This window comes from Eleginops maclovinus, chromosome 18, assembly GCF_036324505.1.
Source record: "Eleginops maclovinus isolate JMC-PN-2008 ecotype Puerto Natales chromosome 18, JC_Emac_rtc_rv5, whole genome shotgun sequence".
In the NCBI taxonomy this organism is placed as follows: Eukaryota; Metazoa; Chordata; class Actinopteri; order Perciformes; family Eleginopidae; genus Eleginops; species Eleginops maclovinus.
This window is the reverse complement of record NC_086366.1, coordinates 2,719,510-2,863,688: the sequence shown is the minus strand read 5'-3', so window position 1 is coordinate 2,863,688 and position 144,179 is coordinate 2,719,510. Positions and strand designations below refer to the sequence as shown.

The 144,179-nt window shown below is 43.2% G+C and overlaps 1 protein-coding gene and 1 long non-coding RNA gene across 6 annotated transcripts; one reads left to right on the top strand and one right to left on the bottom strand.

Moving 5' to 3' along the window:
• Positions 1-36,860: 36,860 nt before the first annotated feature.
• On the bottom strand, positions 36,861-96,388 carry epha4l (eph receptor A4, like). 5 transcript variants are annotated; one of them, XM_063906855.1, is made up of 18 exons: positions 96,148-96,388; positions 94,571-94,638; positions 91,684-92,347; positions 75,755-75,910; positions 64,444-64,779; positions 58,976-59,100; positions 58,380-58,539; positions 57,454-57,565; positions 54,999-55,057; positions 54,479-54,592; positions 53,187-53,372; positions 48,585-48,646; positions 47,248-47,457; positions 47,014-47,163; positions 46,445-46,641; positions 43,696-43,854; positions 41,629-42,773; positions 36,861-38,249 (listed from the first exon to the last, which is right to left on the bottom strand). In XM_063906855.1, exons 1-17 carry the CDS (start codon positions 96,242-96,244, stop codon positions 42,659-42,661), a joined length of 2,970 nt encoding a protein of 989 aa, XP_063762925.1. In that variant the 5' UTR covers positions 96,245-96,388; the 3' UTR covers positions 36,861-38,249; positions 41,629-42,658. The 5 variants fall into 5 exon arrangements, with proteins under 5 accessions (XP_063762925.1, XP_063762921.1, XP_063762922.1 ...); XM_063906851.1 differs by having other exon boundaries at positions 47,014-47,457; XM_063906852.1 differs by having other exon boundaries at positions 47,014-47,457; positions 54,999-55,054.
• On the top strand, positions 67,111-67,696 carry LOC134880125 (uncharacterized). The gene is made up of 2 exons (XR_010167905.1): positions 67,111-67,435; positions 67,608-67,696. It is a non-coding gene; the product is annotated as an uncharacterized LOC134880125 (long non-coding RNA).
• Positions 96,389-144,179: the final 47,791 nt, after the last annotated feature.

Here is a 144,179-nt window from a genome sequence, read left to right as displayed (position 1 = left end):
GATATTGCAAATGGTATTGTTATTTAGAAGAAATGTGTGAATACTGTGGAACGAAATGCTAAGCAATGGTCGGCTAATTCAGCTAACCTGAGCAGACACCGTTAACGTTATGTGGTTAACGCGTTGTGTGAATCTGTTCTCTGTAAACTACTTTATTAAGCTTGGTATATGATGCAAAGTTAAAGTGTCTGCAAGTGAAATTATTATTATGTGTGTACGAGGGATTGTGATATGATACTGTGTGTAACTCTGTTGAGACTAGAAAAAACAACACTCAATGTGGACTAGTAATAAGGACAATGAATGATTTCCCTGCACCTTTTGTGCAGGCTGGTTTTTGTTTGAGCTACAGATTGGATTGAGTTTCTCCGTCTCGCTGCCTTCTGGTTTCCACCTCATCATTCCCCTTCTTCACTACTCACTGGATCTTCAGTCATCATCTCCAATATCTTCAGTCCCCATCCCTCCAACTCACTACAGTCTTCTTCACCTGTCAACCAGGATGGACAGTCTTTCCCATAAAGGGCGGTAGGAAACTTGAGTGCACTCAAGAAAAAAACTGAAACGTTCACAAACTTGGGTTGAGTAACCAAAGACTGATTAATACTCACCTTGTTAACAGTGTATATCTTGATGTTTATTAAGATCTCTTTTTGTTGTTGTTGGTATGAATTATTACGGGAAGGATTAGAGGTTTTTATGTACTCTACTGCTCTAACTTAATGCCGGTCTCCTCTTAGAGCCTAGATCATAGATATACCTACAGGGTTGGTGAAACACACACCAGGTGGGTTACACTGGCAACCCTTAGAATTAACCATAAACTTATCGTTTCGTCGGGATAGCAAAAGCATTAGGGGTCCTTTAACTTATTTCTTCTTTATTTGGTTAAACCATACAATCCATCACGTGCACTTCGCTCGGCGTCAGCCAATCGGCTTACTGCTCCATCTCTACGAGTGGGATCCGGATACCCCTCAAAAACACGCCTGTTTGCTATCCTGGCTCCTGATTGGTGGAATGAGCTCCCCATTGACATCAGGACAACAGATAAAACTGCAGATCTTGCATGCTAACTGAAAACGCGTCTGTTTCGATTGCATCTTGGCAATTCAAATCTTGTAGAATCAAAAGAAAGGAAAAAAAGAAGCACTTAAAAAAGTTAGCTTAGGCCTTGTAACTAACTCACCAGCACTTGGTAATAATGTAATGTATTGTAACGCCTCCTCATCATATCAGTCCGCCAACCATAACCGTTATGTAGACCTCTATCTATAGTTTAAGAAACAGCAGACTGTACTTGTCTACTATCTCTAATTAATGTGCTTTATCTCATTTATGTAGGCTTTACAAAAACCTAAACCTAAAAACGATTTGGTGTTTTACAGAAGTGTATGTGCTACTTCTATTTAAGCACTATTTTTAATGCTACGGTAAGCTAACTGGATGCTAGCTCCAGTTATGTTTATCATTCTCAATGGCAAGGTAAGTGAATATGCATATTGCAAAAAATGCACAAAGACCCTTTAAGATGGGATGTTTGTCTGCTATTTACATGTATTTGGTATTCAGAATCTAGAGCCCAGCATTAGATCATCAGGTCTTTGAGAAAGCAGTGTTTACTAGATCTCAGGCACCAGATTTACGATGGCAGATCCCGGCAAACCAAGTGACACAACACTGAGCTCATTACGTAGGCAAGCCTCCAACAAATAAGCATAAATCTGCATACGAGTTAAAGGAAACCTCAGTGACCTCATCATCCATCACCTGTCTGACTATATTCAGTCAGCCGAATGACCTTAGGTGTGTCTCTGTAATTGTCACTGTGAGATCATTTTGTCATGCGGTCTTGAGAGTACAGTGGGACGGTGTCAAGAGTCTGTAGGCGTGTTATTGCCGGCCAATGACGTAGCGTTACTGTACCAAAAAGTCATGCTGGGTGCATCTGTCGCTAACTGTGAGTGGATTACGGGGGAACGGAAGAGACGTCCAAGCCACTTATTTTCACAGACAAAGAAAATGACATTGGTGAAATGACGCTTTACGAAGGGGTTGATTTTCCCCCGCTGAAACGAAGCAGAGAGAGAAAATGAAGCCGTCTCGCGGTTGTCTCAGAATACATTTCCCACAGCTTTGTTGTCTTTCCAGACGTTTCCCTCGAAATGAGCACACTCTTGAGAAGCTCTCTCGCTCCCCAGACTGTAAAAGTTAACAGAGCAGGACATGGACTCTCTCCGAACTATCATCACCTCACCTCCACATTCAGACCTCCCCCCTCCGGGACGCACTCTCAGACCTGAGTCCTTGCCATGTGGTCCGCCAAACTTTTTAGCCTGATCTTGAAGCAGCGATGCAGTTGGACGTATGTTGTATTTTACTTAGTGTGACAACCTCCATTTATGACATTAATAAGTAGATCTTGTCAAGGTGAAGGTTTTGTTTGAAAACAGCAGATTAATTAACATCTCATGGCATTTCTTTTGGATAGAAATGATAGAAACTGTGATTTTTGCTCACATTGAATATTCTTTTATTAATTTAGGTCTGAGCACCAAAGAAAGGCCCACATTGAAATTTCAGGATTTTTTGCCGTTACTGTTTTTTTATACAATCAATCACATTTTTGAGGGACTGAACATGTTCCCAACGCCATTTTTATTCTCTGGAAACGTTAAAACCTCCTGAAATGTACGTAAAATAGGCTTCTTATGCATGGTAGGGGGGACATGGCTCAACAGTGCTACCTGTAAGGCAGCCCCTGTACTTTGTGTAATTACATTTGGCTCGATAAATTGTGTAGAAAGCTTTACTCTCATTAACTTCCTAATATGCGTACAGAACATGCTTGCAAACGTGGAATATGGAGGAGTCAGAAAATACATAAAAGTCCCCAAAAAGGGATGAAAACTAATCACTTGAAAAGGTATTTTTTACACAACTGATGTGGTGGATTCTGCAGCTCAGTGTCCTTTCTTTCTCCATGTAACAGACCAGACACACTTTCGGCACTACCATCCCCTCACCTCCACCTTCAGAGCAAACTCTTCCCAGCATTCAGGCCCGGAGGGAAGGCGCTAACATTGGCCATGCACACTCATCCCTGACTCCTTGCCCGCGGGCCTCCTACCTCACTTCTCACTCTCATCTCCAAGCCAGGATGCGGTTGGACATATGTCAAGGTGGAGGAAGGCCAGCCTCCGCCTCCCTGCTCCTCGCTCCTGTCCCAGGAACTTGCTGGATGAAACATTCCCCTCTTCCTCATCCTCTTTTCTCTTCCTCCCTCGCCCTGTCCTCATATTTCACTCCTCCTCACAAGAACCTCCATCTCTCACCCAGAAACCAGTGAAGTAGTTTTTGAACTATTTCCTCTTTTGATATATTTAATTAAACCTTAATATCTCTCCAAAATAAACGTCCATATCTCATGAAGTGTCGGCCTCAAACTGATAAGATTTCAGCCTGGCAGTGACTGGTGTTCTCTGGTATGTGAAGTAGAGGAGATAGAAAGACAGACACACTGATGAAACAATATCTAGCTAAGATTGTTTTGACTAAGATTTGAGGAGTCACCCAAATGACTCCTCTTTAGATAAAGAAGCTTACAGCAGCATGATTACATGGAGAGGATGGCTGGGCTTCAGAAGTACTCAGATCTTGTACTTGAGTAAAGTAGAAGTACTCAGGTCTTGTACTTGAGTAAAGTAGAAGTACTCAGGTCTTGTACTTGAGTAAAGTAGAAGTACTCAGGTCTTGTACTTGAGTAAAGTAGAAGTACTCAGGTCTTGTACTTGAGTAAAGTAGAAGTACTCAGGTCTTGTACTTGAGTAAAGTAGAAGTACTCAGGTCTTGTACTTGAGTAAAGTAGAAGTACTCAGGTTTTGTACTTGAGTAAAGTAGAAGTACTCAGGTCTTGTACTTGAGTAAAGTAGAAGTACTCAGGTCTTGTACTTGTAGTAAGTACTCAGATCTTGTACTTGAGTAAAGTAAGTACTCAGGTCTTGTACTTGAGTAAAGTAGAAGTACTCAGGTCTTGTACTTGAGTAAAGTAGAAGTACTCAGATCTTGTACTTGAGTAAAAGTAGAAGTACTCAGATCTTGTACTTGAGTAAAGTAGAAGTACTCAGGTCTTGTACTTGAGTAAAGTAGAAGTACTCAGATCTTGTACTTGAGTAAAGTAGAAGTACTCAGATCTTGTACTTGAGTAAAGTAGAAGTACTCAGGTCTTGTACTTGAGTAAAGTAGAAGTACTCAGGTCTTGTACTTGAGTAAAGTAGAAGTACTCAGGTCTTGTACTTGAGTAAAGTAGAAGTACTCAGATCTTGTACTTGAGTAAAGTAGAAGTACTCAGGTCTTGTACTTGAGTAAAGTAGAAGTACTCAGATCTTGTACTTGAGTAGAAGTACTCAGATCTTGTACGTGAGTAAAGTAGAAGTACTCAGATCTTGTTCTTGAGTAAAGTAGAAGTACTCAGGTCTTGTACTTGAGTAAAGTAGAAGTACTCAGATCTTGTACTTGAGTAAAGTAGAAGTACTCAGATCTTGTACTTGAGTAAAGTAGAAGTACTCAGATCTTGTACTTGAGTAAAAGTAGAAGTACTCAGATCTTGTACTTGAGTTAAGTAGAAGTACCAGAGTGTAGGAATACTCTGTCTCAGTAAAAGTATTCTAAATGTTCCTCCAGTGAAAGTAGAAAGTACTCTCCTCTAAATGTACTTAAAGTAGCGACAGTAAAAGTAGTCATTGTCTGATTGGTCCATTTCAGAATAATATCTCTGATATGTTTTATAATGATTGATCATTAAAGTGTTCTCAGAGCTGGTAAAGGTGCAGCTAGTTTGAATGGCTTTGTATACTGCAGGGTAGCTGCTGGATTTACTGCAGGAGAACTACAGTCTGATTTAAGGGAGATTATATTTACCATCATTAATCCTAATCTGCCTAGCAACTAAAGGGATTCAATAAATGTAATGGAGTAAAAGTACACCACTGTGAAATACTGTGGAAGACGTCCTGTCTCCAGATGTATCGCTCCCTGCACATTTGTGGTGTCTGTGGTCCATTTTGTCCTAATCAATGTGAGGAAAAAATGAAGAATAGATTGGATCATTTTGACATTTGGATGCTTGTTTTTAGGCTCTCCAGAAGGTCAGGCGGAGCGGTTGTGGTTTCATGTTTAGTTTGGATCCCCTCTGACAGTGATTTGCTCGCCTCCTGCTCAGTCTCACATTGCCTAAAGTGTAATGTGATGTGAGCCACAAGGTCAGTTTGTTAGTGTTTGTTTTCCTTCCCTAGTTTGTGTCTGTTTAGGCTTTTTACATGTTTGCATTGCTCTCTCACTTTGCCTCCCTGTCCTCATGTGTGTGTTTGTGTGCGAGAGCCTCTCGTGTTTGTGTGTGGTGAGTCTGGGTTGATGAGAAAGCCAGTGTTTGGCCACAGCTCTGTTTATGCAAGTTACGAGGTTTAGCGTCCTCCTCCACACATCACTCACCAGGAATCTGCTGTAACACCAGAGTTAAAAGCCAGCCGGATCAGCGTGAAGGAATTATTAATGAATGAATCAATCTTTCAGAACCGCTTGTGCTTCACACCGCCTCGAGCCTTACTCAGCGACTGAGTCACTCTGTTGTTTGGTTAATCTCATGTAAGCTTTGCTGAAAGACTGAAGCTGGAACACAATTTAACATCTGCTGCGTGATTAATTACTCAACTAATTAACTAGTGGTCAAGTTTAATTTCTCAGGAGTCAGCGTGACTAACAGAACATTTTGTATAGACTTATAGACAAAGGTTTGGTTAGTTTCCAGACAAAAAGACATCTATGAAATACTAATATTTGCACTTTCTTCATATGAAACCAGATTAAAACATGATTGATTATCGTGATAGTTGCTGTGCTTTTCAAAAATAATGTGAGTAAAGCAAACGTATCTAAATCCTATGAGAGCTGCACTAATTTACCTTAATCCTTCACTGCATAAATAATGAGTTTTTGGTGGAAAATATTTATTTAGAGTTCAGTTTTGGAATTCCTAATCACAAAATAGATCACTCCCAACCCCCAGATATGGTCGTGTTACCACAATATGTTATATGGTTATTAAAGGGGTCCGATTATGCTATTTTTAAAGTTTCATATTTGTATTTAGAGCCTCAAAAAGCTCTTTATTTTCCTCATACTGCCTTCTGTTTTCACCCTCCATCTGAAACCAGAGCCCAGTCTGCTCTGATTGGTTAGCTGGCCTGCTCTGTTGTGATTGGTCAACCGCTTAGAGATGTCTCGCCCCTTAGCCTATCACGTACAATGTGTTGGAGCGCTAGCCAATAGAAGCGTGAGTGTTACATAGTGAGGTCATTATGTTACAAAAGTAAAGAAAGGAGTCCAATTAATCAATTAGTAGCTTTTTATTTAGCATTAGCAGAACAACACACTTGGGAATCGCTCCTATATTTAGCCATCCTGTTCCCTTCTTAACACCATGTCCTTCCTCTGGTTTCTGTGCGTTACATGTCTAATAACACACTTCCTTCACATCTGTGTATCCACTGAACTTTTGCTCCTGATTCGAAACACTTCCTGAGATTTGGCCCTGGCTCTATCCGCCGTGAACACACACACACACACACACACACACACACACACACACATCTCGTTCTGTATCTGGACAGTGTCCTGTAAAGCTGCATTACATCGTCTCCTGACATTTAAAATCAGCATCCAACACGGTGTAATTGAAGTTTTCCTGCCAAATACGGAGTTTTGTTTTATGCCTTTCCCTTTCCTCACACACACACACACACACACACACACCGGGTGTAAGAGTACCAGTAAACACCTTGTCTTGATTGTGTAATTATCCCAACAATCCATTACCGACTTTATGTTTGGCTTATTAAGCTGCCTGTCACTCGGTTGGATCCACACGACACGGTTTATTCCCACTTACATGACCCCGAATGCATCAATGTTCTCTTTCAGCAGCGTGTTCTGTTGCATCTTGAGTGTATTTATGTCTGGATTTTGTGCCATGTTTGTCTTAAAGTCTGCAGTCCAAATCCAAAATAAACAGTTTCCATTCTCCAGCAGTAATTGTGTGCTGAAAAGAAACACGCTGTTCATCTTTTTGGCAGCTCACTACCACAATCCGGCCATCATTTTTCAGATTAGACAAAGATAGTGGTAGTTTAGTCACACTCATTATGCCTGATTTGTCTCTGAGCCTCTCACTGGCTCTGGTATTCACAGAGACCAGCAACAAACAGGAACCGTGAGGAGTGAGAAGTGCTTGTTCGGCGTGTTGTACCAACATAAAGAAGGCTGTTTCCACAATGCTCCGTGTTTGCCTGCTGTCTTTATCTTATTGACATTTTGCATCCTCTCCAGACTTGTTTACAGAGGACACATTTGTCTTGTAAGTAGATCCATTTGTGAAACCCATCTTTAAAGCTTAGTGGGATCCTGTCACTTTAAAAAGGTGGTTCTCTGTTCATATTGACTAGAAATGCATCCACTCACCTCCCTTTGCCTGTCCGTCATGGTTCTCCGTCCAAAACGACCTGCGGTTGCACTAGGGTGACCAGGTGTACAGCATTTGTATCATTTGTCCCACACATTTAGCCGATGTCCCGCATTTGATTTAGAGTTGACTTTAATCCAAAGATGTTTAGAAAACAAGAGAGGGCTTCCACCATTAGCTGTGTCAGATGTCAATCAATCAACAGAGAAATGTATTTACTTATGGGTGCAGCCGTGGAGGGCGACTCCCAGAGAGGTTTTGAAGTGATACTTCCCCGAAACTCACAAGAAAAGCCTGGATAGACATTATTTAAATCTTAACTATAGGTTGGATTTTCACCTGCCGTATAGCCTTACAAAAGGCCCCTTTTATCCAACTTCAAGACCAGATATCCGGGACTTTTTTCACCACCAATCGCCAAGTTTATTGGCCATGGAAACTTCTAGAACATCCAGGTCACCACCCACAGTAAAAGCCTTCTGATGAAATCAACTTCTAAACCAAATTTCCAGGATTGTTTCCCAGGCTTTCTCCAATGCCACATCAAGAGGACATGGAGACAATCGAGGTCACAATTTTATAGCGTACAAAGATCATATATCTGATGAAATCAATTTCTAGACCAAATTTCCAGGACTTTTTTCACCTCTAATTGCAAAGAGGCCATGGAAACTTCTAGAACAATCCAGGTCTCAACTCACACTGCTAAATCCAAGTCATCCATGATCTGACCCGTTGAAGTTCTTCTTCTGTTGAGGGCAAATTGAAACCGAGGGGTTCACCTAGCGTTACAAAAATCGTATGTCTCGGTTCATAGCCTTTTATCCAATGAAATCAAGACCAAATATCCAGGGCTGTTTTCATTGCCAATCCGCCATGGACAATGCCATGCAAAAAGGCCGTGGAAACTTCTAGAACAATCCAGTTCACCACTCACACTGCTAAATCCAAGTCATCATCGGCCCAGGTTGAAGTTCTTTTGTTGATGGTGGATTGAAACCAGGTGGTACCCTGTTCAAAGCCTTGTATCCACTGGAAACAACTTTGAGACCAATTATCCGGGACTGTTTGCAGCACGCAGAAATATGTGATTGCTAATGCCATGTGAAGAGGCCATGGAAACTTCAGGAACAATCCAGGTCTTAACTCGCACTGTTAGGTCAAATTGACTTCAGAGACTTTACAGGTCCTTGAAGAGGCGTATGAAGCTGAGTTGAAATCACAACAACTTGTGAAATGAAGTTAATCTGACTTATCGATGTAACCCTTTTTCACAGTGTTGATTCTGAGCCAAATATTTAGATGTGATACTTTAAGAGACAAACAATGCCAACAATTCTTGAGATTTTGTCTTCGTTAAATATGTCATCACAAAGACAGAGAGAGAAGAGCACAGAGAGAGACATCATGAGTCGGCTGCTGATGTAATGTGCTGCTGAAATGTGAAAGCAGAGGCAGAACCGTCATGATGTTACTTAAATGCATAGTTTCTCCAGTTTGGGCTTTTTAGGCTTATTTCTGACTATGATTGGAAGTTTCCCCATAGCCCCTGAGTGTTTTGAAGTCAGAAGTGAAACGGAAAAAGGTAAAAGTAATGATTTCCAAAACAACAGCATGAAATATTCTGCTTTAATTCATATTTGCTGTCATTTGAAATTACATCAGAATTGTTTTATTGCACTCCAAAAAATGGTTTTATCTCCCACTCGCTGCAAACCGTCAGACACAGGAAAACAATTAATCAAAGAAAGTTGATTAAATTATAAAAGTCATTTAATCCAATCAATTAAATGTAAAGTTTTACGAAGGAGAATCTCCTTAATGTGACATCAGACCTTTAAAGCTTCATTAAAAAAAGACATTTGTCTGTTAGCATTTATTAAATTTCACAAATTACAAAAGAGAGATATTTCTAAAGTGAAATATATTGAACGTTCTTATTTCTAATGTTAATTCCTTGAAACCTTGAAACCTTGAAACCTTGTTTGTTATATGCTGCTGCAGAGAAAGAAATTCCCAATTTGGGTTTAATAAGTCAATCTTATTTGATCTTAAGCAGTTCAAAAACACACAGAGTGGAAAAGCTGCTCAGGTCATGATTCTTTTGCACAAACACACTTTGTATTTGTCTCCCTTTTTTGGTTTTGGTACTTTTCCTTTGTCTTATTATATAACTTTGCCTGTTTCCTTCTCTGAATGTAATCAGCTTTCACTTTTCAAAGGTCTCTTTTGTTCTTTAAACCGGCCTCCCTTGTCTTCTGCTCGGGTCTAGCCTCCTGCTAAAAGCATTAGTGGGTAAGGGTTAGTGTGTAAGAATAAAATGTGACCTCAGATGTGGTCGGAGTCCTTTAATTGCTCTTACATGATGTTGAGATAACAGTGATACAGCCTCCTGAAGCCCCCCGACCTCCCCCCCAAATGAAAGCGGCGGTGATTGACCCGGCGTCCGCCCAGCCTCGCTCGGTGAAACGGAAACGGTCTGCACTTATTAAAACGAGTCAGTCTGTAACAATTCCCCCGCCTCTTTTTCAGAGACTCACCATCCCTGCCTGCGCCACTCACACACCTGTTTGTAATTGGCTCTTGTTGGGGAGGGGGGGGGGGGTAATGTGTTGCACCTGTGCAGCCGATGAGGAGCACGAGTTGTAAAAGTCAGCGCATGAGGGACGGGGCTTGTAAAAGTCTATTAGACATGAAAGAGGGTTGGGAGTGATGCCGGCCCTTCAGTGTGTGTGTGTGTGTGTGTGGGGGGGGGGGGGTTCAGAGCAGTTCAGCTTGGATTTGTTGAAGTGGGGGGAAAGAGACGACGATAAGTGTTTGGTCAGACGGATGGAGGTGAAAACATGATACTCTGATATTCTATAATACAGGTTTAGCCCTCGCTTTCTCCTGCAAGTTAATATCAGAAACTGGCTACTTCAGTGTGTGTGTGTGTGTGTGTGTGTGTGTGTGTGTGTGTGTGTGTGTGTGTGTGAGAAGGTCTGAAGAAATGACAGTTTGATTGTGATCAGTACAATAAATATATAACAGAGCACTCTGCCATCATACTTCAACACACACACACACACACACACACACACACACAATCCCTCTCCTCTCTAGATGCGAGTGCAACAATCTGACCATGCTGAGTTCTGGCTCCTTCCTTCCCTCCCCTCTCTTCTCTTCTTTCCTCACTCTTTCCTTCCTCCCCCCTCTCCCGTTCCCTCTGCTCCCCCTCAGGACAGGTTCAGGGTGAGGGCAGGGAGCGAGGGGAGAGGATGGAGAGGAAGTGGAGTTATGGAAGGAGGTGCAGCAGCAGCTAATGAAGTGCTGCTCCCCCTTAAAACCCTCCCGACAGATACAGCCAGAGGAGGTGAGTGTGTTTGTTAGTGGGTTTGGATCAGTGTGTGTGTGTGTGTGTCTGTGTGTGTGTGTGTGTGTGTGTACGAGGGAAAGTGGGTTTCCATGTGTGTTAATACATGATGCATGAGTAGACGGTGGGAAAAGGCAGACATTGTAGAGTTAGACTAATTTCAAGAGTTAAAACTATCTCTTGTTTGTCCTGAAAGTATTCTTGACCTTGGCAAAGACTCATGGGTTTTTTGGGAGAGTTGTCAACCATGTTTCACAATCTTTATCAGCCATGATGACTAATTGATAAAATGCTGCTGAGAGACTGATGAACAATAATACTTCCGTGCTAACGGATGCTACGACCTCTACTTTTTTCTTAGGGGAACACGAGGAGAAACATAACAAGTTTACCCGACCGTTGCCAAGAAATGGAACCAAAAGGTTAAGCAAAGGAATGGATGTTGTGAGGAGGATGTGTGAGAAAATATGGAAGCTATAAAGGGTCAGGGTATATAAGGACAAGACCCACACTAACTGGAGGATCTATTAAACAGTCACCCCACATTTCTTTGTTTTTTTCATTTCATAAATCAACATTTTGGGGGAAAATCTTCCACTTTTTTTACTCCATTTTTATTATTTTCTTGCATGTTTTCTCTGAATTGCGTTTTATGGATACAGCTGAATGAAAATGGAAAGAAACTCTTGGGGAAATGATTGTATTATTGTATTGTTATGAAACTAGTGCCATCCACATCCACTGAACAAAGATATTGAAATTAAAATACACGCCTTTCACTTAAAGAAATGTCAAAAACGAAACGACGAAACCGAGTAGAAATAATTACGGGAATGTCAGAGCCATTTCACATTTTCAGAGGCATTCAACTTTTACGTTTTGGGCCAACGCAGTTATTAAACATTTGGATAAACAGTGGAAACGGACACCTCATTGGTCCAGAAGCCAGGAACACCCAATGATTGGTGAATGAGACTCAGGTGTGGCTGATTAGCCTGAAACACAGTGAGAGCTCTCGTCCAATCAGAGAACAGAGGGATACCAGAGGACATAACACTCTCAAGATTACTCGATATATTAATGTGGGAGCCATGGTAATGTTGGGCCTGGTGCTGGACATGTATATCACTGCAAAGGCACTTTATTTTTGATGTTAACCCAGGCAGGTTTCAGTGTTTAGTAGCTACATGGTGAAGGGATCGCTGATTGGAAGAGGAGAGTGTGTGCAGCCTCCTGATGTGACGTGCTCGGATGTGTGGATGAGTTCTTTGTTGACCTATGCACGCCTGGAAGTCCGTTTTGTGTCCATGTGTGCAACATTATTAACATAAAACCTGTCAGAAAAACACACACACATGTCCTCAAAAGTTTGATATGAGCAACAACTTCAGGGTAAAGACGTTTTTATGCATTTCGAACAGAAAGATAAAGATCCTGGTTTTTTTGACAGTGTTTTGCTTTGAAAATGTTCACGTATTGCTCGACTGACTCCAAACCGAGTGTCGGACACTTACCAAAACCCATAGCAACATAACTCCACTACTAAAAACAGTAGGAATAAAAAAGCAACCGGGAATAAGAGTTTGTTCCCAGTATTTTCTTTTGAAATATGACTTTTTATCTTGTGGACCTGTGTCCTATACGTGTGCCTGAATAAATACGCTTCAAAAAGTTGGAAAAGGGACACAGTTGGCCAAGACTGTTGACACTGAGCAGCAGGGGGTGAGGTTGTGAAATCACAACCTTCCTAACAGCGAACAGATGCACTGTATTTAACTCTGTGGGTGATTTCACTTTTTATCACATTCTGGTGAAATTGTCGGCTAATAGAATACAGCTTTGAACTCAAATATTTGGAGAGTGTTTGATGTGACTGGCCATGTGCCCGAACGGCCTCCAAAGTGGACCCGCGTTTCCCAAAAAGGTTCTTCCTGTTGTGTGTTAAATGGAATAGTTTGAGCAGGCTGATCAGAAGGGAAGGGTCTCATTGACACAGAAACACAAAGTTTGTTTTTTAAATTTGGTTTTAAAAGACAGGATGAACAATAAACTAAAAAGATGGAAAAATAAGGAGAAACGAGGAGCTGATTTGGCACATTTTCCCCTCAAAAAGCCCCAGAAGGGAGGTGAAGAAAGGCAGACAAAAGAGAGTCATGGCACGAGGTGCATTTGAAATTTACAGTGTGTGGTCTCTCGGTCTTAGCGTCAATATTAAAATCATTACGGCTTGTGTGTAAGCATAAGCCTTCCTCTGCCGGAGCCAAAAAGCTGTGTTTTATGGCTCTTTATTCGGTAATCCAGTGCGGTTTTTCCCCTGTCCGCCTCCTCCCCTCTTCTGACTGTGTTGCTCTTATCAAAGAGGGCCATTGTGTACTTATTATTGAGCCTCTAATCCGGTTATCAATCCTTACTGGCACCGGGGGAGAAAAAAAAGTGTGTGTACAATCAGTCGTGAAGGTCGGCTCACATGCAGGCGATATGATTTAGAGACAAGAGCATCGAGAAATTGAGATAACGGTTGAGATGGATATTAGCAGAGAATGAAGCAGAGTAAATGCTCAAATGTAATCAAAACAAGGCATTATAAGTTACAAACTCATCCATTATACAAGTGAACATCTGCTGGGTGGGATATTTGGATACATTAGATACTGTAATGAGCTTATCTCTAACCATATTTGACCAGAATCACTTTCAAAATAAGCCAGAAATGCTCAAAAGGTTGCTTTTTCCTAAAAGTTTTTATGTCTTATATGAAGTGTAAAGACACGAGGAAGTAGACAAATATACTTGAGAAGATTTCTATGTTTTTTAGAGTGCACAACACACCCGTATGTAGGCACTCATGCCCAGACACCTTGTCCTCAGTTTACAGCCTTGTAAAGATTATAAATAAAACGTGAATTGAAAAGCCCTCTGTGTGTGTGTGTGTGTGTGTGTGTGTGTGTGTGTGATGGCAGTTATCCGATATAAGACCCGGCTCCATGTATCTGGCATTCCTCTGCGGGGTAAACACTGAGTCGACTCCGTGCTTTATGTCAGGCCAGAGAAATTCATTACGTCTTATCACACATTCGGGTTTCAGGGTCAGCCTCGGAGCGTAGACCCACACACGTACTCAATGTTTATTATTGTGCACTTACATTTATTACACTCCCGCGTTTTCATAACTCGGGGCGAAAAGGGCCCGGCTGAAACTCTGTGTTTATTAAATGGTCTGGAAATATCATGGCTGACGGGAGGAAAGCAGGAAATATGACACGGGTATTCCAACTTATCTTCACAATCCATTTGATTTTCAACCTGATCGAATATTGCAAACGTACATCTGCAAACAACACATGCATTGTCTTACAAACACAACCGGGACGCTCATAGGAACCCTGATTTAAAGCGGATTCAGCTGATGCTTTTGAGCCTACGGGAGCTAATTGGCATTCAGCATCTTGACCCATGACACTTCAACATGTTGATTACAGAGGTTTGGATTGAACTGCTCAGACCCAGTTCCCCAAATATGGAGAACCTTTAAGGTTTAAGGTACATTTTAGGACGAAAAGTGACTTTTGGTTAAACTTAGGAGCAAGAGAGATTGTGGTAAAGCATCCGTGTGAATATTATTGCGTAACAATTTTGACACGGATGCTATGTGGTTCATAGTTTTACACTTTTAGCCTTTTTTTGAGAAAAACAAAGTCATAGATTTGATTAGAGTTTACTGATAATTGATTAATTATCCTAAAATTAAAGTTAAAACATTCCTTGGACACTTATAACATTACTTTGCAAGGTACGCACAACCAAAATGAGCCTGTATTAGCAGAATTTGCACTTTGTTGTTGCTAATACTATACTTTTTTATTTAAGAAACAATGACAATCACTAGGGAAGATGAAACGAGGTTTTGGTGAAAAATCCAATCCATCCAACCTCTGAAGACTTCTTAAAAGGTCACGATACTTCCTCCTTTCCGGACAATCGAGAGTGAAATGATCTTACCGCTGCTTTGGTAATAGATCATAAAGTGTCAGATTCAAATTGTGTTTCTATTCAGAGGATATGGTCTTTATATCATATTACATTTCACATTTGTTTGGTCTTTAGGGACTTGGAAACTGGAGGGTCGCTGGTTCAAGTATCTGAACAAACTAAAAGCAAGAAGTGTGTAGAGATACTTGGAGAGGTTCCAGTGGTGCCCTCGAGTAAGGCTCTGGAACCCACCATTGCTCCCCAACGTTGAATAAAAGCAGCACTGCAATGGGTCGGAAAGTATCGGGAAAATGTGTGTTTTTTTAGTTAGTTTAACGATTATTTCCTCCTATTTTTACTGGGCATTGTGTATCGACTTGAACACTAACCTGACACGTGCAGTGAGCAATTAGTAATCATCCTATTGAACATTACCTGATCCTGAACCAAACAAAACACCAGTATCTGCACCGAAACCAGATCCTTCTACATGATACTGGGCAAAAGTTCTGCTTTTTAAAGTCTTAAATGCAATGCTGTTTCAAAGCAGTTCCATTCACTCCTATTACCTTGCATTGGAGACAGATCCTTCAGAGATGGGTATCTGAAAAACCTGGGCAAAACTACCTGCATGAGTGGCCAGAAAAGTCAGAAAATGGTTTTGTAATTTGGGTTCTCTGCGCCTGAAGGGAAAGGCAGAGAGAGAGAGAGAGACGGGGAACATGAGATGCTGAGAATAAAAAAGAAAGACATGATTCACTCAGAGAGTTTATTTCCCAGAGCATTCCTGACGTACCTGTCTGCCACCGTCCGCCTCTCTCCTTATTGTATGCTTTTGATAGGGCGAGGAATCCAAGGCCACCAAAACGAAAAACAATCCTTAAACTGGATTCCACTTGGCCTTAGCCTTATTTCTGACTTACCTTACCGATCAAAGGATGCCTCGGAGCTGCTCAGCCTTGTTCGGTTATGCATGACGTTCTTCAGAGATATCCCGCGTTGATGTAATGGATTCAGGCCTTGCGGTTCGAAGGCCAAAGATAAGTATTGTACTTTGACATACACTGCATTATTTGTTTTGACTGCATGAGCTAATTCCCTTCCAAACACACATGACGACCTCCCCTCCCGTTATTGATTTCCACTGCTTACCTCATGTTTGGCAGCTCCCACGCTGTTTCAGTTTCCCCTTGAACACACCAATAACTTTCTTGGCCTAGAAAACCAGTGTGCTCTTCTGTGGATAGAGGCTCCCTTGTGTGCAGGATGGCTTTTCATCTGACTGAAGCAGATACCCTTGGCCCAGTTCATCTGCGGATCATCACTCGCGCCTCAACATGGTGGAAGTACTCAGATCTTGTAGTTAATTAAAAGTAGAAGTACCAGAGTGTAGGAATACCCTGTTACACACAATATACTTTTAATCCAGGTGTTTCTAAAGTCTAGATCATTCATCTATGTCTGCAAATTAACCAAAGGTACTGCACACGCTGCTCCAAAATCAGTTTAGTAAAGAAAAACTGCCAATAGAACAAGTGAACATTAGCTTGGTGAGATTTCTTGAAAAAAGATGGGATATTTAGATAAATGTGATCCCGTAATGAGCTGGAAAGACTGATTTTGAACCAGGATCAGGAAATGTTTCAAAATAAGCTGGAAATGCTTAAAGGTTTTCTGTTTCATCTGAGATACATCTAAAAACAAGACCCTATGTCTCACTGCGTTGCTGCTTCTGAGGTTAAGTCTTATATCAAAAGTGAAGACATGTTCTGACTAGATATTAGACAAATATACTTGGCAAGAGTTCAAGTTTTTACAGTGCAATGGAGTAAAAGTACAATATTTACCTTTGAATTGCACTTCAGTTCAGTACTTAGTAAATGCACTTTACGCCACTGATTACTGACTACATTATTCACTCTATCTGGAAAAAACACAGTGTTTCAGACTGTGAAACACACTGTAGTAGTGCTGAATGAAAAGGTGTATAACTTGTATGTGAAGTTCAATGCTGGTGACCTCCTTAATGTATTCGTTAGCTGCTAATTAGCCGTTTCACTCTGCAGCGGCTGAATGGAAGAGCAGTGAGGGGGAGTGGAGCTGGCAGAGATTTGAAGCTGCAGAGGAAGACAGAAAAGTGGACGGGAGTGTTTGAGAGAGTGTGTGTGTGTGTGTTATTGTGCATTCTGCGGTTTGCAGCTCCGGTGACTGATGTCCCGTCCTTCCTGTCTGCCGCTGTGGATGGATGTGCCTGAATGCACCGCACTCAAGGCTGAGAAACTGCTCTCCCAAAAAGCCCCTCCCTTAGTCTGGCTTAACTCTCATTAGCCTGACCTGACCCCCCCCCCCCTCCACCCCCCCCCACCCCAAAAAAAAACAGTACTGGTTGACCTTCCTTCACTGGGACAAATGCTGCTCGGAAATCAAGTGAAAAAACAAGGGGGTTTCGCTTGTAATAATTTAAGAAATCTGCCAATAAACAAGTAAACATTTGCTTGGTGAGATTTCTGATGATATTTAGATGATTGAGACCTTGTAATTAGCTGGGAAAACGTATTGTTTAACTATTATTGACCAGAATAAGGAAGTGTTGTGATGCAAAATAGGCCAGAAACGCTCAAAAGTGTTCCGTTTTCTGGAGATTTTCCAACAAAAATGTGTTTTCTAAAATCAAGTACGATGTATTTCTTGTAACAAGATGATGCATCTTTCACAAATATCATACCAGCTTAAAAAAAACATGTCAGATACAGTTTAAAATAAGGTGTTTTCATGAGTCAAAAGGTACTTAAGATGCAAGCACTGGTTGACCCTCGTTCACTGGGAAAATACTGCACGGAAATCAAGTGAAAAATAATAAGAACAAGGTGTGTTCACTTGTAATAAGTTTTCAAATCTGCCAAAAGAACAAGTCAACATTTGCTAGGTAAGATGTCTTATCTATATTTTGATAAATTAGATTAATTCTTAGCTATATTTGACCAGAATCAGGAAATGTTTTGTTTCGAAATAAGGCAGGAAATGATGTTTTCTGATGATTTTCCAACCAAAACGTGTTTTCTAAAATCAATTAAGATCTATTACTTGAAACCAGATGATCCATCTTTACAGTTTAAAAAAAACATCAACAAAGAGATGTTTTCAAGAGTTTATGCATTTTGTGAAAACGAGAGCCTATATCTTACTGTCTTATATCAGGTCAGATTCGGACTAGAAATAAGACACTATTGGCTCTTCTCAGCCAAACCCGATCCCCTCAACCTGGCCTGCTTGCCTCGTCCCAGTATCGGGGGGGAGTGTGGACCTTGGAGGCAGATATATGAGCCCTAACTGCATTTTCATTAAGCGGACTGTCAGCATGAAGAAGCCCTTTCTTTTACCTTGTTTTCCTTCGCCTGCCGTCTCTCTCCTCCTCCTCTTCCTCCCATGCCTTGTCTGCCTCCCTAGTAATCTCACGTTCAAGGACGGACGTTTACGGTGGAGGGGTGCTTTGTGTGTGTGTGTGTGTGTGTGTGTGTGTGTGTGTGTGTGTGTGTGTGTGTGTGTGTGTGTGTGTGTGTGTGTGTGTGTGTGTGTGTGTGTGTGTGTGTGAGAGAGTGCACTTCATGGGGGGGAGCTGCAGAGCTCGAGGAGATAGATGACGAGACAGGGACGGTTGTGAGGCGGTGACCTCAGTGGTTTTAAAGATTTAGTGAAGTGTATAAGGGCAATGCGCTCTATTGATGGATGGAGCGGTGTGCATTTCCAGTCATTAGACGGCACCCGCTCCAGCACCAGGGAGGCAAACAAGTGTGGAGAGTTCATATTTTCTTCGCTTCCACTAACTCCAGCCTCTGCAATCCCCTCTCCTGATGATGTTCAGCTCCAGTATTTGATTGAGAGTCGATGCATGTGTTGCCTCTGCTTGATTTATTCGTCAATCTAATTGGATGTAATGACGGTTTGATGGAAATCCCTCATAGCATGCACTGCACTGGAAACACACACCACCGCCCTCTAAATTCAACACACATGCCACGCAGACAATCCTCGGTGACATCTCCGACACGCGTCAGTGGTGGCTGTATAGCATTTTTTATTTTCCTTCTGTCCCAAAACAAAGCCCCATAACTCAGGAACCCCTTTCCCCTCTGGATCGTAAAGGCGGGGTGGAGGAATGAAAGGCGAGTGGCTGTTTTACGGCAGGATGTAAATCCGTTGGCTCGTCAAAATGGGGGCGAATTGGGGCCCAACATCCGACTCTTGGGTCACGGAAAAAAAAAAAAAGTCTAGCAGTCATTAAGGACCTCCTGCAGGTACACCTTTGTTGCTAGGCAGATCTGCACAACACAAGTGAGTGCAGAGGAACACTATATCATTCAACGGTACCACCTCACAATAAGACTACCCTTATAAGGGGTTTACGAATAGTTTGTAGTTCATTTATTAATTAGGTTATGAACACTTTATACATCTTTAATCAGCTTTTAGAAGACAAGAGATAAACAGGGGGACTGTGACCGGTTGCTTGCCAAATAGTGAGCCCACATTTATCCGTACTGCTAAGCCTTATATCGGCTACTTAGCTTAAGAGATGCCAAGAAACGTCAAGATGGATGGGGGAGAGAATCAACTCAGTGAGCAACAGATACCCAGGATGCTGGCTGATGAAGAAGAGGAAGGAAGCTCCAGCAGTGGCTCAGTCAGTAGGGGCTTGGACTGGGAATCGTAGGGTCGCCGGTTCAAGTCCCCGAACAGACTTGAAAATATGGAAGGTGGACTGCTACTTGGAGAGGTCCCAGTTCACCTCCTAGGCCCTGCTGTGGTGCCCTTGAGCAAGGCACCGGACATCTCCAATCCCCACTGCTCCCCGGGCGCTGCACAATAGTTGCCCACTGCTCCTAGTACTAGGATGGGTTAAATGCAGAGGACCAATTTCACTGTGTGTGCTCTGCTGTGTGCATGTATGTGACTAAAAGAGGGTTTCATCCTCCGATTCTATCTATCTATCTCTAAGCTAGGTAGCCCATATAAGGCTGAGTCATCTTGCCAGATAGTGAGCCTGTGTTGCTGTATGAAAACTATGTTAAAACTCGTTTATAAGTGGTTCTCAATGATTAACAAGTGTTTATAACCTAATTATAAACCCTTTATGAATCCTTTATAAGGGTATCTTATTGTCAAGTGGTACCAATTCAAATCTTTGCTTCAAGTGCATCCTCTCTTCCTCCACTTCCTCTGCTAGCTCGCAGTGTTGGGTGACCGTAAGTGCGATGCTGACGAGCAGAACGACTGTATTTATGGCTCTTTCATAGGTCCCCGCATGAATTATGCATGAGGTGTCATTGTGGAGCTCTGGGTGTAAATCGATAGGTGTTCACTCCGACTGACACAAATGATATCTCCCCCAAGCAGCTCCCTCCTCCCTTTCCCTCCCTGTGTCTCGCTGTCATTTTACACCTCGTCCCGGGATAATAATGTTTACCGATGCAACATCACTCGCGCTTACAGAAACACATGTGAGCAAAACACCAGATTAGGCTGGCTTTGATGAATGCATTCATGTGTCATTTGGAAGAGGATAAACAGAGGGATGAGTAAATTCTATTCATCGCCTGAAAGGGAACAGAAGCGACTGGAGCTCTCCCTTTTCTCTCTTTTAAAGCTGAAGTGTCTCCTCTGAAAGGGGAGAGACTGATGTAATGGCATGTAACAACCGTACAATCTCTGGATGACAACAAAGGCTCTAAATGTGCTTTGGAAATCAGTCTGTGCTTCATTTGAGTCTGTATTATATAGGTCACTTTTCTACCCTGTAATTGTTGTTGTGGAGCTTTTGGTTATTCCAATAAATGGTCCAAGTTTGCAGGGGTTAATACTGCATTCTGTACAGAAAGTTTAGCTTCCTGAGACACACTTGTAATAAAAAGGAAAACTTACACAAGCTTTTAAAAGACAAACATCTATTCAAGACTAGTTGACGTTAACCCACCGTCTGATTAGCCACCAAACTAGCTAGAATCCGACCTAGCAAGCTTGAACAGTGAGCTAGTTGGCTGGTTAGCTTTCAAATTAGCATGCAAACTAGCCTTACAAACAACCATGTGACCAAGCTTTCAGCAACACCTGTAACAAGAGATTAAAACATGAATGTGTCACCTTCGTGTGCTGTTAGCTTTTGTTAACCTACCATCTGTTTAGCCACCAAACTAGCTAGGATGCTAACTGGCAAGCTTGGAAATTGAGATTATAGCTGGCTAGCTTTCAAATGAGCATGCCAACTAGCCTCTCAAATCACCTTGGTACCAAGCTTTCAGCAGCACCTGTAACAAGACGCTAAAAACGAATCTGTGTCAACTTGGTGTGCTGTTAGCTTTTGTTAACCTACCGTCTCATTAGTCACTAAACAAGCTAGAATGCTAACTGGAAAGCTTGAACAGTGAGCTAATTAGCTGGTTAGCTTTCAAATTAGCATGCAAACTAGCCTTAGAAACCACCATGTTACTACGTTTTCAGCAGCACCAGTAACGACAAGATAAAACATTTAGCTTTTTGCTAAATTAGCCAAATTCGTCCAATTTGAATGTGATTTGTAGTTTGTATTATTTACTGTTTCCAGGATTAGAAAGGAGTTTGTTACCAACATATTCTATTGCTGAATTAGCATGAAGAAGTGTACAAAGGGCAAATTTAGTCGGGTATTATTGGATTTCCATTTTTGCAGAAAATAATCTGATTTAAATTAAGATGTTTGATGGGATGAAGAGGATGATAGGATCTGGATTTGGCTTTTATGAATGGATGTATGACGACAGTAGGAGGATGGGGGGAGGAGGGTAGCATCAATACTGACTAAGATGAAAGCTGACTGCAGGAGAAAGAAGAACAGATTCAGAGCTGGACGTCAGCACGATGATTGGCTGCTGGAAATCGAGTCGAAGCTGGAGAGTAAGAGACAATGTGAATGAATGGATGTAAAGTCTTCCTGACTAAATGTACACTGTAGCTTCATAAGCATACATGTCATATAAGAGGGGTTACAGGAAATGTTCTCTTTGCAAGTATTCAGTGTGTATTTCACAGGATTACCATCAAAACATTTCGATCTGAGAGTGATTCACTCAATGTGTCTTCCTCCTGGACCGTTTCCAGCTCTTCAGTTCGGTCGATGGAAACTTATTTTCCTCCGCTCTGGCCGTCAGCCTCCTCCCTTCCTGCCAGAGATTAAAGGAGCATTTTTTAAGTATTTGTTTCCACCCTACAAAGAGACCTCACAGACACACCTGTTTTGGAGGTCATGAGGTTCACGACCTGCATGTGAAAGGGCAGAGGAAGTGTATTTGTGAGTTTAGTTCCCTCAAACCGAGCCATGTAACCGTTGTTTAGTTTTTCTCAGAACGACTGAGTCACATTTCTTCTTTCATTTTTTTTAAACATGTTTTATTTCCCGTGCAATTTCAGTGGTTAGCCTTCTTTATTTTGCTTTCTTTTGTCTGGGGCGGCTTTTTTATGTCCCTGTGCTCCTTTTGTATAATTCTGTTCTCTTATACACACACACACACACACACACACACACACACACACACACACACACACACACACACTCCAACCCTCTTCCTTAAACCCATTTTGAACATTCTCAAAGAGGCGAGTTGTCCTAATCCACCTGGCTTTGGCTCTCAACTTTCCGAATGCCGACATGAGAGCTGCTCATAACTCATCACACACACACACACACAGAGTCGCACAGCGGCCGCTACTCGAGAGGCTTTCTTCGGTGAGCCATCGGTGCCGTATTACATTAAAGGTCAGTTACTGAGTTTCCATTTCAGTTTCGCCTTCCGCCGGTAGCACGCTGGGAGCCAAATAAATTGGAGGATTGTCTGTCAGGCTGCCCTTTTTTTTGTTTCCTTGGATTGCTGGGCTTGAAGGTACCTTCTGTACCACCTCTGCAGACATCCCCCCGCACCCCCACCCCCTCCAGTGAAGTTACATGTTAACGCCTGGCATGGAGAAGGAGTCATTACGTGCGGCAGCTTAGCTCTCGAGTGTGATCGTGTCAGTGAGAGTGTGAGGAGGGAAGTATCACCATCCTGCTGTCACGGTCATATGTGTGTCTCCTTAAAGTGTGTGTGGTGGATTAGACAGGCAGACTGGAGTGATACTGAGCACCAGTTACAAGTGACAAGGGGAGGATACCTGCAGTGTGGAGAACAGTTGTGAGACTTTAGCCTGATATCTGGGCACATAAACATTGAGCTGTTCCTTCACTTCCATGGACAATGAAAAACTGGAATTCCATTTTTTAAGGACACAGATTTAGTTTAGTTTCGGGAGAAAAAAAGACATCATTTGTTGTCCTGATATTTATTTAATTTCTTTGATTTTTGTATGTTTTTCTTGTTTATTGGTTTTCAAAATTAGGTTTATTTTTTTAAGATTTTGTGTAAGCTCAAATAAATGTGTCTTTAAAGGATATTGCTTTATCAAATATATGTATGATGTAAAAACGTAAATTAAAATAAGCGAGATGAAAGTCAAAGCAGACCTCCTTTGATATTGTCCAGATTCACATTAAATGTACGGTTTATATCTTTGATCCCCGGAGTCATCAATGCAGGTTTTCCCAACCACTGAGCTGTACTGGAACTGGGCTGGGAGGATTGTGGCACCAATTGTTTTTTAAGGAAAGTATTTTTGCAAACATGTTTATTTTTAAGTGCAATGGTGCAAAAGACACCGAGTACAAGACCTAGTTTGCCATGTTCAGCATTTTAATTCAGCCGATTATCATGCTAACATTGCCTAATTAGCCCTTAACACAAACCACAGCTGCGGCTGATGGGAATGTCATTACTTTTACAAGTTTTTGGTCATAAACTGGAAATATTACTGGGAATTATGGGACCGAAAACACAGAGCTGTTCCTGGCAGCGCCGGGCTCAATCAGCGTCGCGTGAACTCGTTTGGCAAAGCTACGCCACAGATTCAAACCACAGGACTGCTGTGCCCCTCGACTTTAAAAAAAAAACGCTGAGACAAAAGCCAGAGATCTATTTTTAAGTGAACTGAATTCCACGCTGAGCACACTTCCTTCTTCTCGTTCTCCCTCTGCTCGCAGTGTCCCCATTGGGCGCATTAACCTCCACTGTTTCAGGGACTGAGTTACCCCTGCAGACACTTTATTTAGACTAGAGAGAGAGGGAGAAAAAGGGGGGAGAGTAGCTAAGCTTGGAGGGAGGACAGCAGTGTGGATGAGGGCAGTGAATTTCTTAAATGAATCATGATGATTGATCAATGTGCATTTGAATTCCTGCATGAAAAATGTCCTGATGTCCGTTCTTCAACACCAAAGATAAACATGCTTGCTTTAGTCGTGTGTATCCAACATGTTTCTTTTGCAGGGTGTGTGTTTCATCAGCGTGGGGAGCATGGGCTGCTCTTGAACCATGTAATCCTTTAAATGAGGTGGAAACCTGAAGATCACCAGAGCCTCAGCTGCAAGGTGTGCATGAACTCAGGCGGTACGTCATTAGAAGTTTTACTGCCGAGAGTTTTATTGCAAGTTCACATGTGAAGTCAACATTAATTGCTATGTGCTAACTGAACTTAGTTGACCATTATTGTACAGCTTTTAACTCTCAAATCAAAGACAGAAAGGACAATCACCTACAAGAGAAACTAATGTGTGAACAAGCTAACTCATGATTCACAACGTTTGTCCATCAGCTTATTAATAACAGTTCAGCAGTTATTCATCATTTTGTGATGCAGTTTACAACCCAGCTGCTGGGGGATGATGGTGTTGAATGCTGAGCTAAAGTCTATCCTAACATCAGAGTTTGTAATGTCTAAGTGGGTGAGGGCTGGAGAGGAGATGGCATCCTCGGTGGACCGTTTTTCGCTCAATATGCAAACTCAAAAGGGTCCAGGGAGATGTTGATGCCTCAAGTGAATGCTCAATTAAATAATCCAAATCAGAGCATGCCTGTCAGTTTCTTAATACTTGCTTTTCCATCTATGATTAGTTTTTCCTTTCCCACGCATTAATGTTCAGCAAGTTGTAAATGTAGAGGGATATCTTAACTAACAAGTATGTGCTTGTGAGTGTGCATTTGCCATTTACCTAAGTTTGAAGTAGAAACAACTTTTGTGACAGCCTTTGAGAAGCTCCTTCAGTCCCGAGCGATGCTGTTCTTGACCTCCATTAATCCCCTCCATCCTTAAGTTCATTTCTCCTCCGTCATGCCTTGATTTCCTGTTTGAGAGGAGTGTGGCTAACATTCAAACTGGTAGCTTCTCCTCAGTGTCTCTTTTTAGATAGTCATTTAATCCTTCCTCGAATGTCATTGGATTCACAAATATCTCATGAGAGAAAACAGGGCCGTTTGCAAACATAGAAATGTGGGTAATTGGACCACCATGTTTACTCAAAACAGGTTACTTGACCCAGTTTAATTGGCACCTTATAGGAGGGAGAGACTTTTGTTTCCATGGTGATAATCTCTCGTTCCCCTCGATAGGTCCATGCAGTAAGCAAATACAGATGGGATTGAAACAAAGGACTCCCTTGACCTTAAATCTTTAGGGAATATGAATCATCATTGTGTCCTGCTATTGCAGGTGAAGCTCTTTTTACTCGTTGTGTAAGCCATGCCTCTTTGCCGTCGGCCCTTTATAGCTGCTTAATGGACTGTAAGATGAGTGTCAGGGGTTCAAAAAGCGCTCTGACCGGTGAACCGAAGCACGGAGCTCTTCATTCAATTAGCCTACTGTAACCTTATTACGGCCTCCATCAGGACAGGCTGTGTGGCCCCACTTAATTTAAGACAACCGGTCAAGTTTACACGCAGAAACACTCACATATTCCCACACCAAAGGGCTTATGTAACGTAGAAGAGCTGCTGGGATTTGAGGGCAAACATCGAGCCTTACACAAACACGCACTCACTTTAAATACACACACACACACACTCCCGTAATATATACACCTTAACTACTTATAGGGCTTACTATTTTAAAGTTTTATACCCGCCAGCACCTTTTCGCACAAAGAATCTCTGCCTCATTCCTGCACACATATTTTTACTGAGTCTCCTGGGCTGATTATACATGAGTGCCACACACACACACACACACACACACACACACACACACACACACACACACACACACACACACACACACACACAGTTCAGCCATAGTTGTTTTGGGACTCAGGAGTCTAGTTAGCAAAGGCTAGAATCAATCATTGAGCCGGTGGAGAGCAGCTCAGTCGATGGGGTCGTGTATGGGTGAGGAACCCGGCCCCAGAATCCATCACTACGAGGGGGGGTTCAGGAGCCAAGGCAGCGAGGGCTGGAGTTCAGAGTTTGAGTGATGTCTTTAATAGCATGTATAGGGATGCAAGAGCCGGGAGAGAGGAGTGCAAATGGTGTGAATATGCAGATTGTTTATGGAGTGAGTCAGCAGTTTACCACTTGAGTTTTGGGAGAGAAGCCGGAAAAATGTGGAATAATCAATCAATCAATCAGAGTTTATTTATATAGCCCAATATGTAAGTAATGTTAAGTACTACTACATAACATATGTCAGTAAATACCCCATTCGTGAAGGTCTGAAGCCTACTGAACGTCACCACGATGAACATTAGCCGCCTTTAGCTTAGCAGAGTTGAAGTGAAGTCATGTGACCTTGATGTAGTTTGTTTTTAGCTCAGCTTCTTCTTAAACCTTTGTGTGTGTGACGGCCCCTTAGCCTGTGTGTGTGTGTGTGTGTGTGTGTGTGTGTGTGTGTGTGTGTGTGTGTGTGTGTGTGTGTGTGTGTGTGTGTTGCAGGTCTTTGGAGGGGGGGTGGGGTGGAGCTGAGGAGGTTAATCAACCTAACTCTGGACACCTGGCCAGTGCCCCAGGACCTACTTAAGCCTTCCCTGGATCCCCAGCACTTTGCCCAGCCTGGGTTGCCACTCCACAACGGAGTAAATGTGTTACTTGTATTTTAATAAATGTGAGGTTTTCCTAACTAACCGCCGGGTGAGTCTCCCAAGCCTGAGAGCTTATTTTCTACATCATTCCAATGGAAAAATCACATTGCTTTTTGTTGTAGGAGTTCTCCCTGTCCAAAGAACTCATGCTGAGCGTTGTTATTTCTGGAGAACAAAACACACACTCGCATTATCTCTCTGTGTGATCTCCAGTTCAGTAGTTCTTAGTTGATTTCTAATCAGCAGAAAAGCGGCGAAGAACAAGAATAGGAAATACCAATTCATTAAGTCATTCATTCTCAATCATTTAAACCACTGAGGAGCCACACCAAGCATGAGTGGGAACACCCCTGAGAGGTCATCAGTTCATGTTCGAGCCGAAGATACTGTACATGTCTTAATTCATTATTTAGATTCTTCAGTTAATAACTATGTGTGTGTTTGCCTGGGGATACTGAAGGGCCGCAGCAGATCATGAACCTTCAGTAAGAATGATTTGCCCTCACATCTCCATTAAAACATCTGCTTCATTGGTAACGATTCAACCACCACTGCTCTCCCTCCGGCGAAACGTTTTGCTTTGGGTCGACCGATGGTGTCGAAGCCGGCTTTCATGAAGAGAGAACATGCTAATGATTGATCTGAGTACGGCTCGTTAACACGTGAGCTGATATCTTAAGGCAAGAGGAGCTTATTTACTATAATGTATATTACAGAAAGGCTTTTAATATCTGATGAAATACATTCTGCAGCGACGAATATCAAGTGCTAATTTGCACTTGCATTGGATTTCTTTAACTCTTTGGTTCACATTCGATCTAATCTGTTTTTAATGAGCGATTAGAAATATACGATATATAAAAGTGCATTTCTGCGTGTAATGGACCGTGCTCTGGCGTGTGTTTATGAGTATGCTACTTTCAGATACCTGCAGTCATTCATTGAACAGAAGCAGAATATTTCATACAGTTTAAACCTGCTCTGGTGTTCGGGTCAAATCTGACTTTCAGATATAATATTGAGTTTTCCATTTGATTGCTTCACATTTTCAGTGTGTATTCTTCGTATATTTACTGCACTTATTCATGGAAACCAGTAGTCTGACACCCTGTTCACAGCTTAAAGGGGTGGTAAATTTCCTGAACATAAATACACCTTCCTAATATTTATATTTGAAGTATTTTCTGTTGTTGTTGTTGTTGTTGTTGCTCGTATGATCTCACTTGTTGTTCCTCTTGCTAAACAACACTTTTAGATTGACAGCAGAATTGAAGTTGTGTTTCTGACACATCTTTTCTCAGAGTGAGAAGTCAGGGAAATGTTTCCCCAAACAAACCGGTGACTCATTTAAACGAAACTCCATCCTGTTTGTTCATCTCCTCCCACCTGTGCCCCGCATGCTGCATGGTGAAAATAATGCATCACCGATATAGTTTGAACTTTTGTATTATTCGTCATACTTAGATTTTTATTAGATATTATATATCACATGTTTAATTTAATAATTAATTAAACAAATAAATGAATGAATGACTTTTTTTCAGCACCAAAATCCCCAAAGTGCTTGTGGTAAACTAGACAAAGTCAGATGTTTCTTTCTGGACCAAAGCAATTGACAGACCAACCATCCATGTTCTTCTTTATATGTAAAAAGATTTTGAAAACCAGAAAATTTAGAACATGTTGGACGTTACATTTTAAGGATAATTATGTTTTTTAATTTTATTTTATTAATGATTTATTTTGCTGCCTATCCATTCCCTATATAGTATTTTATTGAGGTTTTTTTCCCCTTTAATTTATTTGTTTAATTTCATTTAATTGATCAATTAAGTTAATCTAGTTGATTTTAGCATTCATTTAATTTTTGAGCCCAATTTGGGAAAATATTTGGTACAGTAGTATGTAAACAAGGCCTGGTACATGATTTAGGAATAAAATAAAATAGAAAATAAACTTGAATATTAAATAAATGCATATCAGCAAGAGAACACACTACAACAGACCCAGCATGTGTGTTATATGTACTGTATAATGTTTTATAACAAACCAGAAGCATACATTATTTTATTCGAGCAGTTGTGTAATATATTTTAGTGTAGGAGACATTATGGTGTATCACATAAACACACACATCCCTTCTGAACAGAAATGATCCGTGGTGTGTCGTACTGTATTTCTCTATCCATGATCTTATCACCAAACGCTGTACCATGATCCTCCTGGCGTGGGTGCTATTTTAATTCCATTCTCCAACCTGCTGAAAACCGAGGATTGACACTGTGTGTGTGCGTGTGTGTGTGTGTGTGTGTGTGTGTGTGTGTGTGTGTGTGTGTGTGTGTGTGTGTGTGTGTGTGTGTGTGTGTGTGTGTGTGTGTGTGTGTGTGTGTGTGTGTGTGTGTGTGTGTGTGTGTGTGTGTGTGTATCTACGACTTTCATGTGTTGTGGCCCACATGTGAGCGCTGATAGGAATCTTATGGCTGTCAACGGTCCAAAGGCCAAAGCTGCAGTGAACAGAGAGAATCCCTGAGCCAGACTCTCTCTCTCTCTCTCTCTCTCTTCTCTCGCTCTCTCTCTCTCTCTCTCTCTCTCTCTCTCTAATCTCGGCTCCTTTTTCTCACCGTTGGGCTCAAACCAGCAGATGATGGATGGCGGTCGAGTCACAGGGTGCCTTTTCTTTCTTTCTTTCACTCAGTCAGTCAGTCAGTCCTGCTTTTTGATCTAAACTAAGTTTTAAAAACAGTTGTGCAATTGGAAAAAGAGTTTGGATTGAATCACCTGGCTTCTCCTTTCATCATTTCTCTCTGACACTTTTTTATCCCTCCTTCTTTCTACTTAGCTGTCCATGTATCTCAAACCGAACATTTCTTCCTCTGTGATAACAAGGTTTCTGCTTCAGCTGATAGCCCGCAGGACGTCCAGACATACAAGGGGAGGAGGAAGAGGAGGCTTGGGGGTTGACTTGATTACTGCTGGTAACAATGGAAGCCAAACCCACATCACCCAAGGGTTCAAGGGTTTTTTATTGTCAGATGCACAGTAGCTACAGTGGCAGCGTAGTGCCAATGTATGGCAACAAAAATCTGAGGTCCCGCGCTCCTCCAACAATGCAGCATATTATAAAAGGACATAAGACAAAATAATAAATAAGATAATGAAATTATTATAATTTTTTTAATAATAAATAAAATATAAATTATAATAAATAAAGATAATTTAAAACATTTTAAAATAATATAAATAAATAATAAATAAATTGCACTTTCCCTCTTTAATTATCCAGTTTTGTGAGCAGAAAAGTCCAATACCAGTGATCTGGTAGCGAAAGTCCTTTGGCGTTTGAGAATATTGGGTTTCTACAGGTTCAGACTGCATTTCAAAACTAAAATGAAGCAGCTGCGCAGTGAGCATTCAAGCCACAACCTTAAAATGATGCAGATCCTTTGCATGCATTCATTAATCTGTGGACACACTGAGCTTCAGCCTTGAATGTTGGAACAGAAATAGCATAATTGTCCAATATGTAAGGGATTCCTACACTGACATAAGCCACATTACTTATATTTATTTGCAATATGGTGGAGATATGGAGCTAAACATCAGTGCAACATAAAAGTCCAGACACACAAGGGGTGTAAGAAGAAGAGGAGGGTTAGGGTTGAATTCAGAAGGCAAACACACATCACCAACTCACATTTTCCCTCCTTTAACATCCAGTTTGTGAGCAGGAGAGACCAGTTGATCTGGTGGCTAGAAGATTAGATACCAAGTGAAATTCAACACTAGTCGTTCTTTTTACCCAGTGGAAGCAGTTGCCCAACAGTTCAGTAAGCAGGGTCTTTGTATGCATTCATTATTCTGTGGACACACTACGTTCAACATTAGCTTTGAATGTTGGCACTGAAAGTCAAACTGAAACGGTGGAATTGTCCTATATGGAGTTACTGTATTGCTCCAATACCATGAGCCACATTTCACATATCTATTTGGAACGATTCCCGATATGGAGCTGAAGATCAGTGGTAGATAAAACGTCCAGACACAGAACAGGTAAAGGAAGAGGAGGGTTGGGTGTTGACTTGATTAACCTTCATTTTGCTGGCAGAGATGGACGCCAAATCCCCCCCCTCCCATGCACCTTCCCTCCTTTACTTTCCAGTTTGTGTGCAGATGAGTGCAGGACTAGAGACCTGGTGGCTCGTGAAAGTGGTTTGCTCTAGAGATTAGCATGTTTGTGTTGTGAATGTATTTGTGTTTGCTGAGGTCACAGGTCAGCCTATCAGGTGGGACCAGCAGTGGTGGATCTGGATAAGCAGCATTTCGAGTGGTCAACTGAGTGACCTCCCCTTCGCCTTTTATTTGGGAACAGGGCCACCCACCGGGAGCCTTTGGCCCGGAGGGGAGATTAGTCTGGTGGGGCTGATAAAGCTCGGCGATCTCCAAACAGAACCACAATCACTGAGGATTACGCTCCTGCAGAGAGAGAGAGGTTCCCGCACAAAGCAGGTGGGGAGAGACGCAAAGGCCACTTACTTAAACTCACTCCTTGTGTTTGATTTGATGTCTGTAGCCTGGAGCAAAAAACATACCAATTTAGGTTTGCTGAAGTCGTCTGCGTCAAACAAGGGATTTATTTTTCCCAGAGGAGCAGCTGCAGTGATAAACAAGCTCATAGTTTGGCTTTGAAGCAAATGTCTTTCAGTGTCTCCTTCCTAAAATGTAGGTAAATGTTCAGGTGTCAGGAGCTGAATACTGAGACAGACCATAAACCTTTTCATCGTACATGGGCGTCCTGTGTGCCCCCTGCAAACAAAACATACATCTTCTAACAATACTTTTATGTCAACTGGTCTGCAAACCGCGCTAACTATTGCATTCAATTATTACTCATATTGACGGTGTCGCACGTCCAAATTGCACCACTTGGGTTCCCAGAAATCCACCCAAAACCTCGAGATCGTTCAAACCAAATGTGCAATTCTTCGTGCACGGTCTTTTCAGAACATTTTAAACAAATGATCTGAATGCAGAGCGGTGGAGACACGTCCAACGCCTCTGTCGTCACATCATCTTGATTTCTCTTTTCCTTTGAATCCCTTTGTAATCCTTCCACGTGCAACTTCCAGTTTGACTCGCAGTCATTTCAGAACTAAATGAAACGTCTACATCCATGGTAGCATCTCTGCGAAGCTGTCCTTTGGCTATGAACATATTTCTCGAAACACGCCTAAGTATTATGCAAATAATACACAATATACCATTAAAGGTTGGTATCAAATGTCCCAAATCCATCCACTTGTTGTATGGATATCTGAATAACAACACCACTGAAGGAGTCAAGTGATGACCAAAGTCAGTAGGATTTAGCTTGAGGGTAAAATCCATGACTGTAAATTCAGGTTATAGGACAGATCATCCCATAGTCATCCAGGAATTGAACTGACAATGTTAGTGGTAGACTACCTGGACAGTCCAACCAACCATCAGTACTGCATGGCATACTAGCATGGGTTGAAAGGGAAGGAAATGAGAACACTGTGGACGTACCAAAAGTACCAAACGTTCAAGGGGAACATTTCTGTTGCTTATCTTTAACTTCTGAAATTTGCCCTTGGAAATTATTTGCTTTCCTAGAAAATCTTCACTGAAATCTCCTCCTAAAGACAGATGGTAGGAATGTTATCTAATACCCAGTAAACGTTCTCAGATCTGTTGCCAATTACTCGTACAAATCTCGAGTCAAACACGTTCTCAGCCCTGCTCCAAAAGTTGCCTCCCATCAATCTTCCCTTCTCCTTTACCTCCCTCCTCTCTCCGTCTTTGTGGCGCTCAGGTTTGTTTTGTTCTCTGATTTCTTATTCCCCTCCCGTTTTATTCCATTACTCAAAGGAGAGAAAAAAAAGTTGCCTTTAGGCTGGGGAAGCAGCCCACAAGAGGGTGCGTCTCCTGTAAGTGCTTTTCATGTTGTCGGCTGTTTGTCTGCGATGGTTTCTGCCTCTGGTGTTTGCCGAACGAGAGCAGCGTTTGGCGGCTGCACAGACGCCGCTCGACTGTGAACTGAGGGATTTCAAGCGCGGCTAAATTAAGACACAGTTTGTCAAGTCATGCTGCGAGAATTTGCTTCTGTTTTGTTCCGACAAAGGCATTTTCTTGGGCCTTTTTATGGGTGTTGCTGCATGTGTTGTCCTCTGAAGTAATCCCTCGCAGACCAGACACAAGGTCAACCCCGTGCGGGAAGCCTCTCGATCAATACGTTCAGACGCTGAGAGGCTCGGCTGCTTTTTTCCCACTGAAGCTCTCAGCTTTTGTTGTTCTGTTACCCAGTTTCTCTGCTTTTCTTTTTACCCAAGTTTGATATTTTCCCATACATCAAAACAGCACTTAGTTTCCCTCCTAAATGGCAACCAATCACCTGGAGGGTTGGGAACAGAAGAACCTGGTATTGGTTGAAGCATCTGGGGATTTAGACTCGAGTGTTTGGATTATGGATTATCATATTGTGTGTGGATTTGAGGACCTACTTAAGAACACAAAGGACTAGAACAATCATAATGTCAGTGTGAGGAGCGGCGCCCCGTTGTGATTGGCTTAGAGGACGGGCCCGGAGGTTTTATCTTGCCGCATCAGGAAATTGAATTATGAAACAGTGACCCAATGAAAAGGTTAAGCCTGTCTGAACGCATGTCACTTCACCTGAAGGTTTCTTAATTAGATTGCACGACAAAAGCTTTGAGGCTGTGTGTGTGTGTGTGTGTGTGTGTGTGTGTGTGTGTGTGTGTGTGTGTGTGTGTGTGTGTGTGTGTGTGTGTGTGTGTGTGTGTGTGTGTGTGTGTGTGTGTGTGTGTGTGTGTGTGTGTGTCTGAGGATCTAAGTGGTATTGGTTGGTTGTCTCTTCACTTGGATTTCCCTGTAGCCCCTGTGTGTGTGAGAGGGACACTGAACTGAGGCTCGATGGAGATGGATCTTATCTCAAAGAGCTCACAAATCCCAAAGTGTGTTGCTCTAAAACAGTGTGCTCAAATTACAACATATTGGGCGGTTCTGTAAAACCCTGGGTTACGTACAGTCCCAAGCTTTTGTATATTGGTGCTCTTGATTGGACTTGGTCAAATATACAGCTTAAGTTGTCTTTAGTACGGTTTCCAACCAAGTTCTTTAAGCCTGCTCCCAAAGCAGGTGGTATTATATACAGAACATGGTCTACAGATACCAAGTCCAGGCCCCTACTGGACCCAGCTGTCCAATGCTTACAGAATATATTACAAACAAAGGGTGGTAGAAGTACTCAGATCTAGTACTTGAGCAAAAGTAGAAGTACTCAGATCTTGTACTTGAGTAAAAGTAGAAGAACTCAGATCTTGTACTTTAGTAAAAGTAGAAGTACTCAGAGCTTGTACTTGAGTAAAAGTAGAAGTACTCAGATCTTGTACTTGAGCAAAAGTAGAAGTACTCAGATCTTGTTCTTGAGTAAAAGTAGAAGTACTCAGGTCTTGTACTTGAGTAAAAGTAGAAGTACTCAGATCTTGTACTTGAGTAAAGTAGAAGTACTCAGATCTAGTACTTGAGCAAAAGTAGAAGTACTCAGATCTTGTACTTGAGTAAAGTAGAAGTACTCAGAGCTTGTACTTGAGTAAAAGTAGAAGTACTCAGAGCTTGTACTTGAGTAAAAGTAGAAGTACTCAGATCTTGTACTTGAGTAAAGTAGAAGTACTCAGGTCTTGTACTTGAGTAAAAGTAGAAGTACTCAGATCTTGTACTTGAGTAAAGAAGAAGTACTCAGGTCTTGTACTTGAGTAAAGCAGAAGTACTCAGATCTTGTACTTGAGTAAAGTAGAAGTACTCAGATCTTGTACTTGAGTAAAAGTAGAAGTACTCAGATCTTGTACTTGAGTAAAGTAGAAGTACTCAGGTCTTGTACTTGAGTAAAGTAGAAGTACTCAGGTCTTGTACTTGAGTAAAGTAGAAGTACTCAGGTCTTGTACTTGAGTAAAAGTATAAGTACTCAGATCTTGTACTTGAGTAAAGAAGAAGTACTCAGGTCTTGTACTTGAGTAAAGTAGAAGTACTCAGATCTTGTACTTGAGTAAAGTAGAAGTACTCAGATCTTGTACTTGAGTAAAGTAGAAGTACTCAGGTCTTGTACTTGAGTAAAGTAGAAGTACCAGAGTGTAGGAATACTCTGTCACAGTAAAAGTATTCTAAATGTTCCTCCAGTGAAAGTAGAAAGTACTCTCCTCTAAATGTACTTAAAGTAGTGACAGTAAAAGTAGTCATTGTCTGATTGGTCCATTTCAGAATAATATCTCTGATATGTTTTATAATGATTGATCATTAAAGTGTTCTCAGAGCTGGTAAAGGTGCAGCTAGTTTGAATGGCTTTGTATACTGCAGGGTAGCTGCTGGATTTACTGCAGGTGAACTAAAGTCTGATTTAAGGGAGATTATATTTACCATCATTAATCCTAATCTGCCTAGCAACTAAAGGGATTGAATATATAATGGAGTAAAAGTGCATCATTTACCTTTACACCACTGCAAACACTCTAAAAAGAGTGCAGATAACCTGTACATAATGTAGGGACACACTACGTCCCTCTTTAGCCTTGAATGTTGGCACTGAAAGTAAAACTTAAATGGTTGAATTATCCAATCAGGCTCCATTATCCAATTCCTGGAATACCAGCTATCATAAACTCCTTCACAACTATTTCATTGGAGTGTTCTGCATCTAAAGGGCTTCACTTCAGTGCTAGATAAACATAACAATCACATTAATACCGGATGGTCTTCTCCGTTATCTGGCCTGTACTTTGACCCGTAAAAGTGTCACGGGCTGGGGGGGGGACTATTTCTACTTCCTGAGAATGTAAAGTTTAAGAGAGGCTTTCCCGACAGAGGTGTAGGGTTTTACTGATTTCGTTAAGACAGAGAAAGCATTCCAGTCCAATCATGGCAAATACCTGAGCTGTTAACATGAACCCGCTTACTTTAGTTGCCAAGTCTAGCAGGCAGCCAACTTTTTCTTCCCATGTAAGCTGCACGAACTCCACGTCTGGGTTTCTTCCTTTCACTTGGTCTTTTTTTTATATCCCTCTCAAGGTTGCATTCTTCCAGCAATAAGGCTTGTTCCATGTTAGCAGCACATCCAAATGCTAAGGTTGGCTTTAAACTTGAGTTTCCTTTCATCACCGGCGAGATTGACATTGATTGGGAGTGAAATATCTCCGAAACTAATTAGTGCAAGGTCGACAATGAACTTTGTACAAGTTGTCAAAAATCCATAGAACAAACAAACCGTTTATCAAGTGATTCAAACCGCTAATCTTTTCATATTCACCTCGAAGATCGCCAACAATCTGAGACCCGCTTTCCCTCCCGAGGCCGATAAACATCTCCCCCTTCAGAGCTGTAATGTATGCATGCCTTGCGCTGGTGATTTCACAGGAAATGTGTAAAACGGTATTTGGCTCGACGTTCGACTGGAGCTCTGTTTCTAAAAACTGTCCCCCCACACCCCCCACCACCTCTCCTGAGTCCTTATCAAAGACTCAGGACAATCAGTGGTTTATCGCAGCTGGAAGCGAGTGCAGGAAGCAGATGTTGTTCTGATTAAACACACACATACACACACACACACACACATAAATGCACCGCACCAAGTAAGTGGTGCTCCAAGGCCTGAGGGGATTTTAAGGCCAAGTCTTGGAGTCCAGAGTCATGATATCTGCTGAGCATGTGCTGCAAATGGGGACATTTTGCCAACAAACTGGCCTTTTTTTGTACAAGTGTGTGTGTGTGTGTGTGTGTGTGTGTGTGTGTGTGTGGTTACATAGAAAGTGAAAATGAGGCCAAGAAACTGCTCGATGTGCTACCTTGGCCTCTTCCTTTTGTTACGTAAACCCCTCCATTATGTGCAATCATATAAAGCAGTAATCAAAGCATGATAGTTGGGTAATCAGCTCTCCTCTGCAGACATAATGACTGCAATAACTGATGACAGCGCTCGAGGCCTTTGACCTCCAGTGTGTGTGTGTGCGTGTGTGAATGAGAGGCGTAGAGATCGTCGTATGGTTTCTACTTTATTAAGAATGCACTTTGGCACCCCTTTATTTTCTTCACTTTAGGCTATTATTTTACAAACTAGATATAAAAGGACATAAATAAATGACATAAGTTACATGTACCTAGAGCTCCTTGACAAAAAAACAAAAAACAAGGCCAAAAAAAACATGATCATGTTGAAAAGTACAAAAGAAAGATCGAGAGGATGTTAGATCTACATGGCTAGATCATATGGCATCGGAAGGCATACAATCACAAACATTAACTCTTGCGTTTCGTTTTTTTTTTTTCTTCTTTTTTCGTTTTGAAATCGTCCAACATTTAAGTAAAGGAAAAAAGTATTTTACAGTACATTCTGGTTTCCTTTCCCCAACACGTCTTGCATATTTCCAAACAGGTCCTTTTCCCATGGATAAAACCCCCCAAAAAAGAACGTCGCAGTGCCAACAAAAGGACCGAGCAGTAGAGCTGTATTAAGGACGGAGGTGTTGTATATGAAGCGTCATTTACCGGTTCAAAAACATTCCAAAAAAAGTATAGACATAAATCAAAGAAAGCATATAGTCCATTGGGTAAACCTGTAGCTGTATGATGTGCTCTGCAGAAATACAAATACCCAAGTGTTCCCTTCGTATTCACCCTTTTCTGATCCTTTGTTGTGTACTGCTTCCACTTCTCCTTGACTTGTCACGAGCTCGGAGAGCCCAAACTCTCGTCCGTGTCCGGTGTGTTTTCTAGTCTCCCTTGTGTTACCGCCAAACCAGAACGAGTTACATTCCAGAAAAGCTGCTGAGTAGAGTTTGCGCGAGGCGGGAGCAACACACCTCACATCGTCTTTTTTAAAGGACGGCACAAAAAAAAGCGAAATAATAGTCCGGGGTTTCTTTTCTTTTTCATGTCAAAAACAATACCTCTCTTCCTCCACAGTGGCATGAAAACAGACACCATTACTGATAGTACTTCAAATATGTTGTCACTCACACACTCCTGCACACACACATGCACACAACCCATCTCATTCGCACGCTCAAATCAAACGTTTGTTACTTTACATGCAAACAACGAAAGAAACACAAGATAAAATGAAACTTTCAAAATAAAGGTACACTATCCGCAGGAGCAGGGCCTCTCCATTTATATTACATTCTTCTTATTGTCTCTTTTTTTTTAAGCTGTTTTAATCATTCATAGTTGTTCCGGGTCAGTGCTGGACGGACACAGGAGCGTGGCGGCGAGGTGGGACGGGCGGAAGTCCACGACGGATTTGTCGTCTCCATGCCGGAGGAGACTCGGGGTGGCGAGCAGGAGGAGGAGGAAGACAAAGAGGAAGAATTGAGAGTCGTGGCGAGCGAGACCGGGATCCTGTCTGTGACGGACGGCAGCAGCTGGGGGAGAGAGGGAGAGGGAGGCTGCATCAGTCACAGTGGTTTTGAATATAAACAATTCCTGCTTGGCATCGATGTCTACCCAACAATATTCTCCGGCTCCGTGGAACATTGGACTCATCTGCTAAACAAAGTGGGCCGCCGCACAGGGGGAAATATGGATTTTGTGGCAACGACGTATTAACTTGTGTGCACCACATGCTGCTGTGTGTACATAATGTATGAAACATGCCCTTGACTTATTGGCACACACCAACACACACATTTAACCAGCTCGTGTACAGGGTGAAAGCGCTATAGGTTCGACAGCCAGGGAAACCACACAATGCTTTTCTGTCTGGCCAACGGAAATACATCCCTCGGTAAAGCCTTCGACATTCCCCGAGCAGGAATATGATTAATTACACTAAATCACTTTCAATATTTAATCTAGGTTTTGTTTGATGTTTAAGTTGTTTGTACATGAAGTAAATGCTTGCATGATGAAAAATGTACGGCTTTAAACTGTTTTTCAATACTCCTTCAACTCGCCTGCATTTCAATTGGATCACGATGGACGATCCACGATAAACTGAAAATGTTTACTTTTAATCCACCACATTTATTTAGTTGCTAGGCAGATTAGGATTAATGATGGTAAATATAATCCCCCTTAAATCAGACTTTAGTTCACCTGCAGTAAATCCAGCAGCTACCCTGCAGTATACAAAGCCATTAGAACTAGCTGCACCTTTACCAGCTCTGAGAACACTTTAATGATCAATCATTATAAAACATATCAGAGATATTATTCTGAAATGGACCAATCAGACAATGACTACTTTTACTGTCGCTACTTTAAGTACATTTAGAGGAGAGTACTTTCTACTTTCACTGGAGGAACATTTAGAATACTTTTACTGTGACAGAGTATTCCTACACTCTGGTACTTCTACTTTACTCAAGTACAAGACCTGAGTACTTCTACTTTACTCAAGTACAAGATCTGAGTACTTCTACTTTACTCAAGTACAAGATCTGAGTACTTCTACTTTACTCAAGTACAAGATCTGAGTACTTCTACTTTACTCAAGTACAAGATCTGAGTACTTCTACTTTCACTCAAGTACAAGATCTGAGTACTTCTACTTTTACTCAAGTACAAGACCTGAGTACTTCTACTTTTACTCAAGTACTAGATCTGAGTACTTCTACTTTACTCAAGAACAAGATCTGAGTACTTCTACTTTTACTCAAGTACAAGACCTGTGTACTTCTACTTTACTCAAGTACAAGATCTGAGTACTTCTACTTTACTCAAGTACAAGATCTGAGTACTTCTACTTTACTCAAGTACAAGATCTGAGTACTTCTACTTTCACTCAAGTACAAGATCTGAGTACTTCTACTTTTACTCAAGTACAAGACCTGAGTACTTCTACTTTTACTCAAGTACTAGATCTGAGTACTTCTACCACCCTTTGTTTGTAATATATTCTGTAAGCATTGGACAGCTGGGTCCTTTGGGTAAAAACTAAAACCAGTATGGGCCTGGACTTGGTATCTGTAGATCATGTACTGTATATAATACCACCTGCTTTGGGAGCAGGCTTAAAGAACTTGGTTGGAAACCGTACTAAAGACACCTTAAACTGTATATTTTACCAAGTCCAATCAAGAGCACCAATATGCAAAAGCTTGGGACTGTACGTAACCCAGGGTTTTACAGAACCGCCCAATATGCTGTAAGTAGTACTTCTACTTTACTCAAGTACAAGATCTGAGTACTTCTACTTTACTCAAGTACAAGACCTGTGTACTTCTACTTTACTCAAGTACAAGATCTGAGTACTTCTACTTTACTCAAGTACAAGATCTGAGTACTTCTACTTTTACTCAAGTACAAGACCTGAGTACTTCTACTTTACTTAAGTACAAGACCTGAGTACTTCTACTTTACTCAAGTACAAGACCTGAGTACTTCTACTTTACTCAAGTACAAGACCTGAGTACTTCTACTTTACTCAAGTACAAGACCTGAGTACTTCTACTTTACTTAAGTACAAGACCTGAGTACTTCTACTTTACTCAAGTACAAGACCTGAGTACTTCTACTTTACTCAAGTACAAGACCTGAGTACTTCTACTTTACTCAAGTACAAGACCTGAGTACTGCTTCCACCTCTGCAGCTTTTATCAACATTTCTCATTAAAGAGGGAAATGTGTGCATGTTTCGTTTTCTTCGATGTTAGTTTTTTTTTGCTAGAAAAAGAATATTTGGGGGTTTTCAAAATGCTGCTCAGATCTTACAAGCAATTAGCAATGCCCCCCAAGTTTACTCTCTGGATTTTTCACACATTGTCTGAACAAAACTACTAAATCGGAACCCAATTCAAAATAATCAACGTAGCTGTTAGCCGTAGCAGCTAAATGTGACCCTCCATAACAAAGTGTAACAAATGACTGGTTCTATTATTGACTTTGTATTTTAGCCTGCGTTAGTTTTACCTGGTATTAAACCTAATGAACTAACGACCACATGTATATAAAATCAATCAAATGAATCGATGTGGTCATTTAAATGTCACTGATTAGTTAATAGGTGACTCTGTTATGGGTCTGCAGCATATGTGTGTGTGTATGAATACAGTATATATACATCTAACAACATTTCTGGTGAATACTCGTGTGTTTGAGGCTCACTGGCAGTGAAATCCAGGGGATTACTTTAGTCGTTGTTATTGTTTGTTTGCGTTTTCCGTTGTTTCTTATTCTCTTTGTACAAACCACTGTCTCGTTTGTTTATGCATATGTTTTGCCTTCCATTGCTAATTGAAAAATCCTGGTTATGCAATGTCAAACTCGCTAAATGCATGCTTTACTAAGCTGCTAGCAAGTCTTCACTTCCCCAAAATGTAAATCTTGTAATGGATTGACCATAAAGAGAGAGAAATAAGTGGTTTCTGGTGAGTCAAAAGGAGAGCAATACTCTTATCCTACTATCGAAGTCCTTCCTGGTACCATGATAACATGTGTGTGTGTTTGCTCCTGAAAAAGGGCTGCGTAAAAAGCCCCTCTTCCCTCTCTTTCCTGGAAGTACCTCGGCGCTCCGCGGGGCCCGTGTGTTGGGCTGATTGTGAGTCAGCGGCTGATTAATTCCTCTCGTTATTATTCCCGCAGCATCGGGCCGTCAGACTGATCGCAGACCAGCGGCTATTGATCTGCTGTGGCGCGACCCACTTGTTAATTAACACAGTTTCGGGAGCTGATGAAACAGGGGGGGGTCTAATGCATCTTTAAGGCACTAGTTGATAATAGAAGCTTGCTGCAATAATAACGGGAGTATAAATCCAATATGTTTTCTCAGTGCTGATGAAAAACAGTCCTATTGATTCTCACCTTGATGACAGTTTGAGTAATCCTCCGTTTATCTTCTGGCCGATGATTCTGATTCACTCTGCATCCTTTGTTGCGTCCTTTTCGTCCCAGTAAATCCTGTCGATACATTCCTTCGTTCAACGCGTCCCAATTTAGAAAGCCAGCTGTCCATCTAAAGTGTTTGAGGAAGAGTCGGTGGGTCGGGGGGGATGCATGGGGGGTTTGATTCAGATGGGAGATGAGTGGAAGAATCCAAATTGTGTGTGTGTGTGTGTGTTTATCTGAGGGCATTTTTTTCAGGGGGGAAAAACAGGGGAGTGGGAAGGCTCCTCTGGAAGATCAAAGAAATTCTCAGCAACGTCCTGAGGGCAACGGAACAGCGTTCTGGGAGAGAAACAAAAAAGCTCCTCGGAAAATAAGCCTCGCTCCCCCCCCCCCCCCCCTCCCCAAGAATCCAAACCCTCAACTTCTCACTGTTTATACACAACGGTTTAGGATCCTCCATGTTGTCTGAGAGAGAGATTTCAAACAGATCCAGCTGAGAGAGAGAACAACGGTGGCCTGGCGAGTGCCACACAAACGACTTCATGTACAATAAACAAAGTCACAGGAAATCAAAAAAATCTGCTCCGCGGATTATTCCAGAAAGAAAGTTCCAGAAACTCCCCGAGAGGAGGAGGAGGAAGAAAGGTAAGATCTCCCCGTCCCCTCCCTCCCTCGCTTTTCCTTCCAGACCATTAAAGGCACTCCAGATTGGCCTCTCGGAAGCACTTTTCCAGCCGTCTATCCATCCACAAATGCTGCAGGAAGAAGCGTCTCCAAAAAACAACAAAAAAGGGCAAGGTCTGATTCTTCAAAAAAAAAAAAAGTGCCATTTTTGCCACTTTTTTCATCTTCATCTTCTTTTTAGATCCAATTTAAAGTGCATGGATGAGGTAAACTATTTCTCCATAGTTTATTTGTCTCTTTTTTTTATATGTATTTACTTTTTTAATGTTATTTATTTTATTTAATGCTTTCCTTTCTTTATTTCCTCCTCTGTTGAACTCCCTCAGACTGGAACCATTCTGCCTTGCATCTGTTGCATTTGGGACAGCATTCCCTGGACGCTGGTCAGGATCTTGTTCTGGTGTGCAGCCGAGGAGATGCCGATGCACGCCATGTCCCTGTGAAGGATTCAGAAGAGAAAAAACAGAGGCTTTTAGGACCGGGGACAACAATAACACACATGCAGACCTCATGATGGTTTTTACAGCCTCGCTCTGGAGACCGGGCTGACAGTTTAACTGCTGTTTAAGGGATTTCTCTCGCCAACACAGCAATCCTAATCCTGTAATCTTAACGGCTGAAAAATGAAAATATCACAGAGAAGTGACAGACACATTTAACACATGTGGACTTTGTCGCAGATTGATTCTGCTTTCACGCAGAGAAATATAGGAGCAGACTCTTAATATGAAGCTTCTTATTTATGAATTGCGCTTTTTGCACCATGCCGGGTTTATTACCTTATTGCCTTTATGTGTTAACTATATTGTACGTTATGCTTTCGGAGGAGCATGGGACATAACATGTTCTTTTCATCAATGCTGTAGCTATTGTGCACGTGACAATAAATCCATTACATATTCACAACCTTTCCTTTTGTATAGTTTTAGATCTAAAACATTGACTCATACAATTTAGACGTGTTGCTAGGCAGAACACAAACCGTTTTATAGATCCAGGCTAGATGTTTTCAACTCTTTAGGTTTTTTGTGCTAAGCTCACCAATGTGGCTTCATATTTAAAAGGCAGATTACAGTGATATCAAAGCAAATATATGGCAAAATACACTATCTTTCTATTCCTATTTAGAGTTTAATTTCTGTAAAGAGTGGATATTAACTTTCTTCCACTGATGTAAAAATCAATCTTCAAAAAAATGGCATCTTTTCAGATTTTTCCTTCCCTTTCTAGAATCTTATTCTTGATGTGAGTCTTCTTCAGATAACTAAATCGTCTATTCGTCACTAACACCTCAATAAATGCATATTAACACTAAGAAAATGTCCCACTCCATCCACACAATTCCCCCTGCCCACTCACTCTTGTGTCATGTGGACCACGGCCTCTGGAGAGGTGTATCCGGCGGCGGTGAAGTTGTCCCTGTATCTCTCCATGCCGATGGCCTGGAGCCAGTCCTCCACCGTCCCCACGGCCGAGGAAGCCTCGGGGCTGCCTGGCTCCAACAGGGTGGTGTTCGGCCTGGTGGGCGAAGCAGAGGGGAGGAAGGTGGAGAGTTAGTTTCATGAACTTACAGTGTTTGAATCTCTAATGCCATCTCAAGAAGCTAACGTTAGGCTATTAACGAACGCAGTCTTCACCGGCGGCTAATGTTCGGCGTGAGGATGCTTCTCATTTGGCGCTCGTTGTTAGCAACCACCGTTTTTATGACACTTAGACGCTTCAAACATCCACCATTGGGGTATTTATTGACATGTGTTTGTTGCTTTAGAATAAAACAGCGCAGCAGAACGTATATCTAAACTTAAAAACACGTTCAGAAAACGATTGACTTCCAGGTGAAGTGTTGAAATGCTGACTCATTCCCAGGTTTAGGGACTCATTCCTTGCCTCTGTATTACAGGAATCACAGTTTCTATATCCCTGGCTGTGATGCTACGCTGTAGTATCACCTCGTGCGATGACAGGAAGCTTTCCTCCAGCAGTCAGAAAGCTTCATGCTACATTTCTCCCAAGCTTTTTTCCTCCTTCTGTCGAGGCTTTGTGTTCCCGTCTTGTGGGTCCTACTAGAAACCGAGCCAAGCCAAACACGGTTCCTCTCCTGGGTGTGACCGACACACTGAGTTACTCCTTATTTTACAGAAAAATAACACACAATCCACGCACACCTCGGTGAGTTTTACCGCCCGCTGGAGGTCCCGCTCACATATTCATCAGCAGAATTACCCCCATTCCTCCCTCCCTCCCCCCGCTCCGCTCACTTCTGACTCTCTCCCGTTCCCAGGCTTTTCCTTTCTGCAGCACAGCCGTCGGCCATGAAACATTTACATGGTGGCCGGTGAGGCTGAGACGGTGACGGTCTTGTTACGCTTTGGTAAGTCTCACACACACACACACACACACACACACACACACACACACACCGACACACACTCATATTTGATCTCTCTTTATCGTTCTCTCTGCTTTAAAAAGGATGTTGAGTAGAAGTGTGAGAACAGGATGTCAGACTCTTTAATAAGCCATCTCTAGACAGTAGGTGGAGGAGACTATGTATAGGGATCCCTTACCACACACACACACACACACACACACACACACACACACACACACACACACACACACACACACACACACACACACACACACACACACACATTCTACTTTGCTCCTTCTCTCTTGTAACTGTAAAAGCTGCATTTATAGAATTCGGTTCTGCTAATTACTCCATGAGGAGTCCCCTCTTGCTCTCTCTCTGTGTCCCATTAGGGTGTGTGTGTGAGAGTGTGTGTGTGCACAGTGCGCTCACACACTCGTTAAAGTCAAACAGACTGCGGCAGGTCTGTAAACACACGTAGGTCATCCTAAACACATTTAGCCGCTCGGAGAGTAATGGTGTTGGAGAGCCGCCGGGTCATGTTTGTTTTTAACTCGCTGTTACATCGTAATTCTCTCCCCCCCCCCCCCCCCACACACACACACACGTTGTTGGAGCACCTACATTCCTGAGTGTATAGCACCATTAAAGCTGGTTTGCAGAGAAATCCATTACAGGTGGTGTTCGTGATGAAAAGAGCCACACATCAGATAATGTTTAATGGTGAATGTAAACACCAACGACAGAAATGGAGTGTCCGTGTGTGTGTGTGTGTGTCTGTGTGTGTGTGTGTGTGTGTGTGTGTGTGTGTGTGTGTGTGTGTGTGTGTGTGTGTGTGTGTCTGTGTGTGTGTGTGTGTGTGTGTGTGAAGGGTAGAATGTCACATACCTAATACATTGTGCAGTAAATAGGTTGCACGGGTGTTTTGGTGCACATTAGCTTTTTGACACAGCCTGTTAGCTGTTCAGCTGTTCTTGTTTTTAAAAACATCTGGAGCATTCGATGATCGGGCTATAAAACTTATTTCTGGTTTGGAAGCATTGTTTTTACTTTGTGGTGCTTAAGCCGAGCCAAATTCACAACCACAGATGCAAATAATATGTGAAACAAACGTGGATACTATTTATATTCCTGAATTGGGTGACTTTGTCTAAAATTATGCGATATTACGAGAATTCCCACAAATTTTATTAGATTTTAAATGGTTTCACAACTACATCATTACATATTTTCCTGTGTTAGTCGTGTGTTTCAATGAAAACTGTTACAGGGTGCTCTTTGAATTATCCAGAGACTTTCTGCAAGTTCAGATGGGAACAGGTATGTAAGAAAACCGTTAAAGGGGCTCTATTATGCTTCCTTTAGTTTTCATATCAGTATGTAGTGTCTCTCCTGGGACATGTCTCCATGATTTAATGTTCAAAAAGCTCTTTATCTTTCTCATACTGCCTGTGCTGCAGCACCTCTTTTCACCCTCTGTCTGAAACCAGAGCCCAGTCTGCTCTGATTGGTTAGCTGGCAGGCTCTGTTGTGATTGGTCAACCGCTTAGAGATGCCCCGCCCCTTTAGCCTATCGCGTACAATGTGTTGGAGCGCTAGCCAATAGTGTTCAATAGTGATAGTTCCAGAGAAACTTTTTGAGATTTTAGCCTCTGCCGACCATTTACATGCACTAAAACCTACAACCAACCCCAAATAGAACCACAGGGCCTCTCAAAAAAGTTGTTTCTTCACCTGACAGACGTCTCCCCCCCGGTCCTCTTCAGCGTGTTGGGGTTGCGGATCAGTTTGTCCAGCATGTTGACGATCTGCCCGAACTTTGGCCGGTCGGCTCTCTCTCGCTGCCAGCAGTCCAGCATGAGCTGATGGAGGGCCACGGGGCAGTCCATGGGGGGGGGCAGCCGGTAGCCCTCATCGATAGCCTTGATCACCTAGAGAGGACATCATTGCTGCTGTTAGTGGCTTTGTTTGTGCCGAAACTTACATTCAAAGTTTGATAACCACATCCTTTTTACCCACATGACTTCAGGCAGCTACGCTAGACATTTGGATATGCATAAATTAAATTCTTTATCATCATTAGCGCCAATAGATGCAATGTTTAATGAGCAACGGGAATATATTGATAGTGTTTTATCATCCCTGCAGGTAATTTGATTACATCTTAATATGATGGAGTATCTCCTGAAAATGTTTGACAGCAACTGGGAATTATTAGTCAAGCTGCAAATCCAAACCTAATTCCCGCTGTATATTATTTATGTTTGCCCCCGTGTGTGTAATTACATTTCCCCCAGACTTACGTCTTGGTTGCTCATGTCCCAGTACGGTCGCTCGCCGTACGACATCACCTCCCACATGACGATGCCGTAGCTCCACACGTCGCTGGCCGAGGTGAACTTCCTGTACGCGATAGCCTCGGGGGCCGTCCAGCGGATGGGGATCTTCCCTCCCTGTAATTGAAAGATGGGATGATTAATGAAAGCCGACAAGCAAGGTGAGGCGCAGACACACCACCGTATGCTCCCCCCACTCACCCTGGTGGTGTACGCCGCCTCGGGGTCGTCCTCCAGCACCCGCGACATGCCGAAGTCGGACACCTTGCACACCAGGTTGCTGTTGACCAGGATGTTGCGCGCCGCCAGGTCCCGGTGGACGTAGCTCATGTCGGACAGGTACTTCATGCCCGACGCGATGCCGCGCAGGATGCCCACCAGCTGGATCACCGTGAAGCGACCGTCGTTCTTCTGCGGGGGGGGGGGTAAAATGATTAGAGGTTATTCTTCACATCATCTTACTTGTTTTAACTTAACATTTAACTGCAAATTTGTCCCAGTGCAATAATGATTACCACCACTGTTCAGTTTTAATTCATTGTATTTGATAGAGACAAGCAAAATAGTGAAGTTTTACTACAGAGCATGAAACTGAAGTGCTGTCTCAGATAAATCCTTTATGTGTGTTTTTATATAAATTAATATAGCTCCTCTTATTTCAACAGTTCAGGTATGCTTGATAATCCTTACAGTGTGTTATAAAGCCGGTATGAACTGTTTATACGCATGTAAAAACTGAGTCAATGGTATTAATTATTGATGTATAAGAAATATATTTGAATTTATTTCATGTGTTAGAGACGAGGCACAATAATAAAGCTTGAATACATAGCATGAAACTGAAGTGCTGCTGTCTCATTCTTTATACATTTTCAACTATATAATCTACTTTTTTGACCAATTGCTGTCAGAGAAGATAGGGGCCTTTGTAAACTCATATTTTAGTTTATGATTGTCTTGTTTCTTACCTTTTAAGATTTCTTTTTATATCAAAGGTACAGTATATAGCTGCTCTTGTGTAAACAGTAAGGGAATGCTTGATAATCCTTTATTTGTTTATATGCATGTCCAAACTGGATCGATGATATTAATGAAGTAAAAAAATAAGGTAGGCCTACCTGATAGCAATAAAGGTAATAAAAACATATCAAACCAGCATCTGTGGATGTGCTTAGAATAGCCTTGGTGCCACAAGTTGTTTTTCTGTTATAATTATTTTTCCGGTACAGGATGTTCCTTTTTAATTTCCTCATGTTTTTGCTCTCACACTGATATATATATCCCCCGGATAAAGTATCTCAGCATCATCTAAAGTGTATTGACACGGAGGTAAAACCTGCGCCAATCTCCTCTCCAGAAAAAAAAACAGTAAGTCGATCAAGGAGAGGATAAAGATTAGAACGAATGTTTGTTAACCAACGCTTGTAATTTGAGTGGGGGGTGGGGAGGGGGTGACATTACAGAGATAAGACGGGATCAACAGCACGCTACAGTCACATACACACATGTGCGCCGCATACAGGAAACGCATGACTGACCCTGAGGAATGCGTCCAGCGATCCGTTCTCCATGTACTCTGTGATGATCATCACGGGCTTACCTAGGGGGAGAGAGAGAGAGGCAGATGATTATGGAGGTAAACGATGCACATCACAGCCCCGCGCGGCAGGGTGGTTCCCCAGGGAGTGAGTGTGTGTGTGTGTGTGTGTGTGTGTGCATGTGAGCCATCCATCTCTGTCCCGTAGTGATTTAATTAGCTCAGTGTTACGGTTGCCCTGACGTCCCTCTTCTTTCCCCCCCGCACAAGCAAAGGCATGTCTACTGAAACACACCAACACCAGTGAAGTACATTTACCAACGTGTTGGACTTTAGGACAATTTTGGGTTAATTCTTTTGTGTGGTTATGCAAATATGAACTGAACCTGGACCCATTATCCAAGTCTCATCACAGTCCCTCACCCGGTGCCCTTCTGACTAGCTATTTATGGCACTCACTGTCCCTTTGCCCTCTCTCTCTCTCTCTGCCAACTTTGGACACATCTGTCACTCTCCTCTCTGGCCTCTCTCACCCCATCCCTCTGTCTTCCCATCTCCCTGTCTCTCGGGAAGCGTCTGTGTCTTTATCTGAGCCGGGGCAGGCTGTGGGGAGGGTGGACTTTCCCTGGTGGGTCTCTTTCTGTCTTTGTCTATAGGATAAAGGGGGGGATAGCGGTCATGAGGAGAAAGAGAGAGGGAAAAATGGAAGGAGGGGAGGGTGTTTTTGCCACAGATTCCTCCTGGAAAAGTGCTGGTCTTTGCGTTTCCATTCCACATGACAAAGTCAAAGTGGAAATGCACATTTTAAAGCGAACACACAGAGGGGAGGTGAAATGCACTCTGGGAGAATGGCTTCAGCGGAGGCCTTGAAGGTGAAGTGGCTCCGTCCACGGCAGGACTCTTGCCAAGAGGCCGTCAGTCACCGCCTTACCCCGCCGCGTGATTGGCACCCCATTAATTTCGGGGCACTCCGGCGATGCCCTCCGAAACAAGGAAGTGGAGTTGGGAGTCGGAGGGGCCCTCTTTGTCAGCCATCTTTGTTCCCTTTGTTGCCCGCCTCTGCCCCCGGGCCGCCGGTGATTGACAGCTCCCCAATCAAGTCTGAGGAGCGTCTGACCTGCGACCTTAAACTCTCGCTTCCCCAGCCCCGCCCTCCTCCTCCCCCTCACCATTTGCATGCTAATTCCGTGTTTACTGAAAACGCCCCGCCGCCTTTGGCAATGAACTCTGGGGGCGAGGGCCCCGCCAGTGGGCCGATTATCACCTGCCAACAAAACAGGGAAAGGGGAGAAGCGCAACACGGGGACAATATTGGAAGAACGTTGGACAAACGCTCTCGAGAGGCCCAGGCGTTTGCAGAGAACAAAGATCTGGTTTTTTAAACGCAGATCTTTTTTTTCTCACTTTTATGTAAATCAGATGTTAAACACAGGCTGTAGCGGAGGCTGGATTTTTAATTACACACCAGCATGATGAAAGCTTATACGGGCTCCAAGATGGTGGACCACAGCCAGCAGTCCCCACCGAGAGACTTCAGCACATTTATGTATTTCGGTGTCTATTTGGAGTTCCTCCATAATTAATGAGGCTTAATTGTCTCTGTTGGACATGCCAGCGTACTGAGGCCAGATTGAGAATTCCTTTTAACTTGATTGTAATGGAGACGGGAGTGCCATTCAAATAATGGATTTTTAATAGATTCTGCAAACACACTCGAGTGTGAAGGAGTAATCTGCCCCGACCCGGAGTCAGGCTCTCAAAGTAAGAGTGGATGGAGATGGAGGTGGAGGTGGAGCTGTGGGGATGATCCCTTTGCTTTAGATCTCCCTCTTTCATGTCGAATCCTGTCACCGCTGTGTAGCTCTTTCTGTTTCTCCTCCTCTGTCTCGCTCCGTCTCTTTCTCTTTCAGCCTCGCTCCAGTGCTTCTACCTCCGCTTTCCCTCTCTGTCCGTCCCACTGTTGTTCTCTGTCTTTCGTCTAATCCATCAGCCACTAACCGCCTTCCTGTCTCCTCCTGTCCGCATCTCTATTCGCACCTTCCCTGTATCCTGCTCGTCTCCGATTTCTCCTCCTTCCTCCTGTCCATCTGTCCGCCTTCCCTCTTGTTTTTCTCACGAGGTCTGGGGGGGTCATCCGCCGTGGTGAGAGGTGTGAGAGGTGATAAGCAATTCTGCCTGTGCCGCTGTTCACTTTCAGCTGCGACTGAGTGTGTGTGTGTGTGTGTGTGTGTGTGTAACAGTGGGGGAGACGCTGTTATCTAGCACAGATAAAGCCAGGCTGTTGTGTCACGACACATTAAGACACTTCATCCATCTAACCGAGGCTGGCCATCGACTATGGTAACACTCACCAACACGTGTGCAATCAAAGGTGTGCTGACGATGTTTTTTGTACGATATGTTGCATGAAATATAAAGCTATAATGTAGAAGTAAAAGACTTGTTATGGTAATAATGTTAGGGGCATATTAGAGTGTGTGAATTAGGTTTAAAACACAGAGTACATTTACTCAAGTACTACCACTTCCACATACTTGAGAATTTCCATTTAACTGCAAGTATTCTTCTTAAATAATGTACTATTTACTACATTTACTGCTCTGTACACACCAACACACATATGATATGATAAGAGGCAGTACTGTACAACTAATTTACCCGGTATTTAAAAAAACAGTAGCTTAAATTGGCTTTGACAAACTTCAGACTAAAGCTGTTTGACTTGTATTTGTGAATAATAACGTCCTATAAAAGTGTGAATACAGCCATCGACAGTACAATGTGCTGATACTACTTGTGTACATCTAAGATACATTTTCAGAACCTTAATTTGTATTTTAAGAACACTGTATTTCTACAAGTCCTCAAGGTTATCAAGGTTAGACGAGAAGGCCCCCTTTAGTCGGTTCAGGTAACCTATTCTTCTCCTTCTCTGAAGTTAATGGGGTGCAAAGTTACGATTGGAAAATGGACAAAGTGAAAATCCTCTCTCACGCACTAGAAAGCTAAGAAGGACTAGTGTCAGACAAAGAATAGTGGAGGTGGTTAATCGTCCTTCATCTAGGTCAACCAATAAGAAACAAGGATGCTTTGGCTAGAAACATGCTAATACAATGTTCGATCAACGGTAAAAGCAATATGTAAGCAGTTAGCTGTTAGCTGCTAGCAGTAAGCTGTAAGTAGTTAACTTTTAGCTGTTAGCTCTTAAAAGTAATATGTTAGCTGTTAGCTGCTGGCAGTAAGCTGTATCTAGTCAGCTGTGAGTGCTATTAGCTGTTACATGTGCATAATCAGTTAGGTTTTAGCTGTTAGCTGTTAAAAGTAAGCTGCAAGCTGTTAGCTGTTAGCATCTGGTAAACAGAGGTCCCATAGCGTTACATGTATCAGCAAAAAATGAATATTGGGTTCATTTCAATCATAACTTTATAATGATTTGTTCAAATGACATCCTCTAAAACTTTATTGCACTTTTACATTTACATTACATTTGAACCGTTTCCCCGGTTTTTCTGGAATGATGGATGAAATGATGACTTTCTGAACACAAAACATCTTTAAATTGTTCTGTTTTCAATTTTGTATTTTAGAGGTTTCATGAAATCTGCTGTTACTGTTGTCGACGGCTTAAGTTGTTGGTTTTGTGACATCCCTTAAAACTTCTACGAAATAGTTTAGAAGGAGGTCCAGCTCTTCAACCGGCCCAGACCAAGATGTCTTCCCACAACAAGACATCCAAAAAGGTAGGAGGAAACAAAGAGACAGAGACGAGCGAGGGAGGGAGGGAGGTGGCCGGGGTCTTGTGGCCATGCAGCAGCAGATAGAGCAGGGATAGGGTATCACTCCCTAACCCCAAACACATTTACAGCTGACACCATGATTAATGAGCCTGGTGCCCTCGCTACAGGGCCTGTTCTTGGACCCATTAGACCCCCTCCGAAACTGCCCTGATACCTCTAAAATCTACCTCCCCCTTTCCCCCAAGAATGCTGCTAGACCCCTTCCATCTGGACAAAGCCCACCTGGGGATACCCCGGACGGGACACGTATATGTAAAATACGGGACTCCTTAGAACAGATGCAACACGAGAGGTCGTATATCAGGAGGTACTGTAGCTTTTGCGTGCATTAAAAAAACACACACACACACACACACACACACACCTTTGGCTAGTAAAGATGGCTTTGTCCCCCCGCCTAAACCCACCCTTTTTCCAAAGTCACCCAAAACTGCAGACCGCATTGGTAATGATTTATTGTTATGTGTTAAAGGGAGAAAGGGGACAGCAGAAATGAATGTCCTCTTTCTGTGTTATTATAATAAGAAAGTCATTATTGTGTGTGTGTGTGTGTGTGTGTGTGTGTGTGTGTGTGTGTGTGTGTGTGTGTGTGTGTGTGTGTGTGTGTGTGTGTGTGTGTGTGTGTGTGTGTGTGTGTGTGTGTGTGTGTGTGTGAGTATTATTGCAATTTCCTGAAGCAATTTCAATTCCCCAAAGGTGTCTTGAATGACAAAAGCACCAAATTATATTCTCCAATTATTCGGAGATGGAAAACAGTCTCACTCTGAACTGTTTTGTGTGTAAAAAAGTTTCTCGTTTTGACGTACATTTGGTGACCACGCCCTCGAGGTGGATGATGTTGGGATGGTCAAACTGGCCCATGATGCTGGCCTCGGACAGGAAGTCCCGCCTCTGCTTGTCGGTGTACCCGGCCTTCAGGGTCTTGATGGCCACGCAGATCTCTCTCTTGCCCGGCATCTTCAGGCGGCCGCTGCACACCTCTCCAAACTCCCCTGAAAAAACACACACACTCGGGTTAAAAATGGACTATAAATCACATTCAGAAGTGAGTGTGTGTGTGTGTGTGTGTGTGTGTGTGTGTGTGTGTCAGAAAGGGTCTTCTTTAAACATTGATCAGGGTCTCTAATCCCTCTCTCCCCCCTCCTCCCCTCACCCACTGGAGCAGAGAGCGAGGGGGAAATGGGTATTGATTCTTCCTCTTTTTGTCATTGGATGACTTTTCTCTGGCCACAGGAAGAGAACAACATATTTAGCTGCCCTGAAATCTTATTGTCTAGGAAAGCAATGCTTTTTATCCACAAAGGGGGTCTTTAACACCACACAGAGACGGGGATCTCTGGGAAAGATATGCTGGCTACAGAACATCTGCATGATATGAATACTAAATGTTATTATTATCCCATTTAATGGATGACTGTTTGCTATACTGGCTGGGAAATGGTGCAACAAGCTCCCAATTGATAAAAGGACTAAAGAAGGGCAGACTGAAAACCCACCTGTTTCCACTACAATAAATAACAATATATATATTACATCCGTACATATCACCTAAAGTTGTTTGGCTTATTAAACGCTTATGAATTTACAGGAGTCTTACCTCTTTTAGAGTACGTCTTCATGGTTATTTGCATTTACTCTACGAGGATAAATGAAATGCAATGCTTTTATCCAAAGTCCAACACACTGCTTGTATAATAAGTGTTTAAAGATGTCCGGACGATGGATTTAAAACTAAATATTTGCATGATATAAATATGAAATGTTATTATTATTAGTGGATGCCTGTTTGCTATCGTGGCTCGGAAATTGTGGGCTAAAAACCCACCTGTTTCCACAGCACCTCGGCTAACAATGAAACAAAATATATACATTACTTCTGTATGTATCACCTAAAGTTGTGTTATTAAAAGCTTATGAATCTACATAATTCCTGCTTTTTTGAGTTTCAATCTTCATGGTTAATTGCATTTATTCCACATAGATGAAAGTGTGTTCCAATTACACCTTATTCCTGCAGAGGCTCCCAAACACACTGCTCGTCTAATATATGTTTGAAAATTCCCAGACGCTGGATTTAAAACATTGTACGTCTGCTTACCGATGCCAATAACTTTTTCAATCTTGATACACGAGGCGTCGATCTCCTTGGCGAACTCGCGGACGGCTTGGTTCGGGTCCTCGTACGTAAACGGGTCAACGTATATCCTCACTCCTGAGAAAGGAAAGGATTGAAAAATGAAGGTTAATTCATGCCGGTATGTACACTCCATCTGTTCTTTATTTCCATCACGCTGCAGGCTACACCGCCTTCCTCCTCCTCCTCCTCCTCCTCTCCTCCCCCCCTCGATACCTCGCTCCACACTCTGACTTCTCGTGTCACTACGGCTGACTCCAAAGAAGATGGAGCTCATTACCTCTAAATCACAACGCTGATGACTTGATAATGAGGTGTTTGGAGCATGTTAGGATGCGAGTACATTAACTTGAAAATAGTTTTTATGGGCTTCATTTGGGAATGGATGCTCACGTCCACAGATGACAGTGCTAATGTATTTTCAATTATAGAATGTGTAGGTGTGTGTGTGTGTGTGTGGGGGGGGGGGTTAAGTGTGAGTTACCTTGATGCAAGTGCTTCTCCTCATCCGAGTCCTGCTTGGCCTTGCTGTATTTACTCCTTCTGGGGGCAAAAACAGCAGGACGGTCAGTCACAGGGACAGGGGATGCTTCAGAACAAAAAGCAAAGCAACTGAAATTAAAGCAGAAATCAACCATCAGCAGTCTGGAGGTAAATCAGATACGCACAGAAAGTATGATGCAGGTATTCTAAAGCACTTTGTACTTTTTGTGGTTGGTTTATTGTATGTAATGGAAATACAAAATAGGATTTGAGAATGGTAAAAGTCTGCTGGATTTCAGAATCAGAATATCTAGACTCTCCTATTAGATGAAAGATCAACCAATGGAAGATCTTAGACCCAGGACAGATAATTAAAAAGGTCAATCGGGGACAGAAAGGACCCAAAGACTCTGATAGTGTGATGAAAGGCTTCCTCTGAAAGCCTCGTGTGGTTCAATATATGTACGTAGGTGTAGTATATATGCTTGTATGGTATTTCATAAATGAAAAACAATAAAAACAAAGTCTAAAATATGAAACAAATATGTCCACCATGTTAATAAAATAAGTATCCAACCAATTTTAAAGAAATGTAAGTAAACATATAACGTATTGAAGGAGCCTGTAACGTTAACAGATTGTTAATGAATTGTAAAATAACAATGATTGTTAATTGCAATTAAGTGTATATTGCACATGAACAATTGTATTATCGATACCAAAGAGAGGTAGTCGCTGTGAGGGTTGTTATCTTAGGGTTTTATGGAGTTTTGGACTGATTATTCAGCTTTAAAATATTAACATTAATGGCAACAACGCCTCCATGGCATTTGTTCGTTAGCAGATAAATAACAATGCACTCGCAAAATTAAAACTCAAAGCAAGACTCCATACCCACTTATAAATCAATCCAAGTGTGTGAAGTGGGGACACAATCACTAATCAGACATTAATATGCCGTTAAAGGTTAGTTAATTATTGAAATGTGCTCGTTAGGAAGACTTTTTTTAACCTAAAGTGATTTCCAAACGCGGTTCGTGGCTCTTAATGGGCATTTTTATTTTGGATACTTTATTCGTTGCTGACAATAAGTCTGTACTTTCACTTGAGCGACTTTTCTGACCAACAGGGTATTTTTACTGTGTGGTTTTACTGCTTTAAGTCAGGAATATAGTGAAGGTTTCTGAAGGGCACTGAGCGGCGAATCAATCTTACAGAAGCTGCACTCATATCCCTCCCAATCCCAGAGGCAGCAGGCTGACACCTGCACTGATATTGATGTGCGGGGTCAGTGGTGGAAATGACCAGATGTGTGGGGGGGGCATTGTCCTCCCTCTATGGCTGTGTAATGATGGCAAACGACTGCGTGATTACAGACCCTCCCCACAATCACAGGACGGCCGCAGCAGCACAATGACAGTGGCCGTCACATGCATATAAAGAAGGCTGAGACAAAACCACCTGCGGTTCCGAGGGAGAGAGAGAGGCAATCACATGGAAACGAGGACACACACACACACACACACACACACACACAATCAACAGCCCCCTTCACTCCCCATCATTCTCAATACACATGCTTTCCATACAAAGAGGCACACTCACACCATTTACAATCCCCGACACACGTGGCAACAATACTCTTTCTTTACATCAGGATGCACACACACACACACACACACACACACACACACACACACACACACACACACACACACACACTACCTCACAGGATATATTGTACTTGTTTACCACCTTTTTTAAATCTTTATCTCATTTGTGATTTTGTTATTCTTGTTAATTGACAGTCATAATAATTTCCCAAAGTGGGATAAATAAAGTATCTATCTATCTCCACATACGGGGGGGAGGTGGGGGGAGTGTGTTTAACACCCTGAGGTGAGGCGGCCCCATCTGCATGTAATCCCATCTGTGTGACGGTGCTCTGTCGCTGGTTAACACCCTGAGATTGGGTCACTGCGAATCCACCTGATGCCTCTCAGCTTTCCCCCCTCGCTCCGAATTCTATCTCCTACTTTTCATTGCTCGCTTATCTCATTGTCCACCCTCCCACTCCCTCCCTCCCCACCCCCCAGTCTCTTCACGGCGGTCAGAGGGAGAAAATAACTGGCGGTCGGGATTGCAGCCGCTATCTGAGGGAGGGGAGGATGGATGCAGAGGGGGGTCGCTGATTGCATCTCCTCAGCTGTCGGAGCTGTCAATCACGTCTCCAGTGTGGCGAGTCATCACTCATCCCGCTGTCTGTGGCTCTGAGTGTGTGTGTGTGTGTGTGTGTGTGTGTGTGTGTGTGTGTGTGTGTGTGTGTGTGTGTGTGTGTGTGTGTGTGTGTGTGTGTGTGTGTGTGTGTTTGTTCTCCCCAGTTCTGCTATAAGCAAGACATCCGGGAGGGTAAAAAATAGTTCCGACAGAAAGCAGAAGGATGACGGTGTGCTCACCTTCGGCTGATGACGAAGGCGCTGATGAGGATGAGGAGGAGGACCACGCTGCCCACCACGGACACCAGCAGCACGGTGGAGTTGGTACCGTCCCCGATGATGGGAGCTGGAACTGAGGAAAAATGGAGGGAAGATGGGAAGAAAGGAGAAGGAGAGGGAGGGGAGGAAAATATAACGGGAGGACGGTTGGACAAAGACGGAAAACAAAGTCAATATTGTTGCAACACACACTTCCTCCCCCTGTCTCCCAATGATCTTTAGGATGTGTGCTTGACCGTGTCATTATCATGCGCCGTATGCATCAGGGGGCCCTCTGCGTCAATGTCTATCATATAATGTAACCCTAACTCGACCCGTAGTAAAGTTACATAATAAAAGCGTATTTTTGTTGAATTTTCAGCCTATTTTTCATTTTAAAACGACTTCTAGTTGCTTAAAATGTTCCCTTTCATGAGTATATACTTATATTTCGTATGAAATTGTTTCAAGATGTTATGTTTTCTGTGTCTGCTCCACAGATGAAATGGAAATATATGGAAATATCAGTATTTCTAGTATAATTTCAATGATTCAGTTGGCTTTAATTGATATTTAAATCACACGGTTGGTATTTTAGGATTTTGTCAAGTTTTAAAACTCATCTGGCGAGGAGCTTCAAAAATTAATCATTCTTAAAAAACTCCTATAGGTTGCACCCTCCACTGAGACTCGATGCAACTTGAAAAATGGAAAACTGCTTAAGTTGCCAGTCAGGTGCTGCAGCAAAATATCCTTTATCTTTTACGGTCGACAGCTATTTTGATTAATGACTCTGCAATGGAAGAGAAACACTCCTAAAATATGCTATCAGTGCAGGATTTTAGGCTGTGATAGAGCTATGGAGCCTCTGTTTCTATGCAGTGCACACGAAGAGAGGCTACACTCACCGGAGTTGGTCATGAACTCGAACGGTCCGCTGAACTCCCCGTAGCCCGCCGCCGTGCGAGCGCGCACGTGAAACACGTAGGAAGTGAGGGGGGTGAGACCCTTGATGTCGGTGTTTCTGGACGAGGTTTTTATGATTCTGTAGCTTCTCTCATTTTGGTCCTGAGGATGACAGAGGGTAAGATGAAGGAGGGAACAATCAGTCTGCTGAAACGTATTGCTTTATCTGTCTCCTGTTTTGTTTTGAAAAGATGTCCTCCGGTGTCATGCCTGTGTTTACTTCCTGTCTTGTCTCCTGTGTTTCCCACCTTTTTAGATGGTGGTCTAATTAGTTTCACCTGTTCACATTAAACCCTGCGACCACCTGACCCCTAGTACACCTGACTTCCTCCTCTCATCAGTTCAGCCTGTATTTAGTTCCTGTTTGTTTTTGTTAGGGTTAGGAGTAACATTTTGAATGCCGTCACAAACAGACATGACACAAGGAGAAAAACCCTCAAACTAAAACAGGAAACAGATCGTCTAGAATCATCGCACACATGGCTATTGTTGAGACTCTTGCATCAGCAGAAGCTCCATCTCCCGCGAGACCCCTCACCTTCTCGTAGTACTTGACTTCGTACTCCAGGATGACCCCATTGGCTCTGTCCGGAGGCTGCCAGGCCAGGGAGATGGTGTGTCTTGTGATATCCTTCGCCTGGATAGAGGTCACTGGAGAAGGAGCTAAAAAGACAAGACGAAAAAGAAGTTTAGCCCTCTGCTTCATCCCAATCCTCCATGTTGTTTCAGGGTGTTTCGAGTTGCTCTCGGAGGAGTTACAGAGCCACACATTGTATGGTAATACACTCGAGCGCTAATGGATAGCATCAATTACATTGATCCAATTTCCACTCGGCCGATGCTTGCCACTTTTCCTACAACCGTCCGCCTCTGAAATCCCAAAATGAGCCTCAACCTGCTTATTTTTTAGTCTTTTAAGAGAGCAAATCAATTGGTTTTCATTAAACCTCCAGTGAGCGATCCTATCTCCCGCCCTTTCTGCTGCAGCCGATAATGAGGCCGTATTTCAAGCGGCCGTGCTATCTGTGTTCAGACGCCTCTAACACATGAAGGTTAAAGCACAGATAATGGCTCACACTCGTAACCCTCCCTCCATCGCTGCACAAATCAAACCCCCTATCTTCGGGGGAGTGTGACAACACAAAAAATTGGGTCATATACACACTCTCGATGCTCCAAAGAGAAACCCACAGGAGAGACCGTGTAAACAGGGAGACACTCGTGAGCAGATTGAGTTTTGAGAAGAGGATTAATAGCAGAGCAGGTGGAGAGATATAGACCACGGAACAACCTCATTCTCATTTGCTCCACAGAGCCAGAACAAAAACACATCTCCGCTGATGCCCAGGTAGCGTTTCACCGTCTGCTCTTCCACGTCCAAAGGAGAGGAGTGTATCTTTGACCTCTGCTCCTCGGCGATACTGTAACCTTACTCGTTCCACACCATCTGCCTTTTAAAAAATTACAGCGGTGGATGATTAATGAGGGGTTCGCGGTCCACCGATTATGATTGGATTATCTATGACATTATATACATTCTCTTCACTTTGACCGAGGGCTCCAGGGAGCGTAGCCTTGTAGCTAACGCTAACAAAACCCTGCTTTTAGCCGGGGATTGAGTTCAAACAGGCCTGGAATTTAAGCACCAGCGTGATATTGAGTTTCAGCGGGGTGGAAGGGGAGGGGGTTTGTGACTGAGGGGGGTGAGATGGAGATGGAGAGGGGATGGGATTGCAGACATCCCTCGGTAAATAGATTAACCCAAGGTTGTGTAATCCTGTTGGCCTAATGTGTTGCGTCTCCGTTAAACAATTAGATGGCGGCCATTTGTATCCCTTCGATCAATCTTACCCGGCAGCGAGAGCCAATTTTGAAGGCCCTCCTGGGGCCGACTGAGGACGCTCTGCCTCGGAAAGAAAAACCCCCCGAGGGGTCGCAGGCCTCCGTGCCCCAGCGGTAATCCACACATCCATCTTTCCTCCAAAGATGACAGATATGGCAATTTAATCGTGTTCGGCCTCCTCTTGTTGCAATTTTATTTTACCCCTCGACTAATGTGTGGATAAAGATGAGTGATTTTCCTGAGTGGTCCCTTTTTGAAATCCCTCAACGCGGGACTGCAAGGTTAAAACAGCCAGAAATGCATCAAGGCCAAGTTTTATCTTTGTGATATAAAGTAGTCAGAGACATAAAAGGAACCCAAGGTTGAAAGTCTGCAGAGCTGATGCAAGACTAAACCTGATTTCTGATTTAAAAAAAGGTTTAACCTGAGGCTGAGACTTGGGCAGACCGTGCTAGACTAGCTGGCACCTCTGTAGATTAATCTAAATATGTGGGGCAGGTAGGAAAATGTCTAACTGACTCCTAAACCAGAGGGCCAAAAACGCTGTTGGATCTAATGAATATTCAGGGTTTCATTTCAGAATGGTGCGCCCCAAAAGAAACTCTCACGCAGCTTGCAGGACGTGTACACACACACACACACACACACACACACACACACACACACACACACAGGACCTCATTACACCAACAAGAAGATAGAAGTTCACATAAACACACCTGGTCCCATTATCTCACACAGACAGGCAAAAGCTCAATCATGCCACCTATGCAGCAGACATACTAATGAGTACAAAACTGAGACTGAGGTTCAGTCCAGTGAGTGAGAAAGTTTGTCTTTGTGTTGTGAGGAGCAGCTGTGGTTCGTTGTGCGAATATTCGGTCGATAACAGTTTGAGATTAATAGAGACAGGGGCCTGGATGCACATGTGGTTGCCAGATTGGGGCCTGGTTGCCAGATTGGAGTCACTTGAGGAAAAATAGCCGAGGAGGGAATCGGTTTTTTAGGGTGTCGAGAAAAACGTCTCCTACGTACGAGATCCTTCCCCCTGCAGCCTATAAAGCATGCTTCTATGTCCCCAAACACATTTCCACATGTCCGATTTTTGCCAAATAGATGGAAAACTCACACACATGTGCTCTGACAGACGTGCCCACACACACACTCCCTCCAGCACTAATTCACTTTCAGTCACCTAAGCCTGCCAAGTATTTTGTATGGAGACATAAACACCTCTCGCCTCTGACTAGCTATTTCCCTCTCTCTCACATACACACACACACACACACACACACACACACACACACACACACACACACACACACACACACACACACACACACACACACACACACACACACACACACACACACACACACACACACACACACACACACACACACACACACACACACACACACACACACACACACACACACACACACACACACGTTCAGAGTGCTTGATCCCATAAAGGGGGAAAAACATCCATTTACAGCCAGGGGTCAGTTCAAAAGCTGGACATCTCCCCTCTCTCTCCCTCGTCTCCTTTTCCTAATGCAGTCCGGGTGAACGGGTTACACCCTGGCTGATTTATGACGGAGGGATTGTTTGTGGCGAGACGAGGAATCTGACCTCTTTGAACGTACAGAAACTCATGCACGGGCAATCAGCTTGTCTTCATTTGCAAAAAAGCAAATTATATGTACGCATAATCCAATGCCAACATGTGTCTGTAGTATATTTCTATATATTTCTGTAGCTTAGTAGTTGGTAAAGTATTTTATTTATTCAATATTTTCCTTTTATTGTGTATTTTTATTTATATCCATCTCAGTTTTCTTCCATCCATTGTTTCCTCACGCAAAAATACTTAAGCACACCCTCCTCCTAACCTGCCTGACTCCCCTCACTTTCTCTCTAGCTGAAATCTGAAATCTTTAATGGAAAGGCGGTGGCACTTATAAATCCCAATGAAGCTACGATAATAAACGTGTAATCCACGGTGTCTGGATGACGGGCGGCGATACAGAGAGAGAGGGACAGCCGCAGATGACTGGCTGGATTACCAGCGGCTGAAACCAGAGCTTCCAAAGCCCCTACCGAGCGTTAGCAGCAAAGAAATCCAATCAGTCTGGAGCTATTCTCTTTAACGCACACACACACACACATACACACACACACACACACACACACACACACACACACACACACACACACACACACACACAAATTAGTGAAGACACGCACACCCCAGGACACATAGAGGACATTGTTTGAGAGGCAAATGTAGATCATCTCCATCCAGGAGAAACACTCTGCGCGACACATTTTCTCACTTTTAAACCAAGCAGTCAAAACACACACACACACACACACACACACACGCCATAATAGAGCTTCCAGCTGCAGGCTTCATATAACTAATCCCGGGGAACAGTTGTGAAACATGCACCAGTGACGAGCCAAAGGCAACATCATCTATATCTTACAAGTTGAAGTCAGCAGATTAGCCTCAAGCAACCTCAGGGGGACATCCGTGTGTGTGTGTGTGTGTGTGTGTGTGTGTGTGTGTGTGTGTGTGTGTGTGTGTGTGATACTATGATTATCGGGCCTCGACTCAGGGGCGTGCTCCATTTCAGCCCCCCACACATGCCTGTCTGGCATCTCTCCCACAGGCAGCGCATCCATTCATCTCTATCTCCCTGAACCCAGCTGATAAATCAAGCCACTGTGTCCTCACGACTGCCAGGGCCAAGTCCTATTCAAGATATTCTCTTTTCCCAGGGATGGAAATTAGTGATAAAAAAAACACACAAAAAGGCACTTAGCTTTGCCACCCAAGAGCAGAGCAGTAAAGAAGACCGGGGGTAATGATCGGCTATAAGTGGAGGAGGTGAAGGGAGGGATGAAGAGAAAGGGCCAGGGTCGTAAAATCCATTTGCACAACAACCGGTTACAAAATGGCTAAATGACAAAACAACGGGTGGTTTTGGACGCACCCCCAGGCAAGAGGGCTCTTCTCCAGGCCCTAAAGGAGAGGCTGTATTCATGTGTGTATTCTACTAGAATAATTACACACACACACAATCCAGCAGCAGTTGTAATGAAGCCTCCACAGATCAATACAACTCATCTAATTCATTAGCATGGGAGCTAAATATAGCACGTCTCCAGCCTTCTCGTGCCTAATTATGCAAAACTCCAAGTGAAATATTCTGCAGAGGATCCATCATCCTCCTCCCGGTAATCATCAAGCCTTAACCCCAAACTATTTACATCTTTAATGAACATGTTTTCGCAACCCCAAAAAAACTTCTTCAAGCGCTCAGTGCAACGGCCCCGTGCTCTGAAGTAGAAGTACACACACAAAACTACAAAGCTGCTCAGTTTCAATTGCATGCTCACATACAAGTACCTTAAGGTTTATTGACTCGGTTGCATATCTTGTAAAACCTGTTGCACTAACGTAGAACTGAACATATGTTGACCTAACAAACGACTTTTTCATCCACTTAACGCCTGCTTTCTGTTTTAAGGGGTAGTCATGGTTATTTACTCAAATGTTCTGTGTCCCATTGGTATCAATCATGATTAATAGGGTTAAAAGATATATATTGCTTTGTCAATACCGAGCAAATCAATGTTGCATACTTCCAGACGGATCGACGCAACATGCATTAAATGAATCAGTGCTACATTAGTGACTTATTGGAAGCATTTAACCTTTTCTGATGAGACACTTTGATAAGCTTTTCCACTCTTTGGCTGCACAACTCATTGGAATTTTATCAAATTGTGCAAAATGTACAAGTGTAATATTCAAATACCAGGAAGAACAATATTTGTTAAATGTGTAAACATTCTTGTGGAGCTGCAGAGATACCTTGGCTTACAAATTGTATTCTACAGGCCCTAAAAAAGTTATCCTGATTGTTTTAATGATGATGATGCAAAAATGATTCATCTCTCCTATATCGCAATATTAATTAAAATAATTGCAATGAGTTCCGTTTTCCAAATCGTGAAGCCCTGCAGGAAATATTCTCTAACTGAATCTGCTCTAACCCTAACCCTTAGCTTTTTCCAGTCTTTTACGAGTTCCTTCCCACTAACTCAACCTGCATCACCCACTCAATCAGACTCATCATTGCTGGTCTTACCGGCCTGGTTGGTGGTGACGGTCACCGACACGGCCTGCTCCGGACCGGGACTCTGAGGCGAGACTCCGTTGACCGCCCACACCTCGAAGGTGTAGTTGGTGTGGGCCTGCAGCTCGTTGATGGACACCTTGGTTCCCTTCAGGCTCAGCTGCTGGGGGCTGAAGTGGATGCCGTTACCGCAGGGCTGACAGCGCCGGCCGTCGGGCCCGCAGCGCTTGCACACCACGTTGTACGTCAAGTCCTGGCGTCCCCCCGTGGTGCGAGGCGGGCTCCACTCCAGGTTCACAGAGGTCTCGTTCACATTGGAGATGAGGTGGGCGGGCGCCGACGGGGGGCCTGTGGAGTGGAGAAGAGAGGAGATGTTGTTACCAGTAGTGGTTAGAGGCCAAAGCCGGTACTCAGTTACACTTTATTATGGCAGCAGAGACAGACATTACGTATGGCTGTCCTCCACTTCATACATTCCTAGTAGCGTCTTTAAAAGTCCCTCCTCCAGGCATGTAAGCCCCTCTCTGCTGTGGTCCATATAAAGGATTTCTGATCCTGAAAGTCTCCGATGGGTAACTGATTCATATATACAGAAACATTTAAATGTATAATTGACTGGGTTTCCCCCTTTATTGAGAGCTGAGGCTTCTTGAATTCCCTTTTAATGTCCTGTCCATTACTGTGAGGGAGGATCCAATTTCACCTCAGTTAATTCAGCACGTTAACTGAAATCCAATAGGCCGGCAGCTTTCTCTTCCCCTTCCTATGTCGGATCAGCTGGAGGTGGCAGGGCGCCCGAGCCCGCGGCTAACAGCGGGGCGTTATGGCACCCACTCAATAACTTTACACAAAGTTTGCTTTGGACCCTGTTATTAAAGAGCTGCTTTGTAGTTTTATGTGAGAGCAGCTCCACAGATATGACACAAACTCATCAGTATCAATTCACATGTCAGCTCGATTGTAATGAATGTGTTTTTTGCTTTCAAACATAAGCGACGGTAATTGACTTAACCGTCTCTTTCTATCCCTCTGTTTTCCCTCTTCTCGCTCTCTCTCTCTCGCACGCTGACTAATGAAGCGCACGCGAGCGGGCTGCAGGGATCGATGCAGGGTGAAATATGAAAGCTAGTCAGTCTACAGACGAATCATTTCACAACGGAAATTAATTATCAGTGTTATTTTTGGAGGAGCGGAGTGGCAATGAGTGATTTCACAAAGAGACACCGAGGACAGTGTGTGGGAGTGTGGTCGCCCCGAGGAGGAATAAGTATGCTTTTGTTGCTGCATTTAATGGAGACGTGGAAGTACGATTTTACCCTTGATGCATGCAAAAAAAAATGTTTATCGACTGGACTCGCATATGCTAGTGCGGCTGCATGTGAAGGGGAGGCCTTGAAAGGAGATTGAGAAGGACAGAAGGAGAAGACAAACACCGTCTGTTCATCCAGGAAAAAAAGAAAGCCACTGATTAGTATGGAGGGAGCAGGTCTGGATAAATGGATGGAGGAAGGGAGGGGGACAGAAATGGATGGTGGGTCTGTTTAACTGGAAATAACCTCGATGGTCACTAACAGCCAAAGAGACAACGGGAGAGATGAGACGATGCAGAATGTGCTGTGTTAATATGAGCATCACTTAACTCCCAACCTATTAATACATTCTCATTAAAAATGATGATAAAGCTCCGGCTCTTCTGCACAACCACTTTTCCTCACTCGCTCTTTCACCTCTTTGCCTCTGAGACAATGGGAACATGTTACAGATGAGCTTTCTAAATTAAGGTACCCACACCCGACCGTCATTATAATCGTGCCTTTGTCAGTGTGCTATAGGTTCAGCTAACCTCCTCTCCCTCTCAACACTCAGTCAGGCCCTGTCTGAGACACACAGTAGAGCTATTGCTCAGCTGTTATCTGGACTAACGGCGTCATAAACTTAATAGGACAAAGGTAATATCCATTCCAGTCTGAGAGTGCCGTGCTCTGGTTCTTCTCCGCTTGTCCTCACAGGCATAAAAACAAAGGATGTAAAATGTGCTTCCAGTTGAAGAGAGTCTCACTGTCTCCCTCCTGGACAGGACAAATGTTTGGGGAAATTAGCTGAAGATGCTTTTCATTCTGAGAATCAGAGCAGATTGATACTATTCAGCTGGGATTAACAGGCAATCGTTAGCTTAGCATAGCCTAAAGACTGAAATCAAAGAAAATCATACTCTAGATATAATAGTTTTAGAAGAGTTTATTTTTGGTTGGTTTCTGGTTAGCTTAGCTTAGCTTAGCATAGCCTCAAAAGTAAAAGCATGCAGAGAAAAACATTCTTTACAAACACACACTAGTTTGAAATGACTAAGTAAGAAGGGTGTTTTTTTTGTTATGTCCTTTGTACACAGCCAGGTTAACTAGTTTCCCTTCTTCTAGTCATCTTGCTCAGTTAAACCTCCCCTGGTTAGCTTAGCTTAGCCTCAAAACTGAAAGCCAATAAAAACATACTATAGATACATACTAGTTTTAGAAGTCTTAGTAATAAGCTTTTTTTAAATGATGTCCTTTGTACACAGTCAGGCTAACTAGTTTCCCTTCTTTAGCCATCGTGCTATGCTAAGCTAACCCTCCTCTGGTTAGCTTAGCATAGCCTATATACTGATAATGACATACTTAAGGTACATAGAATGTAGCTGTCGCTGAAAAGGTGTGCCAATTTATTTGTTGCATTAATATTTTTGTATATTATTGTCATGCAATATTTTTGGTTTAAGGTAGTTTTATGTTCTTATTCTTTCTCTATTTCATATATAATTAGGTTAAGGTTAAATGTGAATTAATAATTTGATGCGTAATAATGACGTAATGACGTGCACAGGAAGTCTTGTGATACACGTAGTAAGTAGTTGGGAAGACGTGCTTTCAGTCTTTTGGACCTGCGCTGCTCAAGGAGCAACATGTGTGCAACAGTGTGTCCGTAAAGCCTTAGCAGCTCCTGATTTTCCGGTCAGAAGGCGCACACGGTATGAAAACTGTTTTTTCTGTACATTTTATATTTAAATAGTCTGTAAGATTTAATATTTAAGTTTCATGAAGGCCACATGGATATTCACGGACTGTAAAAGATATTGGCCTAAGATATTCATTTGTTTGGAAGATGACGATGTTAAGACTGTTATATTTATTTCATTTCAGTTTTTCACGGTGTTTGGTGTTGGTGTTTGGTGTACTTTGTGTCTGAAGACATTAAATCATTGGAAAAAATAAACATCACTCTCATTAAGCATCAGTCGATGCGTGGTTTAATTCTGACCAGAAGAAGAGCGTCAGGGGCAGCTACAGTGAAAAACGTATTCACCGAGGGGAGTGAAAAACGTATTCTCCGAGGGGAGTGAGAAACATATCCTTCGAGGGAAGTGAAACTGTCTGCATAAAGTGAAGAATAGCCTACGTCGAGGAGAGGTGTCTCGACCGAGTGAAACGCAGCATACACCCGACAAGAGCGTGCTCCTGCAGAAACTTCGAGGTGCAGCGTTCGATGGATGGAGGAAGATTTTGCATGGTGACTGCGAGACCGTCGATGGAAGGAGGACAGCGTAAACACCCGCGAGAGGGAACAACAGCCGTCGGAACAACAGCCGAGGTGCATCAGCTTTCCTGTGAAACTCCGAGGGCCTGCGTCTCCAGAGCGTTGGCTTGACGTGGTAGGCCAGCGCGTGGACCTGCCTACTCACTCTGGCATCTGTTCAGCGAGGCTGCGCGAGCTGCAAACCAGCGCGGGAAAAGGGCACAGCGCAAGAAGACGGTGCACAGGGACAATTCAGCTGACGAGTAAGCCTACCTTTGCAACGGATAACAGGTCAGATTGTATATTTCCCAACTTGATTTAGTTCATTGAACTGGACAGATTGAACTGAATATTTCGTGCTCCTTTGTTGGGGAAAGAAAGAAAAAAAAAGAGAGAAAAGAAAAATGTTGCATTTTGACAGTTTGTAAATTGAACAGTATGTAACTTGTTTTCTATTTGTGAATGTGTAATTTCATGACGGGTCCATAGTTATGGTTCAGTAGTTTACATTACATTTAAAGATTTAATATTACACTAAGTTGCATGCTAAGTGTTGAACAAAATGGCAGAGGGCAAAACAGATACAAGTGTACTAGAAGGAGTAATTGAAGCTCTGGTAAAAGAGAAGACAGACTTAGAGGCAAAATTAAACACTGAACTTGAAGAATCAGAAAGACAGGGCATTGAAGAGCGCATAGCTGAAATTAATGCAGATCTTCAAATTCATAACATAGGGCTCGAACCAACACTTCAGTCTGAACAACAATTGAGGCGATCTGAAAGAGAGAAGCATCCAACTGAAAAATGGGTTCAATACTTAAAAGAGGAGAGTTCCAAAAGGGAAAAGAAGTTCATGTATGCTTATGTTAACTTTAAGGCTGAGGTTCAGTTTATCAGGACCAAATTAAAGCAAGAGTGCACTAAAAAGGAACTAGGCGACATGATTCAATCCTTAGGTGTATATGAACCAATATTAAAGCAAGAATATGATAGCTTGCGCACCATGACCACACCATCTCCGGACATTAGGAGAAAAATGGATAGCTGCTCTTCTGTGACAACAGAAATAGTCAAACTTCTCAATACACGCTATGCAGAAGCAGATAAAGAGTTTGACCCCGACACAGTGAAAGAATCACTCTTGAAATTGCTCGAAAGAGATGACGCCAAGTCAATATACGGCTCAACAGTGTCGAGAGCTGCAAGGGGCAGTCTGCCTGGTAGTCAGGTGTCCCAAAAGAAGGTAGAGGTGGCAGCGCGATTGGCTTCAAAGCGTGCTGAAATTACAAGGGAAAAAGAAATATCCGAACAAAGGAAAGAGGTGATAGCCCAACAAGAGAGGTTAAAAATGATGGAAGATAAGAGGGATATTGAGGCCATGGAGGCTGAATACACTGTATATGCTGAAGAGGAATTCAAGTTAAATGCTGAAATAGGAGAAAGAGAAATAATCACATTGCCTCCACGTCAGCTTCCCACGCAGCATAACAGCACTCCACCCATTCAGGTGCCCCAAAATCTCTCAGGCTTGCCTAGCTCTGAAAGCAAAGTAGCCCCAACTTCACATGAAACCTTGCTGGTTGAAGCCTTAAAACAGTCCCTGGTAATGACTAGACTACCAGCACCAGAACCATTCATGTTTACAGGAGACCCACTCAAATTTACAGAGTGGCGCACTAGTTTCAAGGCGTTAATTGAAACAAGTTGCACAAACTCAGCGCACAGGCTCTTCTACTTGAAAAAATACATTAGTGGAGAAGCACTTTGTGTATTAGAAGGCACATTCTATCGGAGTGACGAAGAAGCTTACACCCAGGCATGGGAAGCCCTGAATAAACGTTATGGCCATCCCTTCGTTATTCAAAGAGCATTCCGGGGGAAGTTGAGCAGCTGGCCTAAAATTGGACCCAAGGAGTCTCTGAAGTTGAGAGAACTTAGTGATTTCCTCATCTCTTGCAAGAATGCAATGCCACATGTTGCTGGTCTAACGGTGCTAGATGATTGTGAAGAAAACCAGAAATTGCTGCAGAAGCTGCCTGACTGGTTAACTACCCGCTGGAATCGGCTTGTGAGTAAAGCATTGGATGAAGGAAAACCATATCCTAACTTCGAGGAGTTTTCAAGCTTTGTGGCAAAAGAAGCATGTATTGCGTGCAACCCAGTCTCATCCCTTCATGCACTGAAACAAATGGATGAGAAAACTGATAAAGAGCAGAAGCGTCCTAAGGCCAACACCTTGGTGATGACAGCAAGGATGCCAAGGGAAACCTCCTCTCAGAAGGGTTCAAGCTCCACAGAGGGTTCTACAGCCAGTCTGCCTGTAACTCAACCAAAAAGGCCCTTAGAATGTGTCTGCTGCAAAGAAAATCATTTTATCTACAGGTGTGAAAAATTTGCAGCCATGCCTCTTGAAGACAGGAGGATGATGGTCTGGTGCGCAAGGTTAAAATCCAGATAGCACAAAGTAAATTAGGAAAGCGAGGTGAACGCTCAACTCAACCAACCTTTCTAGAAAGACCAGTTCAAAAACTAGTAGTACTAGTTGAACATTATTAGACAAGTATCAAAAAGCACTTTAAGCATGCTGATCTTTAGTGTTTAAGATCTTACACAAGAATAAGTGGGAAAGTGGTTTTCTTATCTTAGGGAAAATTCCGAGATTTAATTCCAAGTTTCAAAAATGAGTAACATAAATCTCTGGATTTTGGTGGCAGTGTAGCTGTCGCTGAAAAGGTGTGCCAATTTATTTGTTGCATTAATATTTTTGTATATTATTGTCATGCAATATTTTTGGTTTAAGGTAGTTTTATGTTCTTATTCTTTCTCTATTTCATATATAATTAGGTTAAGGTTAAATGTGAATTAATAATTTGATGCGTAATAATGACGTAATGACGTGCACAGGAAGTCTTGTGATACACGTAGTAAGTAGTTGGGAAGACGTGCTTTCAGTCTTTTGGACCTGCGCTGCTCAAGGAGCAACATGTGTGCAACAGTGTGTCCGTAAAGCCTTAGCAGCTCCTGATTTTCCGGTCAGAAGGCGCACACGGTATGAAAACTGTTTTTTCTGTACATTTTATATTTAAATAGTCTGTAAGATTTAATATTTAAGTTTCATGAAGGCCACATGGATATTCACGGACTGTAAAAGATATTGGCCTAAGATATTCATTTGTTTGGAAGATGACGATGTTAAGACTGTTATATTTATTTCATTTCAGTTTTTCACGGTGTTTGGTGTTGGTGTTTGGTGTACTTTGTGTCTGAAGACATTAAATCATTGGAAAAAATAAACATCACTCTCATTAAGCATCAGTCGATGCGTGGTTTAATTCTGACCAGAAGAAGAGCGTCAGGGGCAGCTACATAGAACTTTAAGAATTGAAAGTCCATTTGTTATTTCCTTTGTACACGGCCAGGCTAACTAGTTTCCCTTCTTCTAGCCATCCTGCTAAGCTAAGCTAACCTTCCCCTGGTCCGAGTTTCATAGTAGGCCTAATGTACGACACTAAAAGTACTATTGATCTTCTTATCTTACTCTCGGGACGAAAGCAAATAAGTGTATCTAGAGATAAAAAAGTGCTTTGACGTGATAGCAATGTCCATAGGTATTTGTATCAGCGTGCTATCACCTTATTATGAATATTTAGTTTGGTCGTTGCTATGACAAGGAGTTTCAACAGCGCTTTGTAGCTTTACGACAGCCGTATAAAGTCTTAAACACATTCCACTCAGAATTCCCCCTGCATTCCACACACACACACACACACACACACACAGACACAGACACAGACACAGACACAGACACAGACACACACACACACACACACACACACACACACACACACACACACACACACACACACACACACACACACACACACACACACACACACACACACACACACACACACACACTACCTTTGGCTCTACCTGTCGCTCTCCTAGAATGCACCAGTGGGAGCATGGGAGTGTGGGAGAGCCGTCAGCTGTGACTGACACACGGTAATTAATCCTGGGAGAGAGCGGCAGGTGGGGGGTGGGGGGGGTAACGTTCACACAACCTCTGTACAACGTCATCTCAACATGGCCTTAAAATTTGCACTCCTTACGGGGGAATCCAGAGGGAAACGTAGAAAGTTTTTCCTAAAGAAAGTTGGTGATTTATTTTATCCCTCCTCTCCTCTTCTGTTCATTTAGGCCCTTTGCAATTTGCTCCGAGCCTTTCTTTCCTGTCGCCCCCTTCTTTACTCTCTCCCCATCCATCCTCTCCCCCTTTGTCCTCCTCCTTCCATCCCTCTCTCCTTCTGTCTCTTTCCATCAGTGATTGTTAGGCGAGTGTTGTGCAGGAACATCGACCGGCTGAAATTCATTCAATGCCCCCCTCGAGTCCTCCGCCGTCCTGTGCTCACTCCTCACCACCATCCATCCCTCCCTCCCCTCTTCCTCCACCAAAAAAGCGTCACTAAGGGTGGGCAAAATCTGAGAAACACATCAAGGGCCGACAGAAACCCCCCCCCACCTCATTTTAACCTGCTCCCACGAGGGTCTGCTCCTGGCCCTCATTACCGTGCCTGTGTATTTATTTTTACCCGTATTAGAATGCTTCTTTTTTGCCCTGAACTTATTTTAATATTGCATATTTAAGTGACTGCTTGAACTGCATATGCTGTTATATTTTCTACCTGTTGCCTATGGATTTCAGGAGATGCAAAATGATATATCTTTTCTATTTATTTATGCTCTAAAAGTGGCTTCAAAAAAGTTTAATAGACAACAAAAGTAAGTGAAAAAAGGGCAGTGGTAGCAAGCCAGGGAATACTTAAGAAACTTAAAATAAACCTTGAAAAAGTTGCGAGAAACGATTGAAATCTGTTTCTTAAAATGTACTAAAACACATTTATCCCTCCAGGTTTCTCAGGCATATTGATCCAAATTGTGGGAGGCGAGTGTGTGTGTTTTTGAAATCTGAAAAGCGAGTTTTTAATTTACATTAAGCACACATTTATCCACCAATGAAAAGAACAATTGCTGCAGACGAGCAAAGGTGCAAAACAGCTGCTGACAGACTACAGCGGGAGGAACAGGCTTCCACACAATGACAGAATTACACAACATCCAGTTTTAATCATCATCCTGCATCGCTACATTCTGAGCTAAGAGAGGGGAAAAGCGTTTTCAATTACCCACACACACACACACACACACACACACACGTACACACACACCCAATTACCAGAGATGCTGGCTTTTCCCAGCCTGACCTTCAGCGAGCAAACTGGGAAATTACTTTAAGAGCGTTTTTTTTTCTTTCCTTCATCTGCTCTGTTCGTGACTCTGAGTGGGTTTTGAGAGACGGAAAGAGAGAGAGTGAAAACAAGACGTGGACGAGGAGGGATGTGTGAGTGACAGCTGTAATTACACAGCTCTAACATGTGGGTGAGAAGTAAAAGAAAAATGAAAAGCGCGAGGAAGGGAAACACCAGACGGGGTGAGAGTTTAAAGGTCGAATGTTGCACGGCGGAGCAAAGGTCGGCGTGGCAGTCAGCTTTTTGTTCGGTTCCTAACCGTGGAGTTTAAAACGGAGTCGAGACGGCATCGCAACGCCGTGTAAAATAAGCCCGGTAATGAGCTTTGACAGCTGTTGCTCGCAGCAGCAGCAGCCGAGCTCAAATGCCACACGGACTAACGGGACAATAGGGAAGAGCTGCGGGATCATGCAGTAAAATAACGGGCAGTAACTCAATATATTAGTGATGTGGAGAAGCAGTAATGGAGTAGGGCACGTGAAATAAGGCGTGTGCTTTTATTAACTTGAGAAAATGTTGATTTAAGCTTAAAAAGTTTGATGGTTTTTTTATATGTTCTGCTCCTTTTCAGAAAAACTTCTAGTAAAATGTTTTTTGTAATCTGAACATTAAATTTAATAAAACAACATCTTGTTAAAATGTGGGTTTTTATTTGAAATGCTTTTGAATATGTTTGGACATAAATAACAATGTTTTTTTTAACTAATCCGAGACTTAAAAAACGTGGGTAGTAATGACATTTATGAGCCCTGTTTAGTGGTAACTTTGACCAAACAACAGTCATTGGATGAAAGAAATAAGCAGTAACTCAATATATTAGCGATGTGGAGAAGCAGTTATGGAGTATGCCGTGTGAAATAAGCCGTGTACTTTTATAAGCTTAAAAGGTTTGGTGTTTGCATAGTTTGTGTGACCTCTCTGTTTTATGATCTACGTGCTGCTCCTTTAAAAAAGTGTCACATGTCAGGGAGGAACTTCTAGTTAAAAAAAAAAAGCTATAAATTAAAAACAAAAATAAGCAAAAACAATCAAAAATTCAGTTTGAATTAGATTTTAAATACAAATGCTTTGGACATAAATATTAATGATTTTTTTAAACTAATCTGTGACTTCAAAAGGACCAAAAACAACAGTTAATGCATGAAAGAAATAAGCAAATTATGTAATTGTAATATTTGGCATCCTTACTAGAAAATGAATTGCAAATTAAAAAAAGAGCCAAATGTATTCCCCTACTAATCCTTGCAGCTCTACAAGACCAGTGAGTTCAACAGAGTCATAAAAGCTTTGATGGTCCAAGTAAACACTCTCAGTGTTTAGAGACTCTTGGAAAAGCTTTGCAGAAATAGCAATCAGCACCAGATATGTGCAGCCAGAATGCATTAATCAAAGAGGTCCGGATTACCATCTAGCTCCAGTATAACTCCCGTTTTTAATCATGAAAATATTCCACATTGTAGAAGATGTTGCCGCGCAGCAGGGGGAACATTAGAGGCAGTTCAGTTTCTGCTGGTGTTGTGCGGGAGGAGTTCGGCTGCTCGTCGGATTCAATAAACAGTTCTGCTGAGTGATGAATCCGCAGGAACTTGACAGATCATTCGGGCCAAAACGCGCCGCCAACTATGAGCTAAGCGACTTAGCAGATGTTTGGTTGTTAAAACTGACTTATGACACATACTCACTCATATGCAAAAGGCTGTCATACGTGAGAATAGTGTTCTTTATCCTGGGAAATAAGTAGTGGAGGGCTTTTTGTGTTTTATGTTTCTAACAGCATGAACTTCCCGGTATTTGTGACTCAGGGACGGAAAAAGGAGAGAGCACTGTTCATAATATTTGTCGAGGGAGGATTTGAAGAATTCCCCGGTGCCTGACTCACACGGTTGAATCAAAGGGAGAAATAAAGGCTCTTCTTTGTGCATACCTGAATTGAGTCACCTTCCTTTCTCCTTGACACTTTACCCTCTCTCTTAATCACAACATCCCTGCATCCAATTTCAGCTTTCCACCCAACTCGTTCCTCTACCTTTTTTTGTCATCGAATCACCGCTAACATCTTATCTCTATTTGTCTTTCTCTCGTTTGTTTTGCAGCCTCTCTGTGGAACACTGGCTATGGGATGCAGCGGTTTACACCCTCATTAGTTATCCGTCACCGTGACTGATCACTAAGTACCACCTGGAATCAAAAGACTCCTATTAATCCTGCTTTGTGTGCGTGCAGAAAGGCTGTCTCTCCGTGTGCGTGGGGGTAATTCAGGTTGCAAAAGGAACAGATAGAGAGAGAGGAATAAAAACCACGGCTGGGTTTAGGCAAAATCCATAACTCTGTGTGTGTTCTTTTGCATAACAGTATTGTGTTACTAATACAGTACACAGCAGCAGGCATGGAAACTTGCATACTTGAATATAACTTTGTAGTCCTATGCATTGCCTACAGTGGATGCTAGATGTTGGTGTACTTACGGGTGCAGGGCATGGACGCCGGGTCGGTTTCAGAGCGGAAGTATCCCTTGTCGCAGACGCAGGAAGTGGATCCCTCTCTGGTGGAGTAGCTGTGGAGCGGACACTTGGAACAGGAGCCGTCGGTGGCCAGGGCGCGGAAGTAACCGATCTTGCAGGCTGAAACATGACAAGGGCACGGAGGAGGGTCAGTGTGGTGTAAGACGGGAGGTCAAGATGAAACACAAACAGGCCTACTTTAAGTACAGGTTTTATTTTAGAGAGGATTGATTAAGAAATGGCAAAGATGCAAGAGGAAAAGTTACACGGTCATCAGGATGCATTTTCAAGAAACCATTGGAAGTCAATTTGTGCATCATATGAATTACACATGAAGTGGCTGTCTAATGCTAGGATATAAGGCAATGTTGCCATAGCATTGCACACTCAAATAATAGTTTAAGCACTGGAAGACGAGAAGAGAAGTCTGTGATCTTGCCCAATTTCACCCAATTAGCAACCAGAAAACCAATTGCTGCCCAGAGGCCTCTAAATGTTTCCCCGATCCTCCCTTCCTTTGTCTTTATTTTTTCCATCTTCAGCGCTTTCTCCCCTTTCTCACGAAGCTGCAATCTATTATCCAAAAGTACACGGCTCCATTTCCTCAGACAAAAAAAGGGAGAAGATCAAATATCTAAGTCTCGTCTTTCTATACAAATGTAAGCTATGCACAGTTGGCAAAGACTCGAAGTAGCGATTAAACACGAGCCATTGGCATTTCAGACCATTTAACAAACAAAATGCCACCAGGCTCGGCACACCGGGGAGCTCTGTCACTCTCACACATGCACCTAAACACACACTTAAGTCTGAAACGGTCACCTAAGTGACACTTTTCCTACTATCGGCGACAGTGCTCGGCTTTCCTCTGAGTGACGGTTTGATTGCAGGGCTCGTGTTTCAAGGAGTTTCTCCCCCCCCGTCTATCGGTTTCTATAATGGCCAGGGAGACCTAGTGGGGGTTACGTTTCACCCCTCTGAGCAACGAACCAGAAGAGGAGGACAAAAGAACAATTCTCAGAGAGGTGCGGCGCAGACAGTTGCAACACTGATTGGACCAAATAACCTGTCAGTCAACGAGGCTCTGCCAACGGTACTGGGGGCTGGAGGGTCTCTGTGGTTCGGGTTCTAGTAGAGTGGGTGTGCAAAATGTGTGTGTTGTTATACAGTAAAGACCCTTTGGAGACAGATGGGTAAATCCATACCCAATATAAATCAGATAATTACACACTTAAAAGTCTGCAGGGGTAAAGCGACACTCAATGCATGCACACACACACACACACACACACACACACACACACACACACACACACACACACACACACACACACACACACACACACACACACACACACACACACACAGGATTGATGTCACACACACACCAGATGTATTGGAAAGGCATGGGTTCGAATGCCACAGTCATAATACTTCAGGGGATCCTTGCGTACAAAAGAACAGTCACATAAACAAATGTGTTCACCACACTGGAAATCAAATCAATGCCTCTCCACCGCAGTGAAGAGGAAGTCCGTACTTCAACAAAAACACACATTCCACTAACCACCCGACACATTCAGACCGAGAAAAAAAAACCTAAGCACAAGGAAATCCCTCTCTTGGAGGCGCATTAGAGTCAGGCTCTTCGCCCCGCAGACGCTCCTCTCCAAGCAGCTGGATTAGGTGGTAGCATGGCGTTAACCGAGCCGGACTAGCTGCTACCTGCTGAGCCATTCTTTGCCCTGTTCCCACTCTGTCAATCAGGGCTAAATCCATGTCGCTTCACTCGCTAACGGTAAGCTAAGGGGTCTCTTTGATTGTAGCCTGCAGGGGTGCGTGAAGCCTCCGTTTCTAAGGGCTAGAGATTAGTCTGGAGGTGCTTTGTGTTATCTCTCTATCTTAAAAGCAATCTTTCAACGCCCAATCTCATCACTAGAGACGGAGGAACACTGGGATTTGTGGGTATTGTTTAAGAGGTTGTGACCGTTCTAGGTGACAAAACACCCAAAAGTTGATGGTGGGGTTTGTACGGGTGCGCTGAGCAGGAAAAGTGTCCGGAGTTGAGAGTGGGGTCAACCAGCTGTTGGCCACTGTAGGGAGAGTTAATTGAGTCCCATGCTTCACAGCCTTTGGTGCCTGAGCCTCTTAAAAGAGACACAGTCTAGGAGCCGGCTACCTCAAACTGTGCACGGTTGATTAGTTTTTCGCTCGTCAATTATTAAGCTGTCCCAGGCTGAGTCCCTTCGAGCTGTCCCAACGACTCCCAATCCCTGTTCCCCATACACAGCATCTTCGTCTGTGGTTTGCATTAGCAGAAATTGTGTTTGAAAATGTCATGTCAACATATGAGGGTTTGTTTACAGCAGCAACTGCCCCACGGAAAGGAACAGTCGAGGGGAAAAGAGAGGTCGATATCAGAGTAAAGCTGGGGAATTTGCTTCCTATTAGGAGTGTGAGTGAGTGTGTGTGTGTGTGTGTTTGTGAGGGAAGAGACCGCACTAGTGGGTGGTCCACAAGACCGTGGCTTCACAGAGGAATCTCCCTTAAGACTTGTTGGATTTATCACTGTCCGGACCACTGATTTCAAACCCGCACACATGACCACATGTGTATTTAGTTTTTATGGGATATGAGCTGAGAAGCCCCCATCATATCCTCTCATAAGAACCACTTTTTTCCACTCCATCGTCTCCTTTTTCTGCCCGGTCGCACTCTCCTGTGTTTTCTTTTTTCTCGCCCCCTCTATCTCTCTCTCCCACTCTCCTAGGCTTTCTCTCGGCAGGCCTCCTTTCAGACAGAGAGGGGTTTGTCAGGTGCCAAATCCCTTAGCTGAGAGATCAAAGGCAGACAAAGAGACTGGTGACTTACTGTTCTATTCTGGAAGGGCGAAAAAAATGGAATCCCTCATAGACCCGGACATTGCATTCTTCCCCCCTTTTCTCCCCCAGTAGCTCTTTCACTCATTCAATCCTCATCTCTGGCTTTAGTCTTTTTTTCCCCTTTTGTCAGCCTCCCCACCCCCCCCACACACACCGCCACACACCCCATCCACATCCCTGTTGTCTCTAAGCCGGAGCACGTTTGAAGGAAAAGGGGATGGAGGGAGAGGTCTGTGGGAGTTAATGAGTAGTTTTGTCCGTGTGGCGGGGATTCTGCCGGCTGAATTGGCCACACTGCGTGAGGGGAGGGGGAAAATAGTCGACGCAGCCATCTGCAAAAAAAAATAGGAGTGCACAAAAGCTAATGATACAATGATAGCTACCCACACGCAAGCCAACTTAAGCCAAACTAAATTTTCCTCTGAGTGGCAACAGCCTACACAGCAAAAGGCTTTGAACAGTCATGGATGCTCCCTACACTAAACCTAACTACCCACACACCCACCCACTGCAGCCCACCTTGAGTGACCTGCAAGCAAAGCCTGATAGGCAAGCTATTCTGCAGCCTACACAACAAAGTATCCGATACACTGGGGACTGAAATGCATGAGAGCTAACTTGGGCTACAATAGCCGTCCAAAAAACCCCAGGAATATAACACCCAGCACACGGCTCACAATAACTCGGCCTGCCCAGGCAGAACAATTGCCTCTTTTATAATCAAAAAAAGGAGAATTAAGTTCAAGCTTCACGATTCTGCCTCCTTTCAAGCCGGCGCTTTATCTTCTTTGGGTGATGAAAACCCGGTCACTCTTTTTAAGTCACAACAGACAGTGAGCGCTCTTCAGAAGAGCAGTCAGAGGCGTCCTCACAAAGCCGCTCTTTGAAAAAAACCAAGCGATCAGCTTTCAGGACCCGAGGGCTAAAGGAGAGTCTCTGCTTCTCCTCCACCTTGAGGAGCGGGCGATCTCCACTAAACCTCCCTTTCTGACATATCCCCCTGCCTTTGTGTCTCTCTGTCCCTCCCTGTGGATGCCAGTGTGTTCAGGTGAGACTCCTGTTGGAAAGGATTACTATTCCAAGAGTGCTTTGTTTACCCCCCGGTTGCAGTCAACATTCAAAGTCTTAGATATTGTCTATCCCAACCCAGACAGCCAGATAGACAATAGAAGACCCTCCACATCAACACACCTGAGGCACTTGCGTATTAGCATTGATAACTAGCCGCTGACCGTTAGCATCTGTCGGTGGAACAGCATGAGAGCGGAGAGCAGGTTAACTCATTAATACCGTCACTCGGGTTATTAATTACCTCCGGCCCTGACGGCGACACGCAGCCACACGGCCGGCGTTACCCGTCAGCCTGATGGATGAGGGACACACGGAAAGCGAAAGTGATCACCATGATTGATGACATTACACTCGTCACATATTTTGACCTTGACCCAGGGGGAAAAGGTCCCATACTAGTGGTGCCGACCTTTAAGATGCAAAACCAGAAAAAGTCGACATCTGGTTTGACATCCTCACAAGTGTTAATGAAGGCAAAGAACAAAAGCCAGTGAGTGCTAACGATGGTAATAACACACAAGCCAACCTTGCTGACAATCACAGCAGCTTTGCTAATGGTGGCCAGTGCCAAGGGGGGGGGGGGCATGAGTTGCCAGCAGCTTGTCTGTCAAATGCCGGATGATTTATAACTGTATTTTCAGCCGCACCGATCCATCACACGAGAGCCACCCACGACACTGGCCTAATTAAAATGTCTGTACCTGACACAGAGGAGCACCAGCCAGAGAAGCAGACGGGAAAAACACGTTGTAAAAAATGACTACAAAGAAAGCCATGTTATATTCAGTAACATTTCAAACTACTCCGAGTGAAACAACGTTCCTCTATGCTGATGACATGCCATTTCTATCCAAATTGAACGTCTTAAATGTGCAAATTTAAGACGTTTTCTAATACAGTTTGCTACAAGCATAACAAACTACATTCGGCTCCAAAGTGCACGATCTTGCCGCTGATAATATTTCTGTTTGGTTTGAATAACTGAACAAAATTAATATATTGTTCTGAAGACTTCCTGCGCGTCAAAGTCTCAGCGTTCTTGTTGACACGTAGGCCTCCACTTCCTCCCTAATTCCTCGAGCCTGGCCTTAAGAAAATTAGCACAATGGGTGTATCGCAGAAATCTAAAGTATTCCACCCAGCCACTTCAGAGCGGACAATACCACTGCTTTTATGAGGCCAAGATGTACATGTAGGAAGGGAACGTAAGGAAAGGAAAGAGAACTGAAGTGATGTACAGCAGCAAACAGATCCATCTTTGTTTGGTGAACCCCTGTTTAACTTGGCGTGGTTGGGTGGGGGTGGGGGCGACTCGGATTCCACTTTTGCACCCATGCCAGGTCTGCAAAAGGTGGCACCACCCCAAAAATCAGGGCATGGCGCCAAAGCACGAAAGGACCTTTTGTGACCTGAGATTTGCCCAGCAGATAGGGAACAGACTATAATTCAAAGCAAACAAGACGCAGATGCACACACAAACAGAGACTTCTGAACACACCTGCACACTGAGGGATGCACACAAAGCCTTTCAAAGGACCACGCACATGCACTTTGCAATACCACACATCCACCTTTGTTAAAGCACGGGGACATGAGCACAGCAGGGACGATGGGAGGTAAACAAACTCAGTCAAGGTATTGTCTTGATCAAATTTCCCCCAAGGTCTCCAGGGGCTGGAGTCTCAGGTTGGGGGTGTGTGTGTGTGTGTGTGTGTGTGTGTGTGTGTGTGTGTGTGTGTGTGTGTGTGTGTGACCAGGCAGTATATCTAGCATGCCTTCCTGACATTGTGTACAATGAAAAGAGCTGCATTTGAATTAAATTATGAAAAAAAAGAGGCGGGGGAGGGGGACTATGCTAATGTTGTTGTGCGAGGGGACGCTCACATCGGCGCTAAACAATCGGGAGGGCTAAAGTACTTCACCCGGAGCCAGTCGAGGAGAATGGGGCAGGAAAAGGTAGAGGAAAACACACACTAAGAATAGGTGAGGAGGAAGAGGAAGTGATAGGGAAGCAGTCTCAAAGGGGCCTCGTATCCAATTTGGAAGGGTAAACCACGTGTAGCACAAATACACAACAGATCCCTGAAATACCCCACGATGCAACACTTTATAGTTGGTTTTATGGTGATTTTGAGACTTATTGTGTCATAAAATGATGTCTTTGAGGGTTTTTTCAAGTAAACGCATCATGTTTTGATCTTATTTAAGAGACAGCTCAGTAAAATGAACCAAGAACTATTTAGCTGTACTTTCTGGTCCTCATATTCCCAATCCAAATGAGCAGATTCCTACAAATCAGGCTCAATATCATCCAGCTCTAAAAGCACCTGTAAATGTTTCCTTCCACAGGTGCATCACCTCAGGTTGCTACGATGCTATGATGTCATCACCACAAGAAGTCATATCAATAACACCTTCAAGTGGGAACACACCTTTACCACCGTATCACATTGCCTAGTCACCACATAAATGCTTCAACCAAATGCCAATCGCCTGCAGATGGGGATTTCTTTTTGTTGAAAACAACCCAAAATGAGAATCAAAAAGCCTTCTGGTCACCTGGAGATTTGTGGCGCTTTGTCAAGAAAAGCACGTTCACACACGGTACGTCAAATCAAAGTGTGCACACACGTGTCAACACTTATGTGTGCAAGAACACGCGGAATATTTAATTACCTCGTTGTATGCGGGGCAAGTTTAACAACAACCTCGCCAATTTCTGAGAAGGCGAAGCGAGGAGGGGTCGACTGACGGGTGAAAGAGGAAGGTATTTTTAGGTTGTTTGTTTAGGTAATCTACTTGTAGCTCCCAGACGACAGCCTGTCTGGGGCCTCAAAGCACCTTCTATTGTGCATGTGTGTGTGCACGAGGGTGTGTGTGTCCCTCAGAGAGCTTTGCACACCATCACTGCATTGTGTGTGTGTGTGTGTGTGAATCAGGCAGTTTTATATGTGTGTGCTCGGTCAGGGTACATAAAAGCGTTCCTGGGTCACTAGCTCTTCAACAGCTCATGTCAGCCCGATGACGCTCCGCTGGTCTCCACTCTGGCTGTCACTGCTCTAACCTTTTGACCTCTCCTGGTGTCACTCTGGCCTCACCCCTAGACCACTCTCCCTCTCCTGCCTCTCAAAACAGGATTGAGGTCACCGCTGTGGTGGAAGCAATACCCCCCACCCCCCCTCCGACTTGAAACTGTGTCGGCTTCTGTTCGCACGGTATGGCTTCGCATGATATGTGTGTGCATTCCAAAGTTAGTGGCATATATGTGTGTGCACAAACTTTGCAGTTGGCCTCCGTAACCCCGGGGCTAGTTGAACCTGGCCTTGCAGGGGGGTGCGGGAGGGCTGCATGGGGTGTAACAGGAGCCCGGGGTTAATGGCTGCTGCTTAGACAAGGCTACGCTGCTAATGTGTTAGCCTTTAGCTTTGATGTGCGGTCGGACGCGCAGGAAAACAAAAGGTAGCGAGCTTTGAAGTGTTGCGTTTCTGTTTTGTGTTTATTGCATTCTTTCACTCCAAATATGTCTACTGCTCTCTTCCTGAACCTTTCTGTTATCTCTCCCTATCTTTATGGTTTCCTTCACCACTTAGGGCTATACTCTGAGGCTTTGTAAGAGATTCCAGAGCTGGCAAATGACTTCCTTCATTCTCTTGTGCAGGGTCCCAGCATTAGATGAAGGTTAGATTTATCTCCCTGAGCTAGAGTAAAACATGGTGTGTTACGACACCTTTCACAGGGACTATTTCTTCAGTAGGGAACAGTTCACAGTCCAGTAAGAAGACCCTGCCTCACACTCAGGTAGAGATATTGACGGTCATATCACCCGCAGCTGCCGGAGGTCGCGACTCAACCACGCTGGGCTTGTTCAAAGTGCGATCACCGTCTGTACCCGTAACCCCCCCACTTCACCTCTCACATTCAGAGCCATTTATCAGGCCCAGTAGACAGGAGTCAATTCATCTTCCTCTCTCTGCTTTTTCTCCATACACACACTTCCTCTGTCACACACATCCACACTCCACTTACAGACCAACAAGCCTCCTTTTCATTTCAATCACTTCTTTCTCGGTGAATCGCCTATCCTATCTGTCTTTCCGGTATTTTCTTAACCTCGCATTCTTCCATGGTGTGTGCCTTCAAGGATTCGTGTATTTTTTTTCCCAACAGTATTTGACAGCTCACTGGGGATCAGGGCAGATCAAGGGTTTCTAATCCCAGAGACGTGTCTTAGCATGGACACACCTCCGCCTTTGGCTGGACATCTGCAGCTTCAGATCCCCGGTGCTGCGAGACCTCCACATCCCCAAATTACATTTCAGCTCTCCCACAGAGAGGTTACACCGCACAGGCGACCCCCCCCCCCACGGTGAGCCTGATTCACATGTAGTTGCATGCCGGTGTGCGAACACGTGTTTTCGCAGCGAGAGGTCTGCTACCTGATCTCAAAGATCTGGGCTGAAACCAAGCAGAGGTCCATGTATGAGGATTTGTAAATAGAATTGGTGAGCAGTTTTCTTGGAAATGTTTAAGGTTTCTTTTAAGAGAATAAACAGTTCCCTTTCAGGTCTGGATTTGAGGTTAGATCCTGAAGCTGGTTAGCTTGTTTTAGCATAAAGACTGAGAGCAAGGGGAAACAGCTGTCAAAAAGTGACAAATCTGCCTAGCAACAACAACATTTAGTTTAGTTAGTCTGGTAGATGTGACTATTTTTTGGTAGTGATTTACTAGAGTTGCATAATGCCATGGACACACACACATAGCGTTCTCCTAATGTTCCTCCTACACCTTGATAATTAATACAATAAGTTTAAGTTGTGTTCGTACGTTTAGCAGTGTGCATAGATCTAAATGCTACAATTCCAACAAGCCCCAGCTTCGACACCTCTTTAAGAGAAATCCAGTTGCAAGCACTGCACCAGTTCTGCAGGATTAACTCAAGATTGACCCAGAAAACAAGGTTTCTTGAAAGACAAAATGCAGCTTTACCTCACTGTTAGTGGTGCCAAAACAGAAATGTAAGCTCTGTGAATTCTTACCTAAAAGCATCTTGCAGTTGCCTTATGTCTTATTTTCTAATGCATTTGCTTGTATTTGGATTCATATGGAACTTCTGGCAACTCAAACCCTGGACTCCCAACTCATCCAACAGGCATGCATGTAATAATCTGCCGTTGGACACCCAATACAGCACCCCTCACTTCACACCTCTATTGCATTAACAGATGTTGTCGACTAAACTGTTTCCTTGCAACACCCTGCATGTTTTCCTCATTCTTACAAAGTGAAAATCACATATTCTAAGTGTGTGTTTTTTCCAGGGAGAGAACGAACCAGTGTGTCATTTCCTCCACGGTCGTGATTAGAGAAAAGGGGGGGATCTCAGCTCATTAAAATGGGCACTGCGTCCAGTCTCAGGGCACATCAGATTACACAGCGGCCCTTTTATTGCAAGGCTTTTTTGTCATAAACTTTACTGATTGCCACGGAGCAGCCTTTGATTTGCCCGCTGAACTCTGCGCCCCCCACCCCCACCCCGGAGAACAAGGAAGATGAAGAAAGACCACCTCCTTCAACAGGACGGATGAGGATGGAAGGAGGGAGCTTAAGATAGGAATCAGCAGGAGAGAGAAGGGGACATAAAACGTGTTCAAGGTGTTTCCAATCACCCTCCAATTGTCGGAGGGCTGGCCCCCCATCTGAGGAGCTTTGGCTCCGATCACGAGACGGGAACGCTAATCAGAGTAAATATAGGGTTGTTAAATTTGGCAAGAGATATAACCTTGTTATCACAAAGGTCTATCTCGCAAACCCAAGGAAGAACAGCCAATGCTCATGCTAGTGCTAATGGGGATCCTTATAAAGAACAATTGGATAATGGACACACACACACACACACACACACACACACACATACACACACATACACACACACACACACACACACACACACTTGCGATCAGTGACACATTGCTCCACATCAAAGGGATTTCAGAGCAACTATGTAGAAAAAGTACGGTTGCCAGACTGGAACTAAATGTCTTTCCACTTCACTTCCCCCCGTGTTTTTTGTCTCTTTTTTCTCCCCTCCCTGCCTCCTCATCTCCATCTCCATCTCCTGGGTTCTTCTTGGCGAGAGAGGGCCGTTCTCGCTCCACAAAGACGGTGGCAGAGGCCCCTCGTTTTCTCTTTCATAACCTCCCCCTTCTGAAAAACAGTACACCCATGCCCACTTGATCGCTGTCCACTTCTCCCTCATGTCCGTCTTTCTCCGCCTATACATCCGTCTGTCTCTCTTTACAAACTCGGCCTCTTTTCTCCGCTGAAGGAGGGGCTTTTTGGGGAGGAAAAAATGTAAAGTGTGCTAAAGGAGAAATAGAGTGTAAGAGGGAGAGTGTGCAGGAGAAAATGGAGGGAGAAGGAGGGAAACAGCCGGAGGAATGGATGAACGTCAGGGACGGATAGTGTGAGTGTGTGTGTGGGGTGGAGAGGACTGCAGGGTTGTGTTGGTAGAGAGCTGGGGTATTGATTCGGGGCCTTTTGACATGCTAATTTGCTTGCTGACTGCTTTAATCGCTCCCTCTTCCCATCGCAGGCTTCAAAGAGAGGATGCTTTTCAGAAAGATGAGAGGAGCAGAGAGGAGAGACATTTTATCATTCCTTTTAAAAGGAGCTTTTTCTGACACTTCCACAGCTATATGTCGCTGAAGCCCGCTGACAACGGCGCAAGTAGCACCATTACGGATCATGTAAGCTGTCCTTACCCCACATTAACTCATAACGGGATGCTAATTTCTGGGCTTATCTGCACAGGATAGAGTTCGGAAGGTGCCTTGTATCTCCAGGCGTGGTGACTTTGATTTCGATATAAAAACCCAGTGGATTATCTGAGGGATGCATTGTCACAAAGGCTGTTTCCCATCACTCATTGAAGTTGAAATGTTGACAATACATGTGTTTTTACATGACACGTAAGAGTCATGGATCGGTCTTGTAGAAAATATGACCTACTGTATGTCAGTCAACCCGCAACAATAGGTAAAAACAAAGTCATTTCACCAACTGAAATTATATTTTTGCATCAGTGAACAGTTGTGTTTTGCAGTATGAACAGCAAAACCAAATAAATCTGTGAAAGAAAAGTCTAATGGCATGATTTCTATTTCATTTCACCATTCAAATAAAATGCTAAATGTTTTAAATCACAGCAATTTTGCAAAAATATTCACAATTCTCAAACTATTTTTTGAACTCAAAATGAATCAAACCATCTGACACCGCTCACAATTTGGTAAACTGTAATATATCAAGAGTCCAATCGCGCAAAACAATTGAGGCTGAGATGACTCCACTTATTCCTAATGGACTTTGACTTCCTCCTGGCACTAAACCAGTGTACGCTGTTTAAAAACGACGCAAAATGAAGCTCATTGTTCCAGAACACTCTTAAAAAGGAGCTGTTTTTGTTTGGAAAAATGTGGTTTAAAGCTCAATGAAAGACAAACGACCTGAAGATGGATATTAGTGGCAGCGTGTGGGATCACGCTCCAGCACTTGTGGCTTCCTGAGGGGAAAGGGAGACGGGCGATGAGTGTGTAGAAAGGGAACAAACACCGAGCCGGACGGCAGCCCGAGCAGGAAAAACATTTCATCACCTCGGCTAATGACGGCTGAATTACTACCCCCTTTCCTCCCCGTGTCGAGAGGACTTTAGTCTAATCATTCGAGGGAGCTAAACAAGAACAGAATATACAAAAAACTGCTTTAAGCAATTACTTCAGCGGGGAGAGGAGGAGGGTGGCGGAGGATTTACTCATGAGACATTTTGTCCTCTTTCTCTATCTGTTGTTCTTCCCTCTGCTCTCCGTCGGTAATAGATTCCTCGTCTCTATTCAGCGGCACAGAGTGAGCCTCTCCGGTGGCAGGGAGAGTGATGAGTACATTCACCTCTATTCTGCTCTGCTCTCAGTGTGTGTGTGTGTGTGTGTGTGCATTTGCTATACATATTTATGAATGTGTATCTGAGTCCATTACTTCACATGTTCTTCTTTTGCATGCATTCACGACGTCCAGCGGGTGCAGACGTGCATATATTACACCTCTAATGTGCAATATATCAACAGTTTTTGGGCAATTCTGCTTTGCATGATCATTTGAACGTGCAAAACATTCATTTACAAGGTATCTCGATGATTAATATGTACTCTTACCTATTTAAAAGCCATGCATGAGGACTTTTCTGTCTTTGTGTGTGTGTTTTCCTCTATATTTATCATGCTAGCTCCTTTATTATTGCCTGCCTTTTATCTGCTATGTCACTTTTGCTGCAGGACTAATAAAGGAAGCCTGATTCTGATTTGTCACCTGAGATGTTTCCCCTGCATGCATCTGGGTTTTAATTATTCCGGTGTGTGTGTGTGTGTGTGTGTGTGTGTGTGTGTGTGTGTGTACGCTGACACACACTCGTTCCTGCATGTGTGTTTGTGGGAACAGTGATAGGTGAGGATGTTCTGTGAGCTGCCTCCCCTCTCTCACACCGAGGGTAATCTCATTATTCAGCCCACTTCCTGCCGCCGCCACCAGAGACAGGCTGACAGACACTAACCACCTCCACGGCCGGAGCAGAGAGAGGGGGAGAGGAAGGAAGGGTAACATGAAGTTGAGGGGGAGATAAAGGAATATTCGAGATGTATGACAAGTGAGAAAAGCGTATAAAGCAACGGAAAATGGACGAGAAAGTCGGCCAAAGATGCAAATGTTGTGTATTCACAAGAGTCGGAGGATGAGGAAGAGAAGAGGGGAGGGTTGAGGGGGGGAGGAAGAGCAAAGAGACTGTGTGTTTAAAGCCGCGGGGGACCGGCGGGCTAAATAGAATTACGTGGTGAATTTAGAATGATGCTCCCAAGCGCATATTTAACACTGTCAACAGAGGGAGGGAGGGAGGGAGGGAGAGCCATCGGTGACGGGAGAGAAAGTTCATCCGTAGAAAAACCTCTTAATCCAAATTGAATGAGAGTTTCCAGCTCAGCAGAGACAGGGGGGGTCTTAGGTGAGAAAACGCCACGATCAGACACTGACATCACAATAAGGCCCTTAAGTCGTTATCCACACACACACACACACACACACACACACACACACACACACACACACACACACACACACACACACACACACACACACACACACACACACACACACACACACACACACACACACACACACACACACACACACACACACACACAGAAGCAAAACTGCTGCCAGACCTTTATCTTTATCTCTCTTGAAGGTAATTATCATTTCCTCCATAATGACACACGTAGTTCTCACTAATCTCCCCCTCCCCTCCCACTACCTTGTCAACACCCCCCCCCCTACCCCCAACAGTAGGAACCCCCCTCACCAGATGAGGAGCGAAGGCCCTCCCTGACCCCCGCCATAGGTTAACAGGGAAAGGGATCCCAAATGCAAACAGACAGGGTCCCCTCTCCTTAGATCAGGGGCCCCCGTTGGCCCTTACTGCCCCTGGTTGCCCCCCTTGCATTGGCCCTGAATTTAACCCCCCCCCCCAACACCAAAGCTGTCAAAATCCTGACGTCTTAATCAATCCTGGGTCCAGGACGCTGTCAGACGCAGTGGTAAGATGGATGCAGGAGGGGGTGACCTCTGAACTCTGCCAGGGGTAGAGCACATATAACTCCTATGTGCCCCCCAGCAGCCCCCCCCCCCCCGCCTCCCGTCTTTACCTCTTCCTTCTTATCCCCCCACCAGAACAGCGCCAGCCTCGGCCGGCTCCGCTGCCGCCCCAAACAATGATGGAGTAGAGCCCATTCATCCTGGGGTGGGAACCAGGGGCCAAGGTGCCCCCGTAACCCTGCACGTATACACACACACACACACACACACACACACACACACATACACATGGACTTCTTTGCACCGGGATCCTTCAACTCTTGTCCTTCATACGATAGAGTTTACAGTATAAACAATCTCCCAAATCTGTGTTACACGTTCTAAGACGACTTTATTCTGACTCTTTTTTATTTATTTAGGGTCAATAGACTTAATTTTCACAAAATTAAACCTAATTTCAAGTTAAAAGAGGCAAACATGTTGGAGTATTTTACAAAAGTGACCCCAGAAGACTTCATATGCCATACATTTGAATAAAACCCAAACCTTTAAGTAAGAAATCATCATAATTATTTTCTCACCAAAGGTTTAGTGTACGAGCACTTTTCAACTCATGATCCAAATCAATAAACATTTGGAAATTAGTCTAACTTAACTCGAGGACAAAAAGAACATTCACCGTAAGCAATTTAAGACGTATAGTGTCAGGAAACTCTCCTACTAGTGTTTAAACTCCTAAATATGTAAAACACACACGCCGAGACACTCCCTTTGAAACCCTCCCTCGCTCCCTCCCTCCCCCCAGAAACCAGCTTTATCTAACTCCTTGGTCAACATGGTGATACAGCCCCTCTCCCGTAGAGCGGAGAATATTAACCAGCTCATCAGTGGCCGCCACCTTTAACCCTTCAGTCCCCTTCAGACCCAATGCTTATCATCCAGTTTCCAAATTGAAAGTGAAACGCTGAGCGGTGTAACTGAAGCTAGACGAATGAACGCAGGAGGATGTGTTGGCACGCTTAACTCAAACAAACTTCAAGCAGATGCAGTGATATGTGCACTAAATGGATGCATTACTGCCAGCTCAGAGACTGCATCAGCCATAAAACCATTAAGGTTTCCAGAATCCTTTTATTGCAATCTTTGGAGAGCAATTTATTTAAACGGGAGTTACAGAAAGGAGATAAGAAGTTTAATTTTGCAGGAGAAATGAGATCAGGGTTCTCGTTCGGAGTGGAAACAAAAGAGGGTATTATAGTCGATTGCATCATAGAAAGGGGTCCAATTGAGTCCCCACCCCCCAAGCAAGCAACAGCAACCCAGCCCTAAATCACCTGTTTGTCACGCAATTAGTCCTCCGAGATAAAGGCTCCCCTCATAAATTAAGAGAGCTGTAGTGCTCCCCTGCCCAGCCCCTGACCCCTCACTGCTGCAGTGGTGGGTGGCTGCTGGTGGGCTACACCAATAAACCAGGGTGGCAGAATTGGCCTTGGCTCGTCTGGCCAGCTGACAGACTGGCAAAATGCTGCATGTGTTCCACAAAAACAGCAGCTGGGTACAACTAGCTATCCACGCTACACACAAGACGATAATCCACTGTAAGCAATGATGCAAGTTCATCAAACATGCCATTCCTCATAAGAGCTTGAAGGAAAAGAGAAAGATCTGGGCAGCGTTTAAAGAGGCATTTCTAGGCAGTGTTTTGAACTCAGCAACATGCCGAGGCTCTATCATGCTCCTGATTTAAAAATATCTAAAAGGAGGCACTCGGCACTGACCTTTAAACGTCATCAAACAGCCCGGTGTAGGATCACGTCAAACTGAGACTGGAATAATCGTCCACGAAGGGACTATTTCAACCCCATCTCACAGCTGTGTGTTTCCACTCGTCTCATACCTGCCCTGAATGATAAACTCCTTCCCTCCTTCCTCTACATCTTTTTTTTTTCCAGCTGGATTGGGAATAAGAGAAAGAGCAAGATGGGCACAGCAAACCAGTTGGAGCTCTCCTCTCCCGGGATGCATCCCATTGCACAACACCTCCCAGTGGGCCCCGCTAATTACTCCTTTTTACAAACCCATCAGTGCTTCTATCACCCAACCAGACACTGGGAGGAAGACCTCGGAGAGCGAGGAGTAAAGAAGTATCCAACAGAGTGTGAGGTTGGTGAAGGACAAAGGGAACAAAACACCAAGGATAAAGACAAAGAGCGAAGGATGGTGAGGGGACAGGAAGGGTCTGAAAGGAGAAATTATCTATAAATAGAGAATTGAAAAAGCACAAAACAGACGTCCGTTCTCTACCTTGGCATTCTGCGTTGCGCTCTTCATATCCGGGGTTACACAGGCAATTCCCAATGGGCACCAGCCACTCTCCGTCGGCCCCGCAGTACATCTTAGGAACCTCCTTTTCCTCGGAATTATCCACGCAAGATCCTCGAATTTCCACGAGCGACGAGGTATCGGCTCCGGTGATGGTGTCGGGAAACTGGGCCAAGTTACGCACGGCCAGCGGACACTTCTTGTAGAAGACCCTGACGGACACCAGAGCGATGCACGCTCCGACGTCCTGGAAGGCCAAATAGAAACCCTTCCGGGACAAGGCGCCCACGTCCCGGACTTCCGTGTTCAGCTTCATGATGCGGTCGCCGATGTCCACCTGAGTGAAGCTCTCGTCGGCGGCGATGGTGTCGATCTTTCCAAACTGGTTCTCACGGATATAGCGCTCCTTGTCGTTGTTGGACTCGTAGTAGTACAGGTTGAAGGTTTCCTTGCAGGTTCCCATGACCCCCGGGAGGCTGTTACAGTCCCGCAGGGTGAACTTGATCTCGATGTAGACGCGCTGGGCACCGCCCCGGGGGATCCAGTCCGTGCGGAGCCAGTTGTTCTGGTTTGGCTCCATGACATTGCACACCTGGTACGTCCGGATGGGAATGTTCTTTTCATCCATGATGCTCACTTCCTCCCACTGGGGGGAAAAGGACAATACAAAAATGTTACAACGATATTCTTGAACCTCAGTCTGTAGATTTCGTTGAATGCAAACTCCCCGAACACTCGTGTAATACTTTGAAAGTGTCACTGTTAAAGGGTAAAAGCCTCAGAGAAATATTCGAACTAAACGCTCTCCTAATTAAAACTGTGACTGTGTAAATATCAAACACATTTTGGAGGAATACTTTGCAAAAGAGCGTTCAAGAAAGATTAGTCGATATGTGAAAGTCTCAGCAGAGCAATTAATCGATGGCTGAACTTAATGCATATTTCATGAATGGCACCTTGATAGGTCCTAATATAGAATCATACAGATATTAATATTCATGGCTTCCCCTCAACGGCGAGAAAAGGAAATGTATAATTAGTTATATGCATCTGTGACGCCTACACTTTGGGAGTAGTGTACGCAATCATCCTTACAGACACAAATAGAGACCTGAGAAAAGGAAAGTGGGATTAGAAAAGTCTGGACTCGATGCTAATGGTCTAATGTGAGCCTGCTTTACATCAGCATGCATGATGGAGACCGGGAGACGTGCTGGTGTTAGCATGAAACCGTAGCAGAGGGAGGGACACGCTGACGTGGGATGCATGGATTACGTTATCCAAGCTTCATTGTTTTGCCAGGAGGGAATGTTTATTTTACTCATGATAAAAGTTCTCCTCTCCACAGATCACCATTGAGCATGTCTTGAGCGGCTCAAAGCTGCACCGTGTGTTTTAAATAGAAGTCTTTCTCTGAGCCGGGCTGTAAACAAGAGCAGACAGGCCTTTGGCTCCCACAGCTTCAACCGTTTAGAGACGTGTATGAAAGAAGAGTCATAATGGCACAGCAGAAGATATGGGAAGCCAGATTTGATTTGACGCCTTATCGTAAACAATCTGGATTAAACCCTTATTTCCCCAGAGGAGGGGTTTGGATAATGCTAAACATAGCATGTGGCTGTTAGATTTGAGCAACCGTCCATCATTCCCCGCCGTACTCTCTTCTTTTGGCCTCCAAATCAAGCGCTGCTGAGATAAGGGCTGTACCTTTCCCCCCGATAGCGAGGGGAAGAAGGAGAATAAGGCCAATTGGTGATAATGAGAGGCTGAATGCAGGCTTGACTGGGATGCCAGGACCCTGTCAATCACTTGTTTGTGATAAAATGGCCGCGGGGAGAGGAGGGTGGTGGGGGGGGGGGCCAGAACGCATCATCGGCCAAGTTCACAGAGCCTGCAACAGCTGCACGAGGTGGGGGATCTGTTCCCTCTGGGTGCAGATTCATTAGTCGACATGATTGCCTCTAATTTGTATTTATTCAGTAAAAAATTAAAAGGCTGCTTGTGTTTATCATCCTTTAAACGGAAGGTATGGCATGTGTGTCACCTCTCCTGAACCGCCTAACGCCCGTGGCACATCCTCACACTGTGGGGCCCCTTACTCTTTCTCTTATCAGAGCCACTGTAGAGATCCCAATTAGCCAGCGGGATCACACATTCGCTCCGACCCTGTCTCCCCGTTGCTTTACAGCGAGATCCAGTCGTCCTGCGGCAAGAGCTAAACCCCTCTGCACTTTCCCCCCTTTATTCATCCATTCCAGAGGACCCTCTCTCAGCTGCCAAGCCCCTCTCTCTTCCACTCAATGGTGGAAAGGGATATAAAGTTTCTCCACAAAGACCGATTCAATCCACCGTCTATTCAGGGAAACCTGACGCCCGCTGCAGTATCGGCCCCTGCATCTGACCATCGCAGAGTGGTTACAGAGGAGGGGAGCGAGGAGAAAGGGGAGCTGGGGCTGAGGGAGGGGGTGCCTATAGACCGGTGGTTCTCAAAGTGGGTTTCAGGGACCTCAAGGGGCCACAGACGTTGTTTTGAGGGTCTCTGTATCCTACAACACATTCTAATTCACCATATTTTAGGGTTCATCTCGCCCAACAGCTGCACAATAAATCATCAACAACGATATTCCCATAAAGGACTACATCTTATCAAAGAGTGCTGTGTGTGTGTGTGTGTGTGTGTGTGTGTGTGTGTGTGTGTGTGTGTGTGTGTGTGTGTGTGTGTGTGTGTGTGTGTGTGTGTGTGTGTGTGTGTGTGGCGCTCCACTCCACATCTCTTGCCCATAATGGATATTATCTCTCCATTTTTTTTTTTGCTCAATAGGGGGACCATGCGTCCTAACAAGGGGGACACTTCTTTTCCACGACTTACCCCTCCTTCTGTCGGATTGGCGACCCATCCCAGCTCCCCCTGCACGGATCTGGAGTCCAGTAACGTGACTGGAAAACAAGAATGGGAGAAGTGAGCATGCATACAACATCATGTACATTATGACAGTTAAAATTGGGTTTCTGTTCTCAAATAAAACGGCATTATGAATTTAAAACACTGCGTTGATGTGTGAATTCATCCCTAATGTGATTAAGTAGAGAAACGTCCTCATGATGGATGTACACAAAGAGAATAAAGACTGCAGGCCAGCGAGTCTTGTTCTGCGTAATTCCCTGCTGTGCCAAACGCATGTCTGTTTTGATCGATTTTCGTTGGCATAAAGATTTTCCACGAAACACAAATGTCTTTCTCCAGTGTTCTACATATTTTTTAGAGAAATGATCATTCATTTTGCTGTGATCGGAATCAATCAGGGAGCCGTGTGCACAAACTTGGGACGGTGAAGAACAAAATGTAAAATGCTTTCGACAGACAAACGTAAAAAATATCTCGGGAAAAAATAAAACCAGAAGTCTGTGAGGAATAAATTAAAACATTAAATGCATTAAAAATTCAGACTGTTTTTTTTAGGGGGTTTGAATCCGGTGTGAGTAAATCAGCTGCTCGGTATAAATTAATAAACAAGCCCGTTATGTAAGTCCACCATATGAATTATTAGGTACAATACAGACTGTTCCTTTTTAAATTTAAAGCATTTGTTTGAACTTCCCTGAGTCCGGGCTGCAGCGTGTTGTACTTGTTGTGTCAAACAGCTCAGATAGAGAAACGACACACAGACTCCATGTGATGGTTTAGGACAAAGTACTTTGTATGTTTGTGTTTGCACTGTAAAGTCGTACAATTATACCTTGTATTGGGCCTAACATTTTGGAAACTGGACACCCTGCACTCCGGGACCCCGAGCAGGCAACTGGAGTCCCAAAATCTCTCCGTTGAAACACCGTGCACTTTAACGTTTGGTCGCCTCAGAGCAAAAATGTATTCCCCATGTACCTTTTTTTTAAAATCCGGCCTGCATCCAATACACCACATTATTCTCTTCTTCCATTCTACAGTCAGTCATTCCCATAATCACCTCTCAGTGAAACCGTCAGTGACAGCGGGAGCCATCAGTGAGAGATAATCTGAATTTGATAAATAAAGATCTGCCTGGTCAGTCCTGCGTGTGCCCGACGGACTCCTACATTTACTTCTGGAACACGTATGTTTTTAATAGAAGCTGCACTTATTGAACTTATTTTTCCTGCATAAAGCAGCTTGACCTTCTCTCCAAACAGAAACATCGGCACGTATCGAGGCTTTCTGCCCCCAGGCTCTCTCGGCTGCTCCAAAGCCCGAGCCCGACACCAAACCAGCCGCTGCGCATTTGGGAAAGCCACTTCTCATTCCGTTCACACAAAGCTCACAAAAAGTCGCTGCGTAAAGGTGACCGTCGGTGTGTTCCAACATTAAACTAACTGAGAGTGAGTCTCCGCAGCACACGGGGCCACGGAGCCGGGGGGGATGAAGTCAGAAGTGCGCCGCAGCTTTTAATATCTTCCTCCCAACAACCTTACCTTCATTCGGAGGGTATATCCGTGCTGGCGAAACAAATGTAGAAATCCCAAAAACAAGAAAGGTGGCGGTGAACAAAATCCCTGCCATGAGTGCCATTTGTGTCGTCGTTTTTCTCTCTCCTCTTTTTCTTTTCGTTGCTCTTCTTCTCCTAGGTCCTGCTCACTCTCTCACTCCCTCTCTCTCTCTCTCTCTCCCCTCTCTCTCTCTCTCTCCCAGTGGAATAATGGGTTTGGAGCGGACAGGGTGAGAGAGACGCAGCTCCACAGCCAGCCAGGAGGCGGGTCTACTGGTGCGCTCTGACGCGGAGCCCGTCAATCCATATAGGAAGCGTATAGTGGACTGGGGGTTAGCGGGGAGAATAATCATTAACCCCCCCTCCTCTTGCACCCCCGAAACAAGTCACTCTCTCATTTACCGGTAGCGAGAGGTGGCATGAGCACTGGGGATGTTAAACTCTGACTCAGATTGACTTTATCAGAACACATGGTGCATTTCTAGTGGTGAAAACGGTGCTTCACTTCCAAAACACTCCTGTAATTCCGCTTCCTTGACACACAGAATGCTCCATATCTGTACATGCGTATATCCACATGCAATGCGCCAGTGTGTGTGCTCTGCTCTCCCCACACTGTGCAAGTAGTCTGTCTCCAGTGAAGCGCAGCGCTGCTCAAGGTGAGCCGCGCCGGTCCAAGGTCGCCACCTAGCGGAGATCCCGACTCCTGTTCTGCCTCCACAATTGGATTAAAGAACAAGCATGAGCATGACCTCCCCAACGAGACATGCCATTGCACTTTGGGGAAATTGACAATGCCTTGTTTTGTGATCTGTGGAGAGCATGTATTGGATTATGGTCACCGGCTATTGTTCTAATATTATCAAGGCTTTATGGGTATTTATGATGAAATCCATCAGGATAGGGTAGGGGAAGTCTTGAGCTGCAAAAGGTGAATGGTGGGCAGGAATGGATGCAGCTTTTTTCTCCCAAACAAAGCCTGCATTGTTCGGGGTTTGAGAAAAGCCAGCTGTGTCCAGGTTTGGGGTTCTGCCCACGGTGCTCTCACTCTTTTATGTCCTCCTACACGGGTCTTCTATTGCTCCCAGGAGAGGTGCCCGTTGCACAGGCAGGCAACCTTTCAATGATCTGCAGGGGAGATAGTCACCGTGTGGGCAGGTTGGGGCCTTCTTCATCACCACACTCTGCCAGCCGCCGACTGCAGATATCTTCCCACCGCCACAACAAGCGCCTTTATGATGCTGTGTCTTCTTTAGAGGCGCCACTTCCTGCAAAACATGAGTCAAAGTTTCAGTTTCTTCAGTGTGTTGGGCTGCTGAATCTCAATACTGTTAGCTTCTCACTTAAAATGTGAATAAAGCTAGCATGCGTTTTGAATTTAGGAGCTTTATCTGTCTTCACAGGCCTGTTTGTGACTCAGGAAGTCAGAACTCTTCCTCTCTCTCAGCAGGTGTCTGAACGCCGGTGTTCTTCTCATCTCATCACAGATACACGTGTCTCTGTATGAATATGAAATATTGTCTGTAGCCTCTAGCATCAACATTTGGCAGATAGCAATCCTTCTCGTTCCCATGCCTCGTTGTTGATGTCACACCGACCTCGGGCTTCCAAGACTTGGCTACGACTTTATTTATTTCAGCCCCGGCAAGGAGACATTTTCTCATTGCGAATAGACCTGCCATTGTCTCAAATGCTTTTGCAGACATAGTGTGGCTTTGTTTCCCCCCATAGGTGCCACTCTAAGGAAGTATTTTTTGTCTGAGGGGGCAGCTGGATCTTGGATTGCTCAAAGAAATGATTTCAGGTCAAGAAAAACTGTGGCTGATTTGGGATTTAATGTGTGGGTTTATGAGAGTTTCCTGGGACACTGTGCCTTTGTGGTTTCTCATGCGGAAGCGTCTCCACCGTCGTAACGAAGCACACAAAGCACCTGGTGCTCTCCTAACATTGGCCAATTCCGCCTCGAACATTGATTGTTCACTACTCCATCCCCAGATGAAGGGATGGAGGGCACTCTCCCTCTATTTTTCCTCCCCTGACGACAAGCCTGGCAACCTCAGAAAGCCAGAGGGGGCACCTGGGGGCTTTTGATCTTTTTCAACCAAAAGGCCGACAATGGCGGACTGTGATGGCGGTCGGGAAGGGGCGCGAGTGGGCGGACTGTGTCCTCCTATATTTGTGTCGCAGGTTTTTTTTTTGATTGATTACACTCCCATCGTTCCCTTTATCTTCCTGTCAAACTATTGGCGCTTTATTTTTCTCCCCCCCCCTCCCTCCCTGTTCCCCTTTACTCTACCAGCCCACTCCGCTTTCTCCAGATGGCATCTGCTGCCCACACATCTGCATTGTGTGCCAATCATGCACACACCGACTCTAAATCCTTTGCTTGAGCAGATACACACACACACACACACACACACACACAGATAAACTCACATGTGGCGCTGTAGAACAGTTTGCTGATGTTTTGGACTCCTATTAAAAATGATTCAGTCATTTCTCACATGCTGGATGTTCTTGTCTGCGTTAGGGTAGGCTAACTTTCCTGCTTTTGATCACCTGGTTTTTGCATCTTAGCAAATATTTCACCACATTTACAACACAATGCATACCTTGAGGACTGATATAGTGGAATGAAAGTGACAGGCTTTCCTTCTCAGCAACCTTACAAGCATCTGCTGCAGTTATTAGACCACTGTGAACAGGCTGCGTACAACCAAACAGAATATTGTAGCTCCAACGTAGCCCAGTAAAGTGACTGTAAATAATGAGACTTGTATTGCACAGCTGGATCTTTGTTTTACCTGCACTCTTTAACACGTTAACTTTGCACGTTAAAAAGGGAACATTTCTCTTTGGTAAAGCGATAGAGTTAACCCTAACCCCATTCTCCCAATCATTTAGCACCCAGGAGACAAGAAGCCCTTTCTACAGACAGAATAACATGCATCATTAGTGCTCTTGATGTCACTGAAATCAAGCTGCTGTTGTTAAGAGAACTCTGAAAGTACATTTGTGTCAAACAGGGTATTGGATAGAAAGTGAGACTGACTTTCTAGGGTTGATTCATGTGTACAGTTGTGATTATTTGTGAGAAATAAAATCAAAAGCTGCATGAGAAACAGGAATAGAAAGAGGAGGGACTCAGAGACGTCTTACCTAACGTTTTGCTTCAACACTAAGATGTCTTTTTGATCCTGTATCTGGGTGGCCGTGGCTCAGGGTGAAATGGTCGTCTTCTAATCAGCGGGCGAGTGGTTCAATCTCCAGACCCTGCAGTCGACATGTCAGAGTATCCCTGAGAAACATCCTGAAGTTTTTTTATAATCTGCTTCGGATGAAATCGTCTCTAAATGAAATGTAATGATATCTCTGCAGTGGGAGTGCTGGTGTCGAGCCACACCGTATGACCCCCTCACAGAAGAGGTTTTCCAACTGTGATACATTCACTGGAGGCTATGGGAACCAATCAGTGACCAGACTTTTGATTTGTGTTTACTATCGCCAGTGGAGTAAGGTAACTAAGTAGTACAATGCACGCAACACACAACACTGGAAAAGTTAAGATACAGAAGTGATGAATCAAATATCAGGACGAATGATCAACCAGTGTTTCTCTTCAGGAAGGTCAATACACATTTAACGTCCACAAAGCAAAAACCTTCGACCCCCCTGTCCCCCCTCTCATGTTCTCCCCCCTCCCTGACTACAGTTTGGGCCATTGTTTCACCCTAAAGCCACTAAAGCCACCTCCTGCTGACCCGTGACCCCTCCAGGCTACGGGCCCTGCCCACCGCCTTCGGACACCCAGCTCCACGTGGTGATCCGCGGACAGGAAGACGGTCCCTGGAGGTCAGAGCGAGTGGGAGTGTGAGGAGCAGGAATGGGAGAGGAGATGAAAGGAGCAGCAGGAGGGCCGGGAAGTCAGAGAGGAGAATAAAATCCACCGAGCTGGAAATATTGCTCACAGAAACACACGGACGGTCCTACGACACGATGGGACTTGTGTTCCTTTTCTCGATGATCTTCAAAATCTCCCGAGGACATTTCGCAGTCACATAAATCCTCCATTAATCCTGCACGCTCATCTAAAGTCCATAAATGACGGCGTTAATTGCTCATGATCCATTTCAATCGTATATATCTGTCACCAGAGGAACCGTATCACCTCTAAAATCCTGCTTTAATTACACGGTTCTCTGTCTCCTCGTCAATACACCGTACATCTGTTCGTCCCTTCATGCTTTCTCTAATATTTCCCACTTAAAACACTCGTTATGTTGCCCACTTTTCCCTCCTTATCTCCAACCTCAGGCTATGTTTATTAAACATGAATTCAGACTCGCATGATGCTTGTGTTTATCTACTAAACTGCTGCACTTTCCATGTTCTGTATTTATATTTAATGTTATGTATTTGTTGTCACCCATAGCACTTTACAGCCCCGTTCAGTCCATGATTTACACGCCATTAGTGCCATGAAGAGGTTCATTTTAAAGGAAAATACAACTGAATAGGATAAAAATATCATCATGAGACATCCCCAGTAAATGAATTACATCACAAGAGTTATGTGTATAGTAATGTTTACTTTTGGGGAAATTAGATCTCAGATTTATTGCCCAAAGCTTTAAAAATACAAAAATGTGCTTTGGTTTAAACTCAGTACGAGGAATTAACTTGTAAAAACTATAAGAAAAAGTAAAATGTTCATAAGAAATATAAACATTAGGGCTGTCAATCGATTAAAAATAATTAACTAATTAATCGATTAATATATCCATAAAGTAATTGCATTTTTCTATTTAAGACTGAAGCTTATAATGAATATTTATTTATGCAGAATCATCAAATTAATGTAGAATAAACACAGAGAAAGTATATTTAAATTCAAAGACCATTTTAATGGCTTAAAGTGCACACATGCAAATACAAAAAATAAGTCCAAAAAAATAAGAACGTTGAACATTTTTCACTCCAAAAAGATAATTTACTTAGTCCTTGTGCTCCCTCTCTCTTTGACCACCATTGTATGTCCATTTTTGGCTCTGCTTTGTAGCGATCCAGACAATGCTCTATGGACTCCTCCTCGTCATCTGTATCTGAATCAGAAGAACACAGCAAGATGGACATCCTCCTCCTCTTCTTTGGTGACGGCTCCTCGGTTGTCTCAGCAGCTGGTTGTTGGGCTGGTGTCTCTCTCATCATCAGGTCACGTACTGAAGCCCACACCTCACTCCTTTCATCTTTTGGAAGGCACTTAAGGTCTTTAAACCTAGGGTCAAGGGCAGTAGTGACCTTCAGCCATTTGAGGTTGGTGCTATCCTTCCGTTGAGCTAGGTCTGTGGTAAAGACCTTCTTGAACCTCAGAACATAAACTGGATCCTCGTCTGAGGGCTCCATAACTCTGAACAAGTGGCGTAAGGCTGTCAAGACCACTGAACAGGAGACATACTGCTCTCCCCCCAGCAGTTCAGTCACATATCTGCAATGGAAAGCACAAGGTGTTAAACATTTGAGTAAATCTTTATTAACAACACAGAGAACCAACACACACACAGGTGAAAGAGAGGGATAGACAGAGAACAACATCATACACAGGAGATGGAGAGAGAGAGAACAGCACACACACAGGTGAAAGAGAGGGAGAGACAGAGAACAACAACATACACAGGAGATGGAGAGAGAGAGAACAGTACACACACAGGTGAAAGAGAGAGGGAGAGAGAAAACAACATACACATAGGAGATGGAGAGAGAGAGAACAGCACACACACAGGTGAAAGCGAGAGGGAGAGAGAAAACAACATACACATAGGAGATGGAGAGAGAGAGAGAAAACGGGTCACATATACTGTACACAGGAGATAGGGAGAAAGAAAGAGAGGGAGGAGAAACCAGAAATAAATAACATACCTGCAAGGTTCCAGTAGTTCCTCCAGCTTTTGCAGTTTGGCAAGCTCCTGGTCAGTCAACATGGCAACCTTGCTCTTGTGCTGCGCCAGGGTAGTGGTCAGTGGAGATGTGTTTCTCTGCATCCTCTTTACCATCTCCAGCGTAGAATTCCATCTTGTTGCAACGTCCTGAGCAAGTGATTCTTGCTTAAGTCCGTGTGCAACCTGCTGTTCGTTTAACTCCTGCGCGTTAGATGGACTATGCTTAAAGTGCCCGACAATCTTGCGACATTTGGCCAGAACACTTTCAAATCCACTGTCTTTAAGTGAGACTGTGACCGTTCTTTGCAGAGAGTGGGCCATGCAAGGCAGGTGTTCCAATGGAAGTAGCCTCGCGGCAGCTACCATGTTACGAGCGCTCATTGCAGAGTGTGGTCAACCTTTCCTTGATTTCCCATTCGTTTGCAACATCCAGAAAATGGTTAGCACATGCCTCGGCATAATGTCGCTCCTCGGTTTTACTCACAGTAAGTGCAAACGACTGCAGAGTCCAGTCTTGATCAATGAAATGCGCCGTGACGCCCAAATAATGATCGTTGTTGACAGACGTCCAGTGGTCCGCTGAGCCCTCTGATCCTCATACAACGTGTGTGTTATTGACACGATGGTTCCTCTCGAGGGTAAATTATAAGAGGTATCTCCCGATGCAACACGAATTACTTCTCTCAGTCCATCATCCTCTACTGTGCTAACTGGGCGGCAGTTTTTAACTATCCAAGTAACCAAGGAATTGGTTTTCAGTTACAGGTTTCGTTATTCGCCCACGAGTGCCACACTCCTGTAGTGTAGACTGGCGCGGTCCCGTGGAGGTCATTTCAGTAGGGTGCTTTGCTTTGAAGTGATACGCTAAAGACGTGTTACTTCTGTGGTAACTCAATTCGTCTTTGCAAACTGTGCAAATTGCTTTTGCTTTGTCCAACGAGCCGTCGGGCAACTTTGTAAAATGAAACGTTCCCCCTAACAGTCCCTCCTTAGACATCTTTCCGCCAAAGACTCTGCTCTAGTTAGGATAAATGTTTGCCGGTTTGCCCGCGCACGTGACCAAAGGTTATGGGTCAGCCGCCACCGGAAGTAAACAAAACCGCGTTAATGGCGTTAAAAAAAATGAATGCATTAAATGTTTAAAATTAATCGCCAAAATTAACGCGTTAACTTTGACAGCACTAATAAATATAGATATAAAATAAGTAAGAACAATAAGAATATGACAAAAATAACCCCCAAAAATAAAAGTATTGCAGAACTTAAAGTGCATTTCAACGTGTTGGGCGTCTCTGAATACTTAAACACTTTACAACATCACATTTCATACGAGCACACAAACAGATATACATAACTGAAATAGAGCAAACAGAAACAGAAGATGCAATTAAATAAATTAGAAAAAAAACACAAAACCTTGAGAACAAAAAGCAGTAGGCCTAGGATTTGACAAAGTTATGATGTAATGGGAAGCTGTTTAAAAAGCGCTCCACCATCAGTCCACCGTGCACGCTCCATCCCCACGTTGCTGGATGTCATCTGACCTATCGGTGCCCCTGCCCCCACAATGCGACAGTGTGTCAGTCGATAAGACCCTGGAGGTGACGCCCAGCAGGTGAGAGCGCTCTCTCTGTCTCTCTCTGGTTGTGGAAAAGCCACCGAGCTGCAAGAAACCCTTTGTGTCGTTGCAGAATTACCCGTGGCTTTTTTCAGAGTTCATTGTTGTTCGCCAGCCTTCATTTTCCAGGTCTGGTTATTTTGGAAAGGCCACATGGTTTGAGACATAACAGCAGGAGGTGTGTGTTCACACTGAGAGTTCCTCTAGTAGCACACTCACTTTTTGAAATGGCAGATTTTGTCCCTCTTACTGTTTCATTACATGTTATAAACAGATGCCAGCGGTGGTTCTAGACTCATTTGACTTGGGGAAGCCGTACTGGGACCAGTCATTTATGAGATATGCACATTAAAGGAAGACAGGATTCAAGATTTGAACACTTTTAGTTCAATATTAACTCGTAAAAATGTACAAAGAAGTAAAACAATTATTGCTTTTTGTTCTTGTTACATCATTTTAGTCAATTACTAAGTTACTTTGGCTCAAGTTACAACTCAGTATATGCTATCGGTGACCCCCACCCCCCAGTAAGTACATTATTTATGCAGCTGAAATGTGTTTTATTAATATTTACTTTATGTGTTTTATTAACATAATGTGTGTCAGTGACTTAGACACAATTTATTAAAATACTTTATTGAAAAAATGAAATTCCTGCTAACTTTTAGTCTTTGCTGCAGCACCATCACATATAGTGTTATTATAGATGCTTCTTTTGTAGGCGGGGGGGGGGGGGGGGGGCACAAGCTCAGTGTTACAGGTGCACTGGCCTCTGTTGGACCCCTCTAGAACCACCCATGGTAGAAGCTTTTATCCAAAGTGACCTACAGACACTTTAAAACCAGTCATGCCAATGGGAGGACTTATTAGGGGTTAAATATCTTGACTGCTGGGAACCAGTTCCTCTGATTGGTAAAGAAATGCATTTCCACCCTGAGCTGTGGAATGACTTGTTGAAAAGGAGCTTTATTTGCACAGTAGGAATACTTAAAGGGCAAAGTATACATAAGATAAATACATTGTCAATAAAACAAAACCCTAACCCCAACTGATCAGTGACGTTAAACATTTCTTGACTGAGTTTCTTATTATTTTCACAGTCTTGCTTCTATTTGACCCCAAACTGATTCTTTCATTGCCTCCACGACTCCAAGACATATCGAGGTTACGTCTCTCTAAAACAGAAATGTGTGTTATTTGGAGATGTCCCAGGCTGTGACTGAGGTGCATGATTTACACGCTGCTGTGTGTTGCTTTATGAGGCGTAAGGGTATCAAAGTTGTATCTTAAGTAACAAATGGCTCTTTGTAACCACATGAGAACCCTCTCATCCCACTGTTTCGCTGCGGAAGCATCACTTTCGGTTGTTAGAGGGCTGGGTAACGACCCAGCAAACTCTCATCTGGCTGCCAGATTAAGCCGCCGCCGTCAGATGCATTTAGATGTCGGCGGCGGCGGCGCAGTCACTCAGCGCTCAAAGCATCAACACAAGCCACAAATCAGCCCGGAGTCTAGGCGGCTTTAGAATTTTTATGTAAAAGATTACATGCAGACGACATTTGGCAACCGTGAAAGGGAATAAGCGCTGCAGGGGAGATGATTTAAGGTGTCTCAGAGTAAGTTTATGGCACTTCCGAGTGCCTCCTAATCATCGTGCTTACAGGAAGACGAGGAGGTGGTGCAGGGAGGATAAGCGCATGTATGTGGAGGATATGCAGGGGCCAGATTTGGTGTGCCAGTGATGGTATTTATGTGTGAATATGCACAAGTTGTTATGTCTTTATTTAACAAGGACCGTGTTGAAAAAAGGGCCTTCATCTCAAAAGAAGAAGGGGAATTCTGCCAGATTGAACTGATTCTCTGCTTGTTTTCTTGCACACAATGTACTTATTGTTTCTGCACTCAAACCCTAACCCTATGAGAGTGCCTTGTTGAAATGTGTTTACAGATCTCCTCTCCATCAGTAAGAGGTGTACTTGAGAGCCTAGATACACACACAAACACACACACACACACAACCTGACACTTGGCTGAAACATCGGACTTGTTATAAAGCGTTTTGCTCCAATCCTTTCCTAATTTGGTTTGAATCAGGAGAAGACACAGAAGGATAGTGGGAGGTAAACTTCACAATGAGCCTTTTGCCCTTCAGCTCTCTGTGCTGTTTGAAGAACTGTGAATAACTCATGGTGCAGTCGATGTGGTTTGAAAAGCAGAAGTGGAAGAAGTATTGGGATTTTTTAATTAAAGAGCACCTGTTTCCATTTCCTGTAGCATGTGAATGGTCTGCAGAGGCTCACATCTCCCACAGAGTCCTCCCCTGCCTGAAACACCTCAACTGGACTCCTGTTTACCTCCGTGACACAGTGACATCACAAAGTAACAATGTCACATTGTTGCAAACCGAAAAAATTCAGATCCATTTGATTTGATCAAAGCCTCTTCCTGCTTTCAGCGATAAAACAATCCAACTTTACTGCCACATGAAACCCAGTGTCACAGCACGACTGGCAAGAGGCGAACAAATGAATGAGGTGGAGATTTATTGGTGCGTATTGTGCTGTCTGTCACTGAGCGAGTGCATAAATGTGCTTATGCATTACATAGATTGATGCCGATGATAGAAACAAATTAATAAAGATGATGGAAATGTGAGGAAAATTTCAAGTGGACAGATACAACAAGGCTTTTTTATTCCTCTTATTCAATATTCATATTCAGCCGGTACAAGAAACAAAGCACAAGAGGAGTAAGAAATGAAAACAGCTGTAATGTAAGTCAGAAACCTTTAATCCTCAGGCAAGTACAAACTCCATGATTAAAAAAGCCTCTCCACATTTCTAAATCAAAGCAGTTATTCATTCCCTTTCCCTGTCACTTCCTCCTCCTCCTCCTCGGTGGGGGGGGGGGGGGGGGGGGGCAGTGTACTTGCAACCTGGGTGTTGTTGGAGGTGAGGTAAGGCTCAGCATGGTAATCTGAAGGTGGGCTGAACAGTGACAGCAGCGAGGCACAGAGCACAGAGGAGGAGAAACCACTGAGGATAACACACACACACACACACACACACACACACACACACACACACACACACAGACTTTGATTTACAGTGAAGATGTTTATTGTATGTTGCACTGTAGGATATTCATTGCCAACAACTACACACTAGACTTTTGAGCATCTGACAGTAAAACATTTGAATCCTGAATCTTTGCATATGGACAGAAGATGCAGAACACACACACACACACACACACACACACACACACACACACACACACACACACACTTGCTACACACACCGAGCACTGATAGGGAAAAAGGCACACAGTCACCAAAAAGACAAAAACAAATTCATTTGAAATAAACATCTTCATCGGGAATCATCCAGAGCGACTGACAGCTGCCCGCATGTTTGCTTGGAATTAGCACATTCAAACACACAGACAGGGGGGAGGAAGTCACACCATCCATGTAAAACACACAACAGCTCACTTGCACAACGGGACAATATGTGCTGATGGCAAACTGTGGCAGCACAGCAGCGAGTATCAAGCTGAGGGGCTGCCTGCTGACTCCCAGTGGAACCAGACCAACACAGACAGGCATGGAGACAAAATAACAAGAAAGGAAGAAGAGGAGGTTTATTCAGTCACATGGATCCCAAATATATTCATCACTCTCTTATGTTCTTATAAAAACCTTTTGCACTGTTTTATTGTTCTGTTGTAGTTCCCTGCTGGGGCTGGTTTTGTTTGCAAACCATTGAAGAAGCAGTCTGTTTTTCCACCAACAACAGTTTGAGCGGAGCCACATCATGATGTCGGCGTTTGTGTTGCTGCAACTCGTGTTCATTTACCACAAAATAACGAAGGAAACGAGCCCGGCGCTGCAGCTGCATTTCCAAAGTGGCCAAACTACATCCTCTGTGTCAGTTTGTGACCTCAATTGGACCCAAAAATTCATGTTCCCATTGCCTTACATTAGGAAATAGAGGTCTGTAAGTCAACGTATGCATTTTTCTTCCAGGTGAATTAACTTTAAAGTACGAACACATATCCATTATGAAATCATTTAGTCCTCACGGTTATAAAATGCTCTAAACGTTTGTTAAAAAGTCATTTCTCTGAGCTTGTGTTGCTGTTAAACTTACCAAGCATGACTGAAGTGCAAGAAGCATTTCTCCAACCTCCTATTCTTTTCCAGAGAGAAATAGTAGCTAATAGCCTAGCATGTGTGGACCGCTCAACTTGAAATAAGTAGAAGTTCTCTATCTTCTTGTCCCCAGATACATTGATTCCCTTAAATGTTTGTTTTTTAAAAGCGCTGCCAATAAAGGAATGTATAACGTGAAGTTTCTCTCCTTTTGGATAAATGATGTGAGCCATCGGAGCCATTTTGACACTGAATCAATAACAGGATTTAGAACCAACAAACAAATACCATGTATCTCTGGTTTGACAGTAGGATGTGTCCCACTTTGAGGAACATTTGAAGGATTAATCGTAAATGCTTTGAATGTTTGGGAACTTGTTGCAACCATATTGATTGCCAACGAGTTGAAATTCAAAGCGTGGTGAATAATGAATTATGTACTTGGTTAACTTTGTGTGGCGTTTCTATGAATGCGTGTGGTCATGTTCCAGCATCTGAAATAACTTTCTACTCTCTCCATGAACTCGTGTTCCGACGTATGCTGCTTTCGGTTCTCGGTGCTGCTTGAAAATATTCTGGATTTGCGAGTGTACCTAATTTTAAAGGGGTGGGGAGCCGGCGCCGCTGCAGCGGAAACTTGTTCACTTTTGCGGCACCTGCTCCAAATCAGTTCTGGAACCATCTGGGATTGAAGAGGGGTAATACAGACAATCCTTCCTTACACACACATAGACAGCCTTGAGTACACACACACACACACACACACACACACATACACACACTTAAGCAGACACACAGGTAGCACCTCAGTGCCAAAATAGCAATTACCCATCATGCGCTGTGAGATAGGAGCTGCTGGCCCCCGGAGCAGCCGCCTGTTATTACTTATGTAAATATCGCATGGCAGTGTCTCTATCCAATTTAGGAAAGAAAGACAGAGTGTGTTTGTGTGTGTGTGTGTGTGTGTGTGTGTGTGTGTGTGTGTGTGTGTGTGTGTGTGTGTGTGTGTGTGTGTGTGTGTGTGTGTGTGTGTGTGTGTGTGTGTGTGTGTGTGTCAGGTGTTTTATCTGCACACGGATGAAGGTAAGAGTGGGGCGTGTGTTTGCTGTGTGCACACTTGTGAGGACGGAAGGTATTCCTAGTCAATTCGGTTTCCTGAAAATTGGGCAGACAGGATGTGAGGAAGGGAGGGATCCACAAATGTTAGGCTTTTTTATTTATTTTATTCATAGAAAAGGCAGATTTTGCTAACCAACGCACCTGTCAATAACACGTCGACAGATAATAGATACAGTATAACAAGGATAGGGTCTAGGTGGGACATTCTCCATCACAGTCTAGCCTGTTAGCATGCTAGCATTAGCGAAACACAAAGTATGATAAATATGTGGAGACATTACTACAGTAATCCCAGGGGGAATAAACAATGTCTGTATCACATTTCCTAGCCATTTATCCAATAGTTGTTGATGCATTTCAATCCAAAACCACACCATATCGTGCTAGTGCTGCACTTAAAGTCAGTATGCATGGATGTCTGCACAACATGTAATTGGAAATTCATGCAAGATAACATAAAACCCTACACGATTGCACTGATCTGATTTCCAGCAGCTTCCACACGCACTGCTCACTGGATAGAAAGTCAACAGTAGCGGGTTAATGACTGACAGTCTCCTGTGTGTCTCATGCAGGTACCAGCCCCCTCCCTCCACCTCAGCCAACACTCTGTGACCTCTCTCATACGACCAAGGTCACAGCGTTCTGCAATAACAAGTCCTGAGAGTGACATCACCAAGCAAGCGGAAAACTTGTTTGCAATGACATTTAAATTGTCTATAAGCTACGTAGTTCTCCATGACTACAGAAATGGATGGTTTTTTTGACAGAAATGACATGTTTACACGAACTAAAGGAGATTTTTCAGAGGTTAAACTCTTCCTTATGAGCGGTACACTTAGGTTAGCATACTGTTTTAATTATTAGGAAAATGTTTCATGTTATCGTCCAACATCTATAGCTAATTTAGAAACCCGTAGAAGAGTTAGTCCTTGTTATAAACATGTGTAACCCCAATATACAATAGGGATTTATTGAAAGAAGTAGCAGAGTAAAGACAAGATCTTTGTTTCGTTTGTTTGTTTGCACGACTAAACTCCCAAGAAAGCTTTGAGTAAACTTCAACAAGTCCCGACGCAGGTCCATATCCTGACCTTGGTGACCTTTAGTCCTAAAATAGTTGTGTGTTTTGCCGGCATTATGCACCCTTTACCAATAATTCCAAACTTTAACAGTGACTTTACAGAAATAGCCATCAGAAGTACGTTGGTATGGTATTCCTGACACTCGCTTTTGTTTCTATTTGCTGAGAAAATTAAATAATAATAACAAAAGACTTTACAAAGTATACAAATAACTAATCAGGTAGTTGTCCTTCATGTTCAAAAGTATGCTACCCCCTCCAGGATATGAAAATCAAAGTTCCGTGATGTGGATTCATCTATCGTCAGGAAGTTCATTTTCCCTTTTTAAAACATGGATGAAATCTCTGTCCGCCTCAAGCCGCTCGTCATGAGTTGAAATATAACTGGAAGTGCCATTATTTTTCAATTCTGTGACATCAGGTTTTTGTGTGTTAGTCAGGTCAGCAACATGCAATCTATAGCAGCATTTTGACTGAAATTTGACTCAAAAGTTTCATATTCTGCGTAAAAGCACAAACAAAATTGCTGTAAAATATCAACAATAGCAAAAAAGCTCAACTGGAGAAAGTTGTGGTGAAGGTGGAGGTATATAAACACTAAGTCTAATACTGTATTTCTCATACATCCTGTCTGTTGGAGCTGTGTACTGGTTTACATTCATTAACAGTTAGACTTTTGTTTTCCTGCTTTTTTGTTTATTGTCAATTTATTATTATTTAGAGTTTTTATTTAAGTTGAGTAAATGCTTTTATTTTGAAGGCTTGTTTTGGTACCTGGTGTAATTATCTATATTGGACACATTTACTAATATTTTGGTGGAAAGGTATAACCCCCCCCCCCCCCCCTCCCAGTCTTATTTGTACCATCTTTCTATCGACCTGCAGTCCTGCAGCCTCTCTTTGAACACCAGCCAGTGAGCCCTGCATTAAGCCACTTGAGCCGCACTGAATCCACTTACGGACTAAAAGCAGGTGGGCTTGCATCCATCCCACCACTATATGTACGGATATACCTTTGGAGTGGAGTCCCTCGTGTCCCCCCCCCACTCGCAACCCAACCTCCACAATCAAACCCCCTGTGCTCCTCTCCATTTCCCCCCTCAAAGGTTGCAGGTAAATGGGGTAATCTCCTGGCCCATCGCCCCCTCTCTCTCTGGATGGATGAAACTCAAGCCCCCCTCCCCAGTCGCAGCGGTGAGACCCCCATCCTGCCCACTCCCAACAAGGCCCACCTATCTCTCTCTCCCTCTCTCCTTGCCTCTCCCTTGCTCCCTCTCGTCCTATCTAATCACAGTCCATTAGCCGCCCCATTAAAATTCTTTTGTCCAATTTGGGAGGAATGCTACCCTCGTGGAAAAACAGAAGGGAGTCACAATAGGGCCTTTTCAAATGGCGCTCGACTTTTATTACCGAGAGTCGCTGAGGGGGTGCCACCCACCTCCAAGCACCACTGAGTCTTCCAGTGTGTGTGTGTGTGTGTGTGTGTGTGTGTGTGTGTGTGTGAGCAAGAGAGAATACAACCTGTGCCCTTTATTACAGGGAGTACAATGTAGAAAAGCAAACAGCGTGTTCCAAAACAGAAATACTTCTCCACAGCAGTGACGTTTCTGAAGGCGAGTAACTACAGTAAAGGAATTCAAGTAAGACCCTTTTTAAATTTGGTGGAAACACGGGTATACAGCAGCTCCTGAGTTCCTGAAATGCTTCTCGGATTATGAGGAAAGGTCAAGATTCAGCCACTTTAGCCAGTAGTTTATTTTCCAAAGCACAACATTTCGCAGGACCTGGATGGCAAGACCTGGTTCCCTGACCCCAGTTCCTGCCAATCCTTGATTCTAAGGCAAAGAAGAAGAACTATTAGGGTGGAATTTGCAATCTTGACTGCTGTCAAAAAGCTAGGGTGCATTAATACAGACTATAAGCAAGCACTGGATGTCTCAAGTGTCAATATGAGGCGTTGAGATGGCACTTTATTTTAGAGACGTCAAAGCAAAGAAGCCAACTTTTTGCCGAGTCATAAAGAAGTATTCAAAGATGGTCAAACAAGAGAAATGACCAGAAATACTTGAGTATCTTGTCCAGGTCTTCCTCTCTGTGCTTCTTCTCCAATATTTATTCAAATACCACATTTGCAAAACAGCTAAATGACAGTGCAAGAATAACCATGTGTTGTTGTCCCATCTCATGCAAACATTGCCTCCAACAAAGCCATCAGACTTCAGTCTAATAAAAACCCAATCTTGGAAATGGGAATGCACCATCACCCTTCAATTCCTGGGCTTTCTTAGGTCCTGTTTGACTTCACTTCATTGCTGTATCCATCGTATTATAACCATGCATGCTGCCACTTGATTAAACTGACCCCTGAGTCAAAACCAAAAAGCACGCTGCCCAAAAACATCCCTCTTCATCGCGCCCTGTAACTCTCTGTTTGTCGGGCCTTATTTCACGCTCAGTTATGCCATCAAACACTGCACTGAATCGATGTCATGGATTAGTGGGCGTCTTGTCTCGCGTCTAGTATGACATCTAACAGTTTGTCTAGGCTTGAATTTATAAGCTCGGGGTCATGATCCCATCCATAGTGTCAGTGCTCACTTAATCAATGAGTCTTTCAATGCATTTTTGCTCAGAATATATTGTGATTCGTTCAGGAAAAAGGTACATGTATTCCCTTACTGTGACTAAAGCAGGTAATCAGATTAAAGTTTGATTTATTAGGAGGATTGCAATGGATTGTTTCTGCACATCTTCAAATAAAGAACGACATGAGCTTAATGTACTGAATCTCTAATGTTTCCGTGTATGTGTGCTTTCATTCTTGGTCTGTAGACTACTGCCCTTTAAATATGGTGTTTCAGTTTTATTTTGAAATGTATTACCTATTTTTTTAACTCTAGTTTCCCAGTGATTGTCTGATTGTGTTCACCTGTTACGCTCTCCAGCTGGGTCTTGTCTTGTAATAAGTCTTGTGTCTATATAGTCTTCCCTTGTGCTCCTTCTTGGGTCGTCATTGTTTTCCCATGCATGTTCCTCTTGGTTTTCCCTTGGCTCATGCACCCCCTGGTTTTGTTCCTGTTCCCCAGTTTGTGCATTTTCAGTTCTGCTATTTGGATGATTAAAGCTAGCTTTTAGTTCAAACTACTTGACTTTGGGTCCGGCCTTCCTACCAAACCCTTTCAGATTCGATTTTGAGGTCAAGAGAAAACATGTTACGTTGCATTTAAATTGTGTATTAGATTAAGTCACCGTCTATTTCAGTATTACTTGTAACGTAACACAGTTTTGAGGTAACCCTCTCAACCCTGAATGGGACTGAGATTAACCTCGCAGAACGTGGGAACCCCTTTAAAATGGCATGGAGTGTGAGACCCAAAAAAGTACACACTTATATGCTTGACTGGCACACACACACACACACACACACACACACACACACACACACACACACACACACACACACACACACACACACACACACACACACACACACAGGCTTATCTGTCAGCATTCGGGGACACAGGCTGCAGACGACAGGCAGGTATGACAGGCCAAGACATGCTGATAGCAGATAGGACCGGCCATTTGACAGATGGAATATGTGTGTGTGTGTGTGTGTGTGTGTGTGTGTGTGTGTGTGTGTGTGTGTGTGTGTGTGTGTGTGTGTGTGTGTGTGTGGGTGTGTGTGTGTGTGTGGATTTGACCAACTGGCTAGAGAAGGAATTCTCCAAAGCACACTGAACATGCAACAGGAGGATAAAGAGAGGTGCAGGAATGAGTCTTAAACTAGGAAATGAGTCAGCATTTCCTGTTCCCTCATCTTGAAGTCAGTAGTTTTGGGTTACATTCTGAAATAGGATCTGTAGTTTTGTTGCTTTACCACATGAAACACGAAATACCCCACTGAGGAATTTAAATAGGACTACACGTCAAACGTTAGCCACCTTTAGCTTAGCGGAGAAGTCAAGGGAACGTTATGTAGCTCCTTTATAGCCTAAAGTTTGCTTTTAACTTCTGGAGCATGCATCTGTGCTTCAAAAATCCCCAGACTGGTGTCAATCTGCGATGATTGCCCCGCTGAATAAACCCTGTAAGTACTGTATCTTAAAAGCTTGTTTTGCAAGAATCCAACAGAATAATCCTTTTGGTTTTTGTCGGGGGAGCTTCGGGTCGACCTCCAAAAATAAGTCATCCCTGCACCACTCTATATGTGACTGCATGCACTGTTGGGTGTTTGAATGTGTGTGTAAGTGTGTGTGCATGCATGTCATTGCTCAAGAGGGTAGGCTTCCATTACACCTTTCACACAGTAATTACTAAAATGAGGCCAACACTCATGGGGGGGGGGGGTTTCCATTACCAGTCCCCTAATATGTAACAAAATGTTGCATGTAATGTGTGTTTGAAGGTGTATCGTAGCAGTGAATGGTGTGTGTTGTGTCACTAATGCTCCCTGCTTTTAGGTGTTTTTCCGATTCATTCTGTACGGATTATAATAATAAGTGGGATGAATTTAAAATTGTGCGTGTGTGTTTATTTTTTGTGCAATACGATAGTTAACCCCGATGTGAAATGGAGGTGGAAGAGCGGGGGGGAGGGCGGCATTGGGAGAAAGTCTCAGTATTTATGTGTGTGTGTGAGTGTGTGTGTCCCATATACTGTAAGCCTAGATGTAATCCAGAGCAGGAAGCGGGGCAGGGCGTTACAGTAGGTGTTAAAGCTCCACTGCTTCCCTGAAACACTGCTGTTGACTGTTTCACTCAATGCCCGCTAATACGGAGGCCCTATTGGGTTTCAGCGCCCTCAGAGCCCCTCCGACCGCCATCGTCAGAGCAGAAAAACCAACCAAGCGAGCACCTCAAGGTCGCTCAAATAAATGAACCAGTCGGAGTTATGAAAATGTAAGTTAAATGATCGAGCGATGTTTCGTTGGAGAAATAAACCAGAAAAAAGTATGTAGAGAAACAGGCCAGACACTAATTCGGTACCACTTTACATTAAGACTACCATAAAGAGTTTATAATCAGGTTATTAATTAGGTTGTAAACACTTAATTAATCATTAAGAACCATTTATAAATCATTTCCACACATCAACACAGGCTCACTATTTGGCAAGATGACTAAGCCTTATATTGGCTGCCTAGCTTCCTTCGTCTTCTTCATCAGCCAGCATCCTCTGTATCTGCTGCTCACTGAGTTGATCCCCCCACCCCCCCATCCATCTTGATGTTTGTTGGCATCTCTTAAGCTAAGTAGCCAATATAAGGCTTAGCATTGCAGATAAGTGTGGGCTCACTATTGGGCAAGCAACCGGTCCCAGTTGCCCTGTTCATCTCTTGTCTTCTAAAAGCTTATTGATGATTTATAAAGTGTTCACAAACTAATTAATAAATGAACTACAAACTATTCGTAAACCCGTCGTTGTTGTAAAGTGGTAACACAACATAAAAGCTGTTAAAGCACAGAGATCAGAGTTTGAGCTCCATACGGTGGTTTTCCTACAACATTTATCCCACTTTGGACGATCAGGAAGTCATGTGCTTTCCCCCTTCTCCGTGTTGCTGAATCAGTTAAAAAAAAATCCAACAACGCCATACATCACAACATGTCAAGGACTTCCTGAAACACAACCGCGCCATTGTAGGAGACGCTCGTTCCCTTCCTACACGGGCAGCCATGACACGGCAACCCGTCTGTCTCTTCAAAGAACGACACACACATCAACACTTGTTCTCCGGCCGGCCTGTCGGACAGACTCTGGCCTATCGGGCAACCACCTGTCAACAAGATCTTAGAGCTTTATCACCCTCTCCTCCCTTTTCCCCAGACCTCCCATCCCCTCTTCATTTGCCGATAACGACCCCAGAGCAGCAGTGTATTTGGTCGGGGTGGGGGGGGGGGTTGGTGTAAAGGTGAGAGCAAGCCTGTTGGTCCATCCTGCTACTTCTCACTCTCTTGGACAAGGCCTTGATTTTTTTTAGAGAGGCAGTGTTACCGGGTTCTTTGTCTCCCTGGGGCTCGCATGATCCAAACAACAACACTCGACTGATTGGAGGATGTTTATTGGGAGAAATGGGGGTGTAAAACTGACCTGGGAGCAGCTTTCCTTCCCTTCCTCTGAGTAGAGTTTGAGGTGCTTATTTCACTTAATTTATTTTGTTTATTAACTTTTTATGATTTACATTTGAGAAGGAGGCATTGTTCTTCATACTATTCAATGCATCTCTGAGACAGCTGTTGTTTTGGTATGAGACATTCCTACAAAAACCACATGATGAAGTGTAAAATACTCTCCAACGTTTTTCATCAGAAATGCTGAAAGACTTGTCCAGTATTTTGCAAAAATATCAAATATTATGGTGGAAACTAACTTGAGCTACAACAGAATTATCTGACTGTAAATAATACATCCTGTGAACTGAAAAATGGCCCTTCAATCCTGCTTTATATTAAAAATGGCCCTTCAATCCTGCTTTATTTGTCAGATTCTGTATATTTTTTACTATTTTAGAATTGTTTATTTCTACTATTTTAATTCCTAATTATGTGCAATGCCTTGTTCTGTTTCATGCTGCTGCAACAACAAAAAGGTGTCCCAATTTACTGCCAAACCAGTGTTTTGACTGTGTATGCTTAAGGTGCATTTTAAGTTCTCAGTCTTCTACGTGTGTCTTCACTTAGAGGATTTAAAAACCTCTTTCATCCGTTTGTCTTGAACACGATGGCGGCTGCTTGGTTACAAATCCAATTTTTAATTGCTTGTCCCCCCAATGAATGGCATCTTATTGGCACACTAAAAAGTGTCGGAGCCGAGCTTTTTCTAAAAGGGACAAACGTACCTAAAAGTTAAGCTCACCTGATCCTGGATCAGCACGGCCTCTTCCTTTCAATGGGGTGTTAATGGGGGGTGAATGGAGGCAGTGGGTGGGTTCGGACAGAAGCTTTTGAAGATCAGTGGAGACTAACTGCTTGATAACGAGCTGAGGATTGTCGATAGTGTGAGAGCAGGGGGGTTGGGGGCTGACGTGAGACTGATTCTGGGGTAGAATTGTCCAGTGTGAGCCTTTAAATATGACTTCTCTACGTATATGTTCACTTTATTGTTCCTAAAAGTATGCATTTGTTCTTCCATGGCAGACCTCTTTGCAGCTTCAATGACCCACTTTCCCCAGAGGGATGATCAAAGTTTTGTCTCCTCTTGACAGTTTGGAAAAGTTGCATTGAAAGCATTAAATATATCTCATTAATTCCAAAGGGAAATGCACGAGATTACAATATCTTCTCTGCAGCTGAGAGGAGTTTACCAAATCAGCTTTTCTCCTGAGTTATGTGCAGCACCAGAGCTATGATGGTGATTCTTCATTCCTGTTTTGACCGTAAAAATATTAAAAAGCATGATATCATTGCCATTTGTCTTGACTTGGGATTGAGTAAAGGCAGTTTAGCAGATTTACTTTTAAAATGTCTGAGCACTTGTCCCAAATGAACCTTTCTTTCACAGAATGTGTTATTTCCATGACCCGTTCTCCTCTCTTCTGTGTGTTTATTCATGTGTTTGTCAGGCGAGAGACGATCATTTGAAGATGGTGTCCTCACCTTGGTGTCAATTTACACACGGCCAGTATAGCTGGAACACACACACACACTCGCACACACGCACTCTTCGCTTCTTACCATCATGATGTGACCTCACTCAAAGCTCATGCAAATGTTGAAGACATGCCTGACTCAATGTTCAGAATGGGATCCACAGACGAAGACACAACAGACATTCCTGCATATTATTTATTACAGATAGTATTATCATTTTGAAGAAATATTAACCCAAAACAGAAGATTATTTCTGGCGGTGCTTCCCCCCTCGCAGTACCCAGAAATAAATACACAGGAAACAAGGGGTTTATGACATGGAACAAAGGCCCCCGGCTCACATCAAACCAGGGACATGGCTGTATCGTGGCCGGCGCTGTAACCCTTTGGATCCCAGCACTCAATAACCTTTCACACATCCACTGCAACCCTAAAACTAACCAGACAGTAGACCCTACCATACGGACACCTGAGTATTAAGTCCTTGTAATGCCTGGTTGAGACCCTTTGTGAATATTCTGGAAAATGCACCACTATGGGCAAGCGGAGGACATTTCAATTGAAAATAGACCGTCTGAGTTCTTCCAAATGCATGCCAGCCACAAGAGAATGGCCTCACACGGTTATAGTTGTGATTGCATGGACAGTTTACCTATAAAGTAACTTTAAAGTGTATTTTCAACCTTCAACAGTCCAACCCCAGGGTCCGTTTGGATGCTGTTTTGAGGTACACAGCAGATGATCTCCATCAGCAGAGTACACTACATGGAAAAAGACCATGTGGGATGATTGAACGCTCCAAAACAGTTACCAAATGGACCGTGAGGTGAGATTGTTTTGTCAGCGGTGTAGAAAAGGGGTTTTAAATAAATAAACCCCCTCCAAAATATCCGCTGAAATTAGGGGGGATTTTATTTTTTATGTAGCACCTAAAAAGTTCCACTTCCCCACTGGAGGCAGCTGAGCAATGAAGCGTGAACGAGGTACAGGGCTCCTCCTGCACATCGAGTCACGTATGGAGGCATGAAGCACGGCCTCGGGTGGTGGATTTTCAAATCAGGCTTTGTTATTGCAGGAGGCCAGGAAGCAGAGCAGATGCTTCTCTCATTCAATCATGCATGTCACGGCCCCAACTGCTCTCCGGCTGCCGAGCTCAACCTCTCTGCTGCCACCGCTCTCCCTGTAGCATTCGCTCGCTCTGTCCAGCTTAACTTGGTGTGTGTGTGTGTGTGGGGGTGTGTGTGTTGCAGAAGATACATCTGGCATCGGGTGCTAATCTAAGCCAGGTGCTGCAAGACCCCACCACTGTTGTCATGAATGTGACAACAAACTGCCGGGTACCTCAAACCCAACACTGACCCCACGACGAGGAGGAAATGTGTGTGTTGATCCCCTCTCGTTTGTGTGTGTGTGTGCGTGTGTGTGTGTGGGTAATGCGGAGAATGTGTGTTGTTGCTCTTCCATGATTCTCCATGAAAGAGACAGAACCCAAAGTAGCATCAGAAAGAATAACAACAGAACTCCATGGTGAGAGAAGCAGTCGCCTAACCATAACACTAATCACTGTACTTCCAATTATAATCCGGTCGCTGTCATTGAGGCATTTGCAGTTTTCAAATGTTTAATACCAGGTGTGAGGTGTAATTATTACACACACAGGTTGTCATATCCGACTAAAACAAGATCAGAGTGAAAAATAACCCGTTTGTCGATTTGTTGGTGTAAAACTGATGACAGCAACAAGTTTCAAAGCATTTATGTTGATGAATTAATTTGCCATGCACGGCTTACGTTGTGAGAAGGTTTTAAAGATGTTTGACTGCAAAATACCCACACTTTAAACCCTAAACTGACCCCACAACGAGGGTGTGTGGATCCCCTTAAGTGTGTGTGTGTGACAGAGGAGACAGGAAGTAGGGAACACTGAAAAGACGTGTTAATGGAGAAGAAGAAGACCTCCATCATTTTAAGTCCACTACTAGAGGAAGCTATAAGATCAATATTGTGTGTAATGTAGACATTAAATAATGGTATAACATGCAGGGAGTTGGTTATTATGGGGCGGCAGTGGCTCAGTCAGTAGGGACTTGGTCTTGGGACCGAAGGGTCGCCGGTTCACGTCCCGATCGGACCAAAAAAAATATGGAGTGAGCTGGTGGCTGGAGAGGTGCCAGTTCTCCTCCTAGGCGACTGCCGAGGTGGCCTTGAGCAAGGTACGTAACCTCTATCTGCTCCCTCTCTGCTCTGCCACCTCTCCTCTCTGCATGTGGTTGTGTGTGCATGTATTTCCTCTGTGTTTGTGCATGTATATCCTCTGTGTGTCAACACAACAGAGTAGAGAAAGCAATTTCCCTGTAAGGGATTAATAAAAGTATGTCTTCTTCTTCTTCTTCTTCTTCTTCTTCTTCTTCTTCTTCTTCTTCTTCTTCTTCTTCTTCTTCTTCTATTATGGTGAAAGAAAGCCTAGATACCCATATCTTGTTTCCTTTCATTATAGGGCATTGATCTACCAATCAGAGTGGTTCGATCTGACCCCATGTTGCTTGAGATAAAAGCTGAATATCTACCTGAATCAACGTGACCAAAAGCAAAAGCCACACTAGAAAGAAAGATATTAAAGGTTTTCTCCGTGTTTGTGTGTGGGTGGGTGGATGGGGGGGGGGGGGGGGGGATGCTTGTGTGTATCCTCCTGTCCACAGAAGCCCACCCGTAAATGGCACACTGAGGCATTCAGGGTCCTGGTGGAGTGTCAGCCGGTGACAGAGGGATGTTTACTGACCATGACAGATGGGAGTGGGGTCACCAGAGAGGCAAGCAGTTCATCCCACGCCACCTCTTATCAACACACACACACACAGACACACACACACACACACACACACACACACACACACACACAGTCTCCATCCCTCTGCGTCTGCGCTGTCTCTTTATATTCAGGTTTTATTCAAACTGTAAGCCAATAATCAATTTAGCATCTCTCTTTTCCCCTCATTCACCCCCCTCATCTTATATAAACCCAGTTTGAAAGATGAGTGCTCAAAGTCTGTGAGGTTCAGTATGTTGTGATTCCCTTTTCCACCGAACTGATCATGTATATGTTGGTTTTTAAAACAAGCTGGTGGTGCACTGGTAGTACCAATAGGGTTTTCAGGGGTTTCTCGCTGGGAAGAGATGCCTTCTACCACTGAAAGCGAGGGCGACGAGGAAAACACGTAAAAGTTGGGGATCATAAAGTCACACCAATGAGCCGAAAGATAATATAAAGTTCAGTAAAGCGACCGTAGAGTTTTTATAAAGTTCCCTGCTGTTGCTGTTCATATAAAAAAGCAATGCATGTGGATCATTGCTTCACAAAATGATTGCTTATAGCTATTTTAAATTGAATATAATAAAAACAAAAAGGCATCTTGTTCATGTGCTGTGTTTCTGTAGGAGTTTGTAAGCATCTGCGCCCGACAGAATATTGCTGTTTCATTTGACTTTTTTTATTTTAAGAAGGGGCCGGTTAAATGCGTTGTTCTTCTCCCTGCTGCTTTCAACCATGTGCTATATCAGAGTACATGTTTTGGTTTAAAATGACTGCCACGTGTGGAATAAACAGTACATGATACTAAAGGGTAAATGATGTTAATGTTGTATATGTCTATTCTCCTGTAGTGTAAGCATATATTCCTGCTACTTACTGCAGTATTTTGAATCATCCAGAGTATTTTATATTCTTTATATTTGATACTCTCTCTTTTTCTCTCGTTTTATTTTTAAATTATATTTTTTATTTCATTTATTTTTTATTTTTAAGTATTTTTTTTAACGTCTGAACAAACTGCTGCTTCTGTAACAAAGTCATTTCCCAAATTGGGATCAATAAAGTATAAACTATATATCTATTACACCATGATATACTGGGTACATATTTGTGTTGCATGCATTGACAGTCAGCTACCTAGGCTTCATTGCACCACCGTTAATGCACATCTAATATACATAACATGTGTGTACAATTCAGAGCCAGTCAACACTGTAATGGAATACTATCGATGTATAGACGTTCTTAAAGTATGAGAGTTAAACACCTCCCAGGGACAAATATTAAAAGCAAGCAGAGAGTTAAACTTCAACTATCCAGTCTGCATCTGCATGCCAGTACATTCCTCTGCCTATTGCTTTTAAATAAAGATAATTATCTTTGTAAAAGGCTGATATCAGGGTACGTGATTCTAGTTTGTTATGGCAACAATTGGAGTTGTGTTTGCCTCTCTAAAATACATGTTTTTTCTCACATAAATTGACAGTTAAAGAGGGGTTTATGATTGGGTGTTGGAGCTGTTCAATGCATCAGTGATACAGATTCAACTTTAGGTAATGCTCACGGAAAAAAAAGGTGCACTGTGGACGATGTGGACATTTTGAACACACTCTGATACGCACACACACTCATTCAGTGCGGTGCTCTCCTGCTCACTGTCCCAGCAGAGGTAATGCTGGGAGGTGAAAGGCTCTGTGGGCATCTGGCATTTTAAACAATAGGGTAATTATTTAGAGCAGGATGACGCCTAAACCATCTCAGCTGTACACACACTCACACACAAATTACCAAACCACAGTAATCACCCACTACAGGACCAGAACTGGTTTTAATGAGTGGTAAGTTATGAGGAATGTCATCAAGCCACGATAAACAAACCTAAAATACGTCGGATTGAACTTAAACTGTGATCAAAACATGAAGTAAAGTACAGAGACTCTTTCTGGCAGGAATATATATTTAGGAAGAGAGACATTTCACATAAAACCTTTAGGCTATGAACCATTAAAGGAGCGTTTTGCAGGTCATTATTTAGATGTCTCCTCTGATAGTCTATTAAATCTATAGTGGCCACTTAAGTTCTGAGAGAGACGTACTCTGTCTGCAGTATCTGTTCTGATTGACTGAAAACAAGCAGAAAACTGTATGCTTTCACAAGTCAATAAGGACTGTTATATAATCATGTGTTATGTAGTTCTTATTAGGGCTGCATCATTTGGGAAACATAACTAGTTTTGCTTATTTTTGACTGATATTTCACTTACAATATTGGGGCTTTCTGATCATCTTTTAGACAGCATGCATGGAGCGATCTTTTAAAGAGGATCTGTACAAAACAACGAATCTGTATCAAGTCTGTAGACAAATATAGGAAAGGATTACCTATATTTTATACACTGCAATTTGAACACAGCTCTGGTCTTTGGTATTGCAATTAAAGGTTCATTCATTGTGCAGCCTTACTTCTAATATACCTAACACATCTGACACAAAAAGGATAACGACTCCTAACTTTTCTCCTCACGATAATGCCTGGAGTCCTAATCGTCGAGGAACTAGTGAGAGAATCATTTCAGACACAGTTACAGTGTTAGGTCAGCTGCCCTGTTCCTGTCGTCAGAGGTTGTTTCTTTATCTTTGCAAAATGTAGCTACAAGTCCGACACGCAGGGGAGGTTCCTCTGCACCGGCGTCAGCGACAGCCTCCAACAAAAACTAATACTCCACGGTGAAGCTGCCCGCAGAACGGTGACTCAGTGTTTTCTGGCACGGCGGGCAAAGAAAGAGCAAATACTGCAACATCCGGAGCAGCAGCTACAGCCGGGCGGCGGCACAATGAGCCTCTGAGCTGCCCTGACTTTGATAGAGTACAGTTTGAAGCTATCTCTACTGTTGACCGTGCATGTTCATTGGCAAGCGGATTAGAAATGCAGTTTCTTCGCTCTGATGGCTGAGCTGATGCCTCCAGGCTGTTGCCACTACTCTTCCAACATGAAGACATCAGTAAGCACAGAATTCTGAGATAAATAGTCCTGTGTTTGTGTACTCACTTCACTACGTAGCACGAAGAGACGTGTTGCATATCGGACGCCAATACAGTAGCACTTACAAGGGTTTGGTTCATTGAAAGCTAGTGCACTTGCAGGATTCTTGCTTTTGAGTTTGCATCTTCATGGTTAAAAGTACTTGCTGTTATTTCAGCTTTGTATTTGAATGCTACACATTCATTAGACTTGGTTGGGAAGTAGGCTACATGTTACTGCTTCAAAATGTACTGTAAAAGCAGATATATATAACACTTGGGGTATTTTCTTTATGTTTCCACTACCTCCATTTCCAGTCAATGCCAAAAACCTTCAACCTTGAGCTGATTTCATGTTCGTCCTTCAGTTACCTTGTCTCTTCCCACAGCATCTGCTTAATGGTTGTTCCCTTTTGAGAGCGGGAATCAGAGCTGTCAGATTGATTTAAATGCTAAATGAGGAGCAGCGCTGATGAGTGCAGTGAGGATGAAATTAAAGTGAGCTACTTTCCCACAACCTCCACCATGGTTTTGCTGTTTGACAATGGCAGAGGGTTTGGTGTCAAAGTATGGAGGATTAAAAACCCAATGCGAATAGAGTCGAGACGGGCTGACCCCGAAACTGCTGTCTTTAAGACAAATATGAGGTCCATTCATTCACCAGTGGGATAATGACTGACATATTTAATGTTGGGTACCTCCAGGGTGACTCCCGATCTTACTCAGAGGTGAACGTGGTCTCACCAGTCTGGCCGAACCCCAAAACCAGCAGTCTGTGTTTGCATTTTCCACTGGCCAAAGGTCCCTATTTGCAAGGGTTTGGTTCTCCTTTCCTCAAATGGCACATGTGCTTGGAGATGAATGCATATCCAAACCTCTCACTGTACAGAATGGGTCAGAATCAGCCATGCTTTATTGGTCTGACAACGGGGAATTTTCCATTGTAATATAATAGTAAAATAATTAGAATACACCTTAACATTGTAAATCTGTAAATTACAATTTTAGGAGCTAAAGCAAGAAGGAAAGAATTATGAACTAATCTTTAACGATTCTCTAATGCGCTCATTATAAATCATTTGCATCAGGACTGTCAAATCTCTCATCTGCTAATAAGAGCTTTGGAGCTGATGGCCAAACAGAGATGACAGCCTCTTTGTGTCTCAACACGGCCTCCCAAACAAACCCCACCGACGCTCCATGAAATCCATTCACGCAGCCATCGATGTAATTGTGTCGTATGACAAGTATGAAATCAACAACAATGCTGCGCTGCCTCGGCCTATTTAGAACGTGATTGACGAACAAACTGACGGGGAAAAAGGGACGAGGAGACGGGAATAGGAGGGAGAGAAGAAGAGGAGACGGCTGTGGTGACAGAGGTTTATGTGGAGTGGAGACAGGTACAAAGATAAAGGAAGCGTCTACGTTGTGTCTCTGATGAAGACAGGGGTTAATTAACAGTGTAGTCGCAGACAGAAATGTCTCATTTGTTTCAACAATACTTATTAAAACCGTCTGAGTCTAGTCTACAACAGTATAAGTGGCTCTAAAGATGTAAGAGGCGGTGGCGCTTTGAGCTAACAATGCTAACAGCAGGTTTAGTGCTGTTCACCGTATTCATTTAGCGTGTTATCAACCATTCTTTTTAAGACAATTATAAGCTCCAGTTATTCACCAGTGGGATATTGACTGACATACTACAGTCTACAAGAGTACAGTGTCTCTAAAGCTGGTGCTTTGAGCTAACATGCTAACAATGCTAACAGCAGGTATAGCGGTGTTCTTAAATTAGCGTGTTATGGGAATATGATCTTATTTTAACTCATTTAGCTCATATCATATCAGCTTAAATACAACTTAGGCTGACAGGAATTTCATCCTCGTGTAAAAGTACATTTTAAAGGACATTTTAGTTCGATCAGTTCTAATGTAGTCTAATGTAATCCAATATATTAACATTTGAATTGTTGCTGGTCGTACATGAAAAGTCAAAGGTCACCACAATTCATCCTGAGGGAGACATGAAGGTCTGTAACTATTATTTTGGGCAATTAATCAAAAAGAAATTGAGACTTTTAACTTCCAATATCAAGAGGAAAATACCTCAAATCAGTTGGATTTGTCCTTAGGGAACTTGGATACTTATACAACATTACTTGGCAATCCAAGTCCCGAAACGATTGGTTTTGGGTTTGATCCAGACATCTTTCAGTGGATAGTATCGACTAAAATATAGCTTATTAAACTTTGGTCTTTTCTTTTCTTTACTGTATTTATCAGGACTTATTTTTGGCTTTGCACAAGTGAAAAGTAAAGAGAGTATAAAAGGCAAAAATCAATTTGAGAAAGCGGTGAAGCACATATTTGTTTTTCTATTATGGCTTATTAGCAACTGGTATAGAGACATTCAACCAGCAGCGTCCTACTTTGAGCCAGACGCTGACCACCCTTTTCACCGCCTTTAGTTAATGAAAGACATCGCTCATAACAGCTGTGACTAGTTAGTGTTTATTCTGTGAGTAACCTGAAAAATATTCCACTTTGAACTCTCTCTAGCTGGATAACCTCCCAAACTGACATTCATATTAAGATTTCAAACTAGTCGATGGTTTAATGATAGTCATTTTTAGTTGGTAAGGATCAAAGTGGGGTCCTACTAAAAGCCTTGATTGGGTCGTCCCTGTGAGACCTCTCCGTCTGGATCATAGTGGTTGCAATGCGTGAAGCCAGCTTGCATAAAAAGGTCAGAAAGACAAACTTGATGCGTTTTTCAGAATGTGTTTCCAGTGTTTAAGGGAACAATGAAGGGACTTTTGAGATTCATTATATCAGGAAAGATCTTTTTAAGGGTTTTCATACCAAGCAGGGCTTTGATGACGCCTACAGAACAAATGATCTGACATGAATAGAGAGTATTCTGTGAAGGATAGTTGACTAAAAATACAGGTTGAATAAAAACCCCAGAACTAAATCTGACAGAAACATGTCTGCGTATATTTATGTGTGTATGTGTGTCAGCATGTTTTCTAACACTTACAGTCATGGACAAACCCAGCCGACCGAAGAGCCGAGGATGCAGCTCCTCCGAAATTACACAAGGTCAGAACCGAAGCACAACATCTCATGTCCTTGTCACGTCGGCGGCGCGGGTTAGCACTCTGACAGCCGTGGCTCCGGTGTTAATGATAACCCGGCTCTCTCCCAGGGTTGAAGTCATTTACAAGCCTCCGAACTCAGTCAGAAATCACAGCCGCAATCCCTCAATGGCACGTAACCCAGAGTCGCAGAGACAGGCTGTATTTATCACACTAAGCCGATGGTAAATGACTCGGGGCCAGAGCACTCTCTCACATATATAAACACACACCTTTCCAGGACGCGATCAGTGGAGGCAGGAGTAGCTCTTGTAAAATGTGAAGCAGGTACAGCTTTTTCTTTTATTGCAATAATTTGGGAGTGAAATAACCTGTAGATTTTATTGCTCAAAGAGTAATAGCAGCATGCACTTAAAGCAAAAGCTAACAGGTTTCACGTACAGTATGTTGGTTGCATGCAAAGAAGTGTTTTACGGTATTTGTATCTGTCTTAAAAACAGTATATAATACTTCCTTCAGACATTACCCGTTGCATCTCTATACTGGATAACCTATACTTCTGTTAAGTTTGTAGGAAAGACCAGGAGAAGCTGTGTCTCTTATTTTGTATTCCTGTTTCGAAGGGACTAGACCCAGGGTCACATGAGAATATGTTTGATTGAATCTCTTTGCATCCACAGTATTAGTCTTTTGTGTTGAGTCTAGCTTCACACAAAGACTGGAAGACGGGTGGAAAAGTAAAACCAACACTATAATATTAATAATGGCCGCGTTCCAATTGCATGTGCCGTTTACCCACTGCAGCGAGCCAGCACAAAACTGGCAAGGGTTCACCTCGTTCAACGTGGCAAATATTCCTGTTATTTTAGCATAGTCTGACTGTCAGAAAATAATAGCTTGTTTTTGTTTTTATGCAGGGTCAACAACAACGAAGCCAACTTTTTGAAACAGTAGAAACATTTTGTGATAGTGGAAAAGGAGTGAGCGTCTCAAAATGTGCTTTTTAAAAATCATAATTGCTTACATTTACTTGTTATATAGAGAGAGATTGTTGTCCGAGCTACAACAACTTCAGGGTTGGAAAGACTTGATTGGAATTACAGGAATTATTATCATTATTCAGAAAGCTAATCACAGTTTTGAAGAACTAACCATGTTTTTTCCGCACAAGAATCAGACATGGAGGAATGTACCTAAGATAGGATTCTTGCAAAATGGCTGAACGGTGCTACCTAAAACACAGCATTCACACTATGTACGTTTGTCCCATATTTATGAAATTTGGTAGGTATGCCACTTTGAATTTTATGACATAAATTGGAAATATTCTGCTAATTTTCAGCTTCATATTTGTATTCTGTCTTCATGCTTTAATGCTCACAAAGCTCTTTATGTTTCTCATACTGCCTGTGCTGCAGCACCTCTTTTCCCCCTCTGTCTGAAACTACAGTCCAGTCTGCTCTGATTGGTTAGCTGGCCGTCTCTGTTGTGATTGACCAACCTCTTAGAGATGTCCCGCCCCTTGAGCCAATCTCATACAATTTCTTAGAGTGCTAGCCAATAGAAGTGTGAGATGTCACTACGTTACTGAAGTAAAAAAAAGGATTGCAATGGAGGCGTTCAGGCAGGGACAGAAACTACCTCTTCAGACCATTTACTTGCACAAAAACCTACATAACACAACACAGATAAAAATCGCAAAAAGGCATAGAGGGTTTCTTTAAGCAGAATATGAAAAAACACACTGAGCTATTTTCATCTGACCTTAAAGAAAGCCAGTCTGCCTCTGTGTGTTTCCTCTCTGTCTCTCTTTAGCACACATCAGACTCTATCCACAGGTCCTGTCACTCTCTTCCCACGAGGCTGCGATACAGTCCTGTATGTTGACTGCAGCCATATGGCTGTGGGTTTCAGTCAAAGAGCAGCCGTTGGGGACAGGCCCAGGGGCCACGGACAGATGACAATTACCCCGCCATTAAAACCCATCGACTGAGAGAGAGGTGGTAGCAGAATGCATCTTGAATGGTCCAGGGAAAGCATGGAGAAACATGTTATATATAAAGATAATAAAAGCACCTGTTCATACATAAACCCTCCCTACTGTGTCATTGTTTCAGGTAATGGGATATCTACTTTGTACAACCACAGATTACTTTATACTGTCCACTACTTTTACATAAACAAGGTAATGTTCCACCATATGCAGCACAACATCAACTTCAAACACACAAAAAAAACCTCAGCATCCTAAAGTCTAAAACGGACTCGGTGGCGGTCGTAATGAAAGTGCTAAGTGGATTGTTTTTCCACTGGCGTGTAGTGCAATAAAATACCACGACAGAGCATGCTATTCAGCAGGATTAATAGATTAATTAAAATAAATTAAAATGAGTGATGGTGACTGACAGATGATTCTTTCCAGCACCTTAAATCAGCATTTTACATTTCATTCAGCGGACGCTTTTATCTCTCAATAAGTGCAATAAACCATGAAGATACACACTCAAAACGCAAGAGTCCTACAAGTACATTAGCTTTCAATCAGCCAAACCTTTCTAAGTGCTATCTCCTCAATTTTTGTATTCTTATTTGGTATTTATTCGCCAAGACGCAGTTGAAACCGGTTGGGTTTTCTAGAAGATGTGTTCTTTGGTCTTTTGTTTTTTATCCCAGGGGAAATTGGATTTCAGTTGCTCCATTTAATAATGAGATTTAAAAAAAATATATATACAAATACTTGTGGGAACAAGAGAAGTCAGAATGTGCAAAGATATATAAAAAGTGGTTATAAACATAAAGAAATATGTACAATTATCGTCCAGCAGTGGCTCAGTCAATAGGGGCTTGGACTGGGAATCGTAGGGTTGCCGGTTCAAGTCCCCGAACAGACTTGAAAATATGGAAGGTGGACTGCTACTTGGAGAGGTCCCAGTTCACCTCCTAGGCCCTGCTGTGGTGCCCTTGAGCAAGGCACCGGACACCTCCAATCCCCCCTCCCCATTGCTCCCCGGGCGCTGCACGATAGTTGCCCACTGCTCCTAGTACTAGGATGGGTTAAATGCAGAGGACCAATTTGTGTGTGCTCTGCTGTGTGCATGTATGTGACTCATAAAGAGGGTTTCATCCTCCGATTCTACAATTATTGAAAAATGAATATTAAATTGTCCAAAATGTGTTTAAATGCCTCAAAAGGAAAAGAATCTGCAATAAAAAATGTAAAATGCATGAAGATATTTGAATAAACATCAGAAGTTAAATATCTTAGTCTCTTTAGTACTCTTTTATTTGATCTGTTTCCTCTTTGCTTTAATTTCCCGCTGTGAGACGAATGCAGTATTCTTATTTCTGTAAACGCAGAATATAGTGTCTGCTTTAATATATTTGATTTCTACTTTTTCTTACAGAACAGAACATCCTCACTGAGTTACATTTAAACACAGGGTGTAACTTGGAAGGAATTAGTTGATGAATAGGGAAAGAGCCACTTTCTTCCCTCTCGCTTTGTTTATTTCCCCTCTCTCACACACTCACACACACCCTGGCTGACCCCGGTGTTTTGTCATCATCCATTAGTAATTAGGAGCTGTTTCCTGAGTGTGTATCCAGAGGCCTGCTGAATAAAGGCTTGAGAGGAAATAATAATAAATAATAATCAGACCGGACCAATTAAGACTGATTACCCAGGGTGCTACACACTGCTCTTACACACTGCTCTTACACACATGCTGCTTTTACAGGGGTGTGTTGGTACATGAACATCTATCGGGGGGGGGAGGAAGTACTCAGATCCTTGATTAAAATAAAAAGAGCAACATTACAGTCTTTAAAAAGTCATGATTGGAGATGAAACTAGAAGTAAGTAGAAGTATAAAAGTACTATCAGCTCAATGTGTTTCAAGTATCAGGAGTAAAAGTACTGAGTATGCAAATTAGTAGTACAGTACTGCATCGTATCAGATTCCTGTGTTGTTAAACGTAGTTAGTAACTATGAGTCATTAATACATTCTGGAGTAAAAAGTTCAGTATTTGCCTCCAAAATCTAGTGGAGTAGAAGTACATAAAGAATAAAATAGTATTACAAAGTAGTACTTAGATTCAGTTTTATGGAGTACAGGCAAGAGACACACATGAAGGACAGGATAGCATGTTGAGATGAAACAACCTTACAGAAAATAAATAACAAAAAACAAAAAGCATTAAAAAATATAATAAATAAATAATGAATAAAATCTTATTCAAATAACACAAGACATGCTGGGCATAGTAATTGTAATGTAGCGCACTATGAAGTGTTTTAAAGCACAAACACTAAAGAGCCTTAAAGTTGTACTAAGGTGCAGTCCTTGAGTACATGTACTTTCTTTATGTAGTACAGGTAAGAGATACACATAAAGGACAGGATAGCATAAACCCAGCTCAAACAAACAGACAAAATATAAACTAAATATATAATAAACTAAATAATGAAAAAAAACAGATAAAATAAATACATTCCAATAACTGGATCGAGAGTCCGATACACGAGGAACTTAAAAACACACACATGACAAGGCATGTTTATTGTTCTATACAATCCCACTCTTCATTTGAGCTAATCTTTGAGTTGACTGCTTCTAATTAGTATGAAAAAAATGAAAGTGTACTCATGTTAATAACCCCAACCCTAACCCTAAGTATATTGGCTTCCAAAATGTTGAAGAGTAAGTAATTGACAATGGAAATACTCAAGTAAAGTACCTCAAAGTTGTATTTAAGTACAGTCCTTGAGTACATACTCTCCATCACTGCTAATTGTAAACCTCTGGAAGTTTCCCTCCTCACGGGGGCTCAGTCTGAGACCTCCTCTCACTCTGAGGAAGGCTCTAAGCCCCGTTAAGCTCCAGTCTCAGCCGGAGACAAAAGCTGTGTGGCTCGGGGAGGATTAGTAATATGGGTGAAGAGGGTCGACATCCCAAAACGTGATTAAGTGTTTGGTAAGTGACAGAGGAGGGCTCGTGAGACTTAAAAGTAACGTACTGAAGACGCCGGTCCTTTCTGATGGTAAATAAGGCTGGGAGATGCAGCCCAGTGGGGGGAGAGGCGGGAGACGAGCGAGAAGATGTCAATAAGGAACGCTTGGCTTCTGAAAGGGAAGATTTGATGGCTTTTGTTTCTATTTGTGCTGAAGGGGGGGAACATAAGCAGCTGTGATCACAAACATTTGGTCCAGGCTGTGAAAGAAAAACCTGCATTATTGATCGGAGCAAGTCTTTGACCAAAAGCTCCCTCCATGGTGTTCATACACTTATTAAGGAGGCAGACACAGGTTAATAAAACACATTAATAAGTTCACATCCAAAGAATAAGTTGCACTATTATAAAAGTAACTGTTATCCAACTTATTTTGATCTATTGCTAACGTAGAGTGCGTTTAATGTTCCATTTATTTTGAAAAAACACAAAAACAGAGGCTATAAAACCACGCTTTGCCTTTGAAATCTGCTTTTTAGTCATTGTAAACTGAAACTTTAATGACCCCCATCAGGAAATCGGGCCAGCAACAGCACAGAAATGCATAACAAGTAGTTTGAAACTCTGCAACTTTGTCAATCAAATCTGAGGAATGGAGCTATTATATTCATTTCCTTCTCACCTGTTTATTTTTCCTTCAGCCCCTGCAGACTCCAGAGGTGTACTGTTCTCTCTCACAGTGACAGCACTTATTGCTCAGCTCCACCTGAAGCCTAATTATTGGATAAGATGCATACCCCGAATGGTATGTAAGGACGACTATCAATCACCGGGATTGGGGTTTTATTTTGGCGGGGAATCTACATACATTATATGCAAAGGAAAACATTTTAAAGGGACTTTTATTTCACGATCTTCCTCCAAGTGGTGACCAATGTGTGTCTAAAGGTTGTAAAATGAGTGCTAATGATTGATTATTACTAGCTTTAACCTTTAACCCATCATACGCCTCTTTTAATCATGCACATGCAATGTGTCAATCTCACGTCTGAAATATTTACTGAGTCACTTTTACATGAGTCACAGCAGAAATGTGGGTAAATGGTACAAATCCCCCCCAAAAATTATACATACAGCAAATTAAAACAAATAAAGAGTCCCAGGTTTATTCCCTATCCTACTATACGTTTGCATCTTAAATAAATAAATGATAAATACAAAAACAAACAAAAACAAAACAAAAATGAAGAAAGAAATGAAGAAAATGCAATAAAATATCAAATAAAATAAAGAGAATAAAATATAATTAAATCTTAGTATTTACAGCATAATGAGTATAAATGTGTAAAATTTAAACAATGATTAAGTGGTATTTTGAAGTTATAAATGCTGAAATAGGTTTGGGCTGCTGAATTCTCCCCCAATCCTCACCACCAATCTAAAGCTGACAACAGAGCTACTCATTCAGGTACACCCACGGGTGGCTTAGGGACACCCTGCTGCTCTGTCATTAAACACCCCTCACACACACACACACACACACACACACACACACACACACACACACACACACACACACACACACACACACACACACACACACACACACACACACACACACACACACACACACACTCCTTTCACCCCACTAAAAGAGGTTCCAGGCAGTTGGATAGACAGGCCTGCTGGGGTGCAGTAGGAGGAATGGGGGAAGTTGATTGAGGTTTTGTGTGGGGGTATGTTCCCACCCAAGACCCCTGCAGCTTAGAGGACATAGGCTAATTCTCTGTCAGCAGTCCCCCCCCCCCCCCCCCCCACTCAATGCACATGTACACAAAGAGCCACACAGACACCCTGCACCTATATCCCCTGGAAGATGGTTCTTAAACTGCCCATTGATTTGTTCTTGCTTCTCCTTCAGTGCACATCTTAATTTAGCTGCTCTCTCTGTGTGTGTGTGTGTGTGTGTGTGTGTGTGTGTGTGTGTGTGTGTGTGTGTGTGTGTGTGTGTGTGTGCGTGTGTGTGTGTGTGTGTGTGTGTGTGTGTGTGTGTGTGTGTGTTTGTGTGTGTGGGGGGGGGCATTCCTTTCATTCATAGAGATAAGAGTGGCCTCAAGACATTCTTGATGCCCCCCTGCCTTTCTCTTCTTTAAACCTGACTTAAAATCCATCTTCTATGAATCTCTTTATTTCCACTCCACATTCAGACCCTCCCCAACACACACACACACACACACACACACACACACACACACACACACACACACACACACACACACACACACACACACACACACAGAGCGACTATAGTGTCACATCATTGTTACCCACTGTCTTTTGTTCACTGTCTTTTTGTTTCTTCATCAATTTAAACCACATTACAGTTGCCTTGATCCTTTGGCCTTGGAAAAACACCATTTATCAAGGCAGGCTGAAGTCGGCACCTCTAATTCAAACAGGAACGTCAAACCGCGGCTGAAAAATGGCATTCCTCACAGGATGGACTGTAGCGTGTGTAAATGTGTGTGTGTATGTGTGTGTGTGTGTGTGTGTGTGTGTGTGTGTGTGTGTGTGTGTGGGGCATGTTGTGGTTGTTATGTCATGATCCCATCAACCTCCCAGTCTCTCCCAATCTGACCTGTGACATAAAAACACTCACAAACCCAGGAAGTCACACTTGTACACACATTCGTAAAGTCTCACACACACACACACACACACACACACACACACACACACACACACACACACACACACACACACACACACACACACACACACACACACACACACACACACACACACAGTACTGCTGCAATGATGCATCTCTGCAGACCAACCTGAAAGTTAGCATCTCAAGGATTCCCCAGAAAGTAAATCAAAGGTGTTTTTCCATCAAATTTTGAATTTTTGCAGAAAACCCTATCATTAAGTTTATGATATATGCATGTTTTGTTAAACTCAAAAATCTCTACATAATAACAACAGGTTTTAAGTAAAAAAGGTTAAGTTATAAAGGAATTAAAACATCTTCACACGACTTTATGCACCACCGCTAAGCTAAAGGTGGCTAATGCTAACGTCTTATTTAGCCACATGAGAGCAACGGAGTTTTTTATGACACAGGAAGCCTTAGACATTCAGCAGTGGAATATTTAGTGACATATTTTATGTTATAAAGTGAAACATGAACATCTTTTTAACTTGGTTTAACCACAGACCTTATTTATAGGCAGTGCCGCCGCTCCCATAACGCGCATTACGCGCTGTGCGTAGGGCACCAAGTGTCGAGGGGGCACCACCAAAAATAGCCTAATGAAAAATCGTCATAATAATTATAAGGCCGAAATTATTTCAGTAGACTATAGAAATATGAGGCACTTTTTAGGCATACTACTCAAAGGTACCGATGGTGCCCCCCTCCCCTCCCCCCTCACACAAACACAAACGAAAACACAATCTGCACAATCTGCGTCCCAAGCGCCCTGTGGGTGCCCTTGCTGTCAGTGGTCTTTTGGATTACTCGACATTTTTGGAAATGAAAAGGCAACAGGAGTCAGGATCAGAAAAAAGAAAAAAGAGGAAACAGCGAGATGATGCCCGTGCATCACTTGCAGGTAAGTGTCCACGTTTAATCTTTCTTAAATACGGGAAATATGTGCAGCTAGTGTAAAGCTTAGCCTATGCATACACCTTGAACTAGCTGACGTTATTGCTAATGTTAGCAAACTCAAATATGTGTTATAACTTAGGCGCAAGCTAAATTGAGATTTTGCTGTTAAAAATTATAACTGCATTTTGCAAGTAACTGATGCCAGTTAGCCGTTACTTTACTTTAGATATTGAATAGTAGACAGTTTATGGTTTATTTTGACGTGACGGTGGCCAATACTTTCTCAGTAACAGTTAGCAGTCATTGCACTAGGTAGGCTAACAATTCTGGCTTCAGACCATTTATCACTGTGTGGCGTGAAATTAATAGTGTTTAGCCAGGCATTTAGAAAAGTTTACATAGCATTTGAGAAAGTATATTTTATTTTGGAGTTTGCAATGCCAATGCATAATAAACCCACGGCCATCTTTAGGATTGTCATTCGGTAGAATTCAGCAAAATAGGCTACAGTCTCACATAAATAAGGGTTAGGTGTTCTATGTGCAATGGGACAGAAAAGGGTTCGTGATAATGTGAAGCCTGTAGCTACTGCTACAGCTAGCTTAGCTATATCTGAGAGTGACAGAAGATACATGACTAAATTAACTGGCGTTTTGATTGCATTTATATCATGCAAAGGCATGGACGACATCTGTCGGTGAAATAGAAAAACGTTTTGTAGTAAACAAAATGCCCTCCTAACCATATTGTATTCAATTAAATGTAGAGTTTAATAGTCTTGTGTAAGGTGTATCATTTTGCTTTTATTCCTTTTATTCCTGTTGTTAAGATATAAATATAAAATATCCATTATGAATGATATAAAGCAAACATTATTATTAAATTGTGTACAATATTGCAACTCATTCTATAATGTTTTTATATTAGATTAGATAAGATTGATCAAATAGTTGATATATAAGTAATAAAGGGGGAGAGCTCCTTGGTTGCATGCTTTCAGTTTTAAATCTTTATTTTCTTTTTTGGTATAAGATTCTTTATTTGAATATTTTGTCTCTTTCTATACTGATCTTTTTTCTTCGTATTTCTAAATTAATGCAGGGTCAATGCTGAAATACGTTCAAGCGGGAGCACGAGGCCAAGAAGAGGACACAGATGAGGAAGAACCATCGACAAGTTCACCCAATCAACCCCAGCCAGCAAGCAGGTCTGTACACCCCGCAACAGTACTAAGCCCTGATCAACCACCCTCAACCACCACAGATACACAGCAGATAACCACCACCTCTGAAAGTCCTGTCACTGAGAGTCCGTCAGAAGGTGACAAGGTAGAAACGGGTTTGCCCTCTCCAACTGATCCTGCTCTCTGGCCATTACGGATTTTAGATGCGGATCGTGTTGAGATCGTACGAAGAGGTCCATTTAGAGTCCCATCAGATTTTAATTTTCCAAAGGGACTAGATGGCAGGGCGTTTCATAGTAGCCTGCATTTCAAAACGCTCTCAAATGGAGAGAAAGTCAAGAGAAGTTGGCTTGTTTACTCAAAACAGAACAATGCTGCATTCTGTTTTGCGTGTAAGCTTTTCAGTTTGAAAGCTATAAAGCTCACTGCAGAGGGCAACGGTGACTGGTCCAACATTAACAATAATTTGATAAGTCATGAATGTAGCTCAGACCATGCCCAGTGCATGTTTAAATGGAGAGAACTGGACACACGTTTACAGACAAATACGTTAATAGACTACCAGGAACAGACATTGCTGGAGGCAGAAAAAAGAAGGTGGCGAGATGTTCTCAAACGCTTACTGAAAATAACCCTATCTCTTGCCTCAAGGAATTTGTCATTTAGAGGCTCTTCACAGTGTCTGTATGAACCAGACAATGGCAACTTCTTAAAAGAAGTGGAACTTTTAGGCAGTTTTGATCCTGTGATGGAGAACCACCTGACCAAGATAACCGATGAAAGCTCCCGAACACATTATCTTGGTCAGCAGACACAAAATGAGCTGATCCAGATCGTCTCCAACAAAACATTGCAAACAATCCACACACAGATTCAGGAAGCGAAATATTTCTCCATAATTCTTGACTGTACACCTGATATAAGCCACAAGGAGCAAATGTCCCTCATCGTGCGCATTGTTGAATTGGAGCCAAAGCCAAATATCAAGGAGTATTTCCTTGGGTATATGGAGGTGGTTGAAACAACTGGCCTGAACCTGTCTACTGTCCTTTTAGACAAATTAAAGGAACTCGACATTCCATTTGATGATTGCCGCGGACAGGCCTACGACAATGGTGCGAACATGAAGGGGAAAAAGCAAGGAGTTCAGGCCCGACTGCTACAGTTGAATTCGAGGGCGTTGTTTGTTCCTTGCGCAGCTCATTCTATGAACCTTGTCATAGCTGATGCTGCGAAGTCATCCAGGGATGCCACTGGCTTTTTTGGCTATTTGCAGAAGCTATTTTGTTTCTTCTCAGGAGCTACAAAGCGGTGGAGCATCTTGACAAAACACATCAACCTAACTGTGAAATCATGGAGTGATGTGAGGTGGGAGAGCAGGCTTAGGAGTGTCACAGCTGTCAGAAGTCAAATCAAAGAAATCCAAAATGCGCTCATCGAGGCTAGGGAAACTGTCAATGACTCTGTTGCAAAAATAGAGGCTCAAGCCCTGGCAGAAGAAGTGGCCTCTTTCAGATTTCTGATCTGTTCTGTTGTCTGGTGTGAAATTCTTACAACCACTAACCAGGTAAACAAGCTCCTGCAGACAAGTTCAATGCAGCTTGACATTGCCGTCGGGCTCATTGACAATGCCAAAACCTCCCTCTCCAGATACAGGCACTCTGGGTTTGCTCAGGCAGTGTCAACTGCCAAGGACCTTTGCGAGGCGATGAACATAGAGCCAGAGCTCAAGGAGAAAAGGCTCAGGAACACAAGAAAGCAGTTTGCATATGAGGCTGCAGACGAGCCCTTCAGTGATGCCCTCAAAAGGCTTGAGGTATCCTTTTTCAACAGTGTTGTGGACTCCGCTTTGATGTCACTGCAGGAGCGTTTTGAGACCATGACCCAGGTCAGAGACAAATTTGGAGTGCTGCTTGATTTCAGCAGAGTGCACGGAATGTCCAAGGAGAACCTGCAAAAAAACTGCATCGAAGTGCAGAAGACACTGACTGAGAAAGGAAATTCGGATATTGATGGACTTGAGATGGTTCAGGAAATCATCAACCTTCCTCAACTGCCACCACAAACAACTGCCTTGGAGTTGCTCTCATTTCTCCATGAGAATCGCCTTCAAGAGGTGTATCCAAATCTCTGGGTTGCTCTTCGAATCGCATTGACTCTCCCTGTTACAGTTGCCTCTGCTGAGCGAAGTTTTTCGAAACTGAAGCTCAGCAAAACTTACTTACGTTCAACAATGGGGCAGGAACGTCTAAGTGGTCTTGCTGTCATCAGCATTAATGGTGAAGTGGCTCAGAGGCTGTCCTATGATGACCTAATTAATGACTTTGCAGCGAGGAAATGCAGACGTGTTCCTCTATAGAGTCTTTATAGAGAAATGCTTGATTGTTAAAGAATAGCATTATGCTCTCTCAAAAAGGATGTCCTTGATTTATTTTGATAACACTTTTTTTGCACTTTACTTGAATGTGTTTTAGCTGTTCTACAAAGCCTTACTGTTTACAAAGTAAGTAAAGTTGTGACTTTTCGTCCTCTAAATCTTTGTTTTATTTAAGATTTTATTGATTGTACTTATTGATGTTATTTAGTGTAATTTATTCAAAGTTACTGAAGGAAAGTTTGCACTTTCAAATGTCAAAAGTTTGTTGTTTTGCTGTGTGTTTGCTGCTGCTATTGTTTTATATGTTTGGTAATAAAAAAGTTAAACTTTTCCGCGAATGTTTTTTTATTGGGGGGGGGGGGGGGGGCATCATGAAGGAATTATGCTTAGGGCACCAAAATGGCTAGCAGCGGCACTGTTTATAGGCTTTATACCATTCAAGGAAACGGTTGGCTTCGAGACGAGGGAACCAGGAGTGGTAAAATGCTAACTAATATTCTGGTTCTCTATCACTCTATGCATGAGTGTGCATTGATCCACTTCCACACACACACTCACACACACACACACACACACACACACACACACACACACACACACACACACACACACACACACACACACACACACACACACACACACCCACACAGACAAGATCCAGGTGCAGAGTCTCCCAGTGATAAAGGCCCAGCAGAGAGTCAGAGAGTCTGCCGCCCCTCGTCTAACGGATGTGTGTGTGTGTGTGTGTGTGTGTGTGTGTGTGTGTGTGTGTGTGTGTGTGTGTGTGTGTGTGTGTGTGTGTGTGTGTGTGTGTGTGTGTGTGTGTGTGTGTGTTAACATGGGAAGTAACACGGCTGTACATCTAAACATTTACACTTCTGACTCCAGCGGGGAGATTGATTGCTGCTGTTCTGTCTGCGCTCCTTATCACGGAGAGTTAATGAGAGCTCGACATGTCAGGTGAGGAGGACGACATCACAGCTCAGGATGCTGTAAATCATTGAAAGGCATCACATTAGAGATGATTACTTGCATTCCTACTGATAATTTAACTCACATAAAGGCAAAAAGATGCAAAATCATTGAAAATATACCATCAAAGTGAATTATGGCAGCTTAACATTCAGGTCAGATATTTAGCTTCTGATGACATACATTTGTTTGGGACATCAAACTACTTTTATTAAAGCCTACATTTTACTTTATAAGTATGTATCTCAAATGCATATTGTATATTTGATGCAACATTAGGGGTAAAGCTGCGATTAGTGACACCTGTAGTGACATTTCCAATACGAATCATCACCTGACTGTGAAGATCACCTCAGCTTTTGCATGTGCGTCTTTTAGCACATTGTTTTGGTTTTTCAGAATAAAGGCACTGTAACACATGCTCAAAATTCACACTGGCAGATAAACAATATTGAATATTCGCCTCCCGGTCACTTCCATTCCATGAAAACAAAGCAGCGAATAAAACATTTGCTTCTGCAATGATGCATGGAGTCAACCGTGGTGAATCTGTGTGTGAAAACTTCCTGTGTTTGCAGAAAGGAGCATGAATCAAATATAAATCCAGGTTCTGTATTGCTTTTATTTTGTCTTTTCAGAATTATATTTTAGTGTGTGTGCCGAGAAAGCCCAAATCAAGCAGCACCATTGTTCTGATTCACTCTGCAGGCTTTATTTCCACCTGTAACAGGCATTAGTTAAAAGGCTTTGCATATAAAAACCCATCAAAACCACGTATCAGGTCTCAGTAACGATGTAGAACCAGTCTGGTCCTTAGGTCATCCCCTCTATCTCCACAGATCTATCTTTCTAATAAAGGCTTAAAACAATAAAACCTTCCAGCCCCCAAACATACAGAAGAGTACACATGAAAACAATGGTTTTAAATGCATGTATCGTTGTGTATATTATTTAGCTGCTGATTAGATTGCATGAGTAGCCGTCTCTTTTCAAACAGAGCTCGTCTGTCCACTTTCTATAAACTCCTGGGGTTGCCAGGTCAGATCAGTGTCTGTGAGGGGTTCAGCGCATTCATTGTTTGGACACTACCATTCATATTGCAACACTGTCCCATTGACATATCACCTGACACCACTGAGGGGGTCAAGGGGTCACCTGGTGAGGAAAGAGGATACCTGCAGGACTGGGTCAGTGGAGGTAAAAAGGTGAGAGGTGGCAGATATGGTCTTGGTGGAGGGGGATAAGGGCGGTTAAATTAATTTCCCTTCAGCTTTATGAGCAACATTTGTCCCAGAGTTGCGGTGTGGAAAGAGCGTCAGACCACCCTCTCTCTCAGCAGACCTTATTTCTTGACTTACAACCCAACAGAGAGCTGTGTGTGTTGCTTTTTATCCAGTTCACTTGTGTGGAAGAAATGTCTGGAATGCCTGCAATGAAAGTGCAAAATAATGAAAAACATTTTCTAACCACAAGCCACAAAGCACGCCACGGCTTAACAAGGGTTCACACACTCTTATGCTCACACACACAAACCTCAAGGAATAAAGAAAGCTTAATAAGAGCGGGCGATCTTTGCTGTGTCTCAAATTTCTGTAATAGCATGTTCTATTTTGAGAGCATAAGTGTGTTCTGATGCAAAGTAGGGGCCTATGGCGAAATCAAATACCCACTCATAAAGTGAAGTGTTTAGTAATGGACGCTTCTCACAGTCATCGAGTGCCATCTTGGCTACATAAGAAGCTACGTGATCAGCCATGATTGCTGTTGCTCCTATAACACAGCACTGTTAGGAAAAGGGTTTTCCACTCCTTAAGTACCATTATACTGGTGTCAAAAAGAAACCACTGTTCATTTTATTGGGTTAACGAGGTCTGTAATAATATGCTACTCGATTTTGTTGCTAACTTGCTAGATAGCTAACAGCATGTTATCTCTCGTGGTAGCAAATAAGGGTTGAAACTAAGAGCAATAGCTTCAACCCTTATTTGCTACCATGATTGATAGCTAATAGCTAAGAGCTGAGAGCAGTAACTGGCTATGTCACTTATCGGGAGGGCACAGCAGCTGCGTGTGATTTGAGACAACGTTAGCCGGTCAAAATTCACACACTGCATGAGTGTTAACAGCGTGCAGTGTACTAAGGGAAGTATCCCAATCGAGACCCAGCACTTGCCTTGGGGGATTGTTGATTTTGTGACTTTGCTCTACAATCCCGTCACATGCCCAGCTGCACCTGTGATTCTGCAGCTGATGAGCTCGACTGATAAGCAAATCTTCTCTGCATCTTATCCTCCCTTCGGTTAGAAAGACCAACTGTGTTTAGCTGCGCCTCTAGGCCCCTAAGTCCCCGGCTCTGTAACCCCTTCACCTCCACCTCCCACGGGACTGCATCCTGCCCTAACCAACTGGACAGCAGTGTATGCCTATTTAATTGAGCCCTGTGCGAATGAATAGGGAAACAGCGGGGAGCATTGCTCTGGTCGTCAATAACTGGAGCAGCCTCTGTGTTATCAGCCATTGATTATGTGCAATTCCTCACCTGAGGCCAGAGCCAACCCTTGTTCCGCTTGTGTTAGCCTATTGCCCTGGATTGGATGAGGAATTACAGATCAATGGAACCAGTTTGATAAATCCCCCAATCAGCATGGCAGCGAATCTGGATTTTATTGCCTAATTCCCCTTGATGATGTGGTGGTAAATCTACATTTTTATGGGTGCTTTTTTTTTTACATCCTGGCTTTAATTTCCCCTCTTGCTAAGACTGTAAACCATTACAAAAATGAAACGAAATGTTTTAACACTCTTTTACTGTAATGTGTATAAATAAATAATTGAAGAAGAGCGGAGCGGAGATGAGGGTTATATTTATGACGCTGATAAAAAAACGTGTGAAATATCACCATGTGTGCAGCCTATTCATTTGGTTAAGTGATCGGTGAGTTTAAGATGAAATATCGTGGGAGTGGGACCCCCTGGTTTACCCACAATCCCTGTAGTTGATTAGACACCTCATCCTCCTTCATTACATTAGCTTATGAACTATAGGGCCAATTAGGAAGATTAAATCATAAAAGTGCCTGCAGCCATCCTTCAATTTAAGGTTTAAGCAAAATGATGTTGACCATGGTCGCAAACGTCCTCATTAAAGCATGATAACATTAAGTTCTTGGATGCCTCTGAAACATTTAAAGGTATCTCTACCGCTGCCCTCTCCTCCTCGAGGAGACCCTCACCCCCGGGCATGTAAATGTAATTATCCAAATTACTAGAGGTTACCTTTAACATCATGTTTCGGGTGTCCCATTTGTACAATTTGTAGCTCGTAATCACATGTCTAAATTGTCTTGGATGCATCGATAGAGACAAACAGGAAATGGAAACGTCTTCCCCCAAAGCGTCCTCTCAGCAGGCAGGACTGTAAACACACTCCAATCCTTTCTCCTGCGGGCACTCTCCGAAGAGAATAATTTCAATCTTTTATTCATGCTGTTTAATGTAACCCTTTAATCTGGGTGGGAGCCCGGGGGGCCTCTAATCCAGGGGTTGCCTGCCGCCTGGTGTGTGCTGTACACCGCTCTGAGTACATGAGCCCCTATTGTGGTTCCAATCAATCACACACTCATTACACCGGCGCTATAAATGCCAAGGCATGCCGACAGCCATGCCCAGGGCCCCCGTCAGCAGCTCTTCCAGATCCCGCTCCTGCCAGCCCCACCGGTGTGGCTCCCGCCCCCTGCCAACATGGCTACACTGCTGTGTCAACGTGTCCGCAGCGCGCCAGTGCTGTATTGTCGTGATGCATGGTTTGCTGTCTGATGCTGCAAGGCAATGGCAGGAAACGGCCCTTTCACGCCATACAAGAGCCTGCTGCTGATGCCAATGTCTGTTCCAAACACCTGTGATTATTCATTCTCATTCGCCTGCCAGCAAACTGCTGCATGAATGGAGAAATGCACAAAGGAATGATGGGCTATTGTCATATTTGAAATGAGTGTGTCTTCATTCAAAAAGGTTTGAGACTCAAAGGGGTTTCGTCCACAAAGGCTTTCCTGTCAGCTGGAGAGGCATTTGCCTCACAGGCAAACTTAAAAACACTAAACTGTATTTTGATGCTTCTTCTTTATTGGCTGGTTGTTTCAAGAAGCATTTGAAGAGAGTGTTAGGCACACGTCAGAGCAGTTAACCTCCTCCTGCTCAGAGAGAAACGACCTGCAGGCAGGAGGCTGCTGGACAGTAAGTGGGGAGAAGAGGAGGAGGAGGCTGGATCCCAGAACATCTGGACCTCAATTTACCTCCCACACCTCCATGTGTCAAAGAAGATACTCTGCCTTGTGATGACCTTTAAACCTCTTGAATGAAACTGGTTTCCTCTGTAATCATAACCTACTTTAGGTGTGATTTTAAGTGAGCGTTAGGATGTGAATACGCTCATATACTTCTGTCTATTGCTGTTTACCAGAGCCTGATCTTTAAAGTGGTATCACATTTTATT

What these genes read in the sequence shown, in the direction of transcription:
- epha4l (XM_063906851.1), bottom strand. Translation starts at nt 96,244, where the DNA reads ATGGCACTCATGGCAGGGATTTTGTTCACCGCCACCTTTCTTGTTTTT. An exon ending in CGAGTTCATGACCAACTCCG is followed by an intron (nt 57,566 to 58,379) that starts GTGAGTGTAGCC and finishes ATTTTTCCTCAG; the next exon opens with TTCCAGCTCCCATCATCGGG. An exon ending in GGGGGGGAGACGTCTGTCAG is followed by an intron (nt 43,855 to 46,444) that starts GTGAAGAAACAA and finishes TTCGCCCACCAG; the next exon opens with GCCGAACACCACCCTGTTGG.